Source organism: Pseudonaja textilis, chromosome 2 (assembly GCF_049901715.1).
Source record: "Pseudonaja textilis isolate UNSWEBS1 chromosome 2, rPseTex1.2, whole genome shotgun sequence".
Taxonomy (NCBI): domain Eukaryota; kingdom Metazoa; phylum Chordata; class Lepidosauria; order Squamata; family Elapidae; genus Pseudonaja; species Pseudonaja textilis.
This window is the reverse complement of record NC_141991.1, coordinates 79112160-79256338: the sequence shown is the minus strand read 5'-3', so window position 1 is coordinate 79256338 and position 144179 is coordinate 79112160. Positions and strand designations below refer to the sequence as shown.

Here is a 144179-nt window from a genome sequence, read left to right as displayed (position 1 = left end):
GAATAGAAAGAGAAGAAACTATTTTAGTTGTTGTCTAGTATGCAGAAGGTAGATGCACCAAGCCTAAGGATGTATGAGCATTTATGACAAATAGTGTGTACGTGTATGTACTCTGGAAATTCAAAGGATTTATGCCAAAGTCATCGATAAAAATCTGATCACTGATTGAAGTAGTCTGAATTTAATGGCCATATTTGTCAAAGCAAGAAAGTATTATACTATGAATGGGAGAATTATTTTGTTTCAGGTGCATCTCTGACCTTGAAAAAAACAAACTTCTCATCACCTCTCTCATCTTTTCACATGTTGAAAACTGTGTGGCAGCATAGACACCCAGAGGACAAAAGGCACAACTACCACTTTCAGTGTAAACTAGGAAGAAGAGCTATTTAAGGTAATATTATTACATTTACTGTATACCTAATCTGCTCTTTAAAAATACTTCCAGAAATATTACAGGAAAACAATTATCTGGGTTTTTTTCCTAATATGTATGTCATATACATAACCAGGGGACTGTGACTGGATAAAGCTCACGCTTCAGTGCACACTTGCTAGTGCATAATCCCCTATGAGAAATATCATGGAGAATAATGTGTTTGTTTTAAAACACAACCTCATTTTTACAAGTTTTTACAGCAGCCAAACAAATTAAGGATTCTAATACTATTTCTGACTGAATTTCAGGATATAAAAAAGGCACAGTGCTCACAAAGAAGTAAAAAAATTTCCCACATGCACTGAATCAATCTTGTCTCCCTTGAACTGGATTCCTGAATTGTTGAGGAAGGAAGGAAGGAAGGAAGGAAGGAAGGAAGGAAGGAAGGAAGGAAGGAAGGAAGGAAGGAAGGAAGGAAGGAAGGAAGGAAGGATATTTTTTACTGAACAGTCATCGGCAATAGTTCTACAGTCCCAGAAATTTGAAGTGAGCAATCATGTTTATAAGAAAAAACCCTCACTTGAGCAGTGTTGGGCTTCAAGATTTATTGCCATGGACTAGACAACAGATTTCCTGATGTTTCATCAGCAATTGTGGCTATCATCTTCAGAGGCATTTTGTGCCCAATCCTTTTGGTAGTCTTGGTTCTTGACTGGTCCTTTGTGTACCCCCTGTGCATGTGTTGAGCGACAAGCAGGACTTCTTGTTGAGTTCAAATCTGGAAAGCCCACTGGGACTCAGCTCTCATGAGTCCCAAGTTGGGTCCCTCCCCAGAAAGACCATAAAACCTGCCTGAACAAACACCTATCGGTCCCAAGTTTCTGATCTGCCCATTTGGAGAGAAATCACTCCTGCCTTTGTAACCGTTGCCCTGACTTTAAAGGGATCAGCAGATCTTGCTAGTGGCCTGAGTCAGATATCACAGCAGACCAACTCAGCTTAAAAGAAACCAAAATGTCAGGAAATCTATTGCCAGCATCACAGCCACTAAACTCTGAAGCCCAACACTATCTGACATGCCCAGTGATGAAAGCCTATTGGCAAAATTTTTCAGTTACTTTTGTAGAAGTACTTGCTTGTGTCCAGAATCCCAGTATATTGTTATTTCAAAGCAGGCTCAGTTTAAAAAGATACACTGGCCACCCATTGTGCTCTTACCCTCTAGACTTTTAATAATGTGGTTTTTTTCTTTGAAGATTATTCAGGAACAGCATTTGATTCTGCAACTATTTCTGACTGAAGTTAATGGTCATTTTAAAAATGCTATTATTCTGGTATATTCAGTGGCTGCTAGCCCTTTTTGGACTACAAGGTCTCCAAACTTGGCAACTTTAAGACTTGTGGACTTCAACTCCCAGAATTCTCCAGCCAGCATAGTTCCTTAACATGTCTTGGAAGAAAGTTTTGCTCCCGTGTTTAATGTGCTAGTCTATTGAAGTCATCTATAGAGATTTTAATTCAGATATACTCACTATTCTGCTATAAGTCATATGATAACTCCAGAGCTTTTGTATGATTAGTATTTGGGATCAAAAGATCTGTTGCAAGCAGCAGGCTATTGTTATCCTGAATTCAAGATCTGACAGTTTGTTTGGTGCAAGTGTTGAATATTGCAGAGGGGCACAATAAATCTTGTCTTGTAATGTAAACACCCTTACTATAGTTTCCCTTGGTGCTCTGAACCATTGACATCTGTTTTTGCAATCTGATCAATACATATTTTCTTTTGGATTTGTAAATAACCATTGATCTTTTGGGAGAAAAGAGAGTGTTTCTACTTTTTAAATGAACTTCTTTTTCTAAATATCCCAGAAGCAACAATGTATCAGAATAGTTGCAAATTGTTCAGCATTGATAAGCTATTACTCTCCTGTAACTTAATGCAGTATTTTTTTTAATAACACTCATCCTTCATCACAGTATGGACAGCCTGTACATCTCCTTGACGAGCTGAATTCCAATTCCCACCAGCATCGCAAATGGTGAAAATAGTGAAAGAATGTATATGGAGAGATATGTACTGGCTATATGTATATTGGCTAGTCTAGAGAAAGGAAAGACTGGGGTGACATCATAGCAGTATTCCAGTATTTGAGGTGCTGCCACAAAGAAGAGAGGGGCTGACTTATTCTCCAAAGCACCAAAGGGCAGGAAAAGAAACAATGGATGGAAACTAATCAAGGAGAGAAGCAACCTGTAATTAAGGATAACACTGAGAACAAGTAACCAGTGGAACAGCTTGTCTTCAGAAGTTGTGGGTGCTTCATCATTGGACGTTTTTAAGAAGAGACTGGACAGCCACCTGTCCGAAATGGTATGGGGACTTCTAGTTGAAAATACTCCAAAGGTCCTTCTAGGTCTATTCTTTATCTAGAGAACCCTATGTTATAAATTGCCCCTTTAGACTCTTCCTTCTTATTGATATCCTTTGCATTCTATGCCCTTCTTTAATTCCTATGGTGTTACAAAATCCAATTTTATAAAGAGACAAGCATTTATTTATTTGTAAGAAAATTTGAAAGTCTGTTTCTTTCCATAAAATGCCATCAACAGACCATCTAGCATTTACATCAACAGCGATAATTTATACCTCTTTTCTCTAAGAAAGAGTCATCACACCTAATACTAGCAACTATATCAACAGTGATAAATTATATTCATCTTCTCTAGGAAAAAAGCCACCACAACTAGTATTGGGAACAAGCACATCTGCAGTGTCAAGTGCTTTTGTACTTAGGGTTTTCAGTCAGATTAAATAGGAGATACCCAAATACAGTAAGAAAAATGCATATTTAGTTATTCATATATTAAGTGCTGCCAGAATTGTATTTGCACAAAATTGGAAGAGCGAAGACATACCTACAGATGAGAATGTGATTAGGAAAATATTAAAATGTGCGGAAATTAACACAGGCAATTAAGGAAAAAGAGCAAACTGAATACTATATGGTATGGGATCTATTTTATCAATAGTTAAATAATAAAAATTATAAAAAAAAAGTTAGAAACAGGGAAACAAAATAAAGAAGATATGTTAAAAGAGATAAGTAAATATTATTGTTGTGGTTTGCTGGTAGCCTGCGGAGCTGGCAGCAGAGTCGGACAGTGGGGAGGAACATGGACCAGTCCTGGAGTCTGGGGAGGGCTCAGCCATCTGAGAGTTATGTACTGATTCCGGAGCCTCCAGAATCTGACATCAGCGAGACAGAGGAACAGGGGGAGCCTGTTCCCAGTGCAGGCTTGCACAGAGCTGCCAGAGGCAAGAACAGTTAAGGCAAAAGGGCTGAATCAGGAGTAAGGCTTGGAGATGACTGGCCCCTCCCATAAGACATATAGGAGGAGCAAAGGGACATGAGCTTTTGCAGGAAGCAACTTTGTTCGTTCTGATCGGTTTAAACTCTGAAGCTCTGTGTTGACTTTGTGCTCTGTTTGGCCTTGTACAGCTAATTGCCAATTTAGTCATTGGCAGCATTTCAAGAAAGATAAAGGTGGGTGCTTAACAGCCTTATCCAGAATAGACTGTGGCAGACTTCTGTTGGACTATTCACAAACTGTTTGGGACCCATTACAGGCTGTGAATGAATATAATTCTCAGCCATTGAAATAAAAAGAGGGTTTTGGGACTAAGCATGTGATTGTTACTGTCTCAGGAAGCCTTGGTCAGAACAATTATTGCTAGTATGTTGAATATTATTATGTTAACATTGTAGAGTTAATTTGTGGAACATTACTATGTTAAATATGAAAAATTAATATTAACGTAATGAAGGAAGTTGCAATTTTGACTATTGTTTAACAAAGATATTTGTACCCAGGCAACACACTGTTCAACTGAAGATGGAACGGTTATATTAAAAATAAAAAAATTACTAAAAAAAATAAATAGGAGGAAATACCAAGGAATTTGTTTTTATGATCTTGATCCGAATCAGTTACATTAATATACAGATTGAAATTTAGCACTATTTTGATTTGTGACACATTAAATATCCATTTGAAAAGGAAAACATGTAGGTGGGCATATTTTTAATAGGCATATTCATATGTAGTGTTCTATCCTGGCATAAATAATTATCTTATGTAAAATGTTTAAAAGTACTAATATAACAGTACAAAATAAATACAGCTGGCCACCAAAAATTAAGACTACAACAGCCTCATGCTAGATGTGTTGTGGTGCAAATTCCAGTTTTCTCAGTGCTACTCAGAATTTGGAAAATTGTGGGGAGAACATACCTGAACAGGTTGCAGGTTGGTAAAGCCAGGTGTATGGTATAGGATACACATACTCCCTGAAACTGGCTTTCTAAAATAACTTTATGGAAATCAAGGTCAAGCTGGCAAGCCACAAATTTCAGATGGAAAATGTCTGTATCAAATGATTTATGAATCAAAATCAGTGCATCAAAATGAAATGACATTTTGGACACCTCAAAGAGCACCAGTAAAATGTAACTGAAGAAAGTACAAGCAGGCTTGGGTTTACCTATGACTACAAATGAGTCTGTTTAAGATAGAATCTTTTTGTTGTTGTCATGAGAAACTGAATGAGGAGCTGAGGGCTACATTGCAAAACTTTGGTAGGTTTACCCTAGAACAAAAGTTGGATATGATTTCATTTTCCATGTATATAGTAATCAAACATTAAGTACATTTCATAAATATGACTATTGTCTATGAAAATGTAAATATGTTTCTCAACAATTATGTGTTTTATAATTTGTCTTTTCCTTCACAAATTAAAACAGATCTCAACTAAGGCTTTCAAAAACCACGTGCAACTTCGGATTATGTATCTTTGATTTAGAATGAAAGGCTATAAACAGCTATCAGTGCTATTAGATTATAATGCCTCAGCTTCTTATTCACCCTCCTTCTATCAGCAGAAACCAACATTTGGGGTGGTAAAATTATCTGTATTCCAAAAGTCAACTTCCATGAACCATTCTAAAACTGGCTTGATTTTCTCCAGTTTAGTATGATTTCTTTTTCCAGATTAGTAGGAAGGCAAAGCTAGTTCAAACATACATTGCATTCTATGGAAATACTTTTATTATTATATTTTTGGATAGAGTGACAAAAGTATGTCTTTGCAAACCCAACATTTTATAACAGTTGAAGTCATTGTTAAATAGTTCACTCCTCTGCATCTCTAATCAACAACGTCTAATTTTTTGATGCATTTTTCCTTCAACCTATTTTTTGTTCACCTAACATCATTTGATCACTTTCAAAGCTGAGTCACAGTTTGTTGATTTTTAATGGAACAATAGTGTTCTGTGTACTTTTGGTGATCCAGTTCTGGTGACTTTGTGGACATACGCTTATGGTGAGAATATAGAAATGATTTTACTGTCTTTTTCTTGGTTGTTTTAAAATATTCATTCTAGCCTTCAGTTCCGCAATTTCCTTGTGAGCTCTCATCCAAGTACTAACCAAGGACACTTTGTCCTACTTTGTCAAGATCTGCCAAGGTCAGGTTAGGTGTCTTGTAGGACAGAAATTAGTGCTAAGAAGAAAAATATTCAAGTAGCTCCAGGGAGTGAATTAAATTTATTTTATTTATGTCACCCTGATCTATATATGCATTTTTTCCTTTAAATTCCTTTAATGAATTCAAGAAAACAGTATGAACACCAAGCCTGAGTTTATCTCTATAAGAAACCCACAGAGTAATAAAGGCTTAAGAATATTATATTAAAAAGTATCATATGATTTAAAGTCGTATCTACTCTATTGTCTTATGTTCATAATATACTTCTTGCTCTCTACCTTTCTATATAATTTCATACATATATTAATATACCCATTTATCAAATATATAAACTCCTTTCATCTTTGGGTCTATAACATTAATACCAGGTTCTAATAAACTGCTGCTCCCAATTAGGAATATGATTTCTTTAAACAGAAGAAAATGAGGCCCACCCTCCTGAACCTTATCAGAGTACCAAAAGCAAAGGAGAATTTATGCTATAAACTTATAGCTCAGACAACAGTGGAATCTTACAAAGTGCTCTAAAAACCCCTTGTGAAAAAAATATATATCTGTAAACCTTAAGCCATAAAATATATCTGGATTGTACAATAATGATTGGTTCAGTTAAATAAATAGAACAGCAACAGTCATCAAATGAACATTAAATGTTTTTCTTGAATGAATCAATACAGTTTTTCAAGAAGCACTATGAAATGTATTGTGTAAGTCATTATTCTGGTATCTGAATGTTCAAAGCACAGCATTATACTGCAATGATAATTTAAAGCATAGAAATCTAAAGAACAACAGAGAGAAACAGGACATGTTGCCAAATAATCTTTTGTTCTATAAACCTAGCTTATCTAATCAGTATCAAATTTGTCCTTGAAGAATAGACATTACTCTTTCTATTTTACATTAAGCATTTTATTATCTCTAAGTATTGAGACACTTTCAGGGTTATTTTGGTTTGAATTCTTTTGGAACAACTCCAGGAACAACTTCCTGGAGAAGGCAGAGACTTCTGACATTTTGTCGCTTCAGAATTCACTTACCATTGTATAGTGTTGAATATTGGCATAAACAGTTGAACATTTCAACAACATTCAAAACTACTATCTACAACAGTTCTCCAGCCCTTTCTCTTCTGGCCAAAACCAATTGTCTTCTTCACTAGAATCATTTCAAAATGGCTGCCAGTCATTTGTTTCTTTAGCAATTGCTTAAGCTGCATCATATTTAGGAGTTGTGGGAAGACCTGTTTCTTAGCCACTTAAAAATACAAAATAACTCTATGCAAATGGTTTTGAAAAAACATATGGGGAAGTATTTAAATTTTATCAAAAATCCCTTTCCAGATCTATACATCTTTACAGCATATGATATTGCACAGATCTGAAGATGGAGATATATGTTTATTAACCAAGCTGCCCTACAAATCTCCACTCCTCCAGATGGAGACTTAAGACTACTAGCCTAAATCAGTGGGTAAGGAAGTTAGCTGTAGGCAATCCCCTAAGAAGATATCTGATGACTCTGACATTCACCATTTTTATTGTACACATTTTTCCAGTTCTTCTATCTAAACATTGAAAATATGATAACATTGGTTGAATTTCTGTAGCTACCCACGTCATTTGAATGAAACCTGATCCATACACATTTAAACAGTAAGGTGGACAGGAATAGGTAGGAAATGACAAGGCAACTTCTTTGAAAATTAAGGAAATCCATTTCAAGTTCCATGTGCTGTACCACATATGTATAGCTGCAATATCTCAGTAATAAAAAGTAATATTTTGATTATCAAAACAGATGTCCACCAGTTGTTTCCTCATAGACAGGGGATTAAGAGGTGCAGTGGCTCAGTACAGAGGTGGTATTCAGCAGGTTCTGACCAGTTCTAGAGAATGGGTAGCAGAAATTTTTGAGTAGTTCGGAGATCCAGCAAATACCACCTCTGACTGGAGATTTTATAGTATCCTTCCCCTGCCACACCCACCAACCCATGCCCACATAACCGGTAGTAAAATAAAATTGAATACCACCACTGGTTCAATGGATTAATAACATTGGAGACAATCTATGCTCCAGCAGTTCAAGTCCTAGCACACTGTGTGGCAGGGTGAGTTCCCATCACTCACCTCAGTTTCTTTCCACTTAACAGTTTGAAAGCATGTTCTATGCAAGTAGATAAATAAGTACTGTTTCACTGGGGTAGTGCTCCATGAATGCAGTCAGATTCCTGCCAGTTCTGAGCTTTCCTGGTTGTAATGCCCATTTGTGAGGTGGCTCTGGGGAAGGAAGAGGACCTTGGATGATGATGATGCAGGAAGAGCCACTTGTCTTTCTTTCTGATGCAAAGACATCTCGCCCTCCTGTGATGCATCTTGGGAAGCATGTGATTGTGTCCTACAACAGAGTTGATAAATTGACAGCCAAAGTACTACTCTGCAATACTACTCTTCTGGCTAATGTAACAAATCATCATCATCATCATTGTCATCATAGCTGAAAGGATCCGGACTACCTAGAAGCAAATAACATCTTGCCAGTAGAGCAGAAAGGAAACAAACGAGGAAGCAGAGGCACAAAAGATCAGCTCCTGATCGACAAAATGATTTTAGAGATCTGCAAAAGCAGAAAAACAAATCTGCATACAACTTGGATTGACTACAAGAAAGCATTTGACTCACTACCGCACAGCTGGATCACCAAGTGCCTGGATGTCATTGGAATATGCAAGTGCATTGGTACTTTCACTGCAAATGTGATGAAGCACTGGAAAACAGAACTGTTTATTGGAAGTGAAAGCTACGGACTGGTCAACATCAAAAGAGGGATTTTCCAGGATGATTCTTTGTCACCTCTGCTGTTCATCATCACCATAACCCCCCATCAACAATTTTACAAAAAACTAACCTGGGTTATCAAACTGCTAAAAATTCACAGAAAATCTCTCACCTGCTGTACATGGATGATCTGAAGTTATACAGAAAATCAGAAATTGAAATCCAGTCACTGAGCAGTACAGTTTGAATTTTCAGCACTGACATCAGCATGGAGTTTGGCCTGGACAAATGTGCCATAGTGGCACTGAAGAAAGGGAAGATCGTAAAAAGTGATGGAATTGAAATGCCCAATGGACAAACCATCAAGTGCTGCCAACCTGAAGCCTACAAATACCTGGGCATACTGCAACTGGACAATATCAAGCATGGGCAAGTGAAAAATGTGGTCAGCAAAGAATACACACAAAGGGTCAGAAAACTTCTAAAAAGCAAACTGAATAGCGGTAACAACATCAAGGCTATAAATACCTGGGCCGTACCCGTCATCAGAAATACTGCTGGAATCATAAACTGGACACAGGCAGAGCTGGACAGCCTGGATAGGAAAACAAGAAAACTGATGACCATACTCTATGCACTGCACCCACGTAGTAACGTCGACAGGCTATATTTGCCCAGAAAAGCAGGCAGCAGAGGACTTTTGCAAGTGAAGCAGACAGTCGAAGAAGAGAAGCATGCTTTGGCAGATTATGTGAAAGACAGTGTTGAACCAGCTTTGATGGAGGTCAACAAGAGGAAGCTGTTCAAAATGCAGCAAACCAAGAATCAATATAGGAAAACAGTGATGCGGGCTGACAGCTGGTGTAAAAAGCACTGCATGGACAGTTCCTTGAAAAGATCCAAGGAAAAGTAGATAAGGAAAAGACCTGGTTATGGCTGACCAATGGAACACTGAAGAAAGAAACAGAAGGCCTGATTCTTGCAGCCCAAGAACAAGCCATCAGAACGAATGTAATCAAAGCCAGAATAGAAAAATCTGCTGATGACCCCAAATGCAGACTCTGCAAAGAAGCAGATGAAACCATTGATCACATACTGAGCTGTTGCAAGACAATAGCTCAGACTGACTACAAACAACATGACAACATAGTTGCTCAGATGGTCCACTGGAACTTGTGTCACTACCATCTTCCTGTAGCAAAGAACTGGTGGGATCATAAGCCTGAAAAAGTGGTCGAAAATGAGCATGAAAAACTGTTGTGGGACTTCCGAATACAGACTGACAAAGTTTTGGAACACAACACCCCGGATAACACGATTGTGGAGAAGAAAAAAGTGTGGATCCTTGACATTGCCATATCTGGTGACAGCAGAATCGATGAGAAACAACTTGATAAAGTCACCAGATATCAGGACTTGAGAATCAAACTGCATAGACTTTGCCATAAACCAGTGTAGGTGGTTCCAGTGATATTTGGCACACTAAGTCCTGTGCCTAAAGACCTAGGCAAGCACTTAAAAACAATTGGCACTGACAAGATCACCATTGGTCACCTGCAGAAGGCCACCTTACTGGGATCTGCTTGCATAATTCACCAATACATCATGTAGAATGGATATGATTTGGATTTCAAAGAATTTGGTTATTAAGGTTTATAAAGTAATGACACTACCAAAGACTTTTGGATCATAATCCTACAAGTTTAGTTTTAAAAGGATATACAGTTCTTTTACATGTAGACTAAATAAAATGTTGCTATAAAAGGAAAAAATAGTGGAGGATTGTCAAAAGAAATAAAAATATTTTTTTGACAATAATTCTGATTTAAGAATGGAAAGAGAAAGAGAGAGATGATAGATACAGGTGAAACTCGAAAAATTAGAATATTGTGCAAAAGTTCATTTATTTCAGTAATGCAACTTAAAAGGTGAAACTAATATATGAGAGAGACTCAGTTCATGCAAAGCAAGATAGTTCAAGCCATGATGTGTCATAATTGAGATGAATATGGCTTCCAGCTCATGAAAACCCCAAATCCACAATCTCAGAAAATTAGAATATTGTGAACAGGTTCAATATGCTCCCACTCTAATCAGCTAATTAAGCCATAACACTTGCAAAGGGTTCCTGAGCCTTTAAATGGTCTCACAGTCTGGTTCAGTAGGAATCACAATCATGGGAAAGACTGCTGACTTGACAGTTGTGCAGAAAACCATCATTGACACCCTCCATAAGGAGGGAAAGCCTCAAAAGGTAATTGCAAAAGAAGTTGGATGTTCCCAAAGTGCTGTATCAAAGCACATTAATAGAAAGTTATGTGGAAGAGAAAAGTGTGGAAGCAAAAGGTGCACAAGCAGCAGGGATGACCGCAGCTTGGAGAGGATTGTCAGGAAAAGGCCATTCAAAAGTGTTGGGGACTTTCACAAGGAGTGGACTGTGGCTGGAGTCAGTGCATCAAGAGCCACCACACACAGATGGATCCTGGACATGGACTTCAAATGTCGTATTCCTCTTGTCAAGCCACCCTTGAACAACAAACAACACCAGAAGCGTCTTACCTGGACGAAAGAAAAACAGAACTGGTCTGTTGCTCAGTGGTCCAAAGTCCTCTTTTCTGATGAGAGCAACTTTTGCATCTCATTTGGAAACCAAGGACCCAGAGTCTGGAGGAAGAATGGAGAGGCACACACTGCAAGATGCTTGAAGTCCAGTGCGAAGTTTCCACAGTCTGTGTTGATTTGGGGAGCCATGTCATCTGCTGGTGTTGGTCCACTGTGCTTCATTAAGTCCAAGGTCAATGCAGCCATCTACCAGGAGATTTTGGAGCACTTCATGCTTCCTTCTGCAGATGAGCTTTATGGGGATGCTGATTTTCATTTTCCATTAGGACTTGGCACCTGCCCACACTGCCAAAAGCACCAAACCTTGGTTCAATGACCGTGGGATTACTGTGCTTGATTGGCCAGCAAACTCGCATGACCTGAACCGCATAGAGAATCTATGGGGCATTGCCAAGAGAAAGATGAGAGACATGAGACTGAACAGTGCAGAAGAGCTGATGGCTGCTATTGAAGCATCCTGGTCTTCCATAACACCTCAACAGTGCCACAGGCTGATAGCTTCCATGCCATGCTTCATTGAAGCAGTAATTGCTGCAAAAGGGGCCCAAACCAAGTACCGAGTACATATGTATGCTTATACTTTTCAGAGGTCCAATATTGTTCTATGTACAATCCTTGTTTTATTGATTGCATGTGATATTCTAATTTTCTGAGATTGTGGATTTGAGGTTTTCATGAGCTGTAAGCCATAATCATCTCAATTATGACAAATCATGGCTTGAACTATCTTGCTTTGCATGTAATGAGTCTCTCTCATATATTAGTTTCACCTTTGAAGTTGCATTACTGAAATAAACAAACTTTTGCATGATATTTTAATTTTTTGAGTTTCACCTGTACATCAACTAGTTATTTACATTAACAATAAAAGAACAAGAAAAGTAAAAATGAACTAAGCAAAAAAACCCTTTGCATTTGCAAACAATCCAAGGAAATGGCTGGCACATAAATTAAGAAAAGAAAGTGATACTAAAACAGATAACTATCTATAGAAACAAAAATTTGCCAAAGATACAGAGGAACAGAAATAGATTATGAATGGATCTACAACAATAAGGAAAGTTTTGGAAGCTATAAAGAAAATTAAACCAAGAAAAGTGCCTGAACCTGATGGATTAAGTGGCTCTCATTATAAATGTTTTGAGGATGAACTTTTATAACCTTTACAAAATGTTTTGAGGATGAACTTTTATAACCTTTACAAAATATGATGGATTCTATTTTACAGGGAAGAACATTGAAAGTTGGAAGGAGACCAACATAGCATTAATACTTAAAGGAGGACAAGATTTGAGTTTAGGAAGAAACTTATTGGCTGATACCGTTATTGAGTAATAAATACAAGTTATTTACAGTGATTTTTGCTGATAGGCTAAAAGTAATTTTGAAGAAATTATTAATGAAGAAAAATGTGGATTTTTAACAAAAGACAATTAAAGCAAAATTTTATAAATGTGATTGACATTTTGCAATATTTGAACCAACATATTGAAAAACAAGCCATATTGATTTTCTTAGAAGCAGAGAAGGCTTTTGACAATTTGAACTGGGCTTTCTTGTTCAACATTTTGGAACTTTGGGGAAAACTACAAAATGGGTAATATTAATTTATACGACACAATTAGCAAAGCCTTGTTAGATACAGAAAGAAACAAGACAAATATACCCCTATCTTCTCTCTTGTCTATTTAGTTCTTGAAATAATTGGTAGAGATATAAACAAGATGAGAAGATTGTGAGAGTAAGCCTTTAAAAAAGAATCTCTAGGTTAAGGGCTTTTGCAGATGAGTTGGTGTTGATTTTGGAAGAGCCTGAAAAATTTGTGTGGCAGGAGGAAAAAACATGAGTTAAAGATGTTACAAGATGCAAAAGAAGGAGGATTGGGTTTACCCAATTTGAAACTGTATTTTGCAGCTTCCTGTTTGATTTGGATTAAAGAATGAGTGCTTCTGACAAATAGAAGACTTTTGGAGTTAGAAAGATATAACCTGAAAGTTAAAAAAAAAAACTCATGTTATACATAGTGAGCATATGGAACAAACATAAATTCAGGTTGTGTTTGAACACTCATTGGTGACTCTCAGTACAAGAAGCCAGTGGTGGGATTCAATTTTTTTTACTACCGGTTCTGTGGGTGTAGCTTGGTGGGCGTGTCAGGGAAGGATACTGTGAAATCTCCAGTCAGAGGTGGTATTTGCTGGTTCTCTGAACTATTCAAAATTTCCGCTACCGGTTCTCCAGAATTGGTCAGAATCTGCTGAATACCACCTCTGCAAAAAGCATTTTATAGATAAGAAAGAACAGGCAAACACAAATAGCTAATTTATTGTGAAGTTTTAGCATTTATCAAGGGGAATACTGAATAAAATCAAGAGAACAATTGGTGGCAGAGGTATATATGTAATATACAAATGGGAAAATACTTGGTTAAAAGAATTTTCACTATTATTATAACTGGGCTTTGTTCTGAAATGTAAAATCTTTGAGGCTTTTAAAATAAAAACTATAGGGTGATCATAAAAGATGAAAGATCTATGGCATTTCATGAAATCTTTACCTGGGGATATTTTCCATTTATTTATTTAGTTTTCAGTGTTTTTTGTTTACCCAGAGAGTCCATCTTCCTCTGCTCCCTGACTTGACTTCAGTCATTTTTCCCCCCTCACTTTTATTTTGGGCTTAGAACTGCCTCCCCTACTGCAGGGCTGCCACTTCTCTGATTCAAGTCCTTCCACAAAGTTCAGTTTTCAGGGGACATCTCTGACTCCTTACATGTTATTGTATTTCCATCATTGGGATTGCTTTCAGTGAAAAATGGGCTAAAATGTACTGTAAAATGAATGAACAGGTGAATATGTACACGATGAGATAAATGAATTATTCATTTTTTCCTGTTCACACTTCTATTTGTCCCATCTTCTAGTTTCATTCTCTATATCTATTTTAAATTGTAAAACCCCTGAGTTTTGTCATAGTCATTCCCGGTAAAATGCCAGGAAGAATGTGTCTGAACCCCATGATTTTCAGAAAATGATCAGACACTCCTATATAAATACCTACCTATGGTTTTCTTTTTCTATTTTATTTGTGACATCAGAGATAACCAAACTTCTCAGTTTCATTGGGAGCTATATAAGGCTAATTATGCAGTTTTGACAGTGAAACAAACATTTCTTCCCTCATACGCATTGGCCATAAAAGAACAGGGATTCAGCAGTGATTACTTGCACATATACTGGTATTTCTAACTATGTCTTTGCCATAGTTTAAGTGTGGGTGGGTGGGTGGGTGGGTGTTATTTCTATATCCCCTTACCTCTTAAGAGCTAAGCAAGAAACATGAATTGCACTCAGAGGTGGTATTCAATAGGTTCTTACCAGTTCTGGAGAACCAGTAGCGGAAATTTTGAGTAGTTCAGAGAACCAGCAAACATCCCTCTGACTGGCCCCACCCCCATCTAATCTCTGCCTCCTGAGTCCCAACTGATTGGCTGGGTCTTCTTTTGTTGCCCTGCACAGGATAACGGAGCTGGAAAGCAGGTTAGTGGGTTGGGACGGGAATGGGATTTTGCAGTAACCTTCCCCCAGTAGTGGGAAGGGAATGGGATTTTACAATATCTTTCCCCTGGAACGGGGAGGGAATGGAGATTTTGCGGTATTCTTCCCCTGCCCACCAAGCCACGCCCATCAAGCCAGACCCACAGAACCGGTAGTAAAAAAAATTGAATCCCACCACTGATTACACTTAGTTGGTAATTTCTCAATCTGGAAGAACGGTATGTTCTTTAACAGAGCTGTCAAACTCCTGGTCTGTGGGTCAGATGCATCACATGCCCAGTTTAGCGAAGGTGGGGGAAGTCCCAATACATCATGTGACACCACCACGACAACGTGGTGGTGACTTTCCTTCTCTGGATAGGATCCCATGGTGTCATGATTCCACAGCTTTCTTCAGTGGTCTTCTGTCCACTCTGGAATGAACAACTTTCTTCCAGATCATTATGGAGCAGACAAGCCTTCAGCTGCCAAAGCTGTCTATTTCTTTATGGTTCACCAATCATCATTTCACTTTTCCCTGAAAGTCCAAGCCTAGCCAGCTTTTCTTTCTGCCAACAGCTCAGCTCTTCTTTACTTGTTGTACTATGCTCATCATGGCAGGAGTGTTCAACTGTTCCATTCAGTCACACTGATTGATCAATTTGTTTCTTCAGGACTCTGTTTGAACTGACTAGCATGTTGGCTTTGAATTCAAGATTCCTTTCTGAAGTGTTCAATCTAAAAGGAAATTATTGCAGAAAGAATACACTGGAACTCCTGGAAGAGGTGCTTGAAGGTGGCTACACCTATTATAGGTTAGCAATGCTAACTACAATGCTACTCTTTTAAGATAAGTTAATTGGGAAAATAAGTCCTTCTCTCCTTGCATCCTGTCAGACTGCATTTATCCTGTTGAATAACTATGAAACATCAAAATAATTAGCAATTATTAAAGCAATATTTTTAACAACAAAATATTGATATGTGCTTCGCATATGACTTCACCCTGATGCATAAAAATTTATGGCGATTCTAAGCTATACTAAATTATAAAACATTCAGTTGGATCAGTGTTTCTCAACCTCAGCAAATGGCTGGGGAATTCTGGGAGTTGAGAGCCATACATTTTAAAGTTGCTGAGGTTGAGATTTGAAGAAAGACAATTCAAATCATTTTCTACGGCAATTCAGCACTGCAACCTAAACTGCTTGCCTTTTATGTTATCTTCACTTGTTTCTCAAATCAATTTCAGAAATTTCAATCTAAATTCCTGTGAGCGGTTGCTACACAATTCAGACTACATCTACTGAAAAACCTGGTTATTTCCCTGTTTCTTGTTTTTCCCATCAATGAGGGAAGGCAAGTCTCATTTGTGCTGACTGGTGTATCAATATTTGCCTTTTTTTTTCTTCAGGAGCAAATATTTGCTTCTTCAGGAGGGTCTTTCCTCACTATCCAACTTGTCTTTATTTTTTTTTTCCCCAGATGGTGCCTTCCTATCTCCCTCCCACCTACTTTTTCTGTCACTAACGTAGATAGGGAAGTTTTGCAGTTGGCAGTTTTGTGGTAATCAAGCATGTTTTAACCAGCCTAGATAGAAACCAAAATGGCACCCCCGGGGAGATGTAAAGGTTGGTTAGTGTATATACTTAAAGGATTGAGGATGGTTTATTGATTTAACACATCATTGTTAAGTCAATGACAAGGTTATAAAAAAAGTAGCACCTGCTGATCACACAAGAACACAGCAGCTTAGAACCCCCTGGAGGGAAAGAAGGTCATGTCAAACACTGCAGCCAACCAAAGCTGGTGCTGCTATTGGAATGCAACAAAGTGCAAGAGACAATCCGCTTAGGATTGGAGGGCTCAGATCAGAAAGCAATCATTTTTAATCAAAACTGGAAAACACAGGTGTTCTGTCCATTTGTAATGAATGGGCTTGGAGTGGGAAGACAATAAGCTCATCTATTCCTACACCCAGGAAGGAGTGAATCATCTATACTGGTGATGGCCCAATCCAAAAGTACAGATCTGCCATTACTTTGGTAGATATGGCAATTATGTAAAGCCCTTCAGAAAGAAATAGCAGTTGCCTTTCCTTCTTTCCTTTCCTCTGATGCTGAATGAAACATATTTAAGCAAGATAACTCTTTTTAAAAAAAACACATAATAACAAATGCTGAACCATTTTCTGTGCTGCACATAAAGTGAGTAGCCCTATGAAATGGTTCAGATTCTTAACCTTTCGATAAATGGAGTACATTTTGAGTTGAAGGACATGAAAACCAAAAGATAACTCAGCACAATTTGTTCAAATAAACAATTGAAAACTGTGAGTATAATACATGCCTGCAGTTCACACACACACACCCTCAAAAAAACCCCATTCCTTATTCATAATTAATAAAGAAACCAAACAAACAGCCACAATGGCTGAACTTAACATTCTGGCTCAAAGGCCTGAAGGAACAACTCAACTCAACTCAACTTGAATGCATTTTGAAAAACCAAAGGGTTGGACTCACCCAGATCCCTGCTGGGAAGCTGCCCCATAGGGCAGGTGTTGACACAGAGAAGGCATGATCTTGGGTATCACAAGATGAATATTGGTTAATAGAAGGGATCCAGACGAGAGGTGGTATTCAGCAGGTTCTGACCAGTTCTTGCAGAACCGGTAGCACAAATTTTGAGTGGTTCAGAGAACTGATAGCAGAAATTTTGAGTAGTTCGGAGAACCTGCAAATACCTCCTCTGACTGGCCCACCCCCATCTATTCTCTGACTCCTGAGTCCCAGCTGATCGGCTGGGTCTTCTTTTGTTGCCCTGTTGCACAGGAGAATGGAGCTGGAAAGCAGGTTAGTGGGGTGGGAAGAGAATGGGGATTTTACAGTATTATTCCCCTGGAGCAGGACGGAATGGAGATTTTGCAGTATCTTTCCCCTGCCACACCCACCAAGCCATGCCCACAGAACCGGTAGTAAACTTTTGAATCTGATCACTGATCCAGAGTGTACCATCTTTGCTGGGTCTGGCAGGGCAAACTGAAACAGCTGGGAACAGACAGTCCTACAAATACAATAGCCCCATCATGTAGGGTTTTATCAGGGATAATCAGCACTTTGAATTGCTTGCTGCAGTTCAATCAACAATGGTGGTTGAGCTGCAGTGCACTGGATGCATTGTGAGACACACATAACTGCCTGCACCACTGCATTCTGAACAAATAGCACTTTCCAATACTTATCAAAGGCAGACCCATGTACACTTCAATATGCACTATAGTGAAACAGTAGTACAGCAGGTGAGTAGGGGGTGAATTACTGTGAATAGGGCCTCCTGATGCAGAAAAAGTGTGCGCTTGGTACACAGAATACATGCTTGAGAAAGAAATAGCAAGTACAATTAATATTTAATATGGATTGATTCTTGTTTTCATTAAATGGCATTTGGGGAAATGCTATCAAAATTCACAGTGGAAGAAATTCTGTTCCGAAGATACATTTTGTCTACTTAGGATTATAAATGTGTGCATTTGTATGTGTTTATATACAGTCTTTTTATGCCCCTTGACATTTGCAGAACATTTATAGATATTCTTTGGCAGGTAAATAATGACTCTAAAGCTTTTATATGTAGTAGGGTAGTAGTCTATGCCTCTTGCAAGAATGACAGGGAAAGTTACAAAAGGAGATAAAAGAAGCTTTGAATGTCTATGCCAAAAACTACACTTTGAAGTTATTATGGTTTTAAAACTATCATATTGAAACTTGAGCACCTATATGATTTGAGAAGAATATTAAATTGTATAAAGCAGTTGTTTTGGTAGGATAAACCTGATAAATTATTGTAATACTTTGAAGTAATTGAAACATAGTGATAAGACTATTACAATAAGAAGTTATTTGGGGGTATAAATGGATATTCATTTGGGAGGGAAGGCAAATGACAAAACATACATTAAGAGGCAGCCTTCCCTACCCATCCTGTTCCCTCCCTACCCATCTTTTAACTATAGGTTGATTGGGATTTCTATTTTTATTCTTTTAAAGTTAGTTATTTGTTAGATTTTCATGCTGGAAGCCACCCAGATTCGTTTGTGACAAGATGGCCAGTTAAATTATATTGGTAATGTCATGATGAAAATTCTCCTCTTTATGTACTTATGTGCAATGTTGTGACACAAGTATGAAAGGGTAAAACAAAGGTATAAAACAAGATAGAGAAAAGGAAATTTTTTTTAGGGATAATGGGTAATATAAGGGATTTTTTTTTTAAAAAAAAGGGGGGGATTCTGCAAAGTACACATGAGTATTGTAATAGTGGTATTTGTATTATAAGTAGGTAATCAGAACTTTTTAAGATCTAATAAAAGACTAAAATATCAAGGTATAACTTTAAAAGGTTTAATAATGAATGATATTAAGTTTTAATAAAATACTAAAGGGAATGTTTAAAATATTAGTTTAAATATAGAGTTTAATGGACTAATGTGTTGACTGTTATGGATTTATTATTGTAATATTGGTTTCTGAAATAGTAGAATGTACTAAGCAGAATCTGATTGGGATTTAGGTGTTATTTTAAATTTTAATTCAGGGGAATGATAGAAAGGCATCATACTCCGATTAGTGATTCCAGGGGAAACTATTCTTTTTTAAATTGGAAATGAGACAGATGTAAATGGAGAAATGGACAAAAGATATAAAAATATTTTTCTTTAAAGCAAGATTAAATATATAAAACAGAATTAAGATGAGGCAAAAGTGGAGAGGAGTTATATAATAGATATAGAATGGTAAATAAGAAGGGTAATGGTATATAAGAAGAGCATGAATTCAATTGAAGTCCATACAAAAGAGGTAATCTGGGGCCAAGTTACTTTCTAGAAGAAAGTTTTATGTTTTTATGTTTATGTCTTATGTGTGTGTGTCTAATTAAGAATTAAATAATAAAATCTCGGAGGAAGACTAGATGAGAATAATTATAAACAAGCCAGAGGAAAATATAAATGTGATGACTGAATACCAGATAAATTAGAAAGGAAATATGATTGAATAATGATTAAAGAGAAACAATGTGGAATTTGGTAAAGGGAATTTACGTGTTTATATGGAAATGGGATAAATTATAAGTACGTGATATAAAGCAATATGTTACCTGCCTTGTAAAGATCTACAATGGAAAGAGGTTTTATGTTTTTAATGTTTAATGATGTTTTGTTTTGTTTGTTTGTTTGTTTGTTTGTAAAATCAATAAAACTTGTTTTTTTTAAAAAAAGAAAGGGTAAAACATCACCATACATCATCACAGCTAGTAGTCTGTAGAAGTTGTTCGTCGTCTAGGTCATGGTTGCCCAAAGGCGCTTTTTTAGGAGGCAAGTGGACTTTCTTGTTTTTTCTTTGAAGACGTTTTGATTCTCATACGCTTTTAGCTGTACAGTTTGGGATGAACACCCTTTGAATGGTGTGGGAATGGGAATGGATTTCCAGAGAAAAAAAAATGCAGACTACAGGAACCAAGAGCACTACTCAGATGACCCTGAGGACACAGATAAACCTCCAAGTGCTTCAATGACCCTTTAAAAAGATGCAAATGACCAGCTGTCTGCAAAGAATATAAATCCTTCCATTCCCCACTATCCTGTCTGAGCTGAGACAGGTGAGAAGTGAAGTGTCTTTAAAGAAAAACCAGAAAAGTCCAGTTGCCTCCTGAAAAAAAAGCACCTTTGGGAATCACAGCTAGTGCTTGACAACTCAGAGGATATTTCACAGCAATTGCAATGAAATTAGTTCTCCATTCGTGGAGTTCTATGTGGACTAAATCTTCCATAGATGTTGGATGCCCATTCAAGAAATTGAGCCATACATTTAACATTACCAGAATGTTTGAAATTAGTTAAAGTTTGACATACAGAAAGGCTTTAGGGCCACATGGGATACCATACAATAAGACAAATGTTAAAGATAGATAGATGGTAAGTAGATAGAATGATATAATGTTGATAGATAGATAGATAGATAGATAGATAGATAGATAGATAGATAGATAGATAGATAGATAGATAGATGATAAAGACAGCTTGGCTTCTATATAGAAATATAAGGGACCTTTGGGGGAAAAAAAACCATACTTTGAAGGTCATATTATACAAATATTTTTAAAATAAGATAGAATAAATCACCATCATTATCCTTCTGCTCAGATAATTACTAACAGGATAATCTTCCCCACAATCAAGATGACACGTGAAATATATCAATGATGCCTACACTCTCCTTTAATATTTAAATTTATGTTGGAAACTTTTGTCTGTTTAATAAGACAATTTGGTGATATTCAAGCTGTTTGTAGATCAGAAAGTGAATATAAATCGCTGCTTATTGTTATATGCAGATTGTATTTTGAGTCTGTTTAATGATAATCACCAATCTTTACCTTAGTTTGAGAAATGGCATAGCAATATAATAAATACCCTGGATACACAATAAAATGGAATAAATGGAACACCATGCCAATTGGTAATAAGGGTCCTCATGTAAGTAAGAAAAAAACCCAAAGATTTGTTTATTGCCATGTTTACATTAAATACCTAGGGATAATTATTCTTAGCAAGATATGATGCTTAATAGATGCGAATTGTATCACTCTGATAAAATAAGATATTACATGATGGATAAGAGTATTGATATATTTGATGATGAACAAGACTTCAAAAACCTTATTTAAAACTTGTGTCTTGATTTAGTTTTTACCAAATAATGATATTCTCTCTCTCTTTTAAGGAGTATGTGCTCCATTTACATTCCATGTTAAGCATTTGCAACCCATAATCAAGCCAAAAATTTAGAAAAATCGTGTGTTGGAATGTGGTCTGGATTCCTGGAGGGAAGAGTTGGATTTCAGAGGACCAAAGGGTAGCAAAGCATGGAAAGTTTAATTGAAAAGAAGAGAGTTAAAAAGATTCTTCTCTAGTGATTCTCAGAGTATATCTATAGCAATACAAATAGTTTGGCAAGATTTCTGCCTATAAGCGAGGAACAATAAAGGAAACTATTCAGAAGTAACTCTGTGTGTCTTTCTTGGTTGCTGAGTGTCCTGATGAGTCAATACATTGCTTAACCAGGAAATACGGAGAAACTTTCTGACAGTGAGAACAATCAACCAATGGAACAGCTTGCCCTCGGAAGTTGTGGGAGTGCCATCACTTGAAACTTTCAAGGAGAGATTGGACTCCCATCTATCAGAAATGGTGTAGAGTCTCCTGCTTGGGCACGGGGTTGGACAAGATGACCTACAAGGTCCCTTCCAACTCTGATTATCTGTTAACTGTTACTTGATTCAACTAGTTCAGTATTATTCTTTCAGTATCTGGTTGCACCTGTCCAAGTTTTTGGGCAGTCTCATCTGACATTTCCATCACCAATTCTTTCACTTTTTTCTAGAAATTCTCTCTCCTTCTGGACAGTTGAAAGCCCTGCTATTTAAAAGTTTAAAAAAATATATCATAGCTTCCAATTTATCCCACTAAAGTGGAATCATTTTCTGTTTTAATCTACAAATAAAAAGTACTTTTTTCTCTTACACAAAATTCTAATTGAAATTTATTTAAGAACAATTAAATTTATACTTTCAATTTTCAGTCTTGTATTAAAATGTTGCTGCAAAACTTGACCACTTGTCTACTTCTTGACAAAGCACATCAAGACATCCCTTGGAACATTTCTTATTCTCACAAATTTGTGTAAATTAATGGTGGCTGAAAGGAAGACGGGAATACATTAAAATTGGTTTATATGATTATGGTTTCTGTCTCTGATGATGCTTAATCTTGACTGGACACTGGGTTGGGGGTGGAAAATGATTCACTGAGTGAATGGATTAGTTTGCAATTTATACAATTCTGATAGATAAACAAGGGGTAACTATTTCTGGTAATGTTTAATAGTTTTTTTAAATTATTTGTAATGTTTAATTGAAAATTGGAATTAGGGTTTAATTATTAAATAGAGGAATGATTGGGGTTTAAATTAAATGAAAAGGGAAATTATAGACTTATGCTATTAGCTATTTCTATTAATTTTTACAGACTTTTCCAGATTAATAAGGAGAAATGAAGATTTAGAGATGAGATAATAGAAAAAGAGGTGAGATATATAATGGAGATATATTTAACTGAATTTTAAGAGGAAGTAATAAGCTGTTAATGTTGAATATACTTGCTAGGGATGAAAATGAAAGTTCCTTTTTTGTGCCATTTTCTTTTGAGGGATTTTTTTTCTATACCTTTTAATTGTTTTTCTCTATTGTATTTTTATATTAAGTTCTTATTTTCATTTTATCTTTTTTAATATAATTTTTAATAAAAGTATTGAATAAAAGGACAGGAGACAGATTTGGTTTTTTTTTTCTTTTTCAAAATAATATTTTCCTTCCTTTCTGATTTCAAAGCAAAGAAAAATGGTTCCACCAGATCCTATTACATATTGCCCCTGAAAACTGGTTTCAATACTTTTTGTTAGCTATTATGCTGACATGAGCTTTCTGTATAGATTTGTTAGGAACATAATAAACAACTATTTAGTATTGTGCAAAATTAATTAAAACCAAACCATTCAATAATGATCCAACAATAAATCTTTAAAGTTCAGTGAATTACATGCTCAAATTGTCATACAATAAAAATTACATTTGCTAAGAAGAGCCAGCCAATACAGGAGACAAAAACATGATCAGGGCCACAGCAATTCCAAAAAGGATACCTTAATTAAACTTTTTAATTCTGGAAGGAGAGGAATTATATGTGCAGCTGTGAACAGCATTTGGTGTCAACACAGAAGGCATTCCTTTTATCAGCACATGTGGATATGCTTGCATGTTTGTGGATCTTGTTTGTTTGTTGGACTAAAATATTGGACTAAAATCCGCATGTGGTTGGAGAAAATGACAAAGAAGCATATAGACTTGAAACCGGAGCTTTTCTTATTGGGAATCTTACCAGATGTTTATAGTAAAGAGTTGAAATATTTGATTGTAAATGTATTAACTGCGGCTAGGATTGTATTTGCAAAAAATTGGAAAAATGAGAAAATTCCATTGCAGGAAGAAGTTATAAAGAAAATATTGGAATGTGCTGAGATGAGTAGATTGACTTTTGAAATTAGAGAGCAAGAAGATAAACAATTTTATATAATTTGGGATCTTTTCTATCAATGGCTGAATGATGAAATACAAAAATAGAATATTTAGAATGTTAGACAATAAGGAATAATATTGATTTCACTTTTCTTTTTTCTTTTTTGGTATTCGATATTATATTTATATAATGGTTTTTCTTTTCTTTTTTCTTTTATTTAGGATAGAACTGGTACGACTATATGATTTGTTATAGAATAAATTACTTAAAATATAGTTATCTCATAAGACATGATTGAATAAAAGTATAGTCAAATCTCTTTTTCTTTAATAATGATATGATGATATATAAGTTTGCATTGACAATAAGAGTTATTATATAAGGTAATTGTAATTGTGACTACGAAATGAATGCACAAAACTGATGAACCAACCGACTCACTGTTTGTATATAAATACGGGAGAGCTGATGCTTTTATGTTTTGTCTGTTTGTTTGTGTGTTAAAAAACAATAAAAAAAATTTATAATAAAAAAAAATTACATTTGCTAAGAAGAGCCAGCCAATACAGGAGACAAAAACATGATCAGGGCCACAGCAATTCCAAAAAGGATACCTTAATTAAACTTTATAATTCTGGAAGGAGAGGAATTATATGTGCAGCTGTGAACAGCATTTGGTGTCAACACAGAAGGCATTCCTTTTATCAGCACATGTGGATATGCTTGCATGTTTGTGGATCTTGTTTGTTTGTTAGGGAATCAGTGAATCAGTGTTGACATGAACATTTAACAGAATTTTCTTTCTACCCTACACACACACACACACACACACACACACACACACACGGGGAGGGAGGGAGGGGAGAGAGAGAGACAGACAGAGACAGAGACAGGAACAGAGAGACAGAGAAAGAGTTCTCTACCAATGAGAATCAAGGTTTGGGAAGAAATATCCATCTGGTTCAGTTCCAAGCCTGGAGAAAGACACTGGAAACATGGAAGTTGATTGGAAAGATGGTTTTAAAGAAGAACCACCAAGCACATGGTTCTGGTGCAGCTGACCACATGGGGTTGGGGGGTGGGGGCAGTGTTATACATTCTCTTGGGCTTTGCACTTGAGCTTCCTGTTCCTGGGCAAGAACATGTATTATATTGGCTGTTGTAGGGGTTATGTAGGGGTCATAGCTGGCCTTATAGGTTGTCTGACCTCCCAGGTTTGGTTGAAGTTTGCTGAGGGTGATGCAATGAAGAAAATACCCTTAGAAGATTGTGCAATGTAGTGAGCTCTGTGTCTTTTGCTAAATGGTAGTGGGTTAATCCTATTATCTCCTTAAAGATAATGCCATCATCCTGGAGCTGAAGGTCTTTTGTTTTGTAGATACGCTGGCCCAGTCTTTCTTTCTTTCTTTTTTTAATAAACTTTATTGAATTTTTATTACATTAAAAACATAAAAAATATATCACTCAATAACAGCTATTTGTAGTGCTTATCATATAACAATCATTTGTGCAATATTTACAGGTATTAATTTGTGCATAATTATATTCTTATTCTATCTATATTCTATATTTACTAATTACCTATCCTTAATCTGTCTCTGATCTATCCAGCTATACCATTGTTCCCATACCTTATAAAATATTGAAGCTTCCTTATCTTTTAAACTCAGCATTAATTTATCCATTTCAGCACAATTCATAATTTTTTGTATAACCAGTTCCTCTATGGGTATATATGGCTGTTTCCAACATTGGGCAAAGGCGATCCTGGCAGCAGTCAATATGTATAATAATAAGTATTTTGTACTCTTTCTGTATTTTTTTTAATATCCCCAATAGGAAGAGTTCTGGTTCTAGGTCTAATTGTTCATTGGTGATTGCCTGTAGCCAATTTTTGATTTTGAGCCAATATTTTCGAGCCTCTGTGGCCCAGTCTTAATGGGCACAGAATATCTGCTGGGTGCAGGGAGCTGGGGCTCTGAGTTTCTGTCTCCCTTAAAAAAAAATATTTCTCCTTTAGGGAAAATATTTTATCCTGCCTTTTCAATATTCCTCGAAATATTTCATTCTTCCAGGAAGGAGGGGGTGGCTTCCCACAAAGGTGAAACAATCTTACATTTCTTCCTCGTTCCCTCCTCCCTTTCAAGATAGAGCTGGAGTTTACCTCATGGCTGTTAAATAACTTCTTCAAGGTCATTTCTGCATTCCTCTATAGAAACAGAACTTCTGTTCCTGCATTTATACTTATGAAAGAACACAGGGCACTACCCTGAGGAGATTACAAGTTCCCCATTCCTATATTAAATACATGAGCCTCCCAAATAGTAACATTAACATTTTATGGAGTAAAATGGCAAAACCTAGAAAACTTGTAATAAAAAAATAAAACAAAAGTAGGGCTGTCTCAGGTAGCATTTAGAATTAAAACTACTGGAAAATTTCAACATGTAAGAGGAAATGGGGAAAAAACATTCCAGATGAAAGCAATGAGAAAAGCAAACCATTTCTATATTCTCGCCAAGAAAATTCTGAGAAGGTATTAATGAAGTCATATAGAGTACAGCCAAAGTTTAATTACCTTTTTAAATTTTTGGAGAAACTTCTGTCTTCTAATGATGTCCCAAGCACATCTTCTGCCTTTTTAAAACAGTTCTGATTCAGTCTGATAGAAAAGTAATGGCCTTTGTTTGCTTGTATTTCCAGAGGAGAAGAACATTTCAATCAAATTCACATGGATGTCATCCAGGGTTCATGTACTGACTAGTTACATGGTTGACAAGGATGATATGTACATACCTTGTCTGTTCCCAGCCCTCATTAAATCCCATATATCCTCTGTGAGAGTTTTTCAGATGGAAAAGCAGTGGGAAAACGAGTGATGGAGAAATATATATATATTGTATATTGTATTTTGCAAAGAGCAGAAAACAGCTAGAAAGTCAGGCAACAGAAACAGGATTAATTTCTTCTACTTAAATGGAACCTCTTCTGAATTCAGCCCTCTCTAATTTCCATTTGAAAACAGTCCATCTAAACAAACTTTCCTTATCTACATCTTTTGCATTAAAGAATAGAAAAATCACCAGAGGGATTAGGCTAATTTCCATTTTATTCATATATTTCAAAACAAGGACATGTATCAAAAATCCATCAACAGGAAAATGTTTTTTTTAAAGACTCATGAGTTATGATAATTTGGATAGGCCATAAGTGAACAACCCTAAAAGTTCCCACAGCACCAACTAACTATTCACTTTTATTTGTTTATAAATGTAAGTGGGAAAAGGATTAAGAAAAACAAAAAGTCAGCTGAGACCAAAGGTATTATTAAATGTTTTTATTTTAAAATTGCTTTCAAAAATAACTGTCACTCCCATGCCTTATGCAATATTGCTCTGGAACTATACATTGCTTTTATTCACTGTTTCAAGCAAGTTAAATAAAATTACAGATTCCTTAGTGGTGATTAAGAAGTGTGGTTCCAAGTCTTGCAAAATTTAAAAAAAAATAAGAAAATCTCTAGTATCTTTGCCTTAATAAAATTCCCAAAGATCTTCTGGTGAGTAGCTAACAACATACTATAGGAGTGAAAAAAGGATAGAAATGCCTGTGTTATTAAAGTTGTTCTATTTATATGTGTTGCATAAACAGATTTTTGTGACCAGAATCATTAGTAGAATGAAGATGTTAATTTGCACCTATTCTATTCTTTCCAGTACATGTTTCCATCTTACCGGGAGGAAGATTGTTACCTTCCAAGTTATTTTTTCCCTATTTCAAAAAAAAAATACCCTTCTAGAGTTTTCTTGCTTCCTTGTTTAATCATGAGCTGCATTTTGGCTCTTTGTTTTCATTTTTCTTCAAAAGTGAGAAAGGTTAATGAGAGACAAACAGAAACCTTTTCCAGCAGCCTTGTGTTTTGATCTGTACGGGTAGGGATGTAACAATACTGTTTATCAAATGGTTGGATTCTTGCCCATGTATGGATACTTTTAACATACAATAAAAAACTGCTCTTGCAGAAAAAGATGTTCTTTATTAGTTGCAGACAGCAGCATCAGTTGGTCTCAGAAAATGTGCCACCATTTTTCTTGTTCAAAATCTAAAAAAGAAAGCAATAGTTAATATTATTTTTTGAAAAAGAAAAAAAAAGATTGTACAACTTTAATTTTAAAAAAGGTTATTATTGTTAATTGTATTTACTGCCCCATTGACAGATATATACAAGTGATGGAACTGTACAGTCTCCATCATGGCACATAAATTGGAGATAGATAATCTTCTTCTCCCATGATATATCCAGGGTGCGTGCATTTAGGGAAGTAAGATAATCAGAATTGACCTTATCTTAATCTGAGTCCATTCTGCTAATGCACTAGTTTATATGTAGATGAGCCAAATGTAATTCTGTAAGATTTTCTAATTTGCCCCAGACGTCTTCCAAAATATTTCAAAATATACAAGACTTTAATTCTAGAATCCCTTCTTTCCTGTATTGATTGAGTTCTGGAAAAGTAGGATTTCTGATCATAATAAGAAAGCCCTAAGGGAATCTCTTCAAGGGTCGCGAGAAAGCAAGGTCAAAGAAGTAATAACAATGGCTAAGGCTAGATGATTGCAGCCTCACCCTATTTGTAATGCATTTTTTTTCATACCTCCACTGGACACTTTTAAATACCACGGATAATTACATTCTATACAAGCATATGTAATTTTTTCCCTTCAAGAATGATTGATCCCACATATGCACCAATATTTTATTTGCCTGATTCCTTTTCTGTTGATTTACCCTGGGAATAAACACATGAGGTTGGGTTGGGAAGAAACAAAAATAAGAGAATAAATAGTGATGTGACCCCCATTTATGGTGAGTGCACTCTTCACAGATCTCAATATTTACATGTTGGAAGGGAGGAGCAGGTAAGAAATTGTGCAAACTGTAATCTAAAGTCTATATTAGATATGAGAAGGGAAACTGCAAACATAAGGTTCTGCAATATTAAAGGTATGAAAGGTGGAAAACTCATATAGCAAAGCAGCAATAATATAGACTCACCTGTACAACATAATTCCTTTGGTTACAATAGTGGATTCTGCTCTTCCTGCTTTAGAATATAAAAATGCCTTTGTCAGTTTAGCCCAAGGATAGACAGATTCAAAGTTGCTAAAGCTATTAAAATTAATTTCTATGGTTTAAGGTTGCTTTCAGTAAAATAAGGAAAAAAATGAATAAATTATTTGTCAATCCCATTCACAATGGCATTACTAGTTTAAATAGAAATCTATGAACACGACAACCCCATGCATGCTGTATCAGGTAGAGTAAACAACAACCAATGCAATGAAGCATAGATTCACACACTATGGCAAATCTTTAAAAAAAAATAATTATTTGTCATACAAGCCACAATTGTCCCAATAAAGCAAATGCTAATCCATAAATTATGGTTTTCAATCCATAACGGCAGGTTTAACAAAACATGTTAAGTCAATACTAAAGAAATGAAATTGTAGTTTAATAAAAGCTATGAACTCAGCTAGAGTGGTAAGTCGTGTAATTGGCTTTTCATCACTGACAAATGCAACCATCCCAAGTCAGATGAAAACAAGCATTTCTTCAAAATAATGCAAATTAATTTCTGGAATTCACTGCCACAGATTATGATTCATTCTATTAACTTCTATCACAAACCCAATATGTAACTCATATGTCATTGTGTTTATATTAAAAATGGTCTTTCAACATCTTTCAGTGATTCATTGACTACTATGAGCTGTGGTGGTGCAGTGGTTAGAATGAAGCATTGCAGACTAATTCTGCTGACTGCCAATTGCCAGCAGTTGGGCAGTTTGAGTCTTACTAGGTCAAGGTTGACTCAGCCTTCCACCATCCTGAGATCACTAAATTGAGGACCCAGATTGTTGAGGGTAATATGCTGACTCTGTAAACCACTTAGAGAAGGCTGTAAAGCAGTGTGAAGTGGTATATAAGTCTAAGTGCTATAATTAAGCTTGCAATTTAGTGTTACTCCCTTAATGTTTTTTTCAGAAGGCTGAAACATATACAGCCAAAGATTACAAGAATTTATGCATCACCCAACCACTATGACCTATAGGTGCATAGCAGGATATGTGTAATATAATAAAATGGCTTTGGCAGTCTAGCGGTTTTACATAATTCAATAAAACACATTAAATCCAATTTTAAAAGTGAAAGGAAAAAGGGGATGCAAGGACTACACAGAAAATAGACCTTGCAAAAGACTAGAAAATAAAAAGGTCTTCCAGCACTTTGTCAAATATAGGAAAGGTGGGATAAAGAAAAATATTTGCAAACTCGATATTCCAGTTTTCTGGACTTCTTAGAGGAAAGACCAATAAGGTCAGAAATGGATGATGACAAACTGCAGAATAATATTTCCAAAAGTTTCAGAAAGAAAGTCTATGCAGTAGATGATGTGTCGTCTTCATCATTATCATCATTTTAGCCATTGTCTATCCACTGCAAGATGAAGGCCCCTTCCATATGTTTCCCACCAATATCATCCTGAACTTTCTTTTGCCAATTGGATCCACAATGCTTGTTGATCTATCTTGTTTTAGATCTCTTTTGTGGATGCTTTGTATCAAGTGGGATCCATTCTATGACTACTTTAGTTGACCTGCCATAAGTTCTTCTTGCTATATGACGCAGCCCATTTCCATTTCAATTCTTTTACTCTTTTGATATTGTACACTGTCATTTGTTCTCTAATCCAAGTGCAAGTCTTTTTATCTTGTCTTGAAATACCAAGCATGTATAGTTCCATCATTTTTTTATCGATAGTGAGGTTAGTGTCCATGTTTCACTGGCATATGTTAGAGCAGGTAGCACACACTAATTGAAAACTTTTTTCATCAGGCATAGAGGGAGATTGTCCTTGAAAAATTGTGCTTAGCTTGCCAAATGCCTGCCAACCACATTTAACATGCTGTTCAATTTTCTTTATTGTATCACCTTCCATTGAGATCCATTAGCCAAGGTATATGTAGTGGTCTACTATGTCTAGTTCTTCTTGAGATATAAAAAAAAATCTTTCTTTGGTGAATTTATTAAACATAAGCTGGCTCTTTTTCAGGTTTCTTTTTAAGCCAGATAATGTGTACTGATATCATACAATGTATAAAACTGCTGAACGAATCCTCTTCCTAACATTTTATAATTGGCCATATCCACCATGAAACAGACTGAATATGTTGGTAGACTTGAAGAGTACGTGTGTGTGTGTGTGTGTGTGTGTGTGTGTGTGTGTAAAACCAATCAAGAGAGAAAGGCTCATGCTCCGATTCATATAAGCTTCGGCACCAAATTAAACTTGTAATGTGAGAATTTACTGATCTTGTAATCATCCGTCCTGCTGGTACGATGCATTTGGTACACATTTTATATAGAGTGTATTTAGCTGAAATGTATACACAACCTGTCTACAGGTCTACAATTCCTCCCACGTCAACACTGCTGGAAAAACAATTTCCCTTCTGCTATGTGGAAAACATAGCTTTCTAGGCAAGGAAAGCTTTGAGAAAGCCCTGTAAAATCATGTGATTGAAGGGAGAATGAATCAATACTGTAATTTTAAACATTTGCTGAATTTCAAAAGCTGAGCACTTCAGGCATATGCAGTAATGAAATACTCATTCAAAGGCCTATATGTCTAAATCTGGTCCACTCTAGAACCTAAATACTTTAAGTCACATTTCATACAAAATCATTTGTTTAACTCTGTAATGATAGATCCCTTTTGATAAAACTACTAAAGAATTTTCCCCCCCTTAAAATATAGTAGTAAAGAACCACTGTGGATATAAAATTACATGGTGCCAATACCTTTTATTATACATTGTCTGCTTTTGATTTGGTCCTTCTGCTCTATTTGCTAATTTTGTTCTTGACAGATGTTGGAATTTGCCACTTATTGAAGTATGCCCCTTTTAAAGTAATAGGAACAAAATGTAAATAAAAACTTCTTGGCTAGGAATTCAATATAGCTGGTGATTACTGTTAAATGGGCACTCCTTACACTTGTGGTGCACCTGACCCCTGTATAGTAAATTTACTTTTGCTTCCAAATTTAAATAGGCTCAGAAAAGCACAAAGCACTCTTGTGGTACTAAATGTCTGATTACGATGTCCCATCAAATTATTCCGATCTTGGTTGCAATTTCTTAAAAGGGAAAACAGAAATCTATGGCAGAAAGCAGGCTATACAGGTAGTCCTGACTTACGACCACAGTTGAGCCCAAAATATAAGTTGCTAAATGAGAAATTTGTTAAGTGAATTTAGCCCCATTTTACAAGTTTCCTTTTCACAGTTGTTAAGTGAATTGCTGTAGTTAAGTTAGTAGCCTGGTTGTTAAATGAATCTGGCATCGCTTGTTAGAAGGTTGCAAAAGGGGATCGCGTAGAATAGAATAACAGAGTTGAAAGGGACCTTGGAAGTCTTCTAGCCCAACCTTCTGCTTAGGCAGGAAACCCTACACCACATGACCCCGGGGACACGGCAACCGTCATAAATATGAAATAGTTGTCAAGGATCCAAATGTAAAGCATGTGAACATGAAGATGCAACAGTGGTTATAAGTGTGAAAAATTGTCTTGTTCAGTGGTGGGATTCAAAAACAAATTACTACCAGTTCTGTGAGCATGGCTTGGTGGACGTGGCTTGTTGGGCATGTCTGGGGAAGGATACTGTAAAGTCTCCATTCTCTCCCCACTTCTGGGGGAAGGTTACTGCAAAATCCCCATTCCCTCCCCACCCCACTAATCTACTTTCCAGCTCTGTCCTCTTGTGCAGGGCAACAAAAGAAGACCCAGCCAATCAGCTGGGACTTGGGAGGCAGAGAATAGATGGGGGTGGGGCCAATCAGAGGTGGTATTTTCCAGTTCTCTGAACTACTCAAAATTTCTGCTACCAGTTTTCCAGAAGTGGTCAGAACCTGCTGAATACCACCTCTGGTTTTGTTGTTTTTTAAAATGCCATTGTAACCTCAAAACGGTTACTAAACAAGTAACCGTTGTTACCATTGTATGCCTCAAATTATTTTTTTCAGCTTTTGCCAACAGTAAATTTCTAGCACACTGCAGATTGCCTTGTCACTTTGGAGGCTTCTGAAAAGTCCTCCAAGGTTTTGCTGCTTAGGTCTGGCTGGGGTAGAACTCTCGATCTTCATTCATAGATCACATCCCTTCTTCTCGTGGGATCCAGGCATGAGAGGCAGACTCTGTGCAAGGCTGGACCCCAAATCAAGCCTGTTAGAGAAACTGTCTGAGATAGTTGGCTATAGAAATTGGATAAATAAATAATCTCAGAAGGTTACAGCAAGCATAACAGCCAACAAATGTCATTTACTACCCAACTCCTTAGAAGTGGCTGCATTAACTGGCTAATGCCAACTGAAAAGATAATTCAACTGAAGGGCTATAATGACGTGAGCTTTCATATATGTTTTCTGGCTTAGACAATAAAGATTGTCATAGGCAAGCGGGGTGGGGGGAATGGGAATGTTTGGTGAGCTTGTTCCTTTCCCCATTAGTGATATTTACTGTCTTCATGGCCATAGAGTAACTGTGAAGCCTGTCCTTATTACTGTAATTTTGGTTCAGCAATGGATGTCTTCAGAAGTTGCTAGTGGGAAAATACACCTTAAAAAGCTGTTCCATGCTTTAAATGTCTTGTTTTTCAATCACTGCTGTAAGAATTATTATCCTAGTAAACAGCGGTGAACTGAAGCCTGAAAGAGCCTTGCTATGTTTCAGTAACATCAGTAGCAGTTACTAGCATTGCTACATTAGGGTCTGAGACACAGGATAAAACATATGTATCAATATTAACTAAATGCACTATATGCATTCCATTATGCCATAGTGAGAGTTTTATAACAGCAGAGTCACTTCTGCCATTTAAGACTATAGTCTCCATTTATATCATAAAACATACACGCTTGCTTAAGGCTACAGCATCATTTTAAGTTAAAACCTTTCATGTATTGCTACAAAGTGCCAGAGAAATGGGCTTTGAAAATAACAGAGAAGACAAAGAACAGGTGTTTTACCAACTTGCGTATCTGCTAACTGATTTTCCAACCAGTTTCTGCCCTTGGTAGTTTCCAGTACCTTCTTTGAGGCTGTGTTACTTTGAACTTGTGCTGAAAGGCTTTATGTTTTCTTTTATTTCCTAATTTGATGATGCCCTTCAGATATTTGGGGATGATTATTCGTAGCCAGAAATGGTATCTAAACACCCGAATGGATGCAATTCCATTTGCTAATCAGTAATACAAGTGAAAATTAAGAACAAAACAAACCCTACATTGGAATTAATAATGATGTCAAGAGGTGCAGAAGCTGAGAAAAAAGGAGCTGTATAGATTAAAGAGTAACTCACTTTTGATGACTCTAGTCCTTCAGACCTTCAGCTGTAATACTGCTCTGACTTTTAAGTGCCACAAGGCCCTTCTCTTTCTTTTCCTATCAACAGTAATTCTCTTCTAATGCCAGGGAAAAAAGGCTAATTCAATAATTCATGTTATCCTTGGAGGATGGAGAAGACTTTTAATGTCTCTTAGAAAAGATCTTACAAAACTGTCTTCCAAGAAGAAAGTTCCCCTGTCATTAATTTCTTTTTCCTGGTAAAAGTACCAGTGCAACATTTAAAGAAAATTCACTTCCTGGAAATCCTTGGGATTTCATTGTTCAGCTACGTGATATATTGTAATGTATTATCTGTTGTGAGACTTTAAAAACAAAGTTCAGGCTTTCTGTACTGAAAGTTGTGGATTAGTTTTAATTGTGGATACTACCTTAGGGTTAAAGGGCAACAAATACAGCAGTACCTCAGTACTCATTGTTAATTGGTTCCAGGAGGCACAATGAGTACAAAAAAATGATGAATACCAAATAAACTCATTTCCCAGGAAAAATGCAGCGAATTACAAGGCAGCCAGCACCAACAAATTCAAGTACCAAACGAACTTGAGTACTGGGACAAAATGTTTGCATCAAAATGCTCTGAATACCAAATTTTAAAGCAGCTGAGCACCACTGTAGAACAAAATCCATTAGCCTTGTGTAAGACTTAATAATGACAAGAGACAAGTGACTGAAATAAGAGTTTTATTTTAGAATAAAAATATTCAACAGATATTTATTTAGGCAGAGCAGTAGGAGGAAGACAATTGTATCCAGAGGAAGAAAGTAGCAGACAGATATAGTTTTTGGTGCATTGAAGGGAGTGGGGGGAGAGAGGAGAGTGGGAGAGAGAGGTAGAGGGAGAGAGCACAAAATATAGTAATTTATAAGCTCAGTGAAAATAATATTTACAATAATTCTAGTGGCCAAGTGTTTATGTATATAGTGAGCAAGCATTAATATGAGCATAAACACTAACAGAATTCTATTCTATTCTATTCTTAGCATCAACATTATTTTGGTTTCTGTTTTAGTATGACAACTAATCTTTTATTTTTTTAATCATTAAGCCTTTTTAAAATCAGGAGGAACCACTTGATCTGTCAGCAGAAGGACTTTAAATTCAACAAAATGCCCTAACATCAGAACATTCTTCTCAAAGCCACAGTATGGCTTACAACGTTTAAATTGGATGAAAACATTAAAATTAGATGAAATTCTAATTTCAGACATGTTATAAACATTGAAGCCTCACACTGGCAACGAACCTGGATTCAGTTAAAGTTTTTCATCTTCAAATACAAGCATGCTTCTTTGTCATGGTCTGTGTTTTCAAAATCCAAAATTTCAATAGATGATAAATACACACACACACACACACACACACACACAAAGTGGGAGGGAAGAAGAGAGGGAGGGAGGGAGAGAGAGAGAGAATTTTATAAGACACAAAGAAATTGGATTTAGAAAATGTTCATTATACAAGATGGGGAAATGCTCTGAGTACCAAATTTTAAAGCAGCTGAGCACCACTGTAGAACAAAATCCATTAGCCTTGTGTAAGATTTAATAATGACAAGAGACAAGTGACTGAAAAAAGAGTTTTACGATAGCTATTACAAGAAATTTGACTCACATTCTCTAAGAAAAAAATCAAGCACTACAGACATTTAGAATTCTGCATTCATACTTAAGTCAAAGACAAAACAACCAACATATGTGTCTTTCTCTTTCTCAAACATACATATATGGCTGTTGTAATTGACAGTTTTATTGTTTTGCTGAGAGTTGAGCTAACTTTCATGAGCTTTTTTTCTTTGTTTCTTTGTAGAAAAGACTTGTGTCTTCAACACCCTTCAGCATTCATTGTTATATTAAATAACCATATAATCCTGAGAAAACAAATAATTTTCTACATAAAAGTTTTTATATCAAAAAAGCTCAGTGTTTTAGGCCCAGTTCAAAGTTCCCTGTATTATTAGAACTTATCTAGCTGGTATTTTCTAGCTGGAAGGCACAACCAGAAATGTATTGGAGAGACAATACATGACCCCGAAGGGCTTTGGAGTTTAATAAAGACTATCGTGTTCTAGATATCATTGGCAACTAATTACAAATTCAGCAAATGCCAACTTTTCTAGGGAAGAAACAGAGGGATATGCATTTATAAACTGCAATGTTCAGCATGGATGAAAAAGCAGTTTACCTGCTGTGAATTTTGCAATTAGAAGAGTATGTTTCATGGTTATTGAAACAACAGGAATAATGGTAGGCATGGGGCAAAAAAAAGAAAAAGCCCACAAGGCAAGGCTACTTACTAGGAGAAGGAACAGATTTATGCAAAGGCAGAATGAAAGAGGGAGAGAAATCTCTTCTATCTCAGTTATTCCATTTAATCACTTCTGACTTGGTGAAATTGCCATCTTGTTAATAGAATGAATGACCGCAATACAGTCACTTCAGCACTTTTTGTACTGATTGCAAATAAGAGCATAATTTCTCAATATCTCCCCGGTTCTTCGGTGCCAAGTAGCTGAGCTGGGAAGGAGGAAGTGACATCTGGCAGGACTCTTCTTCCATTTATTGTCAGCACAATAGTTTTGGTTTGTTTCTTTGTTTGATATGTTTAGGATTTCATGTAAAAGGTAAACTAAGAACTTATATGTGAAAAAAGAATCCTGTAATGCATCACTCCCTTCCTAGAGCCAAAATAGAATAACTGGCCCATAATGATCTAGCTAACATCAGGACTAGAAGTCAGTGTTTCCTGCTGCCTAGTCTGGTGCCTTAACAATAGCACCAAACTGACCCCCCATTTTCCTGAATACTTTCTCATAATAGAAAAGGAAAAGTATTGTGAATATGAATTTGGGATACTTCCATACCATTCTTGTTTTAATCCCTAATCCCTCTAAAGTAACATGAATTTGTTCTGAAGCTGATTTTGTTGCTTCTGGTAGAAGTAAGAATACAGGAAGTGTTTATTCTAGCTGTCCTACATGAGCTTCTGTAGGAGGTCTGACTTTTATATCAGATTTCACTTGATTGCCCTTTATTCAAACAAGTTGCTTCTCATGAGGTTTCCTGTTTATATTGACCTTTAACACTTTTCCTCTTACCTCTACAGTGTCTTTTTTTTTTTCTAATCTGTTTTCCTCTTTCATTGATCCTTCCTTACTGAAGCTTGTGGACTGTAATAAAATAGTAATAAAGTCTGTCCACAAAGCATAGCATTTGCACCCATGAAATTAATTACCTACTCTTAGGCTTTTTATTTTTACAGATGCATCATCAGAGTCCATTTGTTAACTTAATTGTTGCCTGGGCTGGCAAAACTTTTCATAATATGATATTTTTCCAGGTGGGCAGATTTGCTAGAAAGCATTTGGTATGTTGGAAGTTACCATTCCCCACTCTTCTAGGGAAACAGCCCCCACCCTTTGTCAAGTAGGGCTATTAAAATAGCTGGAGCCAGCTTACTTTTCACAACAAAGGAAGGAAAAAATTACAGGCATGAGATACAGAGAAAAAACCCTACAAACTAGCTAAGATCCTTTCCCATAGAAATCAAATAGATGGCAAGTTATAAAAACTTGTGAAAAGCAAACCAAAAGGCATGGCAGGAAGGAAACACGATAGCAAACAAGCAACTACAAAGGATCAGGACCATAAAACCAAGTTCCCAGGAAAAGAATTCAACACACACACAAAAATCAAAGTCTTCAAAAATTCACACCTACAAATCAAAGAACCGGAAGTGTATAAAAGAGAGGTTTTCCTACTCACTTATTAGATTAATCCTAGGAACACTGTGAGATTTCTTACCTGCCTTCCTATTAATAAACTGATTCTGACTTTCAACACAGCTGACCAAATCATTTTGCATTTCTCCCAGCCGGGAAATTTGAATCCACAAAAGGAAAGAACTTTGCCTATTCCTTAAAGGGCAAGGCTTTTGTTTCCCTTTCCTCAGGTATATCAAAGCAAGCAGAAGTCATATGAAGAAATTCTCAAGATGTCCACATAAGAAAGAAAAGGTTAGAAAATATATTCTCTCTTATATAATAGCAAGATTTTAAAACAATGATAGTAATTACCCATAACAATTAATATTCATAGGAATCTCTGAGAGAGATCGTGTATCTTTATATTTATATGACCATAATTGATATAATGTATAGTATGTTGTTTACATCCTTTCTATGAAAAAAATTGCAAATTTTAATGAGCTCTTATACAGAAATGAACCAAATGAAATTCTCACATTGGGCAAATTTAATTATACATAGACATTCCAAGCATGAAGAAGGCCATGTTACATTAATTACTATGTAGCATTAAGACAGCAATATGATGAGAAAAGGGATAAATACGGCTAATATACTATCTCTAAAGCAGGAGAGCTGTGCCTGCTGGTCCTCCTTGTAAGATGAACTTACAGAACATAGAATAACAGGGATCTTAGAGGTCATCTAGCCCAATTCCCTGCTCAAGCAAGAGTGTCTATACCATTTCCAACAACTGGCTGTCCAGTCTCTTCTTGAAAACTTCCAGTGATGGAGCATCCACAACTTCTGAAGGTAAGGCATTCCACTGGTTTGTTGTTCTTACTATTAGGAAATTTCTTCTTAGTTCTAGGTTGCTTCTCTCCTTGATTGGTTTCCATCCATTGATTATTGTCTTGTAGGAATTGGGTATGCTTTGGTGAACAGTTTGTCCCCCTCATCTTTGTGACAGCCTCCCAAATACTGGAGCAGTGCTATCATATCTCCCCTAGTCCTTCTTTTCACTAGACTAGACATACCCAATTCCTGCAACCATTCTTTATGGTTCCTTTATCAGTGGAACTTTAGCAGACTGAATTCATGGCCTAAAGTTTGAGAAGGACAATGCTAAAACTAAAAGCAAATAAACATCTGGAAATCTTGGTTCTGCCTCCTCCAGTTACACTAATAAGGAATTCATTGAGTCCATTCATAATAATAAAAAAGAGTTTCCCTATTGCCACAAAGGTCACTAGTTCTGTCTCAAACAGAAGCTCAGTCAGTCAGATTTCTACAATAAGGCAAACCTGCTTCAGTGGGCTGTCTGACCAATGGTGTTTCCCCCGCCCCCTCATACTTCCTGGTTCTGGAGAAGAAACAGAGGAACCTCTAGATCAGTGGTGGTATTCAGTCAGTTCACACCAGATCGGGCGAGCTGGTAGCAAGGATTTGGCATGGGTTGCCAAACTGGTAGTAAGTTCTGGCTGGCCGCATCCCTGACCCAGTCACCCAGTCACCGCTGGCTCACTTGTCCCGCTCACCCAATCCTCGCTCACCCCACCTGCCTGATGCTCGCCCCTTAAGGTATTTCTGTTTTTCCCTCTCCCCAAAATCAGCTGTTCATATGATCAGCTGTGCCGGGATTCCCCTTGCTGAGGCCCAGGAAGGCAAAAAATGGAGGGAGGGGCTCAGCCCCCCTCCATTTTTTGCCTTCCTGAACCCCAGAGGAGCCTTCCGGGAGCAAAAACGCCCCCCCGAGGCTCCTCTGAGGCCAGGAAAGTCCCAAAACGGAGCATGGAAGGGTGCTCTGTGTACCTCCCATGCTCTGTTTTTTTCTTCCTGAGCCCCAGAGGAGACTTCTGGGAGCAAAAACAATGGGGTGGGGGTGGCTGCAAAAAAGAAAAAAAGTCATGCTCACCCAGTCACATGGCCATGCCCACCTAGCCACAGCCACCAAGCTACACCCACAGAACCTATAGTAATTTTTTTTGAATCCCACCACTGCTCTAGATGACACAGCTGTGTAATAGACTGTTAGTTCTGATCTGCACATACAGTTATGTAAGTCAACTACTTCAAAGAGCCCTGGTGGTGCAGTGGTTAGAATGCAGTATTGCAGGCTAACTCTGCCCACAGCCTGGAGTTCAATCCTGATGGACTTGAGATTGACTCTGCCTTCCATTTTTCTGAGGACAGTAAAACAAGGAACCAGATTGTTGGGGGCAAAATCTTGACAGTAAACTTCCTGGGGTGTGCTGTAAAGTGCTTTGAGGAGGTATATAATATAAGTCAAAGTGCTATTGCTATTGCTGTTAAAGTAACAGTTGTAAGAGGATGTTTTATTTGGCACACTATTCCAACAATTCATTCATTCATTAAATTTATATAATCTCCCATCTCACATATATGATTTTGAAACTCAAACAAAGTTAAAGAAACACAAAAAGCAATGCAACAAAATAACCAAACAAAAATAATTAAACATAAGTGGTGGGAACATATACTTGGTTTTCTTAGTAATACTGCCACTTTACAGACTCTATATCCATTTTCTAGGATCTAGAAGGTCAGCAAGGATGAGACTAATCTGAACTTGGAGGAATATTTTAACCCTGACTGGAACTGCCTGTCAAGGAAAGAGAACCAGCATAATATAATTCTGGCCAATCCTACCCCATGTCTCTAGAACAGAGGTGTCAAACTCACTTCATCACGGCAGTGTCCCATGATGCATTGGGACTTTCCTCCCCTTTGAGTGTGGGTGTGGCCAGCACATGAGGCAGCCAGCCTCATAATCAGCTGTGCCAGGATTCCCCTTGCTGAGCCCAGGAAGGCAAAAAAATGGAGGGAGGGGCTCAGGCCCCCTCCATTTTTGCCTTCCTGAACCCCAGGGGAGCTTCTGGGAGCAAAAACACCCCCCCCAGAGGCTCCTCTGAGGCCAGGAAGGTCCCAAAATGGAGCATGGAGGGGTGCTCCGTGCACCTCCCATGCTCTGTTTTTTTTCTTCCTGGGAGTTTGGCAACCCTGCTCTAGAATGATATAATGGCATTGAAGGCAACTTTGAGGACAAATAGAGCAAGAATGGATACACTATTCTCATCCCACTTCAGCCAGAAGTCATCTAGAATGCAACCAATGCTGTCCCAGGCCTAACTGAAATTTTACTAAAAGGCAAAATCCATTTCATTCAGGATTCTCTGTTCTATGAATCATAAATCAGTATGACCTTAAATGGGAAGGTGTAATTTCAGCTGAACCAGTGCTTTAGGGTTATCTGTGTCCAGACTCAGTAAGCCAGGATCCAATTGAGCCTAAATAGGCATCTTCTGTTCAGCTGGAGCAATCAGATAATGAGGCATAACCCCCAACCCCAAGTTTCAGGGCTAGATGCATACAAAGGTGGGCAGAGCAACAGTCCTCAATGAGGCTCCTCACTAGCCAAAGGATGAGACATGAGTGATTATAGCCAGCTGTAGGCAGACAGATTTAGGTATCTGTTTTGTTGTCAGTCTTTATTGGAAACAATTGTCTGAAGTCCTTGTTTGTGATTCTTGTTCCTTTGACTCTTGGACTAGCTGGATACTTGATTTGGCTTTCTGTGACACTTGGAACATATTGGTAGTATGCTATTGCTCCTTAGACTGTATTGACATTTTTCAGGTAAGCACTCTCTGCTAGGCATTTGAATTACATTCCTGTCTACTGTTATCTGCTTCAACGTCTGAGTACTGTGTCTGCGTGTGTGTGCTCCCAACCTTGAAAAAGAACACTCTGAAGCTGCTGTGTGACCACCTTCTCAATAACTTCACTAAAAAGGAAAAGTTCTATACTAGATTAAAATTGTCCAATATGGCTGACCACTGTGAAAACTTTCTCCGAGGAAGCTTCACCAGCCAGGAGGGAAATGAGTCTAATAGGCAGTTACCAGACCCCAATTTGTTTCTGAGATTCAACAATTGCCAGTTCCTCCCAGTTAGCATGGCATGGGCACCTCCACAGGAGCTATTCAAAGGCTGGCATATAACTGGAAATGAATGAGGGGAGTTTATTTCTGACAGTGTTCTGCAAAATCTTTCACTAAGTCCTATAGATGCACCCGAACAGGCTATAGTCACTCTAAACAGGGATACTAATAGACATAGTAAGGACAAACAATTATTGACACTTCCTTCCCCCTTACTGTCAAAAGGTAGGCTTTAATAGGTGGGCTTTAATTTACCCCTAAACTTGTTCAGTTGAGTTCATTGTTCTTTGACCTCCAACAGTGCTCCAGATATCTCTCCATCTTTTTCATCACCCTTAACTTTTCCAGAAAATCACAGAGTGATGGGATCCATAAAAAGTGGTCACATGGATGTGTTTTAGATATTCAAGGGAACATATGTATTCATGGTCAGCCTGGCATGAGACTGGGATCAGGTATATTGGCACCATCATTTTTCTCCCTAACTTCCATATTTTCAGCTGGAGGTTTGAAAGAGAGCTCATAATTGTAGATGCAGTTATTCCATACGATCCAAGATTGTGATTTATTCCTGGATTGTGTGGAAAGTAACCAAGTTCAAATAAACAAAAGACCTTTTGGGAATGCATGAATATTGGAGATAGTACAGAATGGAGCATCTTGAGTCAGCCCTGTACACGTTCAGCCAAATGTCTGAAAAGTTGATCCTCATACGGCTCTATTCATTTCTGTTATATGGATAATTGAATACGTAGTGATCCAAACCAATTTTTCAAAATATCTAAGGTAAAGACAAATCCATCATGATCCTGGTCCTAGCAGAAAATTCTAGTGCTAAGTATTTGTATGCACAAAAAAACCCTGACTATTGAGCTTAATGCTCCTTAAGTTCACCTTGATTTTCATTCCTCAAAGCCTCTGGTCTTCTATAACATTAGGTGATAAATAAGTCACATGTGTAAGAACTGATTCCCTCCATTCCTGTTAACCTACAACCATTTTGTGAGGTAGTTTGGGCTGGAAAAGATTTTGGGACTACCCCAAACCATTTAATGAACTTTTGTGGTTGACGAAGAACCTGACCTTGGTTCTCCTAGTCTAAGTTCAACACAATCACCCCTACATCACACTACACCACACTCTCTATGAATTGATTTGGGAGGGAAAATATTTCTCCTCGGTGAAATATTTTATTTTATTTTATTAATTTCTTAGATTTATATCTGCTGTTCCTCCAGGAACTAAAGCAACTTGCTAACACTCAATTACATGTAATTATATAATCCTATTAAGGTTATAATTCTACTTTTTAAATTTTACATTTCTTTCCAATTATCCTTTTTTTAAACAAAAATTCTCCAAAACTATTTTCATTTTCCAGCTGCCAATGCTGAGTAAGATTATTGTGATGTTATAGCGCATCTGTCAAGAATTCAAGTATAAAGCTTGTATCTGTCTGATTGCACTTGTTAGAAAAGTCTGTCTTTAATAGAAAAGTAATAAATCTTTAATAGTGAATGATCAGATTATAATCACAATAGTTCCACTAACAAGTATTATTGCCTTGGTCCCTCTGTCACATTTCAGTGCCTTAACATTTCAGTTATTGAACATGACATGTTTGATTCAAGTAGAACAGATTCAAGAACAGGTCAGGCTACATTCTGCTAACCCAGTGGCTAAAACATAATTAGCAACTAGGCAGCAACACAATACAAGGACACACAAAAGCAAATTATATGTTAACACATTGAATGTTAGGGAAGATAACTGCTACTGTGCTCTTCAAAGGGGAAATGCTGGCTCTAAGGAATTTGGATGCAATTCCTTTATTTTTAAAATGCATTTAACAAAATGAAGACAAACTATTTTTCTATCTTTTTTGTCTATGCTTTGTCCTGATCATCAGAACAAATTAACAAGAAACAGGCTTGATTGCTATCATCCTGTCACAAAGACAATCCAGATTCGGTAGCACCAGTACAGGAGAGTGAGGAACAAAGTGGAAATCATAGCTGGAGTCCCAGATGTTAAGACAGTGCAATGGGAGTAGCCCTTGTTCTTAAAAAACATTATGGTTAATTAAACCTAGCAAGCTGAACCCTTCACGCTGACTTGACAGTGTGAGTGCAGAGTAACTGTCGTCCCATAATAACAAATGTGCAGTTTTCACAGTAGAAATGAACTGGTTTCTGGTTTATTGATTTACCACAGGTTTCTTTGGCGATTAGTGCTGCTTTTGAAAAAGATAGGCTCCCTCAAGTTGTGTATTACTCCTGCTGATCAAATGGATCTGTCTAGATAGTTTTCTTGACAACAATAAGTGAAAGTGATTGGCTCTTGCTTTTGGAGAGATGTCTATCCTAGAGACCTGACATTTCAAGTGCTCTCCCGTGCAGGTGCTTTTCTAGATCCAAAGGTACCCACTATTTTTCTAAGATAGGTCAACGTCAACAAGATTCTTCCAGTTGTGACTATTTTGAAAAACTACTAAAGAAGAACATGGCTGAAGTGTTATATGCTTCTGTGTGAGGCTGAAATATATTTTTCTCTTGTTATATGAGGGTTTGGTTTATCCAATGATATTGGTTATAAACTCAAGAACAATAGAAGAAGTAGTTGCACTGAGTGGAGCAGAATTACTGTGCAAAATTTGCTATTATATATTTTGATGCAGTGCGACTAATGAAAAGGAAATTGTGGGTGCCTCTACTTGGATGTATCAAATAGACTCAACAAAATTGAGGTGGCCAACATCCAATTCAGCCTCTGGATCCTCTAGAGGACCACTGTAGGAACCCAACGAAGAGGTACATCATCAGGATGAGGTTGGTCAATGTTTTCCAGGTCTTTTAAGAGGATGATGTCATCTCTGGAGGCAAGCTATTCCTGTTTCCACTCCTAAAATTTCTCAACCACCCCAAAGCATCAAAACTGTCAATTTTTTTCAGAGTAATAAGTCTTGTTCTGTGCTAAAGACAGGAATGGGAGAATTTGCCTCACGAAATCCTCTTGTCCCCCTTTCTATCCTCAAAATCCCCATCCCAAACAATTAAAAAACAATCTGCAATTATTTTGAAAAACAGAAGTTTTGGTGAGCTCCTGGTAGACTTTTTAAGAACAGGTTGCTTTGTAAATACATTCTGCTCCTATGTGTCCCATTGATTCTGATAAGGATATGACTGCCCACAGCATGACTGAATCTCTGTCTGTTTTTTACATGTAAAGGTAAAGGTTCCCTTCACACATATGTCCTAGTTGCTCCTGACTCTAGGGGGTGATGCTCATCTCCGTTACAAAGCCAACATGCCAGTGCTGTTCAAAGGCATCTCCATGGTCATGTGGCTGGCATGACTAAATACCACTAAATAAGGTGGTCCCTATTTTTCGACTTGCATTTTTTACATGTTTTCGAACTGCTAGGTTGGCAGAAGCTGGGACACATAATGGGATCTCATCCCATTATGCAGCACTAGGGATTCAAACCGCTGAACTGCCGACCTTTCGATCAACAAGCCCAGAGTCTCTGCCACTGAGCCACCATGTCCCTTTTTTTTTTACATATAACATACTTTAAAAGAAACCAGGTGAAGCTTCAATTGCATTGTCACAGCTACCTTCTTAAGTTTTTTAACTGTATCCTCCAGGCCCACCTCATGGAGAGGATTACATCTGCCAAGACCTTGGCTATGTTGCCCCTGAATGTTGGCAGTGTGTTCTCAGGATAATTGGAAGTTGCATGTGGCCCAAATATAGCAGTAATGTATCTATGCCAAAATTTACAATTGGCAATTAGATACAATAACTATTTAGAGCCTACAGTTTCATAAACAGAGCCATAAAAATCCATTTGTTAGGGAACAGCAGCAATAGAGGGATGTTTTTTTCCCCTACAAATCCTGGCATCCAAGTGGTCTCTGTGATATCAGGTTGCTGAATTTATGGAGCTTCTTTGTTCAACTTCTTTATTTTGTCCTCTATTCAAACAGGAATTTTATACTCTGTAAATTTGTCGTCTGAAAGCTCCAACTTGGAAAGTACATTGAAAAGTTTAAAATAGGTCACATTCTTTAAAATAAATAATACAAACATCCGTACTTAAACTAGAATCCATAAATCAAAGAGATATATAATCCTGATAAAATTAAGTTGCTCTAATTTTAGTTGTCCTAATCTCATTAGTACCAAGACTAGATTTTAACTCTGTGATAATGGAAAAAATCTGATGTAGGAATTTGGCATGCAACTTTATTTTAATAATAACAAAGTTATCACTAAAAACAGAGTTATCATAGTTTCACTGATGTAGAAGCAAACAGATAAAGGTCAGTGCAAATCCAAAACATGTATATATTGATAGCCTTTGATATGGAACAAAATAAATGGGGCAACTTTTGCAAGATTTGCATTTGCAGTCATGTTTATACCTCAAGTCCCAGCAGGTGGTATGATCTGGATGACCTTGTCTGAACCTGCATAATGTGTCCATAAAGTAACCAAGATCTGCTTATGATTCAGGGGAGACTTTATCTTTTCATAGTTCAGATCTGGTGCTTATACTCTGAAAATAATGAACAGAAAGGGGGAAAGAGGATCAATAAAAGAAGGTCTAGCACCCCAAATTAATTGCAGAAATACACTGATCAATATGTCTATGGAGATTCTCAGTCATCCTGGTCATGGTTGTCCCAAAGGTGCTTTTTTCAAGAGGCAACTGGACTTTCCACTTTTTTTTGAAGACTTTTTGCTTCTCATCCAAGAAGCTTCTTCAGCTCTGACTGGATGGCAGGGAAATGGAAGGATTAATACTCCTTGAAGACAGCCGGTCATTTGCATTCTTTCAACAGGTTACCTGAGTAATGCAAATGGATGTGGAGGTGTCTTGCCTGCCATGTGACCCTTCTCCGTTGAAGACAGGCATAGGCTGTTGGGGATGAGTCTGTGTTGTCTGCATCTCAAACTGAAGTACAAATGGTTCCTGTAGTCTAGCAAAAAGAAGGACCAGATGATAGCAGTCTTCCAATACCTGAAGGGCTGCCACAAGGAAAAGGAGGCCAATTTATTTGCCAAAGCATCTGTAGGCAGGACAAGAAACAATGAATGGAAACTAACCAAGAAGAGAAGCAACCTAGAACTAAAGAGAAAATTCCTACCTGTGAGAACAACTAACCAATGGAGCAAATTGTCTTTGGAAATTGTGGGTGCTTCATATCTGGGGGCTTTTATCTATCAGGAACAGTATCGGTCTTCTGTGAGAGCAGGGGGTTGTACTAGACGACCTCCAAGATCCCTTCAAACTCTATTACTGTTACTGTTTAATGCCCCCATAACCTACTATTCATTCATTCATTCGTTCATTCATTTGATTGCCTTTTACATTTACAGAATAACTCTCTTCTGTCTACAGTTTATTCTGTCCAATAATCATAATCGTCTGAGGGATTTTGGGGGGATGGATATCACAAACTGTCTTCTTTCCCTGCAATTCCTCACATCTACTGTAGAATACCCACATTAAGGATTGAGGTCTCTGTCGACTAGAAGAATTGGTAGTGGGGTGGAGATGGAGATTTAAAAGAAAGGAAGATTCAACAGATGTTACCTCCCAGCCTAACAGAAGCATTCTGAGCTGTCAGGACCATCCAGTTAACAGGATAAAAATTCTGTATCCAGTCTTGATTTTGGAAAGATGCTGATGATCTGACTATGCTGATGGAAAAGATTGGCATCAAAGAAAATGTGAAGACCTTATGGATTTTGTGCCAAGCTAATTACCTCTTTTTACATTGTACAAAGTTAATTCTTTCCACTACAAACATTTTTCCTAATAATGATTCTTCACAGGACTGTGCACATGAATCATCTCACGCCCTGCTATAATGCCTTGAGCATTATTTTTCTACTGCCATTAGAAATGATTAAATGCAACCTTAATGCAAGACCTACTAATAGTCCTCTTTTCCTAAGGGTAGGCTGTTAGTTGTTGACATTTTGGAAGCTTAATTTAAAATGGCATTTCCCCCAAAATAGGCAAAACAAGGAATAATAACATTGCCCAAAATTTCCTTTTAGTGTTGTATAAGAGTTTCTGTCAAGTGTCCTTAGATCAAAAAACAGCCAGCTACTTACTTCTATGGATAGCAAGGTTATCATTAACCTAGTGTAAGAAATTATTCTCTTCTGACTTTAGTAATGGCAAAATGGCCTTTAAGACCTAAACATGATATTTATGTGGATAAACAGTTTTAGAAAAATGTGCTGCACCAATACATCTGATGTATGAAATGAAGAAAATAATAGCATAATAGAAAAGTAGGTATCGACCATTTAGGGTATCCTCGTCCTACAATAAAATTCAAATAATGTTTCTTTGCACTTATATTTCTCATGGGCCTAATGGAAGGATCAGCAAAATATGCCTTTTTAAAATTTATCTTCGTTATGAAACCGAGCTGTTTTTAAAGGTATTATTTCAACACTTCATTCCAACACCAGGCTAAGTGTTCAGCAGCAGTTCGTTAACTCAAATATATTTTGCAATATGACAGCTGCTTTGCAAGTTAAAGGAAGCATTACGAATGTATAAATTGTATGCATGTACAAATTGGAATGAGACAGGACACAGAAGTATAGATAGCCAAACAAATATTATAATAATAAGTCAGAATCAAGTTTGAAATTCTAGCAAATACTGGAATCAACAAATTCTGCAATAATTTATGTTGGGTGGAGAAATAATATTCTTCTATTTCTTTCCAGTAGAGAAATTGTGCTGTGCCTTGAGTCCTTTTTGGATCACAACACTGAAGACCTGGAGCTCCAGGCACCTTCAAAAAGAACCTTTAGACTTCCAGAGATACGAACATTGGAATTTTCCAATCATCTTAAAGTTGAGTCTTATATTCACCTACCCAATTGTCAGCAGCCTGACAATATAATAAGAGCACACCCGGAATACTGCATCCAGTTTTGGACACCAGATTACAAAAAAGATGTTGAGACTTTGGTAAAAATGCAAAGAAGAGCAACTAAGATGATCAAAGGCTTGGAGATTAAAACATATGAAGAACAGTTGCAGGAATTGGGTATGACTAGTCTAGAGAAAAGAAGGGGTATGATAAGAGTATTCCAGTATTTGTGGGGCTTCCACAAAGAAGAGGGAGCCAACTTATTTTCCAAAGCACCAAAGGGTAAGACAAGAAACAATGGATAGAAACTAATCAAGGGGGAGAAGCAACCTGGAATTAAGGAGAGACTTCCTAACAGTGAGGACAATTAACCAATGGAACAACTTGCCTTCATAAGTTGTGGTTGCTTCCTCACTGGGGTGGTTTAAGAAGAGACTAGACATCCACCTCTCTGAAATGGTACAGGGTCTCCTGTTTGAGAAGGGGTTGGAGTAGAAGCCTTCCAAGGTCCCTTCCAGCTCTATTCTGATTAATATTTAATAAAATGCCTTCTTTCCAGACAGTAGAACATGCATGTCTTTTCCTTACAAAACCAGCAGGAAAAAAATAAATTTAGAATTCTGTAGAGTTGCAAATTCTTATGTATATACAAACATCTTAAAGAAATGAGGAGGGAGGGAAAAAGAGAGAGAGAGAGAGAGAGAGAGAGAGAGAGAGATGACACAGGTGATCCCATTACTTCTCTGGAATAATATTCAGATATTTGCTTGAATATCTATAGGCTCCATCTGCTTCTACAATTCAGGCAAAGGCAACTCTTCGTATCACATTCTTCAGAGAAGGAACAGAAGGAACACACTGAGATTTCTCTAGATCACTGCCAAGTGGTTTTTAAATGCCACTTCTACTGCAACACCTCTTTCACTTAAGCCAGGTGAAGGTATCAAAATTTCCAGTTCCCACTAAATGTTAAATTATTTATCTTCTTAAGTTATTCTGCTTAGTAGATCTAAATGACACATGGATTGTCAAATCTTATTATTTTATACGATATGTTAATATAGCTATTTAAACTCACTAATTGTAGAATGACAAAATTAATTATAATCAACTAATATTGCATATTTTCTGCCAGTTTTATTAAAAGTGCTTGGAAAGAAGTAAGAGCAGTTTGTGATCAGACTCATATCTTTTTTTTTCTAGACCAATTCCACAGAAAATAATGTTTGGGCATTGATTCATACAATTATCAGATTAATTACATATGAACTTAAATAGCAATATATTTCATACATTTTATTTCAATGCCTTTAGGTTGGATGCACATTTTCACATTTCACATTCTAAGGCATCCAACAGTTTATCTGTGCACTATTTTATTAGAAAGTGTTTCTATTATTAGTATTATGGATACTTAATAGAATATTTGTGCTACACTATAACATCTTAACATGAAAGATTGAGACATTAACAAAGACAAGATTCTGACATCCAAAAATATTTTGCAACCTTCCACCACCTTAAAACATTTTATACTTAAATTTGATTTTTTTTTCATTTTATTGGCATACCAAAATCACTCGTATTCCTTTCATCTATCATTCATATAAAGCCTTATTCTTCTCAAGAGGCTCAGCTACTTGTTCCACAATTATATCATTTCAGATTGTAGGCTGATGTGACTAAATATTTCTCCATATAATGAAGAAATGCCAGGAAAAAAAACTAGAGCTAGAACTGTTCTCCCTGACATCTAGTGCCCTATGCAGAGGTTGATTTTAAGATTGAAACATTTCATCAAATAAATCTGATCAAAGCTAAAATGGTACATTTCAAATGCAGCTTTATCATTATCAGTCAGAATCCGGTTTAAGGATGCTCTGCTTTTTTTTCATTTCGAAGATTGGCATTTTAATGCTAAGTTTCTCTACACAACGATACAATGGAGTAGCAACTAACAGTTTGTACTATGGAAATAATAATTTATTAAATACATATCCCAACTGACTCCCAGAAACGCTCCATGTAGATCTCCTTGTGGTGGCTACACTTCAAAAACACTTTGAAGGAAACATATGGTCATGATAACAGATAACAGATAACAGATAATCAGAGTTGGAAGGGACATTGTAGGTCATCTAGTCCAACTCCCCTGCCCAAGCGGGAGACCCTACACCATTTCTGACAGATGGCAGTGACTGTTTCCTAGTATGATTTGATTGTTGGTTGTACCCTATGACTATCATTAAGTGTTGTACATTATGATTCTTGATTCTTAACAAATGTATCTTTTCTTTATGTATACTGTTTACAGCAAGACAAATTCCTTGTGTGTCCAATCACACTTGGCCAATAAAGTATTCTATTCTATTCTATTCTATTCTATTCTATTCTATTCTATTCTATTCTATTCTACGCTACGCTACGCTATGCTATTCTATTCTATTCTATTCTTCTTGAACGTCTCAAGTGATGGCGCTCCCACAACTTCTGAGGGCAAGGTGTTCCATTGGTTGATTGTTCTCACTGTCAGAAAGTTTCTCCTTATTTCCAGGTTAAATCTCTCCTTGTTCAGTTTCCATCCCTTATTCCTTGTCTGGCCTACAGGTGCTTTAGAAGATAGCTTGGCCCCTTCCTCCCTTTGGCAGCCCCTCAAATATTGGAAGACCACTATCATGTCTCCCCTGGTCCTTCCCTTTATGAGACTAGCCAAGCCCAGTTCCTGCAACCGTTCATTGTATGTTTTAGCCTCCAGTCTCCTAATCATCCTGGTTGCTCTTCTCTATACTTTTTCTTGTCTCAACATCTTTTTTATAATGTGGTAAACAAAACTGGATGCAGTACTCCAGGTGTGGTCATACTAAGGCTTTATAGAGTGGTATTAGTACTTCCCTTGATCTTGATTGTATCCCTTTGTTAATACAATTTAGGATTGCATTAGCTTTTTTGGCTTCTGCTGCATACTGCTGGCTCATATTTAGCTAGTTGTCCACTAAGACTCCAAGATCCCTCTCACAGTTACTGCTATTGAGCCTGGTTTCACCCAGTCTATATGTGTACTTTTAGTTTTTCTTGCCTAAGTATAGGACTTTACTTTTCTCTACATTGAATTTCATTTTGTTAGATATGGCCCAGTGTTCTAGTCTGTCAAGATCCATCTGGATCTTGAGCCTATCTTCTTGGGTGTTAGCTATTCCTGCCAGCTTAGTATCATCTGCAAATTTGGTAAGTTCCCCTTCTATTCCCTCATCTAAGTTGTTAATGAAGATATTGAAGAGTACTGGGCCTAAGAAGGAACCTTGTGGCACCCCACTGCTTACTTCCCTCCATGTAGACTTAGACCCATTAAGGACTACTCATTGAATATGGTTTGCCAGCCAGTTGTGAGTCCATCTAGTGGTGGTGCTATCTATTCCACTTTTTTCTAGCTTACTAAGAAGTAGGTTGTGGTCTACTTTGTTGAATGCCTTGCTGAAATCTAAATATATTATGTACACAGTATTTTGCTGGTCTACTAATTTAGTCACTGTGTTGAAGAATGAAATAAGATTGGTTTGGCATGATCTGTTCTTAACAAACCTGTGTTGACTGCTAGTTATTACTTTACTTGTTTCTAGATGTTGGCAGATCTGTTTTTGTTTTTTATTATATTTTCCAGTATCTTCCCAGGTATTGATATCAGGCTGATTGGTCTATATAGAAATTATGCATCCTACAAACCATGATGCTAATGCCCAAAAAGTGTTCTGCTCTTTGGAGAAAACGTAAAATGCTCACAATGGAATATGCCAACATAAATGTAATATCTGTACACAGATAGTCCTGATTGGAAGATACCAGCAAATAATACTAAGTTCAGTATATATTTAAAAGAAGCTATGTAAAACATTTTATGCATATGCGTCTTAATACAAAAATTTCCAAATTTGTAAAATAATATGCAAAACACAGCTTACCTTTGGTCAATCATACATCTTAGCATATTGTAATAAAATACTCAAAAAATAAGCTGGCAGGTGCAAAATAGCATATGCTGCAGAAAAGGGCATAGCTATATGTGTCTATCTATTTTTTAAAATACTAAAAATATGCCAAATAACTATGCATACATATGAGAGGAAACTGTCACATTTGTATATTAGGAAAAGTTTTAATTCAGGCTTTTGGCTTCTTTAAATTACAAAATTATGTTAAAATAAATCACAACAAATGGAAAAGGGAAGAAAAACAGAAATGGGCAGACAACTCCATAACTTCTAACATTAAGCAACGACAAATTGTGCCACATGCAGTTTTTGATGGATGTCCTGTGAGACAGCAAAGCAAGAGAAAAGCTTCCTTGGAGGGAAAAAAAATACAATCATATTTCAGCTGGCAAGTTTTACCATTGTCACTTTTGACTGGGGGGGCAACAACCAGGAAGCAGAAGCAGTGTATTTAATGGTAAATACAGAATCCAATCACAAGCATCACATTTTTCACTGCCTTACCTCAGGGGATACCAGGTGTTTCAGAGCAAAGCCTGCACTTGGTTTCTGGGTGTTAACGATATGTCCTGTGGCATTTTCAACTTCAGTATTAGTGTTTTAGAATAATGGGATTTTGAAAGTGGTTATTATGTTGTGGATTAAGCTTTGGTCTTAAAGCTGTTTCAATTTCCCTTCTTTCCTTGGTATTCCACCTCACGTTAAGGATGTGATGGGAAATGTGTGGCCTACAGATGCTATTGAATTCTAATTCCTATCATACCTAGCCAGTGGTCAGCAATGGAATTGTAAATCAGCAACCTACGTTCTCCATTCTGAATTAAAGACTAGAGTAACCATGGTCACACAATATATTTGTGGCTATGGATACATACAGAAGGACTGGGATATCCAATATTTTTCTGTTTTTCCCCCCAGAATGCCTGAATGGATACTGTCCGCTATATAAAGAGCAAATGTGGTTTGGTGGCTAAAATGTTGAGACCCACATTAAAGTCTACTTTCAGTTATGCATAGAGTGGGTTTGGCCCAGTCATTTTCAGCCCAACCTACTTCAGAGAGTTGTTGTTGTTACAGGATCAAAAATAGAAGAACAGAGTACAAGGTAACCTGCTCTAATTCAAAGAGAAAAGATAGGATATAAATAAAATTAATATTTCTGATGGCAGCTTTTTCTTCATCCTTTACTTCTAGATTAAATTAAATCTTTGTAACTCAAAATTAAGACTCTGCATACTCCAATACAATACAATATGGAATAGAGTAGCCCCATAAGACAATAATGCAGAACTATTTTAGTTTCAAGTCTTAATCTTTACATCCCTTAATCTTTATGTAGCTGAAGAATCTGACATTTGTAATTGCTTCAAGAATCTTGGAAAATTCTGTTAAAGTTAAAGTTAAGCATTTTGATCATTCAAAAGAATTTTCAACAAACTGGTTAGCTGAATCTTCCTGCATTGCATCAAGATTATTAATGCTTCGGTTTCTTATATTTATTAATTATATCAAGTTATTTGAACACCCAAATCCCACCTCTGACTCCAGGGGGCTAACATAGGATAAAAAAACCCTCCCAAACAATACATCAATTTAATCATAGAAAAGAATGTAAATATAAATCATGACTAAGTCCCATAACCTACTCCAACACAAAGTGTTCTTAATATGTCACCAAAAGGCAGGTAAGCTTCCTCCCCATCAAAAAGGCTAAATTTGTTTGGAGCATTTTTTTTTCCTAATGTCTGAAACATGCAGTTATTTCATAGCAACATACATGCAAAATGAATATAAGAGTCATTCTCTCTATCTCTTAAGAAATCACAATATTTCAAACCTCACAAATCTAGTCTCACATTGAAAGGAACTCTTGTTTTGCAGATTGATTTGCTAGCTCAGATGGGTTTGGGTCTGATTCAGAATACCTTTTCTTTTAAACAAGAGCCTGGTGGCACATTTACAGTGCTAAAAGCATGGTCTAAAACTTTGGTCCATTGGTCATAATGTCTTCATTCAATCTCCATTCTGTCTGGTTCACACCATTACATTGTGTTGTTCTATATCTGTAGTAAAATCTGCTGGTTAGGATAGTCACATTTATGCCCTGATAATGGCATGAATGTAGGCAAGCTATAACAATTCTGATCATAGATTTTGCGAGCATTGTAGCAGTAAGAATGCTGAAACACAACAGAAAAGAGTTTGTACAACATGAGATAATTCTTTCTCTCTCATATTACCTTCAACTCTGTTAAAAACTATCATCTATCTCTAGCCTTTGAAACAACTACAAAGAAATGTGTAAACGGAAATGCTGACAGCCTCTTTATACAAGCTGTATGAATAGTGCTGCAATGGTGATAGAAAACTATTGATTGTTGCCACTGTCCTCTCCAATTGACCAGTTCCTGAAAATCTCTGATAACTCTCATCATTAGTTGTCAGTATTGGGTACTTTGGGAGAATATAAATGAGCACAGAACCACTACACCTGTTCCAATTGTCAGACAGAACAAATACTGGGATTCTTGCCTATTGATTTGTAGATAATATTTTCTGTATCTTGAAAACTGTCAAGAACTTGAAATTCTTGGGTACAGCAAAGAGTGCTTCTCTTATAAGGTTCTAAATGCAGAAAGCAAACAGGTTGGAAAAGTCTTCAGATTACTCTACCAACTTTTCTTTAATCAGAGACAGATAACAAACAGGATTTGATGCTTTGTTTAATAAGCTAAGAAATTATTCCTTGCCTGCAGCTATTTTCTGACAAGTATGGTATTTCTTCTTGCCAACTACATCCCAGTATATTTTAATCACCTAACACGCCGGGGTGGGATTCTACCAGTTCCCTATTTGCTAGAACCGGTTGTTAGAAGGAATTACTGGCCTAAACCTGTAAGGAAGGCAGGAAGGAAACATTCTGGTGTTGCTTACACAAACTGCCTCTCCATTAACCCTTATTACATTCTTGGCAGGACTAGACTTCCTGTCTCTGGAACGTCCCTGGAGTTTTTTTACCCTCCTTTGCTGGTACTTTGCTTGTGTGGAGTGACCATTCAAAGTTACAATGGCACTGAAAAAAGTGACTTATGACCATTTTTCACACTTACAACTGTTGCAGCATCCCCACAGTCATGAGACCCCAGGCGAGGAGATGCATACCTCGATGTGAGTGATATTGAGTTGGCCACGCCCAGCCAATAACATGACCATCAAGCCATGTCCACATGGTCACATGACCACCAAGCCACACCTCACAGAACCGGTTGTTAAAAAATTTGAATCCCAACCCTGTAACATGCCATGCATAGGAGGCAAAGAGCATCCCTTGACAATGTATCATGGAAACTACTGGGACATAATTTTCAATTCACAGACATTTTTGACATTTAAGAGATTCTAGAATAATAATTAGAATAATTAGAGGACATATTGAGATGTCAAGCTGTTTAGGAGAAATTATAATGTAGTGGTTAAGAGGCTTAATGGTGTTGAATGTCTTGAAGAATCTCAGATTCAAGTCCTTGTTCAATCAAAGCCAAAGCCCGCTGAGTGATTTTGACAAGATGGCAACTCTCTGACCAAGCTGCCTCATACAATTTTTGTTCTGAGGGTCAAGTTTGGGGAAACTGACAGAGAACCCATCTTGAGCTCTGATTAGAAAGGCAGGATAGAAACAGAATACTAAACAAGCAAATAGTAGTATGAAGTCATGACTTACATAGTTCCAGACATACACGAGGCATTTGTAGTATCCCACTGATCAACCCAATCCACCAATGATTCTCTTCTGGCTACATGGATATTAAATTGGTAATCATTAGGCTGCCAAGAACTAAATCCATGGGCAGGGTTCAGGGGAAAGGTCCTAGACAACCATTAGTGATGTTGTCTAGCTATTTAGAGCTTATCTTCTGTCAGATAGGAGGAATATATTGTACTTTGCAAAGCAGGTATCATCCTCTGCTTCAAGGGCTGCTAGTTAATGATCCTCTAATTGAGGATATCCACTGTTTCAAAGACTGCCCAGTCCCAGTTCAATTTAAACATAAATGCATTAACCACTGGAAAGCAGTCAGATCAAATAATGCAGGTTACCTATTTACAATATTATAAAGCTGTTATCGAAACCTGCGGTCTTAATCATAGGGCTGGATCCAATGCTAGAAGTGTTTGTGATAAGATCTACAGAGGTACCCTGTTGTTATCTGCACTGGTTTGCATCAGAATAGCCAGTTTTGTAAATTACTTGACCTTAACCTTGTAAGGATTTGTGAATGGGATTCAGAAAGCAAACTTCAACAGAAGATAATATCTTCTGGGGAAACTACAATTCAGGGCTGTCATTCAGGAACACTCCACCAACAATTAATAATAATAATCCAAACTTGACGTTATCAAACATGCATAACCAATGCCAACTCTCTCTCATCCAAATAAAGATGCTCTGGTTTATGAGCCAAATCTGATAAATTCCCTATTACACATGCTACCTAGTTTGTCTAATGTCAAAGCTAGATATTGCAAGACCACCTAGGCCAGAGGTGTCAAACTCATGTTGTCATGGCAGCATCACATGGCGTATTGGGATTTTTTTGCCTTTGCTAAACTGGACATGGGCTTGGCCAGCATGTGATGTATCCAGCTCACAGCCCACAAGTTTGACAGCCCTGACCTAGGCCATGAACATGCTCCTTAAAGGAAGATGTAGCTCCATTCAGAAAAGCCTCACTTTTCCTGAATACTGAAGGCCATCTCTTAGAATCAAAAGCATCATCATCCAAATTCAGTTTTTGAATCATCCAAATTTAGTTTCAGTTTGTTCCAACACACACTTGGTTACTCTGGAGGCAGGCAAAGACTGAATGATTAATTATAATTAATGTAATATTTTTTACCAAGTTTACCAAGTTTGGATCAAGTGATTGATTTAAAACAATTAATGACATGTTTTCAAACTCATGTTGGAATTTAGTTTAATCCCAGAAACTTTTCATACTTGGGAAAAAACAAAATACTTTTGTGTCTAGCCAATCTGGCAGCTGACAAAGAAAATGAAACATCATTTTCTGTGATATTCCCAACAAGTGCTTTTATATGAAGCTCTTCATAACTTAACTTTACATGATCAATATTTCAGAAATCAGGATTCCGGTAGCACTTTTTCAAAATAATGAATTTTATTAAAGTATAAAAGCTTTCCTAAATTGCAGCTCACTTCATTGAATGTTTAGTGTTAACCTGAATTTATCTCATACTTCATTATTTACTCTTGATCCAAGTTTCACAAGTAATACTGTTTCAAATTAACTCCTTAAGAAATATCAGAGTAATTTCCCAGGTCTATGGTATTTATAGACTTTATAGGGCTATAGTCATATTTTTGGCATGGGAATTACATTTCAGATTCCGTAGCTTATTTGACAATAATGGAGAAACTAAGGAGAATTTATGCGAGTATCAGTGAAATAAATATATGTTTACTTCAATGGACTGACATTTTGCTGACAGTAGCTGTGGGTGATAAAAGGATGATGTCACTAAATATTTTTCTTTATTGCTGCACTGACTATGTGTCATAACAGTTCTCTAATACTGTGATGTTCTTACAGTTAAATGGGGGCATTAATTGGGTTTAGGTGGCAACTCCTCCAGCTGGCAGCATGTAATCTTTATAGATCTATATCTGGAACTATCTCAAGTCAGATGATCTGTTCCCTCTCTAAAACAGGACCCGCAATGTGATGGACTTCATTCAGGACTATTGACTAAACAGGGATGGCTAACCTTTTCGGTACACATTGCCAAAATGCAATGCATGCATGCCCAATGCATGTGCACGTGACACCCTCATGACCCCCATGCCTGCACATGTGACCCATGCATGTGCGCCCCACCCCCCACAAATGTGCATAAAACCCTTGAGTAGTGTGCACCTCCCACACACACAAACCCCCCATGCGCCTCACACCTCCGCACATGGACAGCATAGACTTTAGGACCAGCTGGCCACGGGAAGCATGTGCACACAAGCATGGCGGAGCTGAGCTGGGGTGATGTACCATGTGATTTAGATGATTTTCTGCTTTCTAGTTAATCTAAATCATGAGCACAGCTGATCGTCACCCAGCTGATTGTCGGAAATACCAGTTTGGCCAAACCAGTAGCATTTTTTACTACCAGTTCAACTCAACCGGACTGAACCGATAGAATACCACCACTGAATACATGTATAAAAGGGGTAGGGATTGGATTGTGATGCCATGACTATTATATTGTCTGGTTTGACACACACACCCCAACAATGACTAAACAGCAGCCCTCCCACATCATCTCTGCAACTGGTTGTGCCATAATGGACCTTCAGAGGGTTACTGTCAGGCATAGCCCAAGAATAAAATGAAACAATTCAGCCAGGGTTTGGTTTTTCTATTTGCTTAGATGTGGCAGACAGAATCTTACCAGACTAAAGCTTTACTATTCCTAGCCTAACAGATATACCCAGGGAGATTCTAAGGAGTGGCCATTCTTATTTGCTTCCCCTGTTTCTTATCCAGCTCTGGGCTGGACTTCCTCTTGTCTCTTTCCTCTTTGTGGAATGGGCTCCCTCCTTCCTGGGAAACTGACACTTCATCCGGGTCCCTCTGCATGGGCACTATCTCTCACAGTTAGAGGTTGAAGGGGTCAATGTGTGCATATGAACATCACTCAGAATAGGAATCTAACCTGAGCAGTGTTTGATGGAACAAGTTTTATAAGGATTTCTTTTTTAAAGGTAGAGATTTATTTTCTGGAAATATGTTAACAGAGTGTTTAGGTCTGGGTGTACTACTTCAGTCAGGACACTTTCCTGTCAGGATGATTCTTCAAATATGGCTAATATTTTATTCTTTATTTACCAACATGAAGAAAGAGGATATGACATCATATCATAGAGACCTAGACACAGAATATCTCTAAACACCATCGCCTACTAACAAAGTCAAACAACACACTATGGAATACGGTATTTTTGAAATGTTCTTCATTGCTTATATGATATACACTAATCTTACAAAATACTTTATGGAGTTAAGCAAAGCCTAACTCCTAACTAGAAATCTTCTATTAGGAGGAGGCTAAAAAAAGCATGCTTCCCTTGTGGGCCTGGTAAAAAAAAAAGGCAAATCAGCAAAAAACAGCAACAATAGACAATGAGAAGACACAGAGTAATTTCATAACTCTCCTTAGAGAGTTACAATCATAACTAAGCCCAGAATTATGGTTGAATATTGTTGTGGTTTTAAATTAAGGCATCACATGACCAGATCCAATTTTTGCAGCAGTCGTTAATTGAACACCATGGTCATAAAGCTAAACCATTTTACCTAAGTGGGTATTTGTTACCCCAAACCGAATATATCATAAACCAGAAATTGGCAAAAAAAAATGTCAAAAATCACGGTCATGTGACTGCATGATACTGCAAACAACTAAAAAAGTAATCCAGTTGCCAAGCATCTAAAATGTGATCATATGACTGCAGGGGAAGTGTAGCCATCAAAGCTTTAAAAATAGATTGTAAGTAGCTTTAGCAGGGCGGGATCCATCATAACTTTGAACAATCGTAAAGCAACCAGTCGAAAGTCAAGGACTGCCTGTATCTATCTCCTTCCCATTGTCCCTTTGTGAAAACTAAGTAGTAATGTGCTGAAGATTCAATGCCATTGGGTTTGGATCTGCAATGCAAAAAAGGTTTTAACTGACCTTACCTTGAGGCCAAGTTACTAAGGCTTTCAAATTCAAGGGTAACATTATTTATATGGCAAACTGGCAGTCTAATCTGTATTCCAGTTTTTAAATTATCATCAAATATTTTAAAACTTAATTCTACAACTGTGATACAAATTGAGTGTTAGATTTATTATAATCCTCAATACTGAAAAGTACAGTACAACCAGTGCTTCCTCTTGTTTTCCTCCAAAAAGTAAGCAGCTTTCAGTATTAGTCATCCTTTCAAGTTCAGCAAGATCAAATGTTTCTTTAATGTAATGAGAATGTTTTTCTATAATGCGATGTTAACACTTTGCAGAATCTTCAAACTTCGGGCCTACGTTCTGCATGCTGTAGCTTTGACAAATTAAGAAGAAATGGCAATAAATCCCTACATCTGATGGATATATTATGGACAGATATTTGGGGTTCAACTGGTTTATGAAGTTGACAAAAGAAGCTGGGATTCACTACCTCAGTCTTATCCTCATTTAGGACTGAGATTAAAAAGAGCTGCTTGCCAGCAAGGCTGCTTAAATGGAAACGATTTAGATATGCATATTGGTTGGTTACATACTCTTCACCAAACATGAATTATTGACTTGACTGACTGGTGAAAAGGCTGTGTTAGGTGGTACAGGAAAAGGGACCGAATTAGAATTAAGAAAACAAATGCAAATATCAGGACCAGAGGTGGTATTCAGCAGGTTCTGACCAGTTCTGGAGAACCAGTAACGGAAATTTCGAGTAATTTGGAGAACCAGCAAATATCACCTCTGACTGGAGAGTTTACAATATCCTTCCCCTGCCACGCCCACCAAGCCACACCCACAGAACCGGTAGTAAAAAATATTGAATCCTACCACTGATCAGGACGTATGAAACCTCAAGGAATCTGTTGAGAAGAAGCTGGTGTTGCCTCAATTAGGAGTGATAAACCAAGAGTTTACAGCTTCCTGTCTTTCCCAGGAGAGTAATCAAAGCTAATGGCTGAACCACATTATAAGCTTCAGCTTCTGGCAGGAAGGAAATCAAGGACAGGAAGGAATAATAGAGTTTTTAAAAAAGGAATCAGTTTGTGGTCTGTGTTTACTATATTTATTGATATCTAGAAGCCTTAGAAATTGGTGAGGCTTTCATGAATCCTCTTAACTTTATGGAGTCAAAACTATGAACGATGTCTTTTTCAATATCTCATTGTAAAGGGGAACTTAACATTCGAAGTTTGTGTCTTCTACAAAAAACTATAAAATGTTTTATAAACTTTTAACCCTTTGGGGTAAAGATGTAAGTAGAGTTAGCCAAGAAGATATTTGACATTCTTTTTCTACCTTTACCGCCATGGAAAGAAAGATAGGAATCATAGAAGTAAAAAAAGGGGAAACCTGTTTTAAATGAAAACACACAAATCATTTACAAACTGGGTCATATTCTTGCTTTTTAATCCCACTCAGTTCCTTAATCCAGGGGTGTCAATCTCATCACATAGTATATCACAACTTTTCCCCCTTCGCTAAACCAGGGGTGGGCGTGGCAGCATGTGATGCATCTGGCCTGCAGCCTGCGAGTGTGACACCCCTACCTTAATCTCTCCATCCTTTCCTTCTTCTCTTTAACAGTGTCACTGCTGCATGTTGTTCCTTAACGTTTCTTTGGAATGCATCCCTTCACCTTTCCCCTCATTTTTTTTTTCATTTTGTTATTCATATGACCATATGAATGCACATCCCAAGTTGACCTTATATGATTCAGTCTTACAGTGAAATCATCTGTTAAGACAGCTGATCAGATTGTCCGGGTCATGTGTTGTCAGTCTGAATATTTACATAAATGCACAACAGACATCTCCCAAAAAAGAAGCATAGCCAAGCTTTTAAATTTTCATACATCCAGATATCTGATAATTCTTTGTTTCATTTTGGTTTTAAAAGCAGATTATAATTGGGCAGCCACCAGGAGTTGTAATGAAATTGGCAACATGCACACTTGATAAATTAATAAATAAAGACTCACTTTCTGCTTCATTAGAAATAGAATTGCCACAGATCTTGTTTGAAGTTCTGTAAAGAAACCTATCCTTCACATAATGTTAAGTGTTTCCCACGAAAACTCAGGTTAGCAGCTATATTAAGAATTGTGACAAATGGTGTTATGATTTTAGTTATGCATTCATTCCTCATATTTAGATAGCCATCAATCTCACAGACGTGACAAAAAAACCTCACAGATTAGATACCTTACTTCCCAGTTATTACATGCATGCTGCAAGCCATTCATGCTTATATACAAATGGAAAAAGAAAAAAAAATGAAAGGAGCAAAAGAACTAGACAGAAGAAAGAGTGTAGAAAGACTGGAAGGGAGCAGTTGGATATGCACATAGGTCTATTCTATTGCCTCCTGTTTAATTATATTATATTAATTATCAATTTTTTAATCAGAATCTATTAATCTCAAAATAAAAAAACCAAAAATGCTGAATGCAAAAATACTGCTGAATTGAAGAGGTGAACCCAGTGGTGGAATCAAAAACTTTGAATGGTCAAACATCTGGTAACTCCAAATCTCAACCACCAAATGCTTTGTCCTACACATGGGTAAAAAAAAATCAGTACAGCAAATACAAAGTAGGTGGATATGACCTCATTGATGACCCTCACACTGTCAAGGACCTAGGAGTACTCATATCTAATGACCTAAGCACCAGAGCTCACTGTAACAGCATTGCCAAAAAGGCATTAAGAGTTGTAAATCAAATCTTACAAAGCTTCTCCTCTGGAAATATTGAATTGCTAACTAGGGCATATAAAACCTTTGCTAGACCAATACTTGAATACAGCTCATCTGTCTGGAATCCGCACTGTATATCAGACATTAATACAATTGAGCGAGTCCAGAAGTACTTCACGAGAAGAGTACTACACTCCTACACTCACAAAAGAATACCCTATATCACCAGACTTGAAATTTTGGGCTTGGACAATCTTGAACTATGCTGCCTACAGTTGGACTTAAGTGTAGGACACAAAATTATCTGCTACAATGTCCTACCAGTCAATGACTGCTTCAGCTTCAACCGCAACAATACAAGAGCACACAACAGATACAAACTCAATGTTAACTGCTCCAAACTTGATTGCAGAAAGTACAACTTCAGCAACAGAGTGGTCAATGCCTGGAATGCACTACCTGACTCTGTAGTTACATCCTCAAACCCCCACTCCTTTAACCTCAAACTATCCACTATTGACCTCACCCCATTCCTAAGAGGTCTGTAAGGGGCGTGCATAAGTGCACCAACGTGCCTCCCGTCCCTGTCCTATTGTCCCCATTTAATCATACCTATTTTCTGTATTCTTACTCATGTTTATACTTATACCTATTATTTTGTAAGTGATTGACAAATCAAATAAATAAATAAATAATAAATTTTTACTACCAGTTCTGTGGGTGTGGCTTGATAGGTGTGGCAGGGAAAGGATACTGTAAAATCTCCAGTTAGAGGTGGTATTTGCTGGTTCTCCGAACTGCTCAAAATTTCCACTACTGGTTCTCCAGAACTGGTCAGAACCTGCTGAATACCACCTCTGTGAAAGATTTATCATGAATTCCTTTTCTGAAAGAAAAAGACTTGTGTCCTTTGCCCAAAGGAGCATTAACTCTCACCCTGGCCTGCAAGCATGAAATCCAAAACATCCAGTCCCTTGGACTGCAGGCTTTGGAAAAATGTTGTCTAGTTTGGCCCAGAGTGAAGGAACAAAATTGAGTGAATTTTAAATAAGAAGATCCCAATCACCTGCAAGGATATTCTGCAAGATTATCAGAAGTGAAAGTCTGTCACATCAATAGCTTCTGGGTGGATTGTAGGAAGGAATTTTGACTCAAAAGGATGGACCTGTAGTTTTAAAACTTAGAGCAGAACACGAAAAGAATACATACATGAAAACAATTATCAACATAAACATATTAACATAAACATAAACATAAGCATACAAAACATTTGCTAGACCAATACTCGAATACAGCTCATCAGTCTGGAACCCACATTACGTATCTGATATTAGCACAGTTGAGAAAGTCCAGAAATATTTCACAAGAAGAGTTCTCCACTTCTCTACTTGTTGTAGAATACCTTATCCCAGCAGACTTGAAATTCTAGAGCTAGAAAACCTTGAATTACGCCATCTTCAGTCTGATCTAAGTATGGTATATAAAATCATACATTGCAATGTCCTACCTGTCAATGAATACTTCAGTTTCAACCATAACAACACAAGAGCACACAATAGATACAAGCTCAAGGTTAACCACACCAAACTTGATTGCAGGAACGACTTCCGCAACAGGGTGGTTAATGTCTGGAATAGTCTACCTGACTCTGTAGTTTCTTCCCCAAACTCCAAAAACTTTAACCTTAGACTTTCTACTATTGACCTCACCCCTTTCCAAAGAGGTCTGTAGGGGACGTGTATAAGCGCACCAACGTGCCTACCGTCCCTGTCCTATTGTTTCTTTTATTTTTCTTATATGTACCCATTTCATGTATTCATAACTATGTATATACTTATACCTATTATCTTGTAAGCAATTGACAAATCAAATCAATCAATCAATAAAATAAATAAATATTATTTGCCATTTAAAAGCATGCACTAAAATTTCAGGTGCCCTGCTGTGACTGTTAATAAGTTGTGTTTCCTAATGGATTACAGTTTTCACATTAGTTCGGCTGCAGAAGTACAAAAACACTCAAGAGCTGTCAACTCATCATTGTGGAGGGAGCATTCTTATAATGGAGTTTGTGTGACAAGGGCCATTCAAAAGAATTGGAAAAGCTGGTCTCCACTCAAGGTGAATTATTTAATCTAAGCCAGTTTTAAAATGGTAAGATCACCTAGTCAATTAGGTAGGAGAAATTAATAGGTTGAAGGACAATAAATTGGCCCAGCTATGAATCAACCCTGTGGCAAATCTTCTAATTTTACCTATATATTCATAGAACAATGCTTCCTGAAACTTAGCAATAGATTTTCTTTGAATGTGTGAGCTAAATCAGTATTGATGCATGTATAGTATCCAGAAAACGAAGTATCAGATGCATTATATAGTACTACACTGAGTTTTTCTTTTATTTTCAAACACTGTCATGTGCATACCTTAAAACAATCATTAAAATGTTAGTTCAGGAGAGACTTCTATTTGTTGGCATTAGATCATTTATTTTAGAAGAGTCACAAGTGTTTTGTAGGTCTCCTTGTCCCATGCTGCCAGACAGCTCAGATTTCTTTTTATTGAAGACATAACTCAAGCTATAAAAATGAAATACACACAGGCAAATAGGTACGAAAATATAACAACTGCTTTAGTATTATTACCAGAGCATAAAAAAATGACTTTGTGAACTGATGGACAGTTTCTTTCCTGCTTGTATCATTATAAAATGTGTTCAACCTTCAGTATGGCCAAAACTTAATCTGTAGCATGACACATCTAATCTTCTTACCAAGGCCATTTTCGAACCTCCTTAAACAGTGCTGCGTTTGGCATTTTCTGAAATAATCTTGTATGATTAGTCAGTCAACCATACAACATTATCATTTCATTATTACTGCCCACTGCAGAAAAGTAGCAGATGTTTGGCCGCAATATGTTGATCTTGTTAGAAAGGAAGAAAGGAGGCCAAGTTAGCATTTTATTTTTTTTCTAGATGAAATACGCAAGCAAATATCTAAGAAAATATAACACATATATACACTAAAGGGAAACATTTTGAAGTGTAAAGAAGAAAAAAAGATGATGAGCCGCTGTGACTTGTTTTAATTGAGTTACATTGGTTTAGTGACACCATGCATATCTAGTCTCAGATGACTGTACACCATATAGAAATCACCCCACTATAATGTCAGTCTCCACATCTTTTGAAATCATGATCTAGAAGTTTATAGAGTCTCAAAAGTTTTACACAGATATCTCTTCAGAGGTGGTATTCAGCAGGTTCTCACCAGTTCTAGAGAACCGGTAGTGGAAATTTTGAGTAGTTCAGAGAATTGGCAAATACCACCTCTGACTGGAGATTTTTCCCTGCCATGCCCACCAAGCCATGCCCACAGAACCAGTAGTCCTACCACTGCATCTCTTATATTATCATATATGATGTTCTCTCTCTCTCTCTCTCTCTCTCTCTCTCTCTCTCTCTCTCTCTCTCTCTGTGTGTGTGTGTATTATTGCAAGGATGGACACTCATAAGGTACTTTATACTAATTTGAAGTTTTTTCTCAAAGCATCCGCAGATCAAATTGCATTACAATATCACAGCTAAATATCTGAACAATAATTCATAATCATTCCCATTCAACTTTTGATTTGGCATATAGTTTTAGGTTAGCCATGTAAAAGAATGTGACTTTTTTCACCTTGCTTTGAAAATTGTAAGCCATGTTTTCCATTACTTAGCATCCTTGTCAATTGGATCATTACAAAATCAAATAATAAACGTCATGAGGAATCACTCTGAAATATCCCCTTTTTATTTTTACTTCATGTAACCCATCATCCTTAAGCATTGTATTTGTCTGTCATGTTTTCATGGCCATTTCTACAAAACCTTGGATATTTTGATTGACCCCAAGCATTTCTAGACTTTTCATAATCCTATTAGTGGAAGGAAATCAAATACATCCTTGTACTCAATCCAAGCCATATTTAAATTCACTAAATCTTACTTTGATTTTATAACAATTGCTTCATCAATAAGTACTGATCTTTAATTCCTCATACATTTTTGTCATTACCCTTTTGCTCAACTGAAGATTTTTTTTTCTTCAGACAGATGTATTATTCCAGTAAGAATTTTGAACAAACGAAGTATTTATTTTAAGTTTTGAGATGTGACTCCTTAAGTACAGATAGTTAGGATTGCAGAAAAAAAAAATTGCAACCAGCCTTCCTGTTCCATATCGACAGAATTGAAACCCTGCATTCCTATTGGTTCAACTAATCCCTACCTGATTGGTCAACCCGGACGATTGTGATTGGCTCGCTAAGAGTCTGCCGTGATTAGTTAATACCAAGCGTGGGAGACTCAAAGCAAAGTCATTGGCTGCTAAAGCCCCGGCGAGCTCTATAAAAGAGCCACTGCGGCTGCTATTCTTTTGAGCTGAATCTTGCTGATAAATAAAGAGCTGCTGTTACTGAACCGGAGTCTCTCGTCTTTATGAGCCCAACCCTTCGAATATTACACTTCCTTCCATTGAGGACATGTATACTGCATGAGCCAAAAAGAGGGCTGAGAAAATACCTATAGACTCCTCACAACCTGGTCATAAACTGTTTTAACTCCTCCCCTCAGGACACTGTTATAGGGCATTGCATGCTAAAACAAGTAGACACAAAGACAGCTTTCCCCGCCATGCCATCACTCTGCTAAACACATAATTCTCACAGCACTGCTTTATGCCTAAAAATAGCTAATCATGTAGTAGGACTGTATTTCTAATATCTTTCTCGCCTTTTCTATTACTTACTCCTATTGGTATCTTATGATTATCACTTGTTGGTTGTATCTTAGAATTTATGATCATATCTTATGATTTATGATTGTATCTTATGATTTATGATTTATTACTTTATTGCTTGTATGTATACTGAGAGCTTATGCACCAGAGACAAATTCCTTGTGTGTCCAATCACACTTGGCCAAAAAAGAATATTCTATTCTATTCTATTCTATTCTATTCTATTCTATTCTATTCTATTCTATTCTAATTCCATTCCATTCCATTCCATTCCACTCCACTCCACTCCACTCCACTCCATTCTTTTACTATTATCTTTCATTATTAAGAAGAATCTCTCTATTGTCATTCAGTTTTCATTTGTTCTTTTCTTTAGTGCAATCTTAAACTGACCAGCTAACCATGCAAGTAGGTGGTCATTTTTTCATCCAAATGCATGCAATTCATCAGTTTCAAGTTCACCTGATTTTTTTTACTACTGTATTTTTTCCCTTTTAATTTATTTTTGTTGTGTAAACCCACAGTACTCTCTTAGTTGTGTTTGATGGCCAATCTGCCAGTTCTCTCTGGAACATAAAATTTCTTCATGTTTCTTTTTTCTTTTTGATGAGGCTTGGAGCCAATTGTAGAACTGATCCAGATTTTTTCTAAGTTGTCCATTTTGTTTCTATGGTCTTACATGAGCTTCATACTAATTGCTTTTTCCTGATAATGCTTCATTCCTCAGTTATTTCTTAAATATCAGATATGATTTTGGATTGAATGTTGTATATTTTATAATATACAGCTTAAGTTTTTAAGCTTTCAGAGTTTTTTCATTTTATTAAAATTGTTCACATCTCCCCAAAGTTCTTTCACATTCAATTCTAAACTAATTTCCGATTTAGGTTTACCACTTTTCTTTACTTCTGCTTATTAATGACATGATTGTAAGTAGTGACACAATCAATGTATCAGAAAATGTGCCTTTTTTTTTTTACTACAGATTGATTTTAAATTATTTCCAGCGCTTGATTTATGTATCTCAGCCAAAAGCCTTGTTTTTGTTTGTTTTACAACGGTCTCATTCTTCTTGTTAATTTTGAAAATCTTTTAACGACTTTTTCAGCTAATTCTTCTTGACTATTGGTTAGGTTTAATCACATGTTTTCTACAAATTGCTACATTTTCTTACCTAAGAAAACATTGTCTTGTGAATTTTGATTCTCCTTTCCTGTTTCCACTGATAGATTGAAAAAGCCTCTGCCGTGCATTTCCAAATGCTCACTTTTTTCAATTGCCCATTTGATTCGCCTTGCAATTCAACTCAATTTATCTGAAGATGTTGGGTTTTGAGTCTTCATTGATCCACAAGACTTTGTACAGTAATGGCTGAATCCTGGATCATTTCAAATGAGATCCATTTTTAAATCTACTTGCTGAGAGATTGGATTCAAAATAGCATTTTAAAACATCCTACTACACATGACTGCATTTTGTCTGTCTTCCAGTTGCCTTGCAATTTCTTCCTGGATCACCCAGCAAAGGGGCTGCTGCATTGTCCAAGGTTGCAGGGCTGGCTTGCCTTTACTCTCCTATGTTTTATAGTTGCCACTGACTCAGGAATTGTCACCTCCTTTTCATTTTATTTTTTTTTAGATTTGAAGTTATAGATGGTAACTATGCCTAGTTTAATCAACTCTTGTCTTAACCAGGACAATTTACTATTTTGTTCCACAGGGGCAAAAGTTACCATTGCTTTTGCTGTCATATCATTGTAATACAATGTTCTTCCTTTAAAATATCATCTCGAAGAATTCTAATGAGAGTGAAAATAAGAAATAGATGCCCCAGATGCTCATTTCATCTATGAAACCAAACTTCTAGATATTTTTTTGGGGCGGGGGGAATAAATGCCAGCTTAGCTGATCCTTGTGTAATGACCATGTATCCTGTTCAAATTTTTGATGGCACTAAATGAGTGGATCCACAAACTTTTGGCCATTGTAGCATGTTCACAGTCACACAAACATAATTTAATATTTTACCTGATGGCTTCTCACAAGTCCTTGCCTTACAACAGCAAGTGCCAGAACTGCCATTGCTAAATGGCACAGTTACATAGTTTTTCAACTTACAACAATGTCATTTAAAATAGAGTTTCTTATCTCTGTTAGCATTGCTAAGCAAGGACTAGCTGCACCACCATCTGCATGGAACTCGTCTCTCAGCCAGCAGAAGAACAGAGTTTGTTGGACTATTTGCTAGCTGGTTTTGCTTAATTATAAAGTCATCTGCAGTGGTTGGACATAGCTATATTAGAAGACCTATATTTCAACTTTATTATTGGTCTTACTTCTTTCATTTTGTTATTTGCTTCCAACTTCTTCCTAGGTGGCTTTTTAGTTAGTCTGTTGTTTCTTTGATCAGTTGTTCCCCAAAATTTAAAAGGATTGTTATCAGTGGTGGGATTCACATTTTTTTACTACCGGTTCTGTGAGCATGGCTTGATGGGCGTGGCAGGGGAAGGATACTGTAAAATCTCCAGTCAGAGGTGGTATTTGTTGGTTCTCCGAACTACTCAAAATTTCTGCTACTGGTTCCCCAGAATTGGTCAGAACCTGCTGAACAATCACCTCTGATTGTTATAGTTTAGGTGCCTCTTTGGGAACAGAAGTGCTCTTCCAGTTCTTACTTTTCCATAGTTGATTTTTCACCTCTGTCTTTTTTCTTCTTTTGGCTTTCACTTGGGGCTTTGTTTATCTTTTTCTCTTATTTACAAATGGATTTGGAAATGGCTGTCCATAGTGTATTATCATCAAGTACTGCATCTTTCTGTAGTCTGATCTAATTTGAAAATAATTTGTTAAGGGGTATCAGTAGATCATTTAGATCAGTAGATCATTTTAAATAGATAGAAATTCTTTTAATTGTAATATATCTGATGACCATTTCATGGAAAACTTGTTAAAAGCCTCATATTGTTCTCCCAAACTTGTACAATCTTTTGCAGACAGGAATTCCATGAACACCTCAAATCGTTTGTCTCATTTGCTAGTAAGAAACCCTAAGCCATATAAGTGGAAGGGGTTGAAGTTGCCTTGTGGTATGGGGCTTTGTTGTTATAGATTGAATTCTGATGCTTTGTGGCTGTAACAGAAATATGCTATTATTATCCGTGTGTGTTTTTTCTCTAGTTTTAGAGTTAGGTTTATTTGAAGGGATTTCAGCTTGCAATTTGTGAGGCTTTCTATTTCTATTACTCTGTTCTCCCCCTAAGCAACCCAAGATAAAGTTTCATAAATGTAGGCATACCTTGGAGATACCAAGGGTTTGGTTCCAGACTACTGCAATAAACTGAATATTGCAATACTTGTCACACAATATTACATGAATCACACAATTTTTTTTGTTTCCCAGTGCATATAAAAGTAATGTTTACATTATACTGTAGTCTATTAAGTGTGCAATACCATTATGTCCAAAAAAGTACATACCTTAATTAAAAAATACTTTATTGCTAAAAAATGCTAATCATCATCTCAGCTTTCAGCAAAGTATGCCTGTAATTAGCATTAGAGCTTACTCCATAAGAAGTTAAATGTAATTTAAGACTCAACAGCTCACATAAATTGTGGCTGTCTCTTCCTCCATCTCCCAACCTGGCAAAGGCAACCAAGCTGGATAATTCATTTGACATCTGATGCCCAGGACTCACAGTTTCAAATGTGATCTTTGTTGACCAAAGCAATAACTGATCTGATATGAAAATAGATTTTTTTTAATATTCAACACTGCAATAGATTATGGAATGCACATATTCCAGGACATCTCTTAAAATCCTTTTGGTTCACATACCACTCAACACCGTACAAGCTCAGTCACCAAAGAAAGCTTCCAAACCAAGGATGTTGATGATGATCATAATGATCATGATGATGGCGGTGAACACAATGTTATTAGGTTGTATAATCCTTATGATAGGCTTTTGCCAGCATATCACTCATCATCATTGGATCACACAAGCCCAGCCACCAAGGAAAACTGCCATTGTGAGGAGGAGGAGGAGGAGGAGGAGGAGGAGGAGGAGGAGGAGGAGGAGGAGGAGGAGGAGGAGGAGGTCGTCATCCAGTGGAACAGATAGCTCCAAGGTCATCTGTAGATATGTCTACAGACATAATGACAATTATTGGCACCACATTTCCCTAATCTTTCCCCTCTGCTGGAAGAGACAGCAATGTATACCTCAGTTATAGTAAAGATACAGTTACTATTAAAGTAAGATGATGGAGAAGAAAAATGTTGTTGTTCTCCTCATACAATAAAATATCTTGAGCTGGTCCTCCTCATTCTCAGTGCTACCCAACTTCTGGAGGAACTTACAGGAAACTAAGGAAAGCCCCTATGGTTTATTCACACAAAGAAAACTTAGTATTCCATCACTATTCTAGCACAGCAGTGATAGACATCTCTAGGACAAAAATGTTGTACTGATCAATTCTATTTTGTTTCAAAGAGTATGAAAGACCTCAAACCTAATGTCTCACTGGAGTTTTGATCTCTCGCAATTCTAAGTCAAATGGTTCTCCAAAGGTATTAGATAAAGGTTTTCAATAAATCTTTAAATTGCATTTTCCTTCAAGTATTTTTTATAGGGGTTTTATATATAGCAGGCTAATTATAATATGTTGCAAATTCTTTTTATATCTTCCAAGCTAGGAGTAAAAACTTTTTATTGCTCATTCATGCAGCTGTTTCCCCATTCCTTTCATTGTTAATACAATAACTCTCCATTGTAATGTTCACTAATCTTTCTTTTTTATTGTTCTTTGTTGCTAAAACAGGCTCTAGAAAGCATATGTAGACATATATTAGTTGTTGGTTTTCAAAAGCAGGTGAGGAAGGATGTTGCTTTATGCCTTCCACCCTCATATAGTATGCATTAAAAAGCAAGAAAATAGCTGAAGGTGAAAGGGAATGCTATAAGAAATCTTTGAACATAAAGCAGACAAAAAATGCACAACTGCAAATCATTGAAATGGCTAGAAAACACAGAACAGATTCATCAGGGAAGCTTTACATAAAAATCCACTTGAATGGTGTCCATCCACCTTGCTGCTACTCATTGTCTTCTTCTCAAACTTCTTAAAAGACCTGAGTCTTTGCATCATCTATCCAAAATATGATAATTTGAGTCTGGTTATTTCTGCCTTGAATTAAATATCTGAGTCGATTCACTCCATGTTTCATTTGTTCTTTTTCTTGGTTGCCCACAGTATTCTCAGAAAAGTTAAAAAATGTGAATATTGTTTTTCTATTCTGCTTCTTCTGAACTTCTTCTGAAAGTTCAACTTTTGCTTCCATAGAAAGTCACAAGGAAAAACAATTACCATGTAAAATTTTGTACATATACACAAATCGCAACAGCTGAATCTCTTTTACAATTGCTATTCTTCCAATGTGTATTTCTGAACTGTTGGCTTCTTTATTGTTGGTGGTCAATCCTAAATGTCATAAGCTATCCACTATTTTAGTCTCTTAATTAACAATTTTAAGGTTAAGTTGCTGTACCTTTTGTCACATAGCCTTCTTCATATTTAATCTTCATCTATTTTTTCACTGTGCTCCTTGATTTTCATTACCAAAATTTGCAGCTCATTTTTTAGTTTCAGCTATCAGAGTAGTGTCATTGGCATTGCATGATTATTGATGTTTCGCTTCCAGTTTTAAAGCCATGCTGATCTTCTATCAATCTAACCTCCTTCATACTGTGGGTTATAATTAATAAATAGAGAGAGAGTATACAGCATTGTCTCATTCCTTTGCAGAGCCACAGCCAGTTTGTTTCACCATGCTGTGTTTGGACTATGGCTTCCTGACTTATGTATAGATTTTGCATCAAAACAATGAGAAATTCCTATTTTCCTAAGAAATATCCCATAGTTTGGTGTGATCAACAGAATTGAATGTCTTTTTGTCATCAATGAAGCACATCATAACTTCTTGTTGGTATGCTTTGGCCTTCTCAGTTATCCAACATGCATCTGCAATAAAGTTTCTTCTTCCATTTTTTCTAAAGCCACTTTGCATATCTGGCATTTTACTTCCCATGCGTCAATGGTATGAACTGTATAATTCTTGGATCAATTATGATTCATACTGTAAACAAAAGTCGTTGCAGAAGCCAACTTGGAAGGTGAATTAAATGGATAATTTAAAAAATGTGCAGTTGAAACAAATGCAGAATGTGTTGTTATTATATGTTTTTATTTATCAAAGAGCAACACAGTACAAATCAAAATCCCTACTTTGATTGGAGTTCTTAGCTAAGAACCTAGAAATTATCCAAGTAATATCATAAAATACATCATGTGCCCAGCAAAGTGGAGGCTTTGTAAATCCATGGTTGATATCACACACACACACACACACACACACAAACAAAACATCTATGTCTAGTAAGACTCACCAAGACGAAGATTAAAATTTTCTTAATGGACTTAGAGTTAGGTTGACATGGGCACAACTATAAAAGATGGATGAACCCATGGGAGTTTGAGGGATTTATAAGCAACTTCATTCTAATGAAAAGGTTTTTACTAAACAGACTTCATTAGTAGGATGCAAACAGCACACAATAGATAAGCAAACAGTTGCAATGCTGTGAAATAGATATGCCACTATTAGGCACATGTGCAAAGGTTTTAGGACTTTCCCATTTATTGAGAATTGTGTAAATGGCCAAATATGGATTACCCAGTGTTATTGTGCAATTTGAAAGGCCTTGTGTGAAACTAAATTAGCTTGTATATTTATGGGGTCCTTTATCTGGGAACATTACTGAACATTATCTTGCATGTTTGACAAAGACTCTGCAGACTCTTAGTAAAGTTTTGGAGATTTTAATCTAATCTTGATAGTGGCAGAGAAAAAAAGGGATGCTAGGTTTTTCCCTCCAGGTATTTCTCTTACATAGCTTAAGTGATAAGTGTAGATATGGCCTTGGTTTCCTCCTTTTTCTCTTCCTGATATTTCTTTTCCTTCTCTTTGTCCTATTTTCTCCTGCTAGCCCTTCTTTTCTTTTGGTGTCTTTCTTTTTCTCTTTCTGGGATTTTGAAAGTCAACTGAGGGCCATACAAAACCAGGCCAAAGGCCTCCTTTCTTCCTTCCTTCCTTCCTACTTACTTACTTACTTACTTATTTACCCTACTTATGACTTCTTTCTGAAGACTAATTTCTGTCATGATGGCAAGACATACATACCATTATATAGCAGCCATGGTTGTTGCTTTGCCACATTGCTCCCACCTTGTTTCCTCCCATATTATGTTAAATTTCTCAATTTCTAGGAAACATTGCTCCAAAAAGCCATTGTACTGCACCCCAAAATAGCTGTAAATTAACACACCATGTCAGGTTAGTACATTATTTACCACTTGATGAACATCTCTCTTAAATGTTTTCAAGACTGTTAAGACTATTGTTCTTATATAAAATATTATTTGAGCAGTAAAAATTAACTAATTATCATGCACAGCATTTTAGCAGCTACACATGTTCAAGTAACCTTTAGCTGAGTGGTAATTATAAATAGCCTACTGGGGGGAAATGGAAGCAAATTAACCAGCTTTTTAGTGTCTATCAGGAATTGAAGCAGGCATAAACAATAGGAAAGAATAAAGACATATTTTGAATATTAAAAACTTTTTTGACAAGCAGTAAAGCTACAATAATAAAAACAAGCATGGACCAAATTCCATCCCATTTCTGTATAATCTAGTTTCACAGATTTATAGTAGAGCATAAAATTGTACAGAGCTAGTGTCTCTTCACAGTAAGGTCGCTCATCAACTGTCACAAACATCTGCATTGCAGATTACTGACCAAGATATCCTTGCAATGAACTTTCTTCTCTCTCTCTCTCTCTCTCTCTCTCTCTTTCCATGAAAAGTACTGAAAATATTTAATTTTTAATTGAGAATACATACACCTTCAAACATTCATTGCTCAACCATACAGCATCACCAGTAGAATTTTTTTAAATTGGATCATACTACAAGGAATATAATTAAAGCATACCATACTAATATGATCCATTGATATGTCTAATGGGCAATTAAATTTTATTACATTTAGAAAGCCACCCCACTCCCAATTGATTCAGAGTAGCTTACATGATTAAACAAAGGAAAATTTTAAAAGAAGAATAATAATACATAAAATGTACACGACATCATTAAAAAAAAATCAGCCATAGAATGAACAACCAACCTAACCAAGGCCTGGGAAAATAGTCATGTTGTCTAAGACTTGCAGAAGTTGGAAAAATTATTTAAGCTCTCAAAGCTACCTGGGAAACAATATATAGTGGATGGCTAGTGATTTTTTCTGCATTGTATTTTTTAGTCTATAGGTGTGTAAAGACAAAAAGAACCCTAAAAAATACCAATTAATGCCGAACTTTATTATTAAAAAATGCATGCATTATAAAATCACTTTCTCGCTGAGTTTATTGTTTTAAAAAAGCCTAGAGTTCAAATCTTACATAAATGGGTTTTTTTTAAATTCCACAGGGTAAGTACCAAGATAAGACCAATTGTTTTTTGATTTATTGTATTGGTTTATTGATTCATAGTACTGTGTTTTGATTTTAATTGCGCACAAGAAGTCCAACTTCCTCTAGAAGACCATGAAAGTACAATAAAGATGGACAGATGTCCTATGCATTTTATTCTGAGTATTTAGACCAGCAATAGCAGTTATGATGATGACATGCTTGATCAAGATGTTGTACAATTCAGAAAAAAAAACAGTAATTGCAAAATCAATCTATATTTTGTCAAACATATCAGACCCTGTTCTGTCAAGTTAACTGGAATGTCATTTGCTTTAATTAGTTAGCTCTCAATTATTCAATAATACTTATAAATGATCCCGTAGGTGGGCTTCTAGACACTGGTATCCTCAAAGTTTATTACATAAGTTGAAGTATTCTTGCCAGTGTCCACTACCAGCAATACTCTCTTTGCACACAATGCCCAGGAGATTTTGGGGACTGACATAATTCCATTAAATTAACTTCAAAATTCATCATTATTACATATTTCAGTTCAGCATGATCAATACACATTTTAGACTATTTCTGCTGGGAGATCATAAAGTTATGTCAGAGATGCTTGAACATGAATGTCACTGGATTTTGATCTTCACACTTGAACTGTTCTTCAGGGCATGAGCTTGCTAGATGGCCTTTAGTCCAAGTCCTCCGACACATGGAAGTTGGATTTTAATATCTTGTTTTGTTTGTTTTTAATTATAGAGGTTGTTTAATGAAAGTATAAACCAATGATGCATAGATTCACCTGATTGCCTTGGATAAGTTAAGTGCTGAATAATGCATGTCCATAGCCAAGGTCAAACCTTCTTATCGAGAAGCTATAATTTATTTCAAAAAGTCAACAATATAAACTTGGAGGTCAAAAAACATTGAAAACATTTAACCAGCAATCATTTATTATCCATAGATCAGCATTTGATAATCCCAGATCAAGGTTCATGAATACTGTATATTTTGGCATTTATTAATAACAAGAACAGTAAGAGAACATTTGTGCATAATGCTACCACTTTAAGAGTGGGGGACTTGGTGTTCAACCATTTTCAGTAGAACATAAATAATATTTAGTTCCAGTATAGTCACAATCTGCAGTGCCTGACAGCATGGCTCTCCTTTATCTACTTAAAGTATAAACACTATATTTTTTCTGTTCCCCACCAACCTGTAAAGGAAATGTAAAGAAATATAATTTTTAGAAAGCACAGATTTAGTCGTCACATCTATCACTCTGAATGAGATCAATATTATCCAAATTACCTACTCATGATTTAATGAGACACAGACTTGATGGAAAAAGAAATGGGTATTATTGAAAACGCACTCTTTAACATTAGCTGAAAATTAGTGATGCTTCTGTTTAATTGTATTATGCATATATGCATCCTCATAAGCCGTGCTAAGAAATTAAGTAATATCTAAATGAAAATACTGAAAGTGCTAATTTTGTCACTATGAACAGAATTTATAGCAGCCTGATAGACTTTTTCTTTTCCATAGCATCGAGCTTGAAAACCTAATGAACTATGAATCATGCATACTTTCCACTGAGTGAAAGGTATTTTAAAAATGTGATATCAAGAGTAAATCAGAAGGTGCACATTTAAAAATTGGAGAGTATCATGTGAATATTTATTTGAAAGTTTTATTTTTCAGATACCTTGTCAGTAAACTACCAGTATTTCTTTCTTTCTTTTTTACTTCAGGATTCATGAAGGCTTAAGACAGCTGTCTGAAAAGTAAGATGTAATTTTTTTTTGCAGTAAGCAACAGAAGAATAAGGATCAAAAAATATGTTGAAAATTAAGAGCTTGTAACACACAATTTGAAATACAATAGTGTTCTGTCTTGCCTTTCCTCTTTCCCAAAATATGAAGGCGTACAAACTCACATCAACACAGGCAGGCAAGCTGGCTTGGACTTCACAGAGCTAATTCTTTGGAACTGATAATATTCTTGGCATTCCCACATGTCCTGCCTGCCAAGTCTGAACTGATAAAGTCTTACACACAGAAAATCACAAGGCAGCCCACAAAAATAGTCATTCACAAAGAAAAGCTGAAGTCAGGTTAAACTTTGTCCCATACAAAGTTTCAGGAGAAAACACACCCACTTTTATCCCCTATGGGGTGTGGCTCAATGACTCAGCTCACTCTCTGACCCTCCCACACCTCCTACGTTGCTACTCACATTTGTCCTTACGACGCTGCTTAGGATCGAGCCAACACTCTTCCTCTTTACTCCCTGTCAGGGGCTGCTCCGATATGCCTACCTCCTGATTAATCTCAGGCTGTTCCTCTCGGTTGTCTGATGGAACCTGAGGCATTATCAGGGAGAAAGGTCCTGGGGATGAAGGCATTGCCAGAGAGGAATGTCCTGGGGAGGAAGGCATTGCCAGTTCCTCCTCCTCATCTTCCAGATTTTCTTCCTCTGACAGCATAGGCTCGGGAATCAGGGCCACAACACAATAGTATCTACAGTATTCAATGGGCATTGATCTTCAAATCTCAACCTTCAATTTTATATTTATGACTGAATGTAACAATCCAATTCTGAGTCAAAAGCTTGAATAAGCATAATTCTATGCCTCAAAAAAAGCTTACAGAGGAAATAACCCGATAGCTGGGTTTTTCTACTCTAAATTTTCTACTCTAAATTTTAAGAAGTCTTAAAAGGGTCAAATAAATTTCCTTTTGTTTTTAGGATCCCTCTAACTCATCATTTTAAATTCCACAGACCACTAATATGAATTTTGGCTTGCTGACATTTTCCCAGGATCCCTGCAGAAAGCAGAGACCCTGGGAAAATCCCCAAAAAAGTCTGCAGGAAAATTCCCCACCCCATTTTCCTACCAATCAATCATTATTTATTTGGGATCACAGGATACCATCTCCAGGAGAGAGAAAGAAAGCAGCAACATGCAAAGAAAGCAGCAGAAGCAGCAGAAATCTTTCTTTCTCTCCCCCAAACTCCACCAGAAATGAGTCTTTGTGAGACTTGTCGTGCCAGCACAGCTTCTTGCAATAGGATGCTTGCAGGGTCCCAAAGAATCAGAGTTTGGGGGAAAGAAAGAAAGACTTCTGCTGCTTTCCTTGCATATAGCCAAAAGCAGAAGAAGAAAAAAGCAGAAAGAAGCAGCCTGGTGACCAGGCCAGGTGCATGGGTTGAGTGGGGCAAATTCCCCCCCTCTGCCATTTCCCTCCTCCTCTCACTACCTCGTGTTGTTCACAATGCAAGCAATGCAAGCCTTGCGTTCCGGTGGACCATGTGGGCGGTGCAGTCTTGTGTTCCTACGCAGCCTGGATTAATTGCTTTGGGGGTTGCTTTCTCTGCAGACCATCAAAATTTTCTCATGGACCACCAGTGGTCCCCGGCCCACTGGTTGATGACCACTGTTCTGGATGGTGGGACTTATCCAGTTCGCACCAGTTCAGGAGAACCGGTTGTTAACTTTTTGAGCAGTTTGGTGAACTGGTTGTTGGAAGAAATCATTAGGGCAGCGAACCGGTTGTTAAATTATTTGAATCCCACCACTGCCTCTAAACCAGTGTTTCTCAACCTTAGTCACTTTAAGAGGTGTGGACTTCAACTAGAATTCCCCTGCCACTCTGGTTGGGGAATTCTGGAAGCTGAAGTTCACACAACTTGAAATAGCCAAGCTTCAAAAATACTGCTCTAAACCTTTAAGTTGGCTACATGCCTGAGAGGAAGAGGACACCCAATAACACTCTGAACCCCTCTCTGAAATAGTTATTCATTTTTCAGAGATAAAAAAGCTAAAAAAATAGTAGAAAATGGTTTGCTCAGGCTTTCAATGCCACAAAGTCAAGTAACCCAATTGGGCCAAACTATTATGTATTCTTTTCAACACAAATAGTGAGAAATCATAGAAGGCTGGGGCTCTGAAGAAGTCAGGGGACTGGATTAATTGTGAAGAACTGTTTGACCTGATCCTGAAAGTTATAGATTTTCTTGTATTATAGAATGAATTATTGCAACATTAATCATGGAAGTGATGTTGTATGCTTTTTACTGGTATTGAGCTGAAATATCCCTAAATATTTTGGAGGTTTACTGGAAAACAAAGTCACTTATAGCTGCTCTGATTTGGATTCCAGTCGGACAAAATCCATTATGGCAAGTCTCATATCAAGGATTCATTTGATTTAACAGAGTCAGAAGCTAAAGGTCTTCTGTAGTCTGAATTCTGGTTCAATTGTCATTGTTTACCTCCTGTATCACCCCTCCGGTATGTTGTAAGATTTATTACATACTGATTTGAAGAGATGTTATCAAACAAAGCATTCAAATTAGGATGTGGCTCTCAGGACTATTTTACATATGCTTATCACAAATGTACCTTGCATTTTTTGGTCTGATAATGCTTTTTTCCTCTTAATTCTAATTTATGTTAAATAAGTTTTAAATTAACACTCGTTTCCACTGCATATTAATAGTAACTGTAAAAATGGTAGGTTTGTTATGGCAGTCTGCTAAATACATACATTATTTCTAGTACTTAGGTTAGAACATTCCTTCAAAATTATTCAAAAGCAATCATCTAATGTAATATAATCTAATATAATGTATAATAATTATGCTGTGTGTGATATATCATCATTCATCATCATTATCATTTTAGCCATTGTCTCTCCAATGCAGGATGAAGGCTTCTTCTGCATGTCTCCAACCAATATGGTCCTGAGCTTTCTTTTGCCAATTGGGTCCACAATACTTGGGGATGTCATCAATTAATCTTGTCTTAGATCTTTTTTGTGCATATTTGCTATTAAATGGGATTCATTCTATGACCACTTTGATCCACCTGCCATCAGTTCTTCTTGCTATGTGACCAGACCATTTCCATTTCAATTCTTTACTCTCTTGATGATATTGTATACTTTTGTTTGTTCTCTATACACATGCAAGTCTTTCTGTCTTGTCTTGTAATGCCAAGCATGTATCTTTCCACAGCTCTTTGTGGCACTCATAGATTTTGTATCAATTGTAAGGTTAATATACATGTTGAGCTCTATGTTAGAGCAGGTAACACAAAATTATTGAAAATTACACTTAGCTTACCCAATGCCTGCAATCAAATTTAACACGGTGGTCTAGTTCTTCAGATTTATTTTTAAGCAAATGGTTTTCCTACTTTGTGCAGGTCTTGTATGTGTCTTTGTAGCTCTTCAGGGTCTTATGAGAAGAGAACAACATCGTCTGCAAATCTTAAGTGATTTGAATAGGTGCCATTGATTTTTATTCCATCTTGTGCCCAGTCTAGTTTGTGAAATATTTCTTCAAGGAGAAAAAGACTGAGAAAAGGATGTGATATTGTGTCACCTTGTCGTACACCTCACTCTATGATGATTTCTACTTTAGATCAACCTGGATGTGATCCATTGTGCTATAGCCACTTCTGAACCCTGCCTGCTCCTTTGGCTATGCATCATTTAATGTTATCAATATTCTTTTTGCTATTTTCTTGGTGAAAAACTTATAAATGAGTGAAAGTAAGCTTATTGGACATTAGTTCTTTCAATCATCTTGACCCCCCGCACTTTCTTGTGTATAAGAATCACTTCAGCATTTTCCAATGCATTGGTTATTCTTTTCTTCTCTGAGGCATCTTCCAAATATTGCAATAGAGCAAAGCAATTTGGTAGATTAAGCTTAAAATCACTGTTTTCCTTTAACAGCTTATCACACTTTATTTTTGTTTTTCGTGATGTCTTTATTATTTTTATATGCTCTTCTTGGTAGTTTATCTACACTTTAGCTTGTACCATTCTATGGTCACTTCCAATGTTAAAACGATTGATGACAGTACAATTGGCAGAATATGGTTTTATCATTAACATGATGTAGTCAGTTTCGCTTGTTTACCCAGATGGAGTATTCTGTGTCCTTTTCCTGCTAGCCTTTTTCTTGTAAAATGAGTTGATGATGTAAAGTTCCTCTCCTTCAGCAAAGGAGATGTAGAGATGACTACTCTGTCATCTCTATTATCTCATTCTCCACTTCCATAGGGCCAGTCCTTTTTCTCCAGGTATTGTTCTTTCTATTCATGCATTAAAGTCACCCATTGGCATTTTTTGTTGTCTTAAAGGCAAGCCGCATCATTGTAACTCTTCAACTTCATCATCGCTATACCTTATTTTGGGCACATAAGCTTGGATGATTTGAAGTTTGTATTGTTTGTTCAATTGAATGATGCATTGGGTTATTCTGTCTGATATAGTTTCAAACTTTACTACAAAGTCTTTCAGCTTTTGGTTGATGAAAAAACCAACTTCGCCACATCATCCATCTTTGGTACCTCCAGGGTAGAGCCCAGTCCTATCAAGTTCAACTAAAATTTTACCTCTTCATCATGTTTCACATAATTCAATGATATCCCAATGTATATTTTTGAGTTCAATCAGCAGTTTTTCTAATTGAGCATCTGTTTTCATTGTTCAAATGTTGATCATTCCTATGTGCAAAGTCCAAAGGCAGTCTGATTTAACCCAGTGATTCTTAGCATCCTCTGCCTTTGGGCAAGTCTTCCCACAGCCATGGATAGTTGCCCTAGGGCCTTCTGGGAATGAGGGTCATTTTTGAGGTTATATTGGCATGTGGAAGGAATAGACCATAATCTGCTATGCCGTCCAATGCGGATTGGTAGATATGATCGTTGTTAGTTTGAGGTATCCTTCATGGCCTGTTCACCATGGGAGCCCCCTCTGGACACATAAATGTCCAATGACATAGTCCATGATTTCATTTACTCACACAAACCCCTTTGCCTCATCAAGGCTCCAAACATAGAAAGAAAAATATAATGTTATCTAATGTGAATGAGGGCAAGAACAGTTTAGAAAGAGTTGTCAGAATTGGTTGCCTAGGTGATTTTCAATAACTGTCAGCCACAAATCTTTTTAAACTCAGAAACCAAATTATTAAGTAGTTTTGTGGTTCTTGAGCTCCATTTTATTATTGAGCTTTTACACTATAATTCAATCAGAAGTAGCAGGGAAAAAAATCCCACTTTTGAGAACATATACTTTACTCCATCTCTGCTAAAATATCTTAAAGAGTTTTTGCCAAGTGCTTTCCAAAATAATCAACCCTTACAGTTTAAACAACTACTGCAACTACTTTTTCTTTTTCAAGAAATATATTAAAAAGCTTATAATTCTCTGAAGATTTATTTGATTTCATGAAGTGGGGCAGATTTATTTTTATTTTTCTATAACCAGCAGTTTGTTTTCATTTGTTTCATCTTCTATCAATGGAAGGTTGAATCCAAACATATTCAGTATTCGGTGTATTCTTCTTTTGTATCTAAATATATTGACATCTTGTGATCATTTTGTTCTGTTGCCAAACATAGGCAACGCCCACAATTGACTGGTGGTCACAGTACCTGTAATTTCTTTCTTTTGTTTTATTTATTTATTTTATTTTATTTGGTTTATCAATTGCTTACAAGATAATAGGTATAAGTAAAAACAGTTATGAATACATGGATACATATAAGAAAAATAAAAGAAACAATAGGACAGGGACGGTAGGCATGTTGGTGCACTTATGCACACCCCCTACAGACCTCTTAGGAAAGGGGTGAGGTCAATAGTAGAAAGTCTAAGGGGTTTGGGGAAGAAACCACAGAGTCAGGTAGAGTCTTCCAGACATTGATCACTCTGTCGCTGAAGTCGTATTTCCTGAAATCAAGTTTGGTGCAATTAACCTTGAGTTTGTATCTATTGTTTGCTCTTGTATTGTTATGGTTGAAGCTGAAGTATTCATTGACAGGTAGGACATTGCAATGTATGATTTTATATACTATACTTAGATCGGACCAAAGGCGGCATAGTTCTAGGTTTTCTAGGTCTAGAATTTCAAGTCTGGTGGCATAAGGTATTCTGCAATGAGTAGAGGAGTGGAGAACACTTCTTGTGAAATATTTCTGGACTTTCTCAACTGTGTTAATATCAGATACATAATGTGGGTTCCAGACTGATGAGCTGTATTCAAGTATTGGTCTAGCAAATGTTTTTATGCTCCAGTTAGTAGTGTGATATTACCAGAGAAAAAGCTACGTAAGATTAGGTTAACAACTCTTAATGCCTTTTTGGCTATGTAGTTACAGTGGGCTCTAGCACTTAGATCATCAGAGATGAGTACTCCAAGATCCTTGACAGTGTTTGAATCATCAACAAGGTCTTGACTATTCAGCCTGTATTTTATTTTCTGATTTTTTTTTACCAATATGTAAGACAGAGCATTTATTTGTTGAGATTTGAAGTTGCCATTTGTTTGACCATTCTGATACATAGTCGAGGTCTTTTTGAAGGGCAGCTGTATTGTCTGTGGTGTTGAATAGCTTTACATTACAGTACAGTACACAGCCTGCCTGTGTACTGAAATTGCTTAAAGGCTATCACATCAGCCATATTTACAAATACCAGCAAAATAACTATCATATAGTGTAATTTATTTGAAATTTAGAAATAGATCTCTTCTATTTGGTCCAAAATCACAGACTGCTGTTATGCCTTCTGTGCATGAGTCCATAGCAGGCATTAAACATAGCCTTTTCCTGCAAAAGTATATAAAAACACAAAGCATTATTCTTTGTAGCTTGCTTTGTAGATTTTTAACAGTGTAGACAACTATTCCCTAACAAACCCTTCCCAAAGGCAGATAACAATATCCTTTCGTTAGATGGCAATTTGCTGTCACACTTAATGCTTTTCCTAAAATATACTTTAACCACCATAAGGTCTCTGGTCAAATAGAATTAAAAGAGGCAGAAGATAACTCTCATTTCACTTTCCTCCAAAAAATGCGGAATTATATAACCCAGGAATGAAAAGAACACCTTCTCCAGTGTTAAAATAGCTATGAAGAAGTACTCAAATGTCATTGCCAGAGTGACAATTGGAAGGAACTAGACAAGTGTGAACTTTTAACAACAAGCATATATATTAGCAGCTGAGGTTCCTCTGCAGGGAAGTTCTAACAGGGATTCTGTATGGTGTATGATTCATATGTGTAATGCATAGAGATCATAAAGGCAAAGAAAATAAAATGGGAGAAAACTGGGTCTTATCTTAGCATAATTTTCAGCTGAAGATGAATATCCAGACTGTATTAACAAATGTTTAGCAGCTCCTCTTCCCACTAAAATGTCCAGAAATCTGAAATACTCATAAAATGTATTCAGGAAAAATGGAAAGGCAGTTATCCCTGTTTATTTAGCAGAATATGTGTGATTATAATACACATATTTCAAGGAACGTATTCCCTCACTCTGATTTAATGCTAAATATCTGCAAAAATAGAGCTTCAAACATCAAGTGAATCATCTTCTCCCTTTAAAAACTTGAAATTGTGCCCTGAGCCTCAGATTAAAATAGCCCCTAGGGAGCTTTCAGGGTTTTTGTATTTGCGTAAGTCTCTGTGTGTGTTTATGTGCCATTGCTTAGCTAGCAGTAGTTTTACTAACTACAGTACAAAAACCTTGCCTCTACTAGCACTTGTATAAAGAACAGATACTCATAAACCATAAATTAGCCAATAGCAATTTAAAAGGATAATGCATCTCAATGTGAGATGAACTAGACAATTAGATATATTTAAGGATCACAAGGACATCTTAAAGCCCTTATCTGCTCCTTTCATGACCGTTCTGCTCTTTGTCAAAAAAATTTGCCCTTGCAAGTTTTGTTTCAACCAATTATCCAAGATTAAACAAAGAGATAAGATGTAAAATTATATCCCCTGTTAAAACCAAGTTCTTCCCTAATAAAATATGATTTTGCACAAGGGATAAGTAAACTGTTTTATTTTCAGGCACACACCCACTTTCCATCATTCATGCTTATTCATAATTGTTGTCAATATACCATTCCCTGACAGCTGTTAAAATTGATCAATTATTTCTATGGCATTTCTAATAAAAATGTGACCTTATGTGCCAAAAGTACTTTTAAAGCTATATGACTTGCAGAATAGATATAATGTAAATCACCATCTCCCCCCTATGTCTTCCAGTGTTTTAGACTATAATTCCCATCATCCCCTCCTAGTACATACAGAACAGCTGAGTTAGACTATAATTCCAGGTCTTGACAACATAAAGGTATCAAATTATCCTAACACTGACATATGGAAAATATATAAATATCCATCCTTTGGGGATAGAAAGTCCTTGAAACTATACTTTGCATGCATAAAAGACTGTGGAGTTCTAAGATAACTTTTTTCTCATTATCTTAGAATATGGGACTGCAGAACCCTTTGTTCTTTGTCGGTTGGGGATTTTAACATGTGATTACCTGGTGGGTAATCCTAGTCTAACCTCCCTTGATATTCAGAGTGGACTCTCCATCAATGTTCACATCAAAGAAGTAGAAGCAGACTTGGCAAGGAGTTTCCAGTTATAGCCATATCATAAATACCAGCACTCTGAATTAAGCCATAACACTACTTTTCAAAGAAAGTCCTGACATTAGTGGACATTCCTTTAAAATATACCTTTGAGACTGCAGTCTCTCACTTTATTTGATAATTTGATAGTATTTGCATTTAAATAAAGAAATAAATATGCTATGCCCATATCATACAATTCCCTAACACTGGTGGAAGATTTCTTTTCCTTGACCAAAACAAGATGAACAATTACCAGAACATATTATCTATTGGAGATGAATTAAACTAATTATGAAAAAAAAATCAGATCTCTCTATGAGAGCCTGACAGGAAGAACTATAGGATTTTGTCTGTAATTAATGATTGCATGAACTCATGAACTCATCTTCATTTAGAAGACTTTCACTGGCATAAGATGAGGGATGATAATCGCCTCATTATCTAATAATTTCACAGTTCTTTAAACTCACATTTGACCATATATTTTAGAAAGCCTTTATTTATATATTTAAGCAAAAAGGATCTTGGAAAGATCTTTGAAGGAAACTGACAACCAGAACGAAACATTTTAATTTACTGGGCAATCTGAACCAGGCGAAGATGTAAACCAGTTCTTATAATACATTGGGGGACTAGGACCCAATTAACTGAACCTGGGGCAATCAGAGGGAGATGCTGAGTGAGTGAACCCTGCATTCAAGAACATGAAAGGGAAAATGTTCCAGTAGGAATAGTTCTTCTAGTTTCCTCAAAGGCAGATGGGTGAATTTCTGCGACTCACAAATGAACACAATACAGAAGCCTGCTGATGGCAGATGAGATTCTGCCGAAACGTTGCTACAACTTTAAAAGCACAACTATAATGACGTGGGAAAATGCCCGAACAAAGCTGAATGCCATCCAGATAGATAGATAGATAGATAGATAGATAGATAGATAGATAGATAGATAGATAGATAGATGGATGGAAGGAAGGAAGGAAGAAGGAAGGAAGGAAGGAAGGAAGGAAGGAAGGAAGGAAGGAAGGAATTCGGCTTTGCTCTGGTATTTTCCCACATCATAGTAGTTGTGCTTTTAAAGTTGTAGCGACGTTTCAGCAGAATCTCATCTGCCAGAAACCTGATGATGGCAGATGAGATTCTGCTACAACTTTAAAAGCACAACTACTATGACGTGGGAAAATACCCGAGCAAAGCCGAATTCCATACATGTAAGTACCCGCTAAAACTTAAGGAATATATCTATCTATCTATCTATCTATCTATCTATCTATCTATCTATCTATCTATCTATCTTTGGTTATTCGGGTTTTCTCCCGCATAAGATTGGCAGTATCTAGGCAATGTTTCAATGAAGTCTCATTCATCATCTTCAGGCTTCTGTCTTCTGCCAATCCTACGCTATTTTCTGAGGTTCTCGCGGGTATTTGTATGTGGATCTTTGGTTATTTGGATTTTCTCCCACGTGAGATTGGAAGTTTCTAGGCAACGTTTCAATGAAGTCTCATTCATCATCTTCAGGCTTGTGTCTTCGGCTCTCTGCTTCTCAGAGTAATGTAAACTTGCAGCTGCTTCTTCCTTTTAACTGCTAGTGGGGATGTGACTTGATTGGTTGGGGGTTTGGCTGTGTTCTGATTGGTTGGGGGGTTGGCCGTGTTCTGATTGACTGGAGGTGTGTTCTGTTCAGGTGGGGGCTTGGTTGTGCTCAGGTTAGTCTTAGTTGCTGGAGGATTTAAGCTGGTGAGCTGTGATCCTGCTGTTTGGCTTCACGTTCGTGGTCATGCTGCATCTTCATGGTGGGTGTCAGTTCGCTTCATGTATGGCTTGGAGGGGTTTGAAGCGGGTAGTGATGCAGCTGCAGTGCGGCTTCTGGTCTGTGGTCGTGTCTCATCTTCTGTGTGGGTGTAAGTCTGCTTTCTATGTGGAAGTGTGGTGGTAGCATCTTGTGTGGCCCTCATGGGTGTGGGTCTGGTGTCATTCTTCATGTTAGGTACTCGTCTGTTTGTGAGGGCGGGTTTCCAAATGGCTGGTAGGTGGGAGGTGTCATCTTGTTTATTCATGCTGTGTGGGTGTTTTTCTATCTCTATGGCTTCCTTGATTATTCTGTTGTTGAAGTGTTCGGTTTTGGCGATGGTTCTGGTATTTTTAAAGTCAATCTCATGTCCTGTGGCTTTGAGGTGTTGGACCAGGGAAGAGGTCGGTTCTTCCTTTTTGATTGAGTTCTTATGTTCTTCAATGTGTGCACTTATTCTTCTGTTAGTTTGCCCCCACCCAATCAAGTCACATCCCCACTAGCAGTTAAAAGGAAGAAGCAGCTGCAAGCTCACATTACTCTGAGAAGCACAGAGCCAAAGACACAAACCCGAAGATGATGAATGAGACTTCATCGAAACGTTGCCTAGATACTTCCAATCTTACATGGGAGAAAACCCGAATAACCAAAGATATATATATATGTTCCAAACGCAAAACACAAGCAGAGGAGAGGAGTTACTGTTTCAGTTTCAGTTTTAGTTTCACAGCAGCAACCAGTTTTAGTACAGAACAATTGAGCTAAACCACACCCAGGCTCCTTGCTGTCTCCTTCTTGCTCACACAGCAAATACTATTTCAGTTTCCAAACAGCCATCAACTCTCTCACACTCTGACAGGATGCTAGCCAGATGAATACCAATGGATGCTGGTAGGCAGAGGCACACATTTTTCCCCTTATTTTGCTCTCCCAAAACTAAGCCCGATCACACAGTTTCATAGTGAAGCACATGTATAGAACTAGTATAATTATGTTGTATCTTGAAAGAAACTGGTTGGTTCAAGTGAGGTACGTTTTCACCACCGCAGGGGCTGTGTTACAGCCTACATCATATGAAAAATTGCAATAAGTTTTCCTTAACGAGAAAGTGACTCCCAATGAATTTGGCATAATTTCTAAATAAAAATTTTAGGGGCACATGGTTAATATTTCAGAGCCATAATATGCTCATGTTGGACATCAGTCTTTACTTTTACTGTATTTAGCTAATTAAGAGAAAGGAAAATAAATGAGAATGCTTTATTCATTTGTTATTGAGCTGTTCTTTTTAAAAAAAACAGCATGTGCCTGTATCGGAGGCAAGGAGAACAAATTTAGCCATTTAAAATGCCATTTAGTTCACTTATCCCCTATTTTTAGGCATCATTTCTCATATAAATGAGAACCTAAAAGACTCAGAGAATGTTAATGACCCTCAGCACCGTAGTAATGGAACGCGGTTTCCCATTTCTCTGTGCAAAAGAATATGCCAGCCTTATGGGAGGCTGAAAGAGCTGAACAAATAAAAAGTAATGAAGAAAGGGTCCTGATCTAGGAGCAATGTGCCACTATGGAAGAATAAAAAGAATTAATTAACCCTCAGTTGCCAGAACTATGAACCCCCTTTAGGTGTTCTATCAAATAAAGTGAATCAAGAAGACAGTGTACACGGAAAAAAATGTCTTGATCTGAGATCCTGTGAAAAGTAAATCTCTTTGGAGACTGACATATGTTCCTCTTCCCAGATTTTTGTATAGTTCTAAACCCCTCTTGCTTTGTACCAGTTTCTGTTCAATAAGAAAGAAAGAAAGAAAGAAAGAAAGAAAGAAAGAAAGAAAGAAAGAAAGAAAGAAAGAAAGAAAGAAAGAAAGAAAGAAAGAAAGAAAGAAAGAAAGAAAGAATAAATATAGGGTTTTCTACCAGGAAGCCTGTATAATTAGACATCCAAAATAAGAGAGAGATCTTTACTGAATATTATTAAAATGGGGAGAAGGCTGCATGCACAATTCTCTTCCTTGCATTAATTTTACCATGCAGAATATATAATAGAGTTTTGAAACTTTTTTACTTGATTAGATAATATCATAAAAGTTTAGATGATGCCCCTCTGGGAAAAGAGAAATTATTATTCAGCTAAATTATTACAAAATGCATTACTTCAAATGACCTTTCATTATATCTTTATATAGAGATTTTGCTTAGGAGCACAAATATTTACTTGTTAGAGGACATAGAAATTTCTCTTCCAATGACAAATATAACATAGAACATAGAATAATAGAGTTGGATTGGACCTCTAAGATCTTCTAGTCCAACTCCCTGCTTGAGCAGGAGTCCCTATATAATTTCAGACAAATAGTTTTCCAGTCTCTTTTTGAAAGCCTTCAGTGATAGAACACCCACAACTTCTGAAGGCAAGTCATACCATTGGTTACTTGCTCTGACCATTAGGAAATTTCTCCTTAGTTGTAGATTGCTTCTCTCCTTGGTTAGTTTCCAGCCATTGTTTCTTGTCTTGCCTATTGGTGCTTTGGAAAATAGTTTGACATGATTTGAATGCGGGTATAATAATTTATAGGATTTGGTTTATGCGGGTTTCTTCCAAGTGATCGTGTTAGAATTGTTTCAAACACTTTGTTAGACATTATCTTTTCACTTATTCATTATGCTTTGTTACAAACTTTTTTTCATAATAGTCATAAACTTAGAATTAGGGTTTCCAGAATCTACAAATGGCACTTAGATTAATCTTTGAAACATGGAGCAATATACTTGACCAGAAATGGAAAATGCAACCCTTTTGAACGACAAGTTAAATGTGAAAGTCTTAAGTACAACTTAAGTACAAATAGGAAATTAACTTTGCAATTTCAACTTTGCTTGTCTTAATGACTGTCATTCCATGAAAAGGGTTACATTTAAAAATGTTAATTGAACAATGGAGAGTAAGAAAAGGAGGATTAAAAGAAAAACAAGCTTTCCCCAACTTTTTAAAACAATCAAGCACTAAGCTATTTCCAGGTGGTGGTGGTGGATTTTAGTCTGAACCACTTTATCTGGGGAATCATTGGCTTTTCATTTTGGTCTGGATGTCCAGCTGGTGGTGTTAATTTGGTCACAGTGCAGAAGGCAGCATTCTGATTAGTGCAACTCATCTTGTGGACAAAAAATTTCCAGTGGTAATTAGGTGGGCTTCTACTGTGGAGTATTTCCCTATAAATTTACATCTTACCTTTCTTGATTTTCCTATCTTCTTTTTCCTGCCTACTGTTCCAATGATTGTTATTTATTACTTATTTGAACAGCAGGGTTTTAAATGTTTCTTCCTATTTTAACATCTTCCTATTTTTACTGCATTCATTGTAATTTTTATATAAAGGGCTTTGGATATGGAGGGAGGATTAGTGAAAAAACAGCACTGAAATATTTGGAATAAATGTCTTTTTCACCCATCTATTAATATGGCACAAAGTTGCATGCCTTCTAGCTCTTTTGCTTTCACGGGATTTCTATTTTCAGACCACTACCTCAGTAAATAATTTTCTGGTGTGCTGCTTTTTTTTTTAATGTGATAGAATCCATTCTTTTGGAAAGAGAATAAATATATTCTGGGCTGTACATGTGAATATAGAAAAATAATTACTTATTCATGTTTGTTTGTTTATTCAATTCCTAAGGCTGCCCATGTCAGACAATGACTCTGGGTGGCTTACAATGAAAAAAACATATTACAATTAAACATATTACACTAAAACATCCAGATTAAATATACATAGCAGCAAGGTACCAATATTTGGCCAGTTAACAATACAGCTATACAATGAAGCCTTAACACATTCTGCATCCCAGGCCCATAAATATAGCCAGATTTTCAGAGCCTTATGAAAGGTTAACGGAATTGGGGCCATTCTAATCACTGAGGGAAAGATGTCATATAGAGCAGGAGCCATTGCAGAAAAAGTTTGTCTTCTGGTGCCTGCCCAGGAACATTCTGTGGTTGACAGGATCTGTAGCATGACCATTCTGCTTGATCTGGAAAGCCAAGTGGAGACTCTTGGGAAAAGGTGATCCTTTGGCTATCTTAAGGTCAGCTGCCAAAATAATAATGCTGTTGAAACTGCTTATGTTTTTGTAGGATCTAACACAGAGGTGGTATTCAGCAGATTTTGACCAGTTCTGGAGAACCGGTAGCGGAAATTTTGAGCACTTCAGACAACTGGCAAATACCACCTCTGACTGGAGATTTTACAGTATCCTTCCCCTGCCACACCCACCAAGCCACGCTCACAGAACTGGTTGTAAAAAAATTTGAATCCCACCACTGATCTAACAAGAGGACATTTTTATCAAGTGAAGTCAGATGCAAAAGCTTCATGTTTTTCTTCTCAATGTGAGATGAACAGGATCAGAGGGGACACACATTGCATGAACTGGAAATCAACAAAGTACTTTAAGCTGTTTGCAGCACAAGATTCTCCAATGGATCAAATTATCTTGGAAAGATAAGTTAGAGAAAAGAAACTCTAGGGATGACATGATAGCAGTTGTTGTAGTTGAGCAATGAGAGGCTAGACCAGGGCTTGAGTGCAACAAGACTTTATTGGAACAATAAAGGACTGAACGTGTTAGCCCTGCCTGGAGCAGGCTCACAGCGATCAGCGGCTGGCCGGACCCTGCAGCTGGCTTTTATAGCCGGCTGTCGAGGGAGGCCAGCCAATGAGGGGCAGCAAACGCCCCCGCAGCATGAACGGACCTGGGTGGGGACTTTGGCAAGTTCCAGGGACATAACACCCCTTCCCCCCAGCTGCGAACACGCATAGTCACTTAAATAAGCGGGCGGTCTGTGCTGGCGCCCCGAGCGTCGTAACTCCAGTGAGTTACCCAGTGTCTCAGAGTCCGAGGAACCCGGTAGGGTTGGTGATGGGGTGCAGCCTCGCTCTGGGGTTTGCACTGGCACCGGTGTGGTGCTTCTGGTTGGCGATGTTGTGGTCCCATCTACTGGTGCCGGAGGCGGATCCATCTGGCAGTCCCGGTCTACTGCCAACTCTCCTGGTCCGGGTGTAGGTGGTGCAGTGGCTCTGGCATGGTCTTCGATGGGAGCTTGGTGTGGCACCTGGGGGTCGACCTGAGCCCATGATCCGACACTGGCGAGGGTACCCTGTCGTTTCCTTAGCTGATCCAGGTGTCTTCTCCAGATGCGGCCGTCATCCAGCTGGACTCGGTACGACCGGGGGCCGGTGATGGCTACTATCACTCCTGGGATCCACAGCGGGTCTCCGGCATAGTTCCTCGCAAATACGAGTTCCTGCAAGACAAAATCTCTGACCCCCGTCATTGACGCGAGAGGGGTGTCAGGACAATAGTGAGGGTGGAACCTATCCAACACAGTTCTTAGGCGCCTACCCATTAGAAGTTCTGCAGGGGACTTGTTGGTGACCATGCAAGGGTCGAGTGTTGGCTCAGCAAAAACGGAGAGCCTGTGATGCCAATCTTCTTTGCTGAATCTGGCTAATGCTTCTTTTGTGGATCTAACGGCTCGCTCTGCCAATCCGTTGCTGGCAGGATGGAAGGGAGCCATGAAGATATGACGGATGCCAAGATTTGTGGCAAAACGGCTAAATTCTGTTGAGGCAAACTGGGGGCCGTTATCTGAAACAATGGTGTCTGGTAACCCGTGTGTTACGAATAGGCGAGTTAGAGCCTTGGTAACTGCTAGCGTGGTGGTTGTGGATAGTTGGGCCACATCGATCCATTTTGAGTATGAATCTACGACCACCAAGAAGGTCTTGCCGTGAATCGGACCCGCTAAGTCAATGTGTAGCCTTGACCAAGGTGCGTTGGCGCTCTCCCACTTTGTGGGGGTGGTGACTGGAGGGGATGGTCTGGATTCCTGGCAGGGTTGGCATGAGCTTACCCACTTGACGATGTCGTCGCCCAGGCCCGGCCACCAGACGTAGCTTCGTGCCAACGCCTTCATCCGGACGATGCCCGGGTGGCCCTCGTGTAGTGCCTCTAAGACTGGTGTGCGGAGTGAGGCAGGAATAACCACCCGGGTGCCCCACAGCAGGCAGCCCTGTATGCTAGACAGCTCCTGTTGACGGGTCTTAAAAGGTGTGAATTCGGCTGAGAGGTTTGAACCCGGCCACCCCCTCCTCACCCAGTCCAGTACCTGGGCGATGGTTTTGTCCATCTTGGATTTGGTGGCGATGTTGAGAGCGGTGACAGGGAGGTCGAGCTCGGTGACATCGAAGATGGCGTGGACCGGGCCGGGTCTTCTGCTGGAGCTGGCAGGGGGCAGCGGCTGAGGGCGTCTGCATGACTTAACGTTTTTCCTGGGCGGTGGATGAGCTTGTACGAATAGGCCGCCAGGAACAGAGTCCACCTTGTCATTCTGGGAGACAACACTTGGGGAGTCTGCTTGTCCCCGGAAAGAAGACCCAGGAGAGGCTTATGGTCCGTGATTAGCTCAAAGTTGTGGCCAAACAGGAATTCATGAAATTTCTTAATCATGCGCCACTGCGGCTAAAGCCTCCTTGTCGATCTGACTATAGTTACGCTCTGTTGCTGAGAGCGTTCTGGAAAAGAAGGCAATCGGTGCCTCAGAGCCGTTGGGTAGTCTATGGCTTAATACGGCACCAATCCCAAAAGGGGAAGCATCCGCGGCTAGTACCAGTGGAAGGTGTGGGTCGAATTGAATGAGGACCGCGTCAGATGTGAGCAGTGATTTGACTGCGCGGCGGTGTCTTCCTTGTGTCCCCAGTGCCAAGGTGCTTTTTATCTAAGAGCCTGTGTAGAGGCTCTGCTACTGATGCTTTGTGAGGTAGAAATGATGCATAAAAGTTCAATAATCCCAAAAAGGCTTGTAGCTCGGCTTTAGTGGTTGGCGTGGGTGCCTCATGAATTGCCTTGACCTTGGACTCTAGGGGGTGGATGCCTGAGGCGTCAATCTTATAGCCCAGAAAGTCCACCTGTCTAGTGGCAATGGCACATTTTTCCTTTTTAATTTGAGGCCATGCTGTCTGAACCTGTCTAACACTGCTCTGACTCTCTGGAAGAGTTGGGGTCTGTCCCTGGCCAAGACCAATATGTCGTCGAAGTAGGTACTACGCCAGGGAGGCCCTGTAGTATACGCTCCATGAGGGATTGGAAAATCCCGGGGCAACACTTACGCCAAACTGGAGACGCTTGCACCGGAAGGCACCCTGTGAGTCACAATGGTCTGCAGTTCGCCGTTTGGTTGTCAACGGGAACTGCTGATACACTTGCGACATGTCCAATTTGGCAAAAATGTTGCCAGGCTCAAAGGTATGCAGTAAATGTTGAATGACCGGGACTGGGTACGCGCTAACTTGTAGAAAGCGGTTGATTGTTGTTTTGTAATCAGAACAAATTCTCAGACTGCCATCCTTTTTAGGGTGTGACAATTGGCGTCTCCCATTTGGCGAAGTCTGTCGGCTCGATGACCCCTTGCTTTAATAATTTATCGAGCTCTGCGTCCAGTTTAGCCGAATGGCGAATGGGACTCTACGCGGTTTCAACCGGACTGGAACCGCTTGGGGTCAACTGTAAATGAGATGGGGTCCCCTTATAGCACCCCAACTCATTGCTGAATACGTCTGAGTAGTCAGTGAATAAGGAGTCAGTGTCAGAAGCTGAGACAGCATGGACTCCTGTTAACCCTAGGCCGAGGTAGGGGAACCAATCAAGCCCCAGAAGACTGGGGAGGTTGCCGTTAACTACCACTAGAGACAGGTGGCCTTTCAAAGCTTTAAAATTAACAAGGAACTTGCCTTTGCCGAGCACTGGAATGTCTTTTCCCTGGTAATCTCTCAAGGAGATCTGGCACTTCTGGAGCTGGTTTCTGGATAGTCTGGGCTGGATTTTCTTGAGGGTGCTCCAAGAGATGATTGAGAGCGCTGACCCCGTGTCAACCACCATACGACAAGGTTTACCTTCTAATAGAACGGAAAGTGTTATTTTACTAATAGAGTGACAGGTGTGGTTAGCATGGTAGCAAGTGTGACAATTGAGTACTTGCCTTTGAGGCTCAGAATGGGAAAAGGAAGGAACCTTTTGTGCTGAGTTGTGCGCGGCCTGGCAGACTCTAGCGATGTGGCCTTTTTGTGGCACTGGTTACAGATGGCACCCTTGAATTTGCACGTAGCTCTCGAGTGAGGTCCTCCACAGGATAGGCATAGGATGATGTGTTTGGGTGCGCTGTTGGTTTCTAGCCTGGCTCCTGCCTGTAGTTGTTTGGCATGGGTGAGGCGGTGGATGTCTGTTTGCTCGTTAGGGTCGTCTTCGTTGACTACCTCTTCTGAATGAACGGTGGCGCAGCTTTGTTTGGGAATGGGGCCTTGAATTTCAGTGGCGGACTGAGTTGCCAGCTCTGCTGCCAAGGCTTCCTCGACGGCCTGGGATAGGTTGAGGTCCTTCCTGGCGAGTAGTCGCCTTTGGAGGTGAAGGTCTTTGACCCCGCAGACGAGCTGGTCGAGGAGCATGTCATCAAGATAGTTCCCGAACCCGCAATGGAGGGCTGCAGTCCTCAAGGCGGCCATATACTGATTGACGGTTTCCTTTTCTGCTTGCTTCCTCATCCGGAAGGTGAAACGCCTCACGATTTGTGAGGGCCTGGGGGAGTAATGGTTAGTGAGAATTTCTAGCAACTCTGGCCAGGGGACATTTTTTAACTCACGTGGAGCGACGAGTGCTGTGGCAGTATCAAAAATGATGGCTCCGCAATAGCTGAGGAAGAATGACTTTTTTCTGTGCTCCCCAGCATCAGCCAGACCGATAGCGTCGATGTAGTGGTTAAAACGATTCTTGTATGACTCCCATTTTTCTTCTTCCGGTTTGAATGGTGGGAAGGCTGGGTTGGAGTTCATGATGAGGACTCCTGCGTGATATGCTGTTGAGAAATCTCTCTGGGACACAAATGGCACTTGTGCTCTCGTTAGTCTAGTGACTTCAGCTCTGGAGAGGCTTCATAGACCTCTCTGCTCTCTCTCTGGGCTACAATTGTGCTGAGCTGCAACGACTGTTGGCAGCGTTTTGAAATTCGCGCTCCTGGAGAGCGTAGGCGGTGCTGGCTTGCCACCTCTGATAGTGCTTTGAAAATCATGCCTGCGTGAGTGTCAGTAGCTTGGAATAACAGCACCGCGCTGTATTCCAGTTAGAAATCCAAACGACAGCCGTTTGAATTTCGCGCTCTTTTTGTGCTGAGCGGCTGCGGCTCGCAGCGCTTCACTTTCCTCTGTAGCTTGCTAACAAGCGGCTACAGACGCTATTACTTTCGCTCTTGCTGACCGAGCTCTCCGGCGGCGTGGCTGCGGCTCAGAGGTTATTTTAGTGATTTCAGCTGTTGCGAATTGCCTCTGGTAGCCATCCCATCCTCGTCGCCAGTGTTGTAGTTGAGCAATGAGAGGCTAGACCAGGGCTTGAGTGCAACAAGACTTTATTGGAACAATAAAGGACTGAACGTGTTAGCCCTGCCTGGAGCAGGCTTCCAGCGATCAGCGGCTGGCCGGACCCTGCAGCCGGCTTTTATAGCCGGCTGTCGAGGGAGGCCAGACAATGAGGGGCAGCAAACGCCCCCGCAGCATGAACGGACCTGGGTGGGGACTTTGGCAAGTTCCAGGGACATAACAGCAGTATTCCAGTAATTGAGAAGTTTCCATAAAGGGGGGTCAACTTATGTTCCCAAGCATCTGTAGGCAAGACAAGAAACAATCGATGGAAACTAATCAAGGAGAGAAGCAACCTGGAACTGAGGAGAAACTTCCTGACAGTGAGGACAATTACTGTAAACAGCTTGTCTTCAGAAGTTGTGGGTGCTTCATCACTGGATGTTTTTAAGAGACTGGACAGTCACTTATCTGAAGTGGTATAGGGCCAGGAGGGCGAACCTATGGCACGCGTGCCACAGGTGGCACACAGAGCCATTTATGCCAGTACATGAGCTGCAGGAAAACTTACCTCACTGCGCATGTACGGGCCTCACAGCTGATTTTCGGCAGGTTTGAGGCCTTTTTCGGCCTCCCAAAGGCTTGAGGAAGGCTTCTGCAGGCTTTGCAGGCCAAAAACTATCCCTGTTTGTCACTTCCTGTTTTTCTGAAAATACTGGAAGTGACGAAACAGGGTTAGTTTTCGGCCTGCTAAGCCTGCAGAAGCCTTCCTCAAGCCTTTGGGAGGCCGAAAAAGGCCTCAAACCAGCCAAAAATCAGCTGTGAGGTGCAGTGCAAGTAAGGGGGCGGCAGCAACAAGTGGGTGGGCATTGCGCGCACATGCATAGGGAACATGGGGGGGCACGCATTGCCTTCTGGGTGCTGGCATGCAAGCATGCAAGTGCATGAACAATTTTTGGCACAGGAGTCCAAAAAGGTTAGCCACCACTGGTATAGGGTCTCCTGCTTGAGCAAGGGGTTGGACTAGAAGACCTCCAAGGTCCTTTCCAGCTGTATTCTGATTGATATTGATTGAGTTCAAAACACTGGGATCACTGACATTAATTGGTTGCACATATCATAGGAGGGAGATATGAGAGAGAGAGAGATTCTAAGTTCAGGGTGGATGAAATTGATTTCATTTTGTCAGTCAGGAATGTTTAACTTCATGGGTTTTTTATCTCTCCCACTTCTTTTTAGTGGGTCTTTATCTCAACTACTTTCTCACTGTGCAGCACAATGGTACTTCTTTATTTCTTTTGCAAAGGAGCTAAAATGTATATAAAGCACAATTGTACTTAACCACATGGAAGGTCAAATTACATTCATTAAATATTCAGGGATGTCAGGAAACCTGCAAAACTCCGCGTTTCAGCTAAAAACTTAAACGATTTTTGTTATACAACACAGAAATTTAATATATAGACTAAATGAAGGTTATTTCTTCTTTCACAATTTTATGGTTGCGGGGGGGGGATAACTTCCAGTGCAAGATAGAACTGTGTTTCTTATCGGAATTACACAGAACATCTGCCTCTGTGCCCCAGCCAACTTTTGGATTTTGAAAAACCAAGTCAATGCACAGAAAATGCATGTATTCATTTTCTTTTTCACAATTTTACAGTCTTATCTGAAATAGTTTCTACTATTTAAACCAACAAAATTGGATTGTATTTCAGAATGTATCACTAGATCTCTTTAGATATTTCAAAGCAGCCTAACTTACATTATTGTTTATAGGGCAATGTTATCCTATAATAATCAAGATTTTTGGTGAAGCTATTTTTCCAACCTTAATGCCCTTATTATTTCTCCACCATTATTCTAGCTGCCAATAGCTACCATAGCCATATTTAAGATGACTAAGTCTCTGTTGGGGAAGAAAAAATCAGAGAAACATTTCTCGTACCATTGCAAGGACTATTCTTCTATCTTCCAGATGAAGTCTTATGAATTCATTCAGTGTTGGACAGATCCAATGGAGGTGCCTGGGGCTGTTTTTTTAGAGCAAATTTGCAGCTGTGACTCCTGAGGAAGTAGACAGGAAGTGGGAGGGGATGGGTGATAAGGAGTGGTGAGAAGATTAACAGTAATAGTAGTGTATACTTTGTAAATAGTTGAACAATGTTGAGGGAATTATTTGTTTAGCAGAGTGATGGCTTTCAGGAAAAAACTTGTGTCTAGTTGTTCTGGTGTGCAGTGCTCTATAGTGTTGTTTTGAGGGAAGGAGTTGAAACAGTTTATGTCTGGGATGTGAGGGGTCTGTAAATAAATAAATAAATAAACAAGCAAACAAGCAAACAAACAAATAAATAGGTGGCCTGAGATTGGATCCCCAAATCTGTTTCTTTGAGCAAGAAGTTTGTCTCATCAGGCTTGAAGCTATTGCTGGACCCAACAATTCTGAACAATTTCCATTTATTATTTAACCTTCCCTTTTAAGGAAACATGGTGGAGAAGGTGGCTGAGCTTCACTTTAGAGGAGGTGGATTATTTGGATTTGTTTCAGTTGGGTTTCAGACCAGGTTACAATAAAGAGACAGCCTTGGTCATGCTACAGCTGGTCTAGAATGAAATGGTGCAGACAATGATGGATGTGTCATTATGCCCATGTGACCCTGCATTGATTACCATAATGGGTTCTATTCATACTGCCTGATTTTTGAGAGAACATTTATCTCCAGTTGTTTCTGTCTGTGTAGTATGACTGGGCAGAATGGGTGGGCTTAGGGTCAATCAATCAAGCAATGTTATCAAGTGTGATGCAAGAAACACATCTGCTCTGTTGGGGCATCTACCCTTTGGAACTACAACTTTCTCCCTGATGATGTTCAGGAAGCTATTAAGGAACTGGCTATTGTCCCAGGCATTAGTGCAGATGATGTTAAATAATGATGAGTTGTGATATTAGGTATTAAAATAATGAAAGCAGGGGTGGGATTCATGTTTTTTAACAACCGGTTATGTGGGCATGGCTAAATGAGTGTGGCCATGTGACTGGGTGAGAATGGCGGCTTCTTCTTCTTCTTCTTCTTCTTCTTCTTCTTCTTCTTCTTCTCCTCCTCCTCCTCCTCCTCCTCCTCCTCTCCTCCTCCTCCTCCTCCTCCTCCTCCTCTTCTTCCTTCTCCTGCTCCTTCTTTGCAGCACCCCCCCAATTTTTTGCCTCCTGGGCCTCAAGGAAGCCTCCTGGGGGGAGGCATTTTTGGCTCCCTGGAGCTCAGGAAGGCAAAAAATGGAGCCTGGGGGGCCACACAGCACGCCCCCATGCTCCATTTTTGGGCTTCCTGGGCCTCAGGAAGGCCTCTTGGGGGGGGGGGCATTTTTACTCACAGAAGGCTTCCCTGGGGCCCAGGAAGGCAAAAAATGGAATGTGAGGAGGCGCATCTCCCCCCCCCACTCCTCCCTACACCCCTTTTTGCCTCCTGGTCCTCAGGGAAGCCTCCTGGGTGAAGCAGTAAGAGGGGGATCTCGGCACAGCTGATCATTGGAACAGCTGATCATCGGGAAGGGAAAAAAAGAAATACCTTGAGACTGGGTGAGAATGCAGTCAATGTAAAACGCTTCAAACTTGATTGCAGAAAGTTCAATTTCAGCAGCAGAGTGGTCAATGCCTGGAATGCACTACCTGACTCTGTTGTTACATCCTCTAACCCCCACTCCTTTAACCTCAAACTAACCTCTATTGACCTCACCCCATTCCTAAGAGGTCTGTAAGGGGCGTGCATAAGTGCACCATCATGCCTCCCGTCCCTGTCCTATTGTCCCCATTTATTCTTACCTATTTCCTGTATTCTTATTCATGTTTATACTTATATCTATTATCTTGCAAGTGACTGACAAATCAAATACAAAAATAAATAAAATGTGCATGATGTTGCACATGCACAATAAGAACTGACTAGGTGGGGAGGGGGGGCGGAGGGGGGGGGGCAACCAGGGACACAATTTGCCAGTTCTCTGAACTGCACAGAATCATAACAACCGGTTCTATAGAACTGGTCCGAACCGGAAGAATCTCACCCCGAATGAAAGAACTATAGACTCAAGTGAGCTCTCAAAATGAAGTCTAGTCAAGTTATTTTGCAGGAGAACCACTTCAATCTTCATACCAAAAAGCAAAGGCATATATGTATATAATACCTACTCAGATATCATTTTTTTCTGTACTGTTCTCTTCCTTTTCTATATTTGATATACTGTATAAGATTTGTTTTGTAATGGAAAGATGCACATATGAAAATATCAAACAAGTGTAGAATCAGGATAGACACAGAAAAGAGGAAAACAGAAAAATGTTGATTTCACAGATTTAGCCAGATTGCTAAGGTAGTTTTAGGGCTGTGATCAAGTCTTACATAAATTTCTGTCCCAAGTTCAAATTAGCATTTGCTTCCATTCTATATTGCAGAAAAGAAAACATAAATTATATTAATAGAAATATTAGCAAAGTACAATCTATTATACTATCTCACTGTAACTGCATTACATTGTCTGAATACTCTCTGTTCTATCCCTGAGCTCAAAAAGAAAGAAATATCTTGCTGAACTCTAAATTATAAAATTCCATTTTATGCAATACTGCAGAAAAAAGTGGACATTGAAAAATTATCTGACTGGGAGCTTAGCAAGATAAAGCTATAAATCTTCTTGGCAGTTATTCACTTTTATTGTGAGGTGGTGCTTATGGGAGCTGCTGTTAACTAACAGATGTTGGAGTTTGGCATGGTAGCTCTGAGATTCCTAAGTCCATAGATGTGCTGTGATTCTGCAGCATTCAGACTCTGGTGTAGCAAAAAGTATGAGATTTAAAAACATTGCCAAAGTCAATTGAGGACTCAGTCAAGAATTTAAGAGATGGGTCCCAGTCGCTCAAGAAGAGGCATTGGCAAGAATTACTAGTAGGATTTATAGTGGACTGAAACAGCAGGGATTGCACTGCTGTAGAAATCAGAGGCCAGATGGTGAATTCTGTCCAGCATGATCATTCCAGATAAAGAAGAGATTGCAAGATCACCCACTCCAGACAGCTGGTTCTCATGAGTCGACTGCACAAGCAGAGGTTTTCATGGTCAGCTCATAGACAAGTTAGATTATAGAAAGAAGGGCTATGTTGTAACTTTAGAGCTAGAGGTAACTTTATAATTGAACTCATAACTTCTATACAGAAGATCAGATGCCACTTCTTTGTATCTTTTTGCATTGTTTAACATTTTTCTTTTATTTTCTCTCCATTCTTGCATTTCTAGCTTTTAGCTTTCTGTCTCCCTTCTTTCTTTTTCTTCTTTGTATTAGTTTGCATCAGTTTTTATCTTCCTTTTCTAAACTTTTAATACATTAAAAGAAAAATAAAAGAAATTAATTAATTCAAAGACCTTCACTTCACCGAAATCTAACAGGTGATTTTTTTTCCCCACCTAAAATTTTATGAAGCAGGAAATGAGAACATCTTCCATGTTCCTCCATTAAGCTGAACATTTGTTTTAATGTTAAAAGAAAACAGTTTTGGTCATGCTGTACCTTTGGTTTGCTTATCCAGGCCCCATGAAAAAACTGTATTTTTCAAAGAAGATTCTGTTCATATGTACTTCTGAACACATCCATCATAACAAATGAGCACAGTTCCAAACCATAATATTTAAATTCACTAAAGGAATTAAATGTAGGGTTCCAACCTAAAAAGTCTAAAATAACTTATCTTAAAACTGAATCTGTTAAAGAATTCAATTTAAACTGGGAACCTAAACTACAATTTAGTATGGGGATCTGTACCAATAAAACAAATCAAAACCCAAAATGGGTGTTTTTATGGGAGAATTAGTTTGGCACAGGGCTGGGATTCTACCAGTTCGGACTGGTTCTATAGAACCAGTTGTTATGATTCTGCACAGTTCAGAGAACTGACAAATCGTGCCCTTGGCTGGCCCTGCCCCTCTCCACCCACTCCCCCACTCCCATCCAGTCAGTCCTTAATGTGCATGTACAACATCACGTGCATGCCTGACATTGCTGACTGCATTCTCCCCTGCCCAGTTTCAAGGTATTTCCTTTTTTCCCCTTCCAACGATCAGCTGTTCCAATGATCATCTGTGCCAAAATCCCCCTCACTGTCTTACTGCTTCACCCAGGAGGCTTCCCTGAGGCCCTCCCATGCTCCTTTTTTTTTTTTTTTTTTTGCCTTCCTGGGCCCCATGGAAGACTTCTGGGAGCAAAAATGTCCTCCAGGAGGCTTCCCTGAGGCCCAGGAGGCCCAAAAACTGGGGGGAAGGATAGGACATTGGGCGCACACGGGGGAAGCATAGGGGGAGGAATAATCATGGGGCACTTATTGTGGGGAGGAGAAAACACAATATATGTACCAAATGACTTACGTGTAACTGTATTAACATGCTGCCATGACATTAAACAAGCAGGTCATTATGGATTCTTAAAAACATTACACTTAGCAAAAAGGCAATTTTGGTGGCCATCCATGGGGACCGATATTGAAGCATATGTAAAATCATGTCCTATATGGAGGGTGAATAAAATGAAAAATCGGGAAACCAACGGGATTGCTACAAAAGGTATCAGAGCCAACAAAACCATGGCAAGACGTTGGAATGGATTTTATAGTAGAACTACCTGATAACCATGGATTCAATGTCATATAGACAGTAATTGATTTGTTCTCCAAAGAAGCTCATTTTATTCCTTGTAAAGGATTACCATCAGCCAGAATGTTAGCAACTCTATTTTTGAAGCACATTTATTGACTACATGGAGTTCCTCATTGAATCATATCAGATAGAGGAGTGCAGTTCACTGCCAAATTTTGGCACAAGTTTATACATCTAATTGGATCTGATCAAGGGCTAAGTACGGCTTACCACCCATGTACAAAGGGAGCAGTTGAAAGAACTAATGCAGCCATTGAACAGTATTTAAGATGTTATACCACATACCAACAAAGCGATTGGGTAGACCTGTTACCTTATGCAGAAGTAGCATATAACAACACGGTGCACAGCAGTACTGGGTACTCACCATTCCACATCATACATGGAACCGACTTTGTCCCAATACCTAAATGGCCACACAAAATCGAAGAATCTACTACTTTTAGCACATGGATGAAAAATATACAGAATAAAAGCACAAGAACCATATAAGAAGCAAGCAGATAAAAAGAGGTCCCAGCCCATTCCTTTCGAAGCTGGAGACTGGGTGTATCTGTCAACTAAGTTAATAAACTTAGGGTTAGCTAGTAAGAAACTAGGCCCAAAATACATTGGTCCTTTTCAAGTAGTTCGAGTAATAAATCCTATAACCGTTGGCCTTAAGCTACCCTCTTGTTTTCAACAAATCCACCCCATTTTTCATATTAATTTATTGAAACATGCTGACTTGACAAGATTGGAACCTAGACTAACAACCCTGGGACCAATTCAGGACAATCATTATGAAATCGATGAGATTCTCAACTCTAGATGGAGACATGGAGTATTACAATATCTAGTTCGTTGGAAGGGGTATCCTATGACTGATGTTGCATGGGTACTACATACCGATGAGTCTGCTCCTCGATTGAGATGACTCTGATGTTAGTGTTTGGGGATAAACCCCTTAGCAGAGTGTGCAGCAGCAGTCAAGCCAGGCAGCCAAATGAGAGAGAGGCTGGGCCCATGAGTATACACACACTTGAGACAAATACACTGTTTGTGGTTTAAATAGGTATTTAATTCATACAGAGATTAAGAATAGTCATTCAGTCCATATATCAGTATCCAGTATATCAATCCAGTTATCAAGTCCATTAACAGTAAATACAAAGTTCTTATCTGCTTGTAATCTTCTCTCTATGATACCTTTCTCACCAAGACAATGCTGAATCCTCAGCTCACTAGGCAAACAGTCCTTGTGTTCAGGTGAAATGGTATCTGGCACAGTAGCCTCCAAGGTAAGCAGATAGACCAACACAGTAGGCAGCAGACCAGGAACAGTAACCAGGTGCATCTAGTAGCCGGACTCAGACAGTTGCATCCAGAAACCGGACTCAGACACTTGCATCCAGAAGCCGGGGCTATTACGTTTCCCCTCCTACCTATATGGCTGCCTGCAACCGCACCCACAATGACATTGCAGTTTCTTGTGCTTAAAGCTACATAGCACTTAATCCTAGGTTTACATATTTATTCAACCCAAACCAGTTGGAGTATCCATATACCCAACATTCTCCCCTTTTGGGTGACATAAATATGTAATGCCTTTACATTCTAAACCCATATTTTTTACAATTCTCTAGATGCTTAATAGCACCTTGGGCTTTAGTAAAAATGATCAGCTACATTGTCCTCCGACATGCAGTACTCCAGCTGTATCGATTTACTCTGTACAGACTGTCTTACATTAAGATACCTCAAATCTGTATGTTTACTTCTCGTTTTAACTGCAATATTAGTGGCCATTTTAATTGCTGCCTGATTATCTTCATGTACAACTATAGGGTAATTTACAGTTATACCCATATCCTTCAACATTTGTTTGTACATAATCAACTCAGTACACAATAAAGATAAACAGGAGAATTCTGCCTCCATAGTAGACAAACTTATATGCTGTTGTCTTATTGACTTCCAGCCTATTAATGTCTTACCCAGCATTATGGCTGTTCCTGAAGTCGACTTTCTAGTATCTCTTTCTGCTGCAAAACTAGCATCCGCATAAGCACTCAATATGAGATCACCTTCTGGTTCTAAATACAGTGCATGGTGTAATGTTCCTTTAAGATATCTTAGGATTCTTTTCAATGCTATCCAGTGACATTGAAGTGGGTCATTATTGTGTCGAGCCAGCTGATTAATACTAAAAGCAATATCTGGCCTTGACCAATTGCTAATATATGATAAGCTACCAATCAAGGATTGATACAGTTCCTTATCACATTTGGGACTTTGTGTATCCATTTTGCAAATATCCTGACTCATTGGAGTCTTTGCAGGTTTACAAAGTTCCATTTTATAATCTACTAGCAATTTAGATATCTTATCTTCTTGAGATATCTTATAACCCTTCTGAGTTCTCAATATATTCAAACCTAGATATCTCTTAATCTCCCCTAATTGCTTGATTTTTACCTTCTTGGCTAATGATGCAATTATTTCATTTGCTTCATCATTAGTCTTAGTTATCAGAGCAATATCATCAGTAAACAACAATAATAATGATATCTTCCCATTCTTTTCTCTCTTAAATAGACATGGGTCAGCTAAACCAGCTTTAAATCCTATATTGGTCAGTTCCTTTACAATATACTGGTTCCATTCATAGCCCGATTGTTTAAGACCATAAAGGCTCTTTTTTAATAACCAACAATCATTATCATTATTATTGTCTCCTTTAAATCCATTAGGCCTTTTCATATACACAGTATGTCTTAGTGGAGCGTGCAAGTAAGCAGTTTCCACATCTAAATGGTTAACTATATATTTCTTGCTTGCTGCCCACACTAAGGCTGCCCTTAACGTTGCTGCTTTAAGACTAGGTGCAAATACTTCATCATAGTCTTTTGCACTTTGTCTAAAGCCTTGGGCTACTAGTCTTGCCTTATGGATTGTGTTTCCATCCTTATCTGTTTTTATTTTAAAAATCCACTTGCAGCCAATGGGTTTTTCATTACTAGGTAATCTCACATTTTCATACACCTTCATATCCTTCAGAAACTTCAATTCTTTATTTATTGCTGCATACCATTTTTCTTTCTCTTTAGAAGGATACCTTTTAATCTCATCCACAGTAGATGGCACTCTATTTACCTGGCACACTGTGTTAGCCTGGTATCTATCAGGCGGTCTAGATACACGTGTAGACCTTCTGGGTATTACTGGGCTTGGTTGAGTTACTACCGGTTCCTCATCTTCAGCTATTTCTTCCTCTAGGGGCACTATCTCTTCCTGTACTTCTTCCTTTACATTATTCTTAAAGTTACAGGGATACTTTATGGGATTTCTGTATGATTCAATAATCACTTCGTTATTGCTATCCTGCTCTAACTTATCCCATCCTACGTGCTCTAGAAATTGGGCATTGGCACTACATAACACTCTAGATGTGCCTTTCTCCCAAAATCTATATGCCCTATGGTTAGCTTGGTAACCAACGAAGAATAATTGTTTAGCTCTATGTTGCCCTTTACGCCTGAGTTGTGTAGGGATATGCACCCATGCTGGTGCACCAAATGTGTGCAGGTAACTCAGATCAGGCTTCCTGCCATGCCACATGGTGAATGGTATTTCACCAGTGGTTGAGTTAACCACATTATTTAATAAATGATTAGCACACATTGTTGCCTCCCCCCACAAAGAATCAGGTAATCCAGAATCAGTTAACATAGTACGAGTCATCGCCTGCAATGTTTGGCCTCGCCTTTCAATAAATGCATTGTGCTGTGGTCTGTATGGTGCAGATGTCTTATGAGCTATTCCAGCTGCCTTTAACCTATTCTGGAATTTGCTATTTACAAATTCCGTACCATTATCTGTCACCAAGGTTATCAGTTGCCGTTTAGTTTTTCTTTCAGCAAACTTTAACCAGTTGAAGAAATGTTGATATGTTTCAGTTTTGCTTTTCATTAGGTAGCAAAACCCATATCTAGAGTAATGGTCCATAATGCTCAGTATATATCGAGCACCCCCCATACTGTGTTTCTTTGGACCTATAATGTCTGCAAATACTACTTCTAAAGGTTCTTTAGTTTTAAAACCGTTTAGCCTATTTGCAGGCATTATTTTACTCTTATCTTCACAACAGACATTACAACGCAAATACTTATCACAGTGTTTTAACCTTATACCTTCAGATAACTCTACTGTACGTTTTAGCATTTTAAAATTTACATGCCCCAAACGCCTATGCAATAAATGGATACATTCATCATGAGGCTTGGTATTATTAAATACAGTCTGTGGCTCCCCTTTCTTACTATCATGTAAGACATACAATGCTCCATTTAAAGCTGCAGTTACCTTTTTGTTATCCCTTTCCAGTGTGCACTTATTATTCTTAATATCACAATTGCTAAACATGGCCAGTTCAGAGGATTTCTTTGGCTTCTTTAAATTCTGGCTTTTTCCTTTTTTGCAGAATCTTGCCAAATGTCCTCTGCCTCCACAATTAAAACACTTTTTAATTGTGTATGCCGTTGAAGATAACTTCTCTTCTTCCGGGTGCTTTACTTTACACAGCTGGTTTCTCTCAAGCTTTGAAGATAATTTCTCTTCGTTATGTTTATCTTCCCTCAGCTGTTCACGTTCACTCCTTCTCCTGGCTTCCTCTAATAGCCGGCCGGTTATCTCAGTTACTGATAAACTGTCTTTAGGCAATACCTCTAAGGCAGTCACAAAATCATCATAGGTTGGATCCAAAGAAGACAATATGATGTATACTTGTTGCAACTCATTAAATATAAGCTCTTTTTCTTGCAGTTGTTGAAAAATGCTTTTCATACAGTTTAAATGAGTTAACATATCTCCATTTATCTCAAGATGTGTTCTAAACAGCTTCCGTGTAAGATTGATATGAGCTCCTACACTGTCTCGAACATAAATCCTTTTAAGATTATCCCAGCAGTCTGCAGCATTTTCCACCCCTCGGATATGAATGAGTTGCTGGTCAGACAGGGTGAGACCTATGATGCACAAAGCCTGCTCATTCTTTCTTTCATAGTCCTGTATCAGTTTATAATCCTCTTCATCATTGGGATTTAAGTTAGATACATCTGGTGGGTTTGTAATTATGTCCCACAAACCTTCTCTTCGTAGCAGTAAACTACACTTCATTGACCATGAAACATAGTTTGTTCCATCTAGTCTGGCTATCATGGACAGACTTGGCAAATTTACTTGTGCCATTGCTCTGCAGAAAAATAACTATTTAACAAACAGTTTGTCTTTACAGTAATGTGTAACTCTTAACCAAAACTCTCACTGGTATATCCTGGTTAGCTAGACTGTGCACACTGCTGGGCCCATAACCAATGTTAGTGTTTGGGGATAAACCCCTTAGCAGAGTGTGCAGCAGCAGTCAAGCCAGGCAGCCAAATGAGAGAGAGGCTGGGCCCATGAGTATACACACACTTGAGACAAATACACTGTTTGTGGTTTAAATAGGTATTTAATTCATACAGAGATTAAGAATAGTCATTCAGTCCATATGTCAGTATCCAGTTTATCAATCCAGTTATCAAGTCCATTTACAGTAAATACAATGTCCTTATCTGCTTGTAATCTTCTCTCTATGATACCTTTCTCACCAAGACAATGCTGAATCCTCAGCTCACTAGGCAAACAGTCCTTGTGTTCAGGTGAAATGGTATCTGGCACAGTAGCCTCCAAGGTAAGCAGATAGACCAACACAGTAGGCAGCAGACCAGGAACAGTAACCAGGTGCATGCAGAAGCCGGACTCATACAGTTGCATCCAGAAGCCGGGGCTCATACAGTTGCATCCAGAAGCCAGGGCTCATACAGTTGCATCCAGAAGCCAGGGCTATTACGTTTCCCCTCCTACCTATATGGCTGCCTGCAACCGCACCCACAATGACATTGCAGTTTCTTGTGCTTAAAGCTACATAGCACTTAATCCTAGGTTTACATATTTATTCAACCCAAACCAGTTGGAGTATCCATATACCCAACAAGTCTGCTCCTCGATTGAGATGACTCTTTCACCAGACACATCCCACAAAGGCGGGTGAGAGAGACAAATAATAATGCTCTGTAACTAACCCTGTGATCTATGTTTCAGGCAGAGCCATGGTAGAGGGGGGCCGCCTGTCGGGCTTTGATGTTCCAGTTGTCATCCAGGAAGTCCAACACAAAACTGCCACAGGAGAACTGCAGCAGAAGCCTCAGAGCTGTAGCGGCGGACAGCTTGAACGTTCTAACTTATCTAACCTATCAATTAACATTTATTAATTACCAACATTTATTAAGTAACTGTCTACCTATCACATTAATTACCTATCACATTAATTAGCTATTGTAATTGTTTAGTGTACTATTGTCATTGACCATGCCAGCCAGAAACTCCAGAAACTCCAAATCCTCCACTACTAAACAACAACAAAAATATCTTTATCAATGACCTCCCAGACTCCTGTACATGCTTCAGATGTCTTAAAACCATCAATGAAAGTGAAAATAACATCAAATGCTACCTATGTGACAATCAAGCCCACCTTGCCTGCTTAAACTTAAACAAAGACCTAGCTGATCTCCTAATAGCATCAGGTACTTTCTCTTGTCTATGTCCATCATGTTTGCCTAAGCTGAACAAACCAAGTACCCTGCCTGACAGAGTTGATAGCATAGAATCACTCGTGCACTCAATAGAAAAATGCTTAGCAACATGTTTTGAAACAATTATACAAGAAAGCCTAATTTATCTTGAAAAAAAAATACAGCACTGATAAGCAACTACCTATCAGCTCAAAATCAAATCCCAACCCAACAACCACTACCACAACTACTACCTCAACTACAATCACAACCACAACCAAAAATGAACACCAAACCACAACCACAAATAATTACTATCCCATCAAATAATTCCACAAATGATATCTCCTTACTCATCAGAGACACCATTGAATGTGATCAGAAATGTCCAAATGCCATCTTATTTGGTCTTGAAGACACCAACGAATCAGATGACATCACCAAAGTTTGTAATATCATAAGCAACTCAAATACAACAAACATCTCTTGAAGATATCATTGAAGTAACTAGAGATAGCCCTGAGTCCAAATACAATGATGGCTCGGTGGCCCCAAAATTTTGTAGAGTTGTTTGAAAAAATGAGCCCAGCAAGCGCATATTCATTCACACAATAAACACCATTGCAAAACCAACCACAAAAACTTCGCTCAAGACTAGATTATCCATACTGCAAAGAATCCGCTCCCATGAACTCCGCAAGGACAATGCTCCGCTAGACAATGGAGAGAAGGATCTCTACATTGACTACTGCACTGATTGTATCAAAAGTCACACAACCTACACTCCACATCCAACTCTACCTCATCCAACCCACCATCACTCAAAACTAGGCACGCATGCCCCTAACTACCTCAATTCCAACTACAACTGGCCTTAGATGGAAGCTACTCAATGCAAGAAGCGTTGTAAATAAAATACCTGAATTTCTCCTCTTACTAAATATGGCTAAATTTGACATTATATTTGCCTGTGAAACATGGCTCAATACATCTCTCCCTGACTCCATTACCACACTAAGAGACTATCATGTTTACTGATCAGATCATGAAATCTGTAGAGGAGGTGGTGTTGCTATCTTCTATAAAAAGTCCTTAAATCTAAAAAAAATCCAAGTTACCCAAGACCTTACTGTTCCTGAGACCATCGTCTGTGAACTGTCCTTAAATATTACATTTTGATCCTTACTATGTTACAGAGCCCCTGATTATGACATCGAACATGTAAACAAGCTAAATTCACTACTCACATGGGCAACATCCTGCCCACACACTTTCATCTTTCTTGGTGACTTCAATCTACCTCACATTAACTGGACCCTAAACAAATGGAGAACTGAACCCATACATGCAACTTTCTACAATGCTGTAACAAACCTGGGACTGGAACAACTAGTAACCAACAATACTAGACTTAACAACTGCCTCGCTCTCATCTTCTGCAATAGTTTGAATTCAATTTACGGAATACAAATTAAAGAACCCTTTTCCAACAGTGACCACAGCATGATTGACTTTTGTCTCAACATACGACCACACAAAAATCAACACAACGATGTGATCCCCAATTATAACTTCAACTGTGAAGTTGAAGTTATAACAATTATAACTAGGCAACTATGATCTTATAGACAACAATCTCTCATCCCTTGATTGGCAATTTCTATTCACTGGATGCAGTACTGTTGAAGACCATTGCAACATATTTTTACTTGAAGACAAAAGAGTCATCAAACTATATGTACCAATAACAACTCCAAAAACCAGAAAAAAACAGATTACCCATAATAAGGAAGCTTCAATCCAAAAAGAAATCACTTTGACGGAAAAACAAATCTGGTCACGTTGCCAACTTCAAAAGCGATACAAAAATTTATGCCACCAGATAAAGACTGAATGCACCAATTATCACATTAAACAAGAGAAAATCTTCTATGCACAAATTCCACCCACGCTTTCTACAATTTTGTAAACAACAAACTAAAAAGCTCAAGTTCCATCCCACCCCTGAAAAGACCTAATGGTAAAGACTGCAAAGATGACACTATAAAAGCCAACCTCTTTAACACATTCTTTGGCTCAGTATTTGTAAACAGCAATGGATCATGCCCAGTATTTCCTAGTCGAACCACAGACAACTACAATGATCTAATACATATCGATTATACAATAGACAATGTTGAAAAAGCACTACACAATCTAAAACCACCTCTATCTATTGGACTGGACGGAATATGTGCCTACTTCTTTAAAAAGCTATCCACTGCCATAGCTGAACCTCTAAGCATAATATTCAAAAAATCTTTCAGGACCAGCTCCTTGCCAAAACTATGGTCACAAGCCACAGTCATCCCCATCTTCAAAAAGGGAGACCCCAGCCTAGTGGAAAATTACAGACCAATCTCTTTATGCTGCGTCACCTGTAAAGTCATGGAATTAATTATTAACCAATCCATTATCCTCCACTTAGAGGCAAACAACCTACTCTCTAATAAACAATTTGGTTTCAGAAAAAAACTATCCTGCAATCTGCAATTCTTATACTGCAAAAACATATGGACTACACAACTCAATCAAGGCAAAGCAATAGACGCAATCTACATAGACTTCTGTAAAGCCTTTGATTCAGTGGTACACGACAAACTACTTCTTAAAGTAAATTTTTATGGTATCTCTGGACACCTGCATAACTGGATAGAAGCATTCCTGTCAAATGGACAACAAATGGTCAAAATTGGGAGTGCCTTATCAAATTCTGTACCTGTCAACAGTGGTGTCCCCCAAGGCAGTGTTCTAGGACCAAGTCTCTTCATACTCTACATAAATGACCTCTGTGATCATATTAAGAGCAACTGCATTCTCTTCACTGACAATATAAAGCTATTCAACACCACAGACAATGCTGCTGCCCTTCAAAAAGACCTCGACTATGTATCAGAATGGTCAAACAAATGGCAACTTCAAATCTCAACAAATAAATGCTCTGTCTTACATATTGGCAAAAAAAAATCAGAAAATAAAATACAGGCTGAATAGTCAAGATCTTGTTGATGATCGAAACTCTGTCAAGGGTCTTGGAGTACTCATCTCTAATGATCTAAGTGCTAGAGCCCACTGTAACTATATGGCCAAAAAGGCGTTAAGACTTGTTAATCTAATCTTACATAGCTTTTTCTCTGGTAATATTACACTAATAACTAGAGCATACAAAACATTTTCTAGACCAATACTCTAATACAGCTCATCAGTCTGGAACCCACATTACCTATCTGATATTAACACAGTTGAGAAAGTCCAGAAATATTTCACAAGAAGAGTTCTCCACTTCTCTACTTGTTGTAGAATACCTTATCCCAGCAGACTTGAAATTCTAGAGCTAGAAAACCTTGAATTACGCCATCTTCAGTCTGATCTAAGTATGGTATATAAAATCATACATTGCAATGTCCTACCTGTCAATGAATACTTCAGCTTCAACCATAACAATACAAGAGCAAACAATAGATACAAACTCAAGGTTAATCATCCCAAACTTGATTGCAGGAAATACGACTTCAGCAACAGAGTGGTCAATGTCTGGAATACTCTACCTGACTCTGTGGTTTCTTCCCCAAATGCCAAAAACTTTAACCTTAGACTTTCTACTATTGACCTCACCCCTTTCCTAAGAGGTGTGTAGGGAGTGTGTATAAGTGCACCAATGTGCCTATCGTCCCTGTCCTATTGTTTCTTTTATTTTTCTTATATGTATCCATGTATTCATAACTATGTTTTTACTTATACCTATTATCTTGTAAGCAATTGACAAACCAAATAAAATAAAATAAATAAAGTATGGATTGGCGGCACCGGAGGACGTTTTGCTATCGGCTGCTGATGTGGTTTCCCAGCCAACCAACTTTGTTATTTTTGCTGCTTTGTTACTGTTGTCATTTAAACCAGACTGGGGGGGATTGCTGGCACAGCCTTTCAGGTGACTGAGGTTTGGCTCGGACTCCAAGGGGAGGGCCCGGGGAAGGATAGGGCATCGGGCACACGTGGGGGAAGCGTAGGGGAAGGAATAATCATGGGACACTTATTGCAGGGAGGAGGAGACAGACTTTAATTGCCTGAACGGATGGTGGCTTGTTATAAGGATGGGATTAAAGACACAAAAAGCACTGAGAGGCAGCTGCTCTAATGTTGGCTTTAACCTGAATCACTGTTTGTTGCCTATCTGGAAGGAACATGCTATAATAAACAAGTTTACTGCTTCTGAGTTACGTGAGTAGTGTTGTTTGTCAGACAAGAGTTCCAATCACTTCAAGTGAGGCTAACAGAGCTGCAAATGAAAAAAAGCCATGCCCTCCCAGTCATGCCCACCTAGCCACGGCCACAGAACCAGTTGTTTAAAAATTTTAATCCCACCCCTGGTCTGGTGTAATGGTTAGATGGACTTTAAAGAAGTGGATAGAAAGATTCTTTTGAATTTGGGGATTGAGAAAGATTCTAAAATGGATAATTAAGAAAACAAACAAATGGATCATTGAAGAAAATATGCTAACCCAGAATTGTTCTTTGAGGCAGAAAAGAAAAGGATCAAAATATCAAATATCAAAATATCCTACTTTGGACACATGATGCAAAGATCTAGCTCTCTGGAGAAGTCTATAATGCTGGGAATAGTGGAAGGAAAGAGAAAGAGGATGATCAACACCTGGCCAACTACATTGTAAGATCTGAAGGATCAGATTGGGAACAGATAGCGACAGAGAAAATCTATCTATATGGCCAACAAGTCTCAACATTGATTTGATGGCAAATTATTATTATTATTACGTTTTTACTGCAAAATTATAACCTCTGTGACATTTCTAAATCCTTTGTTCATTCATTTGTATTTTATTTTTTATCCCCCTTTCTTATCTTCTTTTTATATTTGATGATATAGTTCTCATATGTCGTCATTTTGGCATCATGACAGTTGTAATGAATGCCTCTAGGCCAAGGCTGTTAAATTCGCAGCCCACAGGCTGGATGCATCACATGCTGCCCAGACCCATACCCAGTTTAGTGCAGGGGGAAAAAGTTGTGATACATCATGTGACATCGCTGTGATGACACAAGTTTGACACCCCTGTTCTAGACCTACTGCATAGCTCATTAGTAGAATAAGTATATGACCTCAAGCCAAATAGATAGAGAATGAAAGTATATGCACTTTGTTAATAAAATATAGAGTTTAAAATGAGCCACTGCTGCAGCCACTTGCCCAAATGAATTTGCATTACTTGAGTTAAAGTGCTTTTCACTCGCATACAAACCAAACTGCTAATCCACACATCAGAGAAAGCCTTGAGGATTCTGTTCTCTGGATAGGCTTCTAAAAGAAATTATGGCTCTTTCTTATTTTGCAGAATTCTTAGATGTTGATTTCTGCCACATGTCTGACATGACTCACACCCATTACCAACTTTGGTTGTAGGTGAAGACATCAAATTACAGACCACTCAACACAACGTTGACAAAAGTGCAGTGCATTTCTTAAGATAAATACAATGCTTTCAGGCTGTCATTGACCTCTCAAAGAATGTGACTTGAATGATAGCTTATGTAATGTTTCAACAGACATGTTTATTCTAAAGCAGGTGATTTAACTTTTCCTTTTATTTACTCAAGGTTATATATTCATGCATGATCCTCCATTTTTATTAGCTTCTGTGTGCACTGCATATAAATATTTGTTGGTTTTCAAACATATTTGCCAAATGCAGCATGTACACTTGTAGATTGTATTTATTAAGAATGCCAGATTATTAATTTATTTTAGGAAAAAAGTTTGGTAAGGAATACGTTCTTGCTAGTATTTCCATGCAAAATATTCTTAAGTTTGCCCTTACTCAGAGCTAAAAGTCTATTGTAGAATATTTTCCTATGATTCTAACATTCAGATATTACTGTTTTAGACTAGTGCATAACCACAGGAAAGCTAGTCAATACTTTCCCAAAATATTCTCAATTATGATATCTGCATGCTCTGATCATACAACATCTCATTTCTGCATGTAACTCTGCATTGTGATAACAGAAATGATAATAATAGCTTAATAACAAATAAAAGGAAAGGAAAAGAAAAGAAAACAAAGAAAAGAGAGGAGAGAGGAGAGGAGGAGACCTCTAATTTCTGAAAAAAGAACTTTCTCCTCATCTTGGTCGTCATCCTTGACCATCACTGCAGGATAAGGGAGAATATTATTCCAGCACATTTTTCCTGTTTGTTTGATCATTGTTCAGTTGGTCAAAGCCATGAAGCCAATGGCTTCATTGTTCAGTTGGTCAAAGCCATGATGAATGGTAGGCAGTAGTGTCCCGGAGCCAGCATAAACTGACTTATAAGGGCCAATTGTTAAATGTTCCAGAATTTTGCAAGCCATTTGACAGCAGAGCTCAGTCACAATGCCTAGCATGCCAATCAGCTGTTTGGCAGCTCCTGGCTTAGCAATGACACAGGAGATGGCAGAGCTGGTTATTATACATTTTATTAGCGTATCTTGCAAATAGAGTTCATTATTTATAGGCCTTTCCAGTAACAACAATGGGCAACTTGGTTACAAGTTGTAAATTGCAATTTGAAATGTTAGAAGGGTAAAAAGCATGAATTTAATAAGTAAAAGAAAACATAACTTGTGTGACAAAAAATAAAAGAGAAATCTGTAAGAAATTGGAATGAAGTTGGTCTTATCTTGTGGAATGGAAGGTATAAATACATGTAGGGATGTAGAGTTAAGATATATTGAAAGAGCTAAATCTTTCTCAGAACACGTGAAATGGTATAATCTAGTACAGGTGTCTCCTATCTTGGCAACACTAAGACAAGTAGACTTCAACTCCTGGAGTTCCTTAGCTAGCATGGGAAATTATGGGATTTGAAGTCCATGCACCTTAAAGTTGTCAAGATTGAGAACCCAATTAGAATGTTGCAGGTATAAATAAGAGCAGGAATTCCTACATTAGTGGATGGTGACAATGTAAGAATGGATTTGGGAGAAATTGAGCAATTCTCTAAAGACTTTGGGGGTGTGGAGTTGTTATACAAAGTTATACAAGTACATCAATGGTGAAAAACTAAAGCAAGTAGATAAATGGAATAGAATAACAGTTGGAAGGGATCTTGGAAGTCTTCTAGTCCAACCCCCTGCCTAAGGCAGGAAATCCTACACTACTTCAGACAAATGGTTATCCAACATCTTTTGCAAGTTGTTCCACTGATTAATTGTTCTAACTGTCAAGAAATTTCTTCTTAGTTCTAAGTTGCTTCTCTCCTTGATTAGTTTCAGCTCATTGCTTCTTGTCCTGTCCTTATATGCTTTAGAGAATAGCTTGACTCCCTCTTCTTTGTGGCAATCCCTGAGATATTGGAACACTGCTATTATGTCTCCCCTAGTCCTTCTTTTCATTAGACTAGACATGCCCAGTTCCTGCAACTGTTCTTCATATGTTTTAGCTTCCAGTCCCCTAATCATCTTTGTTGCTCTTCTCTGTACTCTTTCTAGAGTCTCCACATCTTTTTTACATCGTGAATTTGGTGCCATCTTGGTAGCATAGCATAAACATTCATACATTCCCCAAAATTTCAAGTAAAAAATGAGCATTTAAAAATTACTTCATCAACTCTCTTGTGTAAATGTGTGGCTGAAGTTTATTTTTATCTTATTGTTCTGTGGTAGACCTAAGAGAAGCAATGGTCTCCCTTCTTTGTGCATTTCTTTTTTAAAATAAATAAATCTATCAAATCATCTCTCTAAGGATGAAGAGGGGGGAAATGCAAGCATTAATCATTTCCTTCAGTGCTTTTTTTTCCTGGTTACCTGTTTCTGTCAAATTATAAGACCTCACCTTCAGGTGTTCCACATTTATAGCCAGGAGGTCCACTTGAGCAAGTTCAAAGTACGCTGGCCAAGTGTTTCCTATTCATCATGCTTTGACATGAAATCTCCTGATAGTATCTGCTCATTTGTCTGTGGGCTTTGAAGACGTTATGAGTCTGAAAGGCAGAGGGAAAAAGGTTAATTGGTTTTGCTGACCATCTGTTTGTCTTGGGAATGAATGCAGAGCTTAATATGTAAGAAGTGGCATCTGCAAGAATTAAGCAAAACATTTCCACAGAGTTTAACTTATGGAACCTGTGCTCAGAGGAAGAGTTGTGCAACAGGAAAAAAAAATCATTTTTACTTCGTTTTTAAGGTTTTGACCCTAGGGAGAGATAGCCAGTAAGACTTTTTCCTAGGAGAATCAAGAAGAAATGCAAAAACTTTTCCAGTCAATTAAAAAAAATACTTTATGCCTATCATTTTATACTTCTTTTAATGAGAAAGAGGGCAGCACCCAGCTCTACAACTAATAGCAACATCCAGGAATTGAAGCACTCAATCTCCACGGGGGAAAAAAATCTTTTTCTGTATAAAGCAACTACAGCATTCTTTTCTTTCATTGTTGAAAATCATTTTCACAATACTAGGAAGTTTCAAAACCAGTTTGCAATTTGTTACGTTAGGGGAAAAGTCCACTTCATATAACGTCTGGGGGTAGGAGGGCATACAAGATGTGTGAAATATTTAATATATTCAAGGAGAGCTATCTGTGTCTACCTAATTATGGAAGAGGAAGAGGGAGGATTGAATGGTACCTATTCCCAAACAATAATATGATTGTCTCAGGGAAGGCCATATAAGTTTACAATTATGTACCTGCAGAATAGCACTTGGCAATATTGTCTGTGTGTCAAATTAGCTTCACACAGGTACCTGTACCTTGCAGATATAACAATATAGAAAATCCATTTTCTCTCAAGAGCTTGCAACCATGCGAAGTTTAAAAGGTTACAGCTTTGAGCCCAGGATGTCCATAAAAGGACAGGATGAAACTTCATGGTGTCTAGAAAGAGACACCGTTTCACTATTGCACCACTGACCTTTTTTAAGTGTCAGCAATAGGTCAACACTCCAATCAGGCTAGAACATCTTCAGAGGTTTTCTCAGTGATTGTGCTTAATGGTAATTAACATATAAGAAGAAAACAACAAATTTGACGGTTGTTATATAGTTCACAATTATTAGTTGTTTATACACTTTCAGTTAAAGAACAAAAATTCAGACAAACATTCTTAACCTATCCTTTAAAATCCAGAAATGCTATTTTTTGTTATATTGTCAAAGATGAATTGTGAGGACCCGAAAACAAATCTAATAATAGTAATTCTACATTCTAGCAAAAACATATATTAATAATATATAACAATATTTTTAAAATCTTAGCATATAATCCTAAGATTACACAGTGGTAGTATTAAAAGGGAATCCATCTTCATAAGCAAAATTACAAACTTTGGTACAAGAATACAGCTTAAATAAAATTGTTAGTACTGCAAACACAGCTGTCAAGTATTGTCATACATCAGTGTTTGAGGAACAGTGAAATCCAAATTCATCAACTGCCAAGTATCTTAATATTAAACATTCAGGTATTTAAAAATATAGTGTAAATGTGAAATATCAACAAACTGAAAATAATTTATTAAGATTATTAATAAGTAAAAATTATTATTTTACCTGCTCTACTTTATAGAAAGTTAATATATTAATATTGAGACCTTATTGCTTTATTTCAGGAAAAAGATCAGCTGTTAATTTGCTAAGTGCCAGTACTTTATTACTCTTTTTTGGTACCTTCAAGTCAGTTTTATCTCCAGCAGACTAGTTTCTGCAGCAAGAGTTTCAAAAGTGGTTTGTTATTGCTCCTTCCTAGGAAGGAGAATGATTGAATGAAGAGAATGACTGGGCCAAAGTCATCCAGTTGGCCTCATGCCTAAAGTGGGACTAGCACTCATGGTCTCTAACCTGGTACCTTGATCACTTCACCAAACAGGGTCTCACCCAGATGTGGTATTTAGCAGATTCTGACCAGGTCTGGAGAACTGGTAGCAGAAATTTTGAGTAGTTCGGAGAACCGGCAAATATCACCTCTGACTGGCCCCGCCCCCATCTATTCTCTGCCTCCCGAGTCCCAGCTGATTGGCTGAGTCTTCTTTTGTTGCCCTGCCCAGGAGAATGGAGCTGGAAAGCAGGTTAGTGGGGTGGGGAGGGAATGAGATTTTGCAATAACCTTCCCCCAGGAGTGAGGGGGGGTGGGAATGGAGATTTTGCAGTATCCTTCCCCTGCTGCAAAGCCATGCCCACAAAGCCATGCCACGCAGAACCGGTAGTAAATAATTTGAATCCCAACACTGGTCTCACCTGTTTACTGCTCATACAGTCATTTCACTGAGTATGTTGGTATCATAATCAAACCACTGCTTGATAAATATAGATGACCATCAAGATGAAAGTATCATTAGTCTGCCTTCCATGACCCCAAGTCTGCATCATTCAAAGTAGAAAATATAGGTCCCCTGAGGAGTATTGGCAGTTCTTATTATTGTTTGCATTATATTTCTAATGTATTACCAATTCCTACAGGGAAAGTACAATCACTCAGTGGTTAAGACTCTGAGTTTGTCACCTGGAAAAGCCGGCACCTCAGGTTCAAGACCCAGGTGCCATGTGATGGGTGAGCTTCCATCCTTACTCCAGCTGCTGCCAACCTAGCACTTCAAAAGCATGTTAATGTGAGATAGGTACCACTTCGATGGGAAGGTAACAGTGCTCTGTGATGTCATTCAGGCAACATGACCATGGAAATGTGTTCAGAAAATGCTGGCTCAATGTTCTTGAAACAGAGATGAGCACTGCCCCTTATAGTTGGCAATGACTAGCGGAGTAAATCCACAGGGACTCCTACCTTACCAATTCCTAAAACAAGTCTTAGAAAAAGTTTTTATTACTTTCATGATTAACCACACTTTACCATTTAATTTACTAGGGATAATAGCATGTAGCCATAGGTAGATGAATTGTCTCCACTATATATTTCAGTGCTCCTGAAAAACTAAACAGCTGTTCATGAATTTCATATTACATATGATAAGAGTTTTTTTAAAAAAACTCATTTTTGAGCCCTGTTCAGTTAATTGAATTGCTAGCCATACTTGTAAACATGTTAATGTACATGACATTGTAGGCAGGTCTATTGAAAATGGCTGTCAAGTTAAATCCTGGCTCAGTGAAAAAAGGAAAGGAAAGAATATAATCAGATTTGAAAAGATTTTCCTAGAGACTTGACAAACATAAAGAATTATAGGAAATATCAACTATCTGTAAATGCAGAACTCATGTTGCAAATTAATATGATTAATTTTCAGATAAAAGTATATTTTGATTAAAGAGCTAGCTGCACCACTCATTTGAAAATCGCTAGGTTTTTCACCCCCTGAATTATTCTTAGTCACATTCTAATCAAATTCTGTGATTCAATGTGAAATACATATTGAACATATTTTGAACCTCTACACATTATTTTCATAATTGTAGACTTCTGAAGTTCCAGACATTTTGTACTTAGTTTTTAACTGCAATATAAATAAATATTATTACTCAAATTTCTTCTGATTTAACCGTATTTGTGTGTAGACAAACATCTGAATAGTGGTGTTTTTTGGTGAGGTTTTTTTGTTGTTGTTGTTGTTAAATTCTAGAACATTGAAATTTAGCAAAGTTGTGGATCAAAAGCTGTCAACTATTTTACTCCTCAACTTAGTCATTTATTTAGGGACTGTTCCAAGTTACAATGGCACTGAAAAAAGGGTCTTACCACCAGTCCTTGCACTTACGACCATTGTAGCATCCCTATGGTCACATGATCAAAATCTTGTATTTATGATGGTTGCAGCATCTCAGAGTCTGTAATCACCATTTGTGACTTTCCCAGCCAATTTCTGACAAGCAAAGTCAATGGAGGAAGTCAGATTTGCATAATGACCACACAATCATTTAACAACAGCAATAATTTCATTTTATAGCCATTGCAAAACTGGTTATACAATCAGGCATGACTCACTTAACATTGGCTTAGCAGTGGACATTCTAGTACCTGGTTGTAATCATAAGTCAAGGAGCTACTTGTATGTACTTTCCCATTCGTATGCATACAGCATATTTTCATACCTCTTGTTAAGATTGCTTCTTAACAGATTATTGGGAGGAAAGTGAAAGAAAAAATAGTAATAATCTACCAACCATCATCATAAAACTTCCTTGGCAAAAAACTGTGAAAAACTACTGATTTGTAACTAGTTCAGGGAAAAGAAGAACCCTTATTTCTCCTTCTAACTAATCTTGCTTGAGATCACTTGCCCCTGATGCAATTAATAAAGGGAAAATGGCAATCTTCTCTCCATAAGCTAGTTGACTTAATTTAATGGTCAGTGAGAAAAATAGGGCAAAATTCCCCTATGGGCCATAATTTTTTGTGGACAAGGACAGTGCACATCTCATGGCTTTCATGTTTCCTAATCCACTGCAGTACTCACACACTAAAGTGTGACAAAATACTTCACAGGATAGAGCTGTGAAAAGGTTGGTTTCTTTGAAGGCAGAAATTTTTTACAGACCCAAGCAAGGGGTACCATTTTCTATCATAGTCACAGCACATACATACATTCAGGAAGGGCTGTTGTGTTTTTACGTGACATGGTGACAGGAACTATATGTACTTACAATATCTTTAGCTTCACAATATTTTAACTGAGTACACCAATTTATTTCATGTTTCATCATGGTGCTAATGAAGCATTCACACAGAACCACATCACAAAATCTCAGATGCTGTACTGTTGCTGTGAATGGCGTATTGCACATGAGGCTTCTCAAGAGCTTCAGGTGGGTGATCTTCAACAAGTACACTTTCCTATTGTTTCTTTTTAACAAAGTTATAATTTTAGCTTCCTGAATTGACCAATACAGAGCCAGACAGTAACACTTCGGTTTGGTGTATTTGTGAATCTTTAGTCTTCTCTGATTATCCAGAAGACATTTTCAAACCAATTTTAGATTGGGAAGAGCATACCAGGAGCCACCATCCAAAAGTTCAGCCAGTTAAAGAAACCAATGAGTTAGTCAGGGAAAAGCTTAACTCGTCTTGATTTGAAAGTATAATTAAAATGAATCCATCATATATAAAGTTCAATATAGCTAAAGTGGCTATTTTCCATAGATGTAATCACTTTTACCTTATGTTACCTAAAAATTGAAGTTGTAAATATTCCAGGATTTGAGAGGCTACCACAAAGAGGAGGGGGGTCAATTTGTTTTCTAAAGCACCTAACAGCAGGACTAGAAACAATGAATGGAAACTAAGGAGAGAAGCAACGTGGAACTAAGGAGAAGATGCCCGACAATGAGGACAATTAATCAATGGAACAGCTTGCCTTCAGAAGTTGTAGGTGCTTCATCACTGGAGGCTTTAAAAAAGAGACTGGACAGCTGCTTGTCTGAAAGGATATAGAGTCTCCTGCTTCAGAGGGGTGGATAAACTAGAAGATCTTGAAGGTGCCTTCCAGCTCTATTCTGATGGATTAATTAGCAATTAACTTTTCAAAGGATCTGTATCTGAAAATACACTTTATGGCAGGGATCTTCAAACTTGACAGCTTGAAGACTTGTGGACTTCAACCCCCTGAATTCCTCCTCTGGTCATGTTAGCTCAGGAATTCTGGGAGTTGAAGTCCACAAGTCAAACTTGCCAAGTTTGAAGACCCTTGCTTTAAGGATTAGAGGGGTAACATGCTGCCCCGAGTCTGTAAGTCATTCAGTCTGTTTACATTTTCAAAAATATAGCTGTACTTTTATTGTAAGCCCTTGTTGGGGGATTCCATTCAAAATTGTATTAATTCTGGGTAAACATTAAATACAAAGGCTTCGAATAAATGTTGAAAAATACCTGTGACTTATACAAGAATCTAGGTTTAGTGCTAAGTAGATAAAACTGTTGTAGTACTTTTTGAGGCATGTTTCCTATGTCTTCAGAGCAGAATCCATTTTGTTTAGGAAGCTGGTTAAACTAAGAAAATAATTATTTATGTTTACTGGCCTCTATGCTAATTGAATCATCCAATGAATAATCAAGCATGGGGACTCTGAAATCTGCAAATGACAGTCTGATTACTAAATTACAACTCTCAGTCAAGATAAATTTTGTATACGCAAATCCAGAGCTCTGGTTGAGCAAAGGCTTCCTTTGCCAAATGGTCGAGAAACACATTAACAGTAATTTCCAGGTATTAAAGTCAGATTTCTCACATCAATGTGTTTCAATAGTGCCAATTATGATTTAGAAGTCCTATAATATTTAGCACACATAACTATCTGTGTTTCTGCAATAATGGGCTAAAGTTGCTTAGCTTGCTATTTTGTAAGGCATGCTGCACAATGAGAAAAATCACCCAAACATTCCTTTTGTTCTCTTGCTGTTAAGTTAAAATTCATCCACCACAACCAAGAATTTTAAACAATTGTTAAACAGGGATTGAAGAGATTTGCCTGACTTCTTTCAAGGCAGTTACAGAATTCAGCCAGGTAGCATCACTTGAATAGCACTGTGAGTAGAAAGTAGCAAATAGGAAATACTTTTATCCAGCGACTTAGAAATGTGAAATTCTCTGCTGTTCCTTTTTCTCTTTGAGAATTACAATGGTCTCTTATATTTTGCTGACTTAAGATTCTTGCAATCAAATTACCCATCACAGTGGCTGAACTTTCTCTTCTGGTTGGTTGTCTCCTCTTGTTAATCCCTGTTCAGAGGCACACAAATTCTGCCATTTTGTGAGAAAAGATGTGCCGCTTGAACTCTTTTACATTTGATATATCTGAGTTAATCAAATCACTGCCAGCCTTTTCTACTTCTTCTGAAAGCATCTGCCTTTGCTATTCATCACAAAGTCCAGCTAATTTAGGCAATCATCCTGATCCGTGGTCTTGAACACCCAACTGTGACATATTTCAATAATTAGAGGCACCCTCATTCCATCAAAATTCTTTCCGTTCCAGAAATGAATTGTAGTGATTTTTGTGATGCCTCTCTTCCAACTTGTATTTCATGAAACAGCTGAATTCTTAACTATAAAAGCTTTATCATCTTTCAATGAAGATAAAATTACAATCAGCATATTTCCTCTATTTTTACTGGATCAGTAAAAATAGGATCAGTATTACTCTTATGTTTATAAAATATCAATAACTCTTTAGGATCCCCTGTACTAGGATGATATTCTTTATCCTTTATTCTTGTTGCCTGTTCTTGTCCATTTCAAGTTTGTGATTTCTATGCACTATATTCTATTATAAAATGAAAATGATGGTTCATACTTTCATTCTGATCCTCATTCCTGACACTTTTTTCCTTCTATTATCTGCTCACTTTCTTTCTTTGGTTTTCTATTCATCAATTTACTTTCTCTACAGAAAATTAATGGAATTGGGTGGCTTATTTATTATAATGATTATGACTATACCTTTCTTTTGACCTTTTATTTTTTGTAAAACATTGCTCTAACTTCTTTTTCTGTCTTAATATTTTTGTATATTTTTGTCTTTCCTTATGCAAAATGTTACTTTCATGATGTCATATTCCCATATCTGCTTGGATCTACTCACATTTTGTAATTTTGTCAATCTAAAGTTTCTTTATCCCACCTTCATTCCTTTTCCCATTCAATTAGTTCAATTATTTTTCTTTGGAATGCTTGTTCTTCTAATATGTGACTTCCAAATCATAGTATTTAAAAAGCCCTTTATGTATATTTTCTCCCTTATTTGTTTAAGATTATGAGACTGTGGGAAGGCTTTTAGTCTCATTTTTCCTTCTGTCCAATGCTTGAAAAAATTGTGAGGTACTAGGTGCCATTATAATTGTTCATTTTAATCCCTTTAGAATTAAACAGTAAAAAGAGATCTTTGTGAAAGTGATTACACCCCACCAAGACAGATGTTTGTATGCTTATACACAACTTCCAAAGGGATGTTGAGTATTCATTTGAATAAATAAGTAAGATGTAAATTGGTTAACTAAGAATGCCGTATGCTTTTCAATTTTGTTATAGTGTGGAAGAAGAGCTCTTCTACTGAATAAACTGACAGTGATATCAAGCAACATTCATTCCTCTCCCTTCATACTCCAAGGCTTTAAGATTTTTTAACTTTACCAGCTCAGTTCTGTCCTAAGGCAAACTGAAGAAAATAGTCATGAAGTACTGAAAGTTTGGGAAGTAAGGCAGGAAAGTGAAGAATATAGTTGTGCTTCATCTTTCTGGGCCAGAGGGCAGCAGAGATTCTGGGAGGGCACCAAGACAAAGAGAACTTCTACGTTGTGAAAAGAGAAGGAGGCAGTGATAATTGACTTGAGATGGCAAGAATTTGGGTGGCATGTTGTACAAAGTATACTTGGTAGGCGTTCATTTGAAAATATACTCAGTATTTAAGGAACACAAACCACCTGTTTCTGAGATTTAAAAGATTTGTTTGGCTGCCTTCTTAGAAAAACAATTCTGGGTGGCTCACAACAACAATAAAATCAAGAAACAATAAGAAACACAAAACACAAGACTGACACCTCAGCTATCTGCCTTACATTCCTTACAAATACAATCATGGGCTCCCATCTCACCATTTCCCAGAACTTGGATGAAGAGCCAGCCAAGACAAAAGGGTTGGGGACTATGAAGTCCAACAGTCAGGGGCTGCTATGGAAAAAGCCCCATTTTCTAGATTCCACTAGGTCATTTAAGGGAAAGGGGCATGATGAAGTCCACCCATTTTATCCAAGTTCAGATAACAGTGGTCAGTACTGACAGATTGCTACATCCTGGACCAGTGATACCTTCTGGGTGGTCTTCAACGACAACTCCATGTGGAGAGCACATTATAATTGCCCAATTTAGGAGAAAGTCACTTGGAAGTGATTAAGCTTTGAATGACTATGAACAAGACTTCCATATCAGGAATGGGCAGAATAAATCTATGCAACAGTTCCTCTGGCCATAACTGCCATCTGTTTCTTGAGCTGCAAGTCCAGGAAGATTCCCAGATTACATACTGACTCTACCTAGAGAAGTGCAATCCTGTTGATGTATCACAGAAACCAAAACCATTCCTTCCTAGGGATGAGTCAGAGCAAATTCTTTTCCATCCAGATTCACCCAGCCTCTAGCCTCCTTTAGCACCACAGCATCATCACCTGATCAGCTACAGTGGAGTTGTATAATTTGATATCATCAGCATATTGATGGTACCACAACCCTGTCCTATCCAATGACTCCAATCTTCCATAAAACCCCTTATTGAAAGAATATTGGCACTGTATATTTTTGTTTTGCTAGTCCAGCTAGGTTACTTTTTCTAAGAGGACATCTTACCTTAAAATCGCATTCCCTCTCTCAAGCCAAGCATTAGCACGTGGTATTTTCAAGCAGCTGCTATGATAGCATCCTGTCCAGGTCTATCATCACCTGCCCCAATCCTATCATTGCTAAGGAATGGAATTACATTGCTTCCATCTCATTCATAAACTCAAAGTACTTATTGTTGTCTGAAGAATATAAACCTAACAGTACTGATATACATATTTTTCAAGTTACAATAAATTACACACAATGGGAACAATCACTAAACTGTTTTCAGTACATGTTCTGATGCTGCTTTTAAGATTTTTTTTTCTCTTGCAAAGGCTGAAAAACATTGTACTATAACATAATACTTCCATGGTGACCATGACAACCTTGATTTCTACTCTCATATGCTTGGGAGTAGGGGGATTATGACCCACATCTCCTTTATGATTACCTCTTGGCAGATTCTACATCCTGATGAACTGTGGCTTCATCTGGAGGATCCAGTTGCTGTATAGACTTCTTAAAGGTCTCTCAAAATCCATGAATTAAATTTAAAAAAATCTTTTCTCTCTTTAGTCTACAAATAGACTAAATCCCAATCCCTTCCTAATGACATTGTTGTGGGTTGTTGTTTTGTGGTGGTGGTTTTGAATTATAAACACAAATACCTTTTCAAATCCCCATTAAAGGTTTATCTGACTGTTTTGCACCTGTGTTGTGCTGTTATAATTAAGTGGTCATATCTGTCTCCACAATTTATTTCTGCTTCCCCTGAATATGCTTCCCTCTTGGAGTCACTAAATTATCCTTACACAGTAACTGCTCATTATTTCAAATCTATGGTCTTCTGCTTTGCATTTCTCCACCCTGACAATATGCATTCCTGGGAGCCATAACTTCTGCTCATAGGACTATGAACTTGTCCTTGGAAGTTGTGGGAGCACCATCACTTGAGACCTTCAAGAAGAGGTTGGACTGCCATTTGTCAGAAATGGTGTAGGGTCTCCTGCTTGGGCAGGGAGTTGGACTTGATGACCTATAAGGTCCCTTCCAACTCTGATTATCTGTTATCTGTTATCTGACTAGTGAATTTTGCAGCTTTGCAGATAGATCATCCTTACCTTATCTGACCTATGGACAAAGTTGTCATCTATCCTGATTTTACATTTCTATCTAGGGTCATTGTTGCTTTTTCCAGGGTTTCTGCCAATGAAACTAACCCCTAGCATTCTCTCAACATTCATCTTCTATAAGACTCGTGGACTCAAGCCACTTTGGCCAGCATCCTGCAATCCTTCCAATGTTTTGCTACTGGGTTTTATCTCATTCATCTCACTTAGTGGCTTGCAGACCTGAGTGAGGGTCCTCTCTTCAATCCTTGCAGATGCTTTAGGACATCAGTAAAGCTACATCACAGTCTATTGCTTGCATGTCTATGAAACAAAATGTCTCCTCTAGGTTAGAGAGTGAACTCATAGATCATTCAGCAGATTGTGTAATTTCATCCATCTTATCTTAAGGCTGATCTATCTACCACTGTCAAATAAATTTATCTTGTGAGGAAGAACCACAAAGAATGACAAGTTGCTTACCTGTAATTGTGAGAGAGATCATCTTTGCGTTCACACAACCTTCTACCATTCTCTCTCCAGGCATTTTTTCTGCATCACAGGTAACATATTGTGATGAAGAAGTGAGACTTCTTGGTTGCTTATAGGCATGTGGAAAAGGGACACTTTCTCCTTTTCAGCTCAGCTAAAGAAATATTGAAAAACATGAATCTGTATGGCATTATGTCTATCAGTCCAAACATACAGATGATCACTTGAGCAGCTATAATTACAGTTAAACAATCTGTCATAATATGCTACACTGCTATTTTATGGTTTTACACTTTATTTTCATATCTTGACAAAATAATAATGTGAGAGTCCCTTTGGGGATGCTTATCCTAGAGCAAGCAAATGTTTTACAATATGTAAATAGATTCAGAAAGAAATGAAATGCTGAATTTTTTTATTTTCCTTAAGTAAAATTGCCTGCCCAAGCTCCACCCCAAAACTCAATAGTTGCCAACTGGTTGTCTTTGAAGAGTTACAAATAATTTAGGTAATTATAAAATAGCCAAAGGAAGGATTGCTTTAAGATATCAATGGAATATTATGTCCATCTAAGATATTACTTATTGCTAAGAAATTACTATGTTACTATGTTACTGATCATGATATTGAATGTATAAACAAGCTAAATTCACTACTAACATGGGCAATATCCTGCCCACACACTTTTATCTTTCTTGGTGACTTCAATCTACCTCATATTAACTGGACCCTAAATGAATGTAAAACTGAACCCATACATGCAACTTTTTACAATGCTGTAACAAATCTGGGACTGGAACAACTAGTAACCAACAATACTAGGTTTAACAACTGCCTCGATCTCATCTTCTGCAATAGTTTGAGTTCAATTTACAGAACACAAATTAAAGAACCTTTTTCCAATAGTGACCACAGCATGATTGACTTTTGTCTCAACATACGACCACACAAAAATCAACACAACGATATGATTCCCCAATTATAACTTCAAAAAAGGCAACTATGATCTTATAGACAACGATCACTCATCCCTTGATTGGCAATTTCTATTCACTGGATGCAATACTGTTGAAGACCATTACAACATATTTTTACTTGAAGCCAAAGGAGTCATCAAGCTATATGTACCAATAACAACTCCAAAAACCAGAAAAAACAGATTACCCATAACAATAAGGAAGTTTCAATCCCAAAAGAGATTGCTTTGGTGGAAAAACAAACCTGGTCACGTTGCCAACTTCAAAAGCCGATACAAAAATTAAACAAGAGGAAAACCTTCTATGCCCCAATTCCACCCGCGCTTTCTACAATTTTGTAAACAACAAACTAAAAGACTCAAGGTCCACCCCACCCCTGAAAGGACCTAATGGTAAAGACTGCAATGATGACACCATTAAAGCCAAAATATTCTTTGTCTCAGTATTTTTAAACAGCAATGGTTCATGCCCAGTATTTTCTAGTCAAATCACAGACAACTGCAATGATCTAATACATATTGATTTTACAGAAGACAGTGTTGAAAAAGCACTATGCAATCTAAAACCATCTCTATTGGACCGGACAGAATATGTGCCTACTTCTTAAAAAAAGCTATCCACTGCCATAGCTGAACCTCTAAGCATAATCTTTGAAAAATCTTTCAGGACCAACTCCGTGCCAAAACTATGGTCACAAGCCACAGTCATCCCCATTTTCAGAAAGGGAGACCCCAACCTAGTGGAAAATTACAGATCAATCTCTTTATGCTGCATCACCTGTAAAGTCATGGAATCAATTATTAACCAGTCCATTATCCTCCACTTAGAGACAAACAACCTACTCTCTAATAAACAATTTGGTTTCAGAAAAAACTATCCTGTAATCTGCAATTCTTACACTGCAAAAACACAAGGACTACGCAACTCGACCAGGACAAAGCAATAGACACAAGCTACATAGACTTCTGCTAAGCCTTTGATTCAGACATGACAAACTACTCCTAAAACTAAAGTCTTATGGACACCTGCATAACTGGATAGAAGCATTCCTGTCAAACAGACAACAAATGGTCAAAATTGGGAGTGTCCTATCAAATTCTGTACCTGTCAACAGTGGTGTCCCCCAAGGCAGTGTTCTAGGACTAAGTCTCTTCATATTCTATATAAATGACCTCTGTGATCATATTAAGAGCAACTGCGTTCTCTTCGCTGATGATGTAAAGCTATTCAACACCACAGACAATACTGCTACCCATCAAAAAGACCTTGACTCTACCTGACTCTGTGGTTTCTTCCCCAAACTCCCCAAACTTTAGCCTTAGACTGTCTACTATTGACCTCACCCCTTTCCAAAGAGGTCTGTAGGGGACGTGCATAAGCGCACCAACATGCCTACCGTCCCTGTCCTATTGTTTCTTTTTATTTTTCTTATATGTATCCATGTATTCATAACTATGTTTTTACTTATACCTATTATATTGTAAGCAATTGACAAACAAAATAAAATAAAAATAAAATAATCACCAAATACAACGTATAAATATGATACAAATATCTTTCCCCAAAAGTTAGTGTGTATAGAAACTTTCCATTTATTTGTTGGGAAAAAGGGAGGAGAAGGAGAGTATCAAATAGAGTAAATAACACAAAATGGTAGCAGTGCGTATTCTTTCATATATTAATATATTTAGTGTCGCTTGTCAAATTGTTTACATCAGAGTAGGAAAATGGGGAAAACATTCCATCTTTTTATGGTAATGTAAATCACAATATTTGGTGTGGAATGTTAGGTTGGAAATTTTCACCATGCCAATGAATCATAGCCCTTCATTTTAATTTATTTCAAATCAAATTAAGATGATAAATGAGCTAGTAGGAATAATAAATGAGTTGTAAATAATGGTCTTCCTCTTCTTTTTCTTTTTTGCTACACTCTGTCTTTAATTTATGTTATTTATACATTTTGATTTTAATATGAAAATTAAGGTCCATTCATCCTAGCAGTCCTCCGTAATTGTTGCCTATTTAAATTTGCACACATTTGGGGCTCCCTTTATTTACCATTTCCATTTAAACTCAGAATGTATCTTTCTATTAGATATTTACTTAGGCCATTCAGGAAATTGATTTCTTTTGTTCCTTTCCACAGTTCCCCAAATAAACAAATTAATTAGATTGAACCTTTCTATCTCCATTCATGTTATTTCACATCAAATGTACGAAACTCTCTGTGTATTATCAAACAATTTTAAATTCAATTCATTAAATAGTGGGTAGCTTTGGATCTAGAATAACTACTGTTCCATTTTGATCCACTTTTATTAAATATTGATTAGCTGTTCATTTAACCAAAAAACAATATGAGTTTTTTTTTTATGAAGATTATATTTGATGAAGAAATTCTACCTGATGGGGAAGCAATGTTTGTTTTTTTCATCTCATGCTTCTGAAAATCAGATATGAGAATTATTTCCCTCTCTCTCATAAAAATGGAATATCTGTTCAGTCCTTAAATCTGTTGCATTACAACTGTCAATATTTTTTCTGGTTGACTCAGTTTAAAAAAAATCTGAAAAACTATCTGAAGTTGCATAGCACCGCATGATAAGACAGAAGTAGCAGGAAACTCATCATTCAGAAAACATTAATATAGTTTCAGTTGTAGTTTCTAAATTAAACATGAATAGAGAAGGAAGGAAGGAAGGAAGGAAGGAAGGAAGGAAGGAAGGAAGGAAGGAAGGAAGGAAGGAAGGAAGGAAGGAAGGAAGGAAGGAAGGAAGGAAGGAAGGAAGATAGATTGGAGAATAGAAAATCTATATCTATATACCCTCATTTCAAATGAAGGTCTGCTTTTTTATGTTTCTGTACAATTCCTTCATTTTACCAAGTTTACCCTCATACATGCATCCATAACTTGCTGAACTGTATAAATTTAAACCTTCAATTTTCCCAGCTTGACCTAGATAGGAGGATATTAAGGTTTTATGTTTAGAAATGAAAAGGCTTAACATTTTCAGAAACCTGGTAAGTTGCCTGAACTGACGAAGAAAACATCAAGGTTTTAGATGAACATTTGCTGAAGCTGTCTTTCTGATTCTTAAAGGCTACTGTTGAGGTAATTCCCCATTAGGAGAATGAGAGCACACAGGGAGACGTAGTGAGACTGGTGAAGAATAACACACACACAGCACACAGCTACACTGAATAGTAAATGTAGGTTTTTACTTCCAGTAAATGGTTATGCAAACTCCAACAACCAGTCCAAGTCATTCATGGTTAAAGCAGTCAGTTTTCAGTCCAATAACAAAGTCCAGTATCATAAACAGTTTAGTAACAGACTTACATCAAATCCAAGAATAATGATGATAAGTAAACAGTCAATGCAGGAACTGCAACACTCTCCAGAAAAGGACAGAACAACCCAGGTTTCTAGTTCCATCTTATGGCCATTTGAGGAACCACACCCAATTACCATTTTAGCATTCCCTTAAAGAGACAGTATTAAAATGTCTATCCTGGTTTATATATTGTCCAACCCAATTGTTAGGTGACTTACATTCCTAAGAGCTACCAATAAATTTGCAGATGTTTCAGCCTGTTTTTGAGCAGAGACTCATTCTCCTCAGTGGGGGTGTGGGTGGGTGTCAGGACTTGTCTATGGAACTGAGGCGAGAAAGGCAAGGAGAGGCATTCTTAAACGGCGATATAAAATAACACTGAAATGAGCCAAATGCATTTTAGATGCAAAACATTTTCACATGATTTGCTGTGTGCTGCATCACAGCGGTTTAACCAGCTTCAGCCAGGTGCTATATTTGTGCTCCTGTATGCTCTGAGGATGTTATTTTGAATCAAATCCAACCTGCTACCCAGCCTTATTTTATTTTAAACACAGGCAGTGCAATGAGTACTGTAGCATGCACAGTCACTCTATTAGTAACATTATTTTTATCCATTATTTATCATTGTGGAACTACTGTGTGGCACTAGCAAATTGAGGGGGAAACTGCCTGTGGAGAAGAAGGAGAAAGGATAAGCTGCATTGCTGAAATATCTCTGCGCCAAATGAATCCTTACCCCAAAAGGGAAACGAAAAGTCAAACAAACACCATTTCTAGGCAACAGTATGATCTGGAGCAACTGTATCCTGGTTATAAAGCTGCTATGAAGAAATTGATTATGTTATTGTTATCATTGTTTTCTTCTTATAGGAGAAGCAACAAGACTGCCTTCTTGATAATGATGAAGGCAAGAGAAGGCATTTAGATTTTCAGGGAGCGCTGTTTGCTTATCTCACTGATGAGGGATGTGGAACTTGGGTTGCCCATTTCAAGGGGAGGCTGGGCTTGGACTTATTTTTGATTTATAAACCAGAGAGAGATAAAAATTGTCTCACGAGTGACATAATATGCCATTTTTTTCCTGTAGGAAAAATCCAGTACAACTTTAAGGAGATATGAAATTAAAAGCTCCCTTTTCTCATTATTACTATTTTAACCTTAAATATGTGTTCAATTATGTGAAGTAGTCTCCATTAAATTTCAATGGTATCTTCTCACTAGAAAGAATGATTCTAAAATATAATCAGGTAATCGCTGAAAGGAAGGAATAAATGAGAAATAACGTCCAGTAACCTTCTTTCTGATTTTTTCTTTATTTTTTTAACAGCATTTGGTTTCTTTAAAACCTCTGCTTCTTTTCAAGGGGAGTTAAAAGAAAAACACCTTGAAAGTGCAGGATTTTAATTTGGTTCAGAATTTGGTTCAGTCTTCCCATGTTCAACTAAATCCTAAGGGAAAATAAGGTTGGGAGACTTCTTCATAAGACTTTTTCCAATTAGGAAACATGAAAATGAAGAGATGTACGACTCGAGAAGCAAACAGCTCTCCTCGTCATATCACAACAATGAAGACAACAGCACAATGTCAACAGTACTTCATGGATGAGGGAGAGAAATATCAACTTCTTTTATAGAAGAAGAAAACTTTCAGGAAATTGAAAAACAGAATTTGGCACCAAGTTCATCCCAATTTTGCCCCTGGGAATTGAAGCTCAGAGGGCATAATAATTAAATATTTTATTAATTATTAACTAATTCAATTTCCCCCCTCCCTTAAAAATATTTGAGTGCTCTTATTATTCAGAGATTTATGCAGCTTACCCTCTGGCACATGAGCCAAAATGGTGTAAGTGAAAGTCACTCGGGTGTAATTCAGCCAGTTTTTAAATGGGCTGACTTTCGAGATGAGCTTGGAGGACCAATATCCAAAGCTCATTAAATAAATGTACCAGAAGATATGATATATTTCCCACAGCCATCACTCATCAAACAAACTCTACATCAGTAGAGTAGCCTCCCACTAGATTTGTGAAGGTCAATAAAAGATAACCTTCAACAAAATAGATGAAACAAATATCAGAGTCGTACAGTCTTACACAAGAAACTTATTTTGCTGTCTGGCCTACCTCAAAGAAGAAGCAAGCTTCTGATTTTAATTAGTGCAAAAGGTAACAGTGGCAAAGGGAAACCATAGTTTAATTCCCATGGCTTAACTAGTCTAAAAATTGTAGGGAAGTAGACCAGTGGTGGGATTCAAATTTTTTTATTATCGGTTCTGTGGGCATGGCTTGGTGGGCATGGCAGGGGAAGGATGCTGTAAAATCTCCAGTCAGAGATAGTATTTGCTGGTTCTCAAACTATTCAAAATTTCTGCTACCAGTTCTCCAGAACTGGTGAGAACCTACTGAATACCACCTCTGGAGTAGACATTTTGACATGTTTTGTTTCAAAAGAAGCATCTCCAGATCTCACCCAAACACACACTCCACTCTGCTATTCATTAATAAAACTTGGCTTTGCAGGTTTCTGTCTCATCCCAAAAGAAAAGAGTTGTTGCTTTCATCTATTTCCTTTAAGCTCTGTTATACTGAAACTGGCTTATAAAGTGATTTGAGCAAAAGGGATTTCCCTAAACATTTTCAGGGCTTTCCTCAAAGAACCTGGAAATCTAGGATCATAAAACTGTTGTATATTTTAGCTAGAGGACTAAAGGCCTTAAGGAACAAATTGCCAGTAAATTTTGAACACAATCTTTATTAAGAGTTCTTTTTTTCCTGTAAACATTCATTTTGTTAACATTATATAGCAATACAATGTAATACAATACAATAAGGACTGGAAAATTAAGATGTGTGGTCATCGAGCAAGGCATCACATGACCACACTTGTTTTTGACCATTTTTGATATGACCATTAAGCAAATCTCCCACAGTCATTAAGTGAAACCTAAATAACCATGCCCGATGGCCTCCTGATAGTATCCCCATTGACTTTGCTTGTTGGAAGCTGGCTAGGAAGGTCACAAATGATGATTACATGACTGAAGGATGTTGTAAATGTGTGCAGGTAGCCAAAAACCCAAACTACAATCACAAAACTGCAATGATGCTACAACAGTCATAAGTGTGAGGACCAGTTGGAAGTCACTTTTTTCAAAGCTGTCATAACTTTGAATAGTCAACAATTGGGCATTAAGTATGGACTATTTGTATAACAATCAAAAATATACTTAGAAGACCATAATTGCACAAGAACGTATAATCTATATATTTATAATCAAACCTAGTAATAAAATTAATAAGAAAAAAAATATGAAATCATAGCCATGAAGCCTATTACAAGAATAAGGTCTAAAGTCTGATTTTTTTAATAGCAGATAAACAAAGAAGAAGGATAACAGTCAATATCAAGGCTGGTTTATATCTTATAGTAATATCTAATTTGTTTTAACACTGGTAGAATGAATAAAACCTTGCTTTCGCATTCATTATTCTAAACCAGGTGTCAAACTCAAGGCCCAGGGGCCGGATCTGGTCCACGGGGTGTTTAAATCTGGTCCACGGGGCCACCCTGAAAACAGCAAAGGATTGGCCCATGGTGCCTCTGCAAGCAAAAACAGAGCCCTCCTAGGCCCTGGTTTTTGCTGCAACAGCCTCCTGCAGCCCTCTACCAGTGAAAACAGAACTCTGTTTTTGCTGGCAGAGGGCTGCAGGAGATCATTGCAGCCAAAAATGGAGATCGAGAGCCCATTTTCACTGGAGAGCGCTCAGACCACCAAGGCAACCCCAACACAAGATGTCAAGCTGGCCACCCCCACCCTGGCCATATCCACCCCAGCCCCCAAAATATAGCACCCAAGTACCACCCAAAATATATTTTTTCTTTGTAGTTTGCATTTTGTGCTCAATTACAGTGCCATTAAGATCTGAAAGACAAATGGAGGAATAGATCATTGTGAAGAAAATCTATGCAATCATTAAGAGTTAACATCCACCTAATGGCATTTAGTCAATCAATTGCTTACATTAGTATTGGTACAGAATCAATATATTGTAATACTTTTGCTGATATTTGAAAGGGACAACATTAAACTGAAGCCTTTTAATCCATGCCACTATTGTGTCCTATGATCCTAGGAAAAGCAGATAAGGTATTAGTGTAAATAATACTAATTGGTGGCATAGAGGTTGGAATGCAGCATTGAAGGCTAACTCTTCCCACAGCCTGGAGTTCGATCCAAGGGTGACTCAATCTTCCATCCTTCAAAAGTTGGTAAAATGAGGACCCAGATTGTTGAGGGCAAAATTTTGACGTTGTAAACTGCCTCCAGGCACTATGGGGCACTATATCAGTCTAAGTGCTATTGCTATTGCTAATAGAAATGTAAAAAAGCACCACCGTAAAAAAGTAATAAATGTAATTAAATTGTGTATATTTTATTAGTAGTACATAATCACTTTTAAATGTACATAATATGTGACTTTTTAAAACCATGGATTCTTTGACTATAAGAGAGATGCCAAATTGTTGGAAGAATCCTGCTGAACCAACATATGCATTTTAATTCCAGCAGCAGAACATAAAAATCATCATTAAAAGACTATGGTGAAATCTTGTGCCACAAAAAGACCTAATGTGAAAAATTACATTAGAATAGCATAAATCAAGCAGAGAGAGGACTGTATACAATAAGAATAATCAATAATTCAATTTTAGATTCCAGTCTGAAGATCTTGGGAAAGCCAACTATGTACCTTTCACATAATGTACCCTTGATTGTAGGGTAGTTGTCAAACTTCGCTAAAGAATAACAGAATCCATTAAGGATGATAATACCTTCTACAGCAGGGGTCGCCAACCTTTTGGACCTCAGGGACCACCAAACTCATAATTTTAAATCCCAGGGACTGCTAACCAGTTCTGTGGGCGTGGCCTAATTTGTAGGTGTCATGTGACTGGCTGGGCATGGCTTGTATGTAAATGTTATAAATATTTATATAAATATTGAATTTTTTTATTAAAAAAGAGCAACTTTTACCCAAAATCTGGCAAAGCATGCAGGCAGATTGAGTTGCTCACAGAATAATTCAGTGATCTATCTATCTGCCATCAGCTAGCTCAGTCTGTCACATCAAATTTGCTTGCCGTGAGTCTGCACTGAATAATAGAACCTTCAGTCCTAAGGGAGGTTCAGCTGTGCTTAAAATCAGAGCCGAAGCTCTAAAGACTAGCTAGAAAGAAAGAAAGAAATCCAACCATTTCCTGCTTCCTAGCTAATCTAAATCTTCCACAGCTGATGGTCAGAAAAAGGAAAAATAGTAATTTAGCAGACAAGATTGCCAGGTAAGGAGTGAGTGGGCGGAGAGGGTTCCCGCGGGCCATGTGGGCAGCACAGCCTTGTGTTTCTGCACAGCCTGGATTAATTGCTTTGGGGGGGTACTCTAGGTGTGAGATTTCTCTGCAGCCCACCAAAATATTATCAGGGCCCACCAGTGGCCCACTGGTTGGCGACTGCTGTTCTACAGGTATAGCATAGAAGAGTTGAGCATTCTAGAAAAGAATCCATTAAATTGTCTGCTTACAAGAGCAAGGAAAGCTATTAGCCAAATATTCAAGAGTTCTTTGATGAAAAAAAACACCCATGGTTTTTCTTAAATTCTCAAAGGGGAAATAAAAATAGATTATTATTATTTATTTGTATCTCTATCTCTTATGTCTAAAGAAATGGTTTTATTAGTTGTATATATAAATGTATGTATGTATGCATGTGTGGTGATATTCCTCATATAAATGTGATATTCCTCATATAAATGTGATATCCCTTTGAGCTTCTCAAAATTTTACTTTGGCTTACTTGATAAATTCATGCCATATTTCCATCAGTTTAAAAGGCAAAAATTTGATATTACTTCTATCAAAAAGAAATTAGTTTTTCCAAATTATTTCCTTTATAATTTTGATACTAATTTGATTGTCAGATTAGCCCATTTTTCATAAAAGCTATGAAAAGGTTAGCTATGTTGTCCCCATATTTGTATAGTAGAAGGAAGAGAAAGATGCAGGAAAACAGCCTGCTCAGATTTAGAACAGAACCCATATATGGCATTTTCCCCATTTTTATCTGTTTATCATATGAATACAAGACACTAAAAAACTAAATGAGCATTCAGAGCTTAAAACCTCAAACAGAGCAAGCAATCATGAACTACAATTTGCTTAACAAATGGGACCATCTGGAATTTACTTTTTAAATTACACAAGCAAGTTACACGAAGGCAGAGCTGGTTAGTTGCATTTTCAGAAGAGTCATTTTTTCTTACCTGCATTCTGCAATGTAGATATAATAGCTATGCTACATTACTTAAGATTGCTGCATTGGTTGTTAATTCCATCTAGAATATATTCTTTAAATTTACACTAATGGATCCTATTTGCTTTCCATAGGTGATAAAAGAATCTTAACATTTACATATTCTTCTGACAAACATTTTAAAACTCTATTGTTTGCCTTCATCTTAAAGCCTATTTTGACAGTTCAATCTCTTTATTTCTACGTAGTAAATCACAGCAATGTATAATAAATTCTAGGAAATGAAAGCAGAAGATTTCAGGCCTAATTACAGATATGCAGCATTCAGAGTTTGGTTAAAGGAATCTATTTTTCAAGCTTCAGTCAATCTGAAGTTGAGCTTTTCTATGAGAAAGACAAACTCCTAGGTTTTCTTAATATACATAAGTTGATAGAGACTTCATATTTCTTAACTTTTATCTGTATCATTGGACAAATGTTTGAGTTTAATTTTTCTATGAGATACACATGACCAAATAAAAATATGAAAATCAACCTCCTTGCTCTATGAATTTAAAAGGAAGATTTTTTTCCTCTTTTACAATGTCCTCACGCAATATAGAGCCCTATAAGACAAAAATTTAATTTTTGCATAGAATTTTCTTGAGTAGTGAAGAAGCAGAGCTAATATATTTATCCTCATCTATTTCATGCTTTGCTGACTTTGCATTACCAACATCTGTCAGCTAAATACCAATTTCTGTTAACACATGTGAGGGTTGTTAATTCACTCTATTAAAATGGGTCAATCATTTTGGCTGTCTCCATCAATTGGTGTCATGACATCAGTAGACTACATCCCTATTTCTCTTGTAAGCTAAAATATTTTTCTCTGAGAATTAGTTTGTGCAAAAGGCAAATACAGGTGAGTTAAGTGAGCCATGTTATACAGAAAACACTTGCAATAATAGATGTTCCCAGAGTTTGTGTTATAGTTCTTACTTTAATCTCATGGATATATTATTACCAGGCTAGATAATGCATCACCTTTTGTAAGGAAATATATTTCATCTTTTTAATAGGTACATTGAATTCCTAGAAAACAGAAAATGATGTATATGTGATACCTGGCACAAAGATAGTAGTAACAATAAGAAGGATCTTGGAGCTAGTGGACAATCATTTATATATGAGCCAAAAATGCATTGCAACCACCAAAAAAGCCAATGCATTAACAGAAGGAAAAAATCAAGAACACATAGAGTGCTAATACCATTTTATAATGCCTTGGTAAAAATCAAATTCCTTGCGTGTCCAATCACACTTGGCCAATAAAGAATTCCTATTCTATTCTATTCTATTCTATTCTATTCTATTCTATTCTACTTGGAATATCACATCCAGTTTTGATTGCCACAATATAAAAAAGAAGTAGAGACTCTAGAAAGAGTGCAGAGAAGAGCAACAGAAAAGATTAGGAGACTGGAAGCTAAAACATATGTAGAATGGTTGCGAGAATGTCTAGTTCAGGGGTGTCAAACACGATTTCATTGAGAGCCATATCAGGGTTGTGTTTGACCTTGGAAGGCCAGGGTGGGCGTCTCCAGGGTAGACACAGTTAACTTAATGTGTTGGGGATGCCTATGATAACCTAGGTGCTCAGCCATCAAAAACAGAGCTCTTGAGCTCTGTTTTCTACTCTGCCAGTGAAAACAGAGCACTGGAGGGCTGCATGTGGCCTTCCCTCACACCGAGCATTTTAACCAAGTGCGTGCTGTCACTGTGCAAATTCCATGAACTGGAAGATCTGCTCTTGTGAGGCTTGACTCACATCATTCTCACAGTGGTGGCCTGCATTCAGCCAAAGTGTGCAGGCCTGTGGGCAGCAGAGGGATGGGCGGCAGGCAAGAGGTGATGCAAGTGGCATAGCATTGTGCTTCCTGGTTGCTTTCCCATTCCTGCCCCTAGCAGGCAAGGCCCAGCAGCTGCAAAGAATCTAGGTGGAACCCAAGCGGCAACAGGTCAGCCCTAGCTTGCCTTCCTCTCGGCCACCAGAAAACCAGGCAAGTGGGGTGTGGGGGAAGCTTGCTAGGCTGCAAGTGGACAGTGATGGCATGGTGGTGGCAGCCTATGCTGGCCTGGGAGTCAGGACTCAATCAGGGGTTGTGGCAGCAGTGGTGGCAAAAGCAACGGCGGTGGTGGTGGTGGTGGTGTGGCAACGATGGCCTAGGCTGGTCCAGGAGTCAGGACTTAACTGGGACTAGTGGCAGCAGCAACATGTAGGTGACCAGGGCTTGCAGAGCCTCACTCACCTAGAGAGATCAGATGGTGGAAGGCAGGCAGTGATGGCTGGCTGGCTGGCTGGCTGGCTGGCTGGCTGCTGCTGGAAGCAATGGTGGCAGGCGGCAAAATGTAGCACACATGCACTATAAGGAGTGACTGGACAGGGTAGGCAGGGAGAGAATGCCATCAGAGATTGTCACACATGCGCACAATGTTGTGCATTCACAATAAGGACTGACTGGGCAGGGAACAGAGGAGTGGGAGGAGAGGAGTGGGGCCAGCCAGAGGCCCATTTTACAGGTTCTCCGAACTACCAGGAATCGTAACATCCAGTTCTACCAAACTGGTGCGAACCAGTAGAATACCACCCCAGTATAGGGTCTCTTGCTTGAGCAGGAAATTGGACTAGAAGACCTCCAAATTCCCTTCCAAATCTGTTATTCTGTATTTATTCTTTGCCATCTTTTAAGATAGTAACCATTACTATCAATAATGCTAAAGCAACCAAGCTGTTCATTAAAAAGAAGTTGTTCTTTTCATTGTAGTGATCAAATTAAGCCTTG

At 37.8% G+C, this 144179-nt stretch overlaps 2 long non-coding RNA genes across 2 annotated transcripts; both read right to left on the bottom strand.

Annotated features, from left to right (window-relative positions):
* Positions 1-27938: 27938 nt before the first annotated feature.
* LOC148126926 (uncharacterized) lies at positions 27939-130873 on the bottom strand. The gene is made up of 3 exons (XR_015741427.1): positions 130719-130873; positions 29058-29106; positions 27939-28103 (listed from the first exon to the last, which is right to left on the bottom strand). It is a non-coding gene; the product is annotated as an uncharacterized LOC148126926 (long non-coding RNA).
* On the bottom strand, positions 56814-121028 carry LOC148126927 (uncharacterized). Its single transcript, XR_015741426.1, has 4 exons — positions 120781-121028; positions 119706-119853; positions 61686-61838; positions 56814-56864 (listed from the first exon to the last, which is right to left on the bottom strand). It is a non-coding gene; the product is annotated as an uncharacterized LOC148126927 (long non-coding RNA).
* Positions 130874-144179: the final 13306 nt, after the last annotated feature.